Below are 141,305 nucleotides of genomic sequence, written 5' to 3'. Positions count from 1 at the left end.
TGGGCCTCTCTCCTTGAGGCCCTCTGTCAGACCCAGTGTTGACATGTGGCAAAACGCTCCTCCGGGCGCGTCTTGCTTGGGCCTCTCTCCTGGAGGCGCTCAGTCAGACCCAGTGTTGACATGTGGCAAGACGCTCCTTGGGGCGCGTCTTGCTTGGGCCTCTCTCCTGGAGGCGCTCAGTCAGACCGAGTGCTGACATCTGGCAAGACGCTCCCCGGGGCGCGTCTTGCTGGGGCTTCTCTCATGGAGGCACTCAGTCAGACCCAGTGTTGACATGTGGCAAGACGCTCCTCAGGGCGCGTCTTGCTTGGGCCTCTCTCCTGGGGAGGCGATCAGTCAGACCCAGTGTTGACATGTGTCAAGACGCTCCTCGGGCGTTTCTTGCTTGGGGCTCTCTCCCGGAGGCGCTCAGTCAGACCCAGTGTTGACATGTGACAAGACGCTCCTCGGGGCGCGTCTTGCTTGGGCTTCTCTCCTGGAGGTGCTCAGTCAGACCCAGAGGTGACATGTAGCAAGACGCTCCTCGGGGCGCGTCTTGCTTGGGCCTCTCTCCTGGAGGCGCTCAGTCAGACCGAGTGCTGACATGTGGCAAGACGCTCCTTGTGGCGCGTCTTGCTTGGACTTCTCTCCTGGAGGCCCTCAGTCAGACCCATTGTTGACATGTGGCAAGACGCTCCTCGGGGCGCGTCTTGCTTGGGCCTCTCTCCTGGAGGCGCTCAGTCAGACCGAGTGCTGACATGTGGCAAGACGCTCCTCGGGGCGCATCTTGCTTGGGCTTTTCTCCTGGAGGCTCTCAGTCAGACCCATTGTTGTCATGTGGCAAGACGCTCCTCGGGGCGCGTCTTGCTTGGGCCTCTCTCCTGGAGGCGCTCAGTCAGACCGAGTGCTGACATGTGGCAAGACGCTCCTCGGGGCGCGTCTTGCTTGGGCCTCTCTCCTGGAGGCGCTCAGTCAGACCGAGTGCTGACATGTGGCAAGACACTCCTCGGGGCGCATCTTGCTTGGGCCTCTCTCCTGGAGGCGCTCAGTCAGACCCAGTGTTGACATGTGGCAAGACGCTCCTCCGGGCGCGTCTTGCTTGGGCCTCTCACCTGGAGGCGTTCAGTCAGACCCAGTGTTGACATGTGGCAAGACGCTCCTTGGGGCGCGTCTTGCTTGGGCCTCTCTCCTGGGGAGGCGATCAGTCAGACCCAGTGTTGACATGTGTCAAGACGCTCCTCGGGCGTTTCTTGCTTGGGCTTCTCTCCTGGAGGCCCTCAGTCAGACCCTTCGTTGACATGTGGCAAGACGCTCCTCGGGGCGCGTCTTGCTTGGCCCTCTCTCCTGGAGGCGCTCAGTCAGACCGAGTGCTGACATGTGGCAAGACGCTCCTCGGGGCGCATCTTGCTTGGGCTTCTCTCCTGGAGGCCCTCACTCAGACCCATTGTTGACATGTGGCAAGACGCTCCTCCGGGTGCATCTTGCTTGGGCCTCTCTCCTGGAGGCGCTCAGTCAGACCGAGTGCTGACATGTGGCAAGACGCTCCTCGGGGCACGTCTTGCTGGGGCTTCTCTCCTGGAGGCGCTCAGTCAGACCCAGTGTTGACATGTGACAAGACGCTCCTCGGGGCGCGTCTTTCTTGGGCATCTCTCCTGGAGGCGCTCAGTCAGACCCAGAGGTGACATGTGGCAAGACGCTCCTCGGGGCGCGTCTTGCTTGGGCCTCTCTCCTGGAGGCCCTCTGTCAAACCCAGTGTTGACATGTGGCAAGATGCTCCTCGGGGCGCATCTTGCTTGGGCCTCTCTCCTGGAGGTGCTCAGTCATACCGAGTGCTGACATGTGGCAAGACGCTCCTCGGGGCACGTCTTGCTGGGGCTTCTCTCCTGGAGGCGCTCAGTCAGACCCAGTGTTGACATGTGACAAGACGCTCCTCGGGGCGCGTCTTGCTTGGGCCTCTCTCCTGGAGGCTCTCAGTCAGACCCAGTGTTGACATGTGGCAAGACACTTCTCGGGGCGCATCTTGCTTGGGCCTCTCTCATGGAGGCCCTCTGTCAGACCCAGTGTTGACATGTGTCAAGACGCTCCTCGGGGCACATCTTGCTTTGGCCTCTCTCCTGGAGGCGCTCAGTCAGACCGAGTGCTGACATGTGGCAAGAAGCTCCTCGGGGCGCGTCTTCCTTGGGCTTCTCTCCTGGAGGCCCTCAGTCAGACCCATTGTTGACATGTGGCAAGACGCTCCTCGGGGCGCGTATTGCTTGGGCCTCTCTCCTGGATGCCCTCTGTCAGACCCAGTGTTGACATGTGGCAAGACTCTCCTCGGGGCGCGTCTTGCTTGGGCTTCTCACATGGAGGCCCTCAGTCAGACCCAGTGTTGACATGTGTCAAGACGCTCCTCGGGGCGTGTCTTGCTTGGGCTTCTCTCCTGGAGGCGCTCAGTCAGACCCAGTGTTTACATGTGGCAAGACGCTCCTCGGGGCGCTTCTTGCTTGGGCTTCTCTCCTGGAGGCCCTCAGTCAGACCCATTGTTGACATGTGACAAGACGCTCCTCGGGGCACGTCTTGCTTGGGCCTCTCTCCTGGAGGCGCTCAGTCAGACCGAGTAGTGACATGTGACAAGACGCTCCTAGGGGCGCGTCTTGCTGGGGCTTCTCTCATGGAGGCACTCAGTCAGACCCAGTGTTGACATGTGGCAAGACGCTCCTCGGGGCGCGTCTTGCTTGGGCCTCTCTCCTGGAGGCGCTCAGTCAGACCCAGTGTTGACATGTGTCAAGACGCTCCTCGGGCGTTTCTTGCTTGGGCCTCTCCCCTGGAGGCGCTCAGTCAGACCCAGAGGTGACATGTGGCAAGACGCTCCTCGGGCCTCTCTCCTGGAGGCGCTCAGTCAGACCGAGTGCTGACATGTGGCAAGACGCTCCTCTGGGCGCGTCTATTTGGGCCTCTCTCCTGGAGGCGCTCAGTCAGACCGAGTGCTGACATAAGGCAAGATGCTCCTCAGGGCGCGTCTTGCTGGGACCTCTCTCCTGGAGGTGCTCAATCAGACCCAGTGGTGGCACGTGGCAAGACGCTCCTCGGGGCGCGTCTTGCTTGGGCCTGTCTCCTGGAGGAGCTCATTCAGACCCAGTGGTGACACGTGTCAAGACGCTCCTCGGGGCGCATCTTGCTTGGGCCTCTCTCCTGGAGGCGCTAAGTCAGACCCAGTGTTGACACGTGGCAAGACGCTCCTCGGGGCGCTTCTTGCTTGGGCCTCTCTCCTGGAGGCGCTCAGTCAGACCCAGTGTTGACATGTGGCAAGAAACTCCTCGGGGCGCGTCTTGCTTGGGCCTCTCTCATGGAGGCCCTCTGTCAGACCCAGTGTTGACATGTGTCAAGACGCTCCTCGGGGCGCGTCTTGCTTTGGCCTCTCTCCTGGAGGCGCTCAGTCAGACCGAGTGCTGACATGTGGCAAGAAGCTCCTCGGGGCGTGTCTTGCTTGGGCTTCTCTCCTGGAGGCCCTCAGTCAGACCCATTGTTGACATGTGGCAAGACGCTCCTCGGGGCGCGTCTTGCTTGGGCCTCTCTCCAGAAGGCCCTCAATCAGACCCAGTGTTGACACGTGGCAAGACGCTCCTCGGGGCGCTTCTTGCTTGGGCCTCTCTCCTGGAGCGCTCAGTCAGACCCAGTGGTGACATGTGGCAAGACGCTCCTCGGGGCGCGTATTGCTTGGGCCTCTCTCCTGGATGCCCTCTGTCAGACCCAGTGTTGACATGTGGCAAGACGCTCCTCGGGGCGCGTTTTGCTTGGGCCTCTCTCCAGAAGGCCCTCAATCAGACCCAGTGTTGACACGTGGCAAGACGCTCCTCGGGGCGCTTCTTGCTTGGGCCTCTCTCCTGGAGGCGCTCAGTGAGACCCAGTGGTGACATGTGGCAAGACGCTCCTCGGGACACGTCTTGCTTGGGCCTCTCTCCTGGAGGCGCTCAGTCAGACCCAGTAGTGACATGTGACAAGACGCTCATCGGGGCGCGTCTTGCTTGGGCCTCTCTCCTGGAGGCGCTCAGTCAGACCCAGTGTTGACATGTGGCAAGACGCTCCTCGGGGCGCGTCTTGCTTGGGCCTCTCTCCTGGAGGTTCTCAGTCACACCCAGTGTTGACATGTGGCAAGATGCTCCTCGGGGCGCGTCTTGCTTGGGCCTCTCTCCTGGAGGCGCTCAGTCAGACCCAGTGTTCACATGTGGCAAGATGCTCCTCGGGGCGCTTCTTGCTTGGGCCTCTCTCCTGGAGGCGCTCAGTCAGACCCATTGTTGACATGTGGCAAGACGCTCCTCGGGGCACGTCTTGCTTGGGCCTCTCTCCTGGAGGCGCTCAGTCAGACCGAGTTCTGACATGTGGCAAGACGCTCCTCGGGGCGCGTCTTGCTTGGGCTTCTCTCCTGGAGGCACTCAGTAAGACCCATTGTTGACATGTGGCAAGATGCTCCTCGGGGCGCATCTTGCTTGGGCCTCTCTCCTTGAGGCCCTCTGTCAGACCCAGTGTTTACATGTGGCAAAACTCTCCTCCGGGCGCGTCTTGCTTGGGCCTCTCTCCTGGCAGCGCTCAGTCAGACCCAGTGTTGACATGTGGCAAGACGCTCCTTGGGGCGCGTCTTGCTTGGGCCTCTCTCCTGGAGGTGCTCAGTCAGAATGAGTGCTGACATGTGGCAAGACGCTCCCCGGGGTGCGTATTGCTGGGGCCTCTCTCCTGGGGAGGCGATCAGTCAGACCTAGTGTTGACATGTGTCAAGACGCTCCTCGGGCGTTTCTTGCTTGGGCCTCTCTCCCGGAGGCGCTCAGTCAGACCCAGTGTTGACATGTGACAAGACGCTCCTCGGGGCGCGTCTTGCTTGGGCCTATCTCCTGGAGGTGCTCAGTCAGACCCAGAGGTGACATGTGGCAAGACGCTCCTCGGGGCGCGTCTTGATTGGGCTTCTCTCCTGGAGGCCCTCAGTCAGACCCAGTGTTGACCTGTGGCAAGACGCTCCTCGGGGCGCGTCTTGCTTGGGACTCTCTCCTGGAGGTTCTCAGTCACACCCAGTGTTGACATGTGGCAAGATGCTCCTCGGGGCGCGTCTTGCTTGGGCCTCTCTCCTGGAGGCGCTCAGTCAGACCCAGTGTTCACATGTGGCAAGACGCTCCTCGGGGCGCTTCTTGCTTGGGCCTCTCTCCTGGAGGCGCTCAGTCAGGCCCATTGTTGCAATGTGCCTCATTGCGACCCGAGAGGCGTATGTGATCCTTTGCAAATCGACAACACCACAGCGGTCGAGTGCGAAGTCACGGTCGGCGGCGTGTTGTCCTTACTGTGACCCATACAATGTGACGGTCCGTGTCACGGACCGGTGTGTTACGACCCGACTAACGAAACGTACCAGGTGATAACATTGCATCTGCCCATTACAGCGGAGCGAGCGTTTCGCCACACTCCCAAACCAAGGTTAATATTTGTAGCGCACGCCCATCTCGGACCTCGGTGCACGCGAAACACTGGCGTACACTCACAACATCACGCTCGAGACAGCTCAAGCCTTACGCGAAACAAAGGACGTGTTCAAATCCATAGAGAATATACGGTCTTTAGCGTATGCGTATATAAAGAAGGTCGATGACATTTACAGACCCGGCGGCGTGGGCACCACAGTAGAACAACAAGGTGCTCTCAAGCGCACACAGATACTGGCCGCATTATCACTCGCGATGTCTATCCTGACATGCCCGTTTCTGATTTCTATGTATATCAAATTATGACTAGAGCTACTTTAGGTGGTTACGATTACACTATGACCACGTGGCTTAGTTTCTGCTAGTGACCTATAAATACATTTGCCCACTTGCTCCCACTGCCATTAAAGCGGCTGTACCCACACGTACAACACCCAAGAAAAAAAATGATCTCGCTGTCTGTACTGGGTGTACTCTCAGTAGTCGCAGTTGCTCAGGCCATGGTGGTACGCTCACATAACGCCTCTGAGATACGTCCCATCACAGCACCTCCTAGACTACTCGCGAAGGAGTATTCAACACCCCCTTTGTACGAAGACAACCATTATAACGAGCACAGCACAACGCTTGCCGCACGCGAAGACAACATGCAGGAGACAACGCTACCACCTGTCGTGAGAAACACGGATTCGAGTGACAACGATCGCGACTATGACGAGCACATTACAGCACCCTCTGTGCACGAAGACCAGGTGCAGGAGACAACGCTACCACCTGTCGTGAGAAACAAGAGTTTGGTTAACAATGATCATCGTCGTGTCCCATTGTAAACGGGCGCGCCATCGCACACGTTGTACATGTGTGTTAACCCACCTGTATGCGACAGACTTTGTGTGTTGCATGACATCGAGATGTATTGACGTCTGTGTCAATACAGGACTCTCTTTAAGCCGGGAGCTGGACGCTAACGACCCGTGCATGCGCCACACAAAAGGTATCGTACATGTGTTAACCCACCTGTATGCGACAGACTTTGTGTGTTGCATGACATCGAGATGTATTGACGTCTGTGTCAATACAGGACTCTCTAAGCTGGGAGCTGGACGCTAACAACCCGTGCATGCGCCACACAAAAGGTAACTCGACTAACTACAAAACGCATATTGTGATGTAGAAAGTTGGCTCGACTGTTTGAATCAGCTGCAGCTGCGGTTTACTCACGAAGTGAATCGCACGCTTGTTAGAAGTACATTCGGAGCACTTAAAAAATACATCGCTCTCATCGAGTTCTGTCTCAGCGTTCACCGGCTGATGGGCAAGAGCGTGACATGGGATCGCCAGGAACTTACTTAAGGACTATCATCTCATTTGGCATTTACTCACGGACCCAAGAAACCAGTTCCGAAAAATGGTCGAGAATTATAACTTGTCTAATAGCAACTGGAAGATATGTTGCGTCATAAGCCTCTGATGGTTCACAAGGTGCACGGTCCACTCGAAATCCTAATGCTGTATTTGTAGTACATACACTAACTCTTCTCTGTTGATGTCAGACTAGAGTTTTATTAGAGTTTTACTTTGCAACAATGGGATTCGAGCAATTGATGTGTATATTTTTAATAGTGCACAATGCTACTATTCCTAGGCTGAATGTATGACATGGCTCTTATGTATCATTATGTATCGTTTCCATTAAGTACTAATTTAAATAAAGTCCCTCTGTCCTCAGTGCTAGGTTGTGGGTTTAATACACATTATTATGATCAACCTGTTGAATAGTATAATAACAATATTCCTGTAAAAGTCATTTAGTAATGAACAACCTCAGTTCCGTGAAAGAACATCATGTCTCTGATGTGTACACTGCAGGCCTGACCGGGGTTTGCACGCAAGGGCCTGTGTGTGTGTGTGTGTGTGTGTGTGTGTGTGTGTGTGTGTGTGTGTGTGTGTGTGTGTGTGTGTGTGTGTGTGTGTGTGTGTGTGTGTGTGTGTGTGTGTGTGTGTGTGTGAAACAAATAAAGATAAATATAGCTAGTGCGGCCACGAGCGGTCGTGCAGGGTAGAGGCTGCTCGAAAACGCATCTAAAACAAGCGCGTGCCCACGTCCGATCCGTGGAAGCACGTAGAACTAGCAAACGTACTAGCAGAAATCAACGATCGCACACGGGTCTTTGAGTGTGTACAGGGTTCGTCTGCGTGTGTGGCATTGGGCAATCTAGCGGCAACCGAGTGGCCTGAAGGCGGAACCGGCCAACCCGTCGCCCTCACCATCGTTGCGCTTCGAGATGAACTATTGCTAAAGATGATCGTCCTCATCAACCACGGCGCTACCAGAGTAGCTCGTAACGAAGACCCTCTCTGCGACCTCGCGGCCAGTGTGCGCAGTGTACAGCAAATGACAAACGATGTTGCGAGCGATATATCGGAAAAACTTTGCACTAACGCGACGGTCGCCACTGCAGGTTGTGTGAGTCTCGCGCAAAGTTCCATATCAAACATGCGCAAGCTAGTGACAAGCAACTTCACCAGATCTGTAGATTCTGCATACGCTCGGATACGAATGAAAGTATCGAGAGATAACACCGACACGAGTTGCGCGACGGCGCTGGCTGCAGTCGCTACAACACTGGATTTATTAATCAACGTAATTGTGATCGTAATGGCGTTTCGAGTGTGCACCAGAAACTACAACCAGTACTACAGAAAACTGGCATGAGGGTCGCGGTCTAACGTTATGTTGGTGTCTCGCATCGACCGTCGACGGCCGTTTGCCAGCGGCTGAAAATGGCACAGTTTACGAAATGGAAACGCCGACCGTCGATAGCGCTCTCTTAAGTTCCAACCGCACCATCTCAGGAGACAGACCACAGAGTCATATTAGCGGAGGGTAGATAGAAAATGCGCAAACCGCCGCAACCGCCCATATACATACTATACGAGTTCAACATAGAGTGGAGTAAGAAGTTACTACCGATTGTATTTCCAAAGTGCAAGCAGCTGGTGTGTGACGCTTTACTTGAGTATCACAGAGGTTGCGATGTCCTGTGTTCCACGAGCGCATGGAAACAAGTGAACGAACTTCTACGGACCGTACTGTTGGGGTATGAGCGAGCTGTAAAATCAATACACGCTAGACACGCGGACTTTGCCGCGTTACTGGACACGCATATCGCCACAACAAAACCGGGTCAAGTGTTCGGGGCGTCACCGCGCTCGACTATACACGTCTTGGCCTACCACGAGTACATGAGCCCACAGATCCTAAGCGAGGTCGAAGCCATTGTGTCTACACAACGCAAATTCAGCACTGCCGTGCGAGCTAAGACAAGTCCCTCTAGACTGCTGGAAACTTTGGAAACGTGGAAGGCTGGCGTGTACGGACTTTCTACACATCTCAACGGTATGATCGCGATACTCTCAGCCGCACAACAACTAATGGTCATGTGTTCGGAAGGTCTGATCAGGTCTGACATGACCGGTTGTCAATCCACGTCGAGCGTGCACTCACACACAGACATCCTGGCGTACAATAAAGCGACGACGACCTCTACGCTCACGTTGATCGCCGATGTTTCGAAGGGCAATCGAGTGTGTTGGCTGACGAAAGCTATGGTGACCGACGGTCGCATCGACTACAATGTGCCTCATTGCGACTGGAGAGGCATATGTGCTCCTTTGCAAATCGACAACACCACCGCGGTCGAGTGCGAAGTCACGGTCGGCGGCGTGTTGTCCTTACTGTGCCCCATACAATGTGACGGTCCGTGTCACGGACCGGTGTGTTACGACCCGACTAACGAAACGTACCAGGTGATAACATTGCATCCGCCCATTACAGCGGAGCGAGCGTTTCGCCACACTCCCAAACCAAGGTTAATAGTTGTAGCGCACGCCCTATCGGACCTCGGTGCACGCGAAACACTGGCGTACACTCACAACATCAAGCTCGAGACAGCTCAAGCGTTACGCAAAACAAAGGACGTGTTCAAATCCATAGAGAATATACGGTGTTTAGCGTATGCGTATATAAAGAAGGTCGATGACATTTACAGACCCGGCGGCATGGGCACCACAGTAGAACAACAAGGTGCTCTCAAGCGCACACAGATACTGGCTGCATTATCACTCGCGATGTCTATCCTGACATGCCCGTTTCTGATTTCTATGTATATTAAATTATGACAAGAGCTACGGTGGTTATGATAACACTCTGACCACGTGCCGTAGTTTCTGCTAGTGACCTATAAATACATTTGCCCACTTGCTCCCACTGCCATTAAAGCGGCTGTACCCACACGTACAACACCCAAGAAAAAAAATGATCTCGCTGTCTGTACTGGGTGTACTCTCAGTAGTCACAGTTGCTCAGGCCATGGTGGTACGCTCACATAACGCCTCTGAGATACGTCCCATCTCACCACCTCCTAGACTACTCGCGAAGGAGTATTCAACACCCCCTTTGTACGAAGACAACCATTATAACGAGCACAGCACAACGCTTGCCGCACGCGAAGACAACATGCAGGAGACAACTCTACCACCTGTCGTGAGAAACACGGATTCGAGTGACAACGATCGCGACTATGATGAGCACATTACAGCACCCTCTGTGCACGAATACCAGGTGCAGGAGACAACGCTACCACCTGTCGTGAGAAACAAGAGTTTGGTTAACAATGATCATCGTCGTGTCCCATTGTAAACGGGCGCGCCATCGCACACGTTGTACATGTGTGTTAACCCACCTGTATGCGACAGACTTTGTGTGTTGCATGACATCGAGATGTATTGACGTCTGTGTCAATACAGGACTCTCTATAAGCCGGGAGCTGGACGCTAACGACCCGTGCATGCGCCACACAAAAGGTATCGTACATGTGTTAACCCACCTGTATGCGACAGACTTTGTGTGTTGCATGACATCGAGATATATTGACGTCTGTGTCAATACAGGACTCTCTAAGCTGGGAGCTGGACGCTAACAACCCGTGCATGCGCCACACAAAAGGCAACTCGACTAACTACAAAACGCATATTGTGATGTAGAAAGTTGGCTCGACTGTTTGAATCAGCTGCAGCTGCGGTTTACTCACGAAGTGAATCGCACGCTTGTTAGAAGTACATTCGGAGCACTTAAAAAATACATCGCTCTCATCAAGTTCTGTCTCAGCGTTCACCGGCTGATGGGCAAGAGCGTGACATGGGATCGCCAGGAACTTACTTAAGGACTATCATCTCATTTGGCATTTACTCACGGACCCAAGAAACCAGTTCCGAAAAATGGTCGAGAATTATAACTTGTCTAATAGCAACTGGAAGATATGTTGCGTCATAAGCCTCTGATGGTTCACAAGGTGCACGGTCCACTCGAAATCCTAATGCTGTATTTGTAGTACATACACTAAGTCTTCTCTGTTGATGTCAGACTAGAGTTTTATTAGAGTTTTACTTTGCAACAATGGGATTCGAGCAATTGATGTGTATATTTTTAATAGTGCACAATGCTACTATTCCTAGGCTGAATGTATGACATGGCTCTTATGTATCATTATGTATCGTTTCCATTAAGTACTAATTTAAATAAAGTCCCTCTGTCCTCAGTGCTAGGTTGTGGGTTTAATACACATTATTATGATCAACCTGTTGAATAGTATAATAACAAAATTCCTGTAAAAGTCATTTAGTAATGAACAACCTCAGTTCCGTGAAAGAACATCATGTCTCTGATGTGTACACTGCAGGCCTGACCGGGGTTTGCACGCAAGGGCCTGTGTGTGTGTGTGTGTGTGTGTGTGTGTGTGTGTGTGTGTGTGTGTGTGTGTGTGTGTGTGTGTGTGTGTGTGTGTGTGTGTGTGTGTGTGTGTGTGTGTGTGAAACAAATAAAGATAAATATAGCTAGTGCGGCCACGAGCGGTCGTGCAGGGTAGAGGCTGCGCAAAAACGCCTCTAAAACAAGCGCGTGCCCACGCCCGATCTGTGGAAGCACGTAGAACTAGCAAACGTACTAGCAGAAATCAACGATTGCACACGGGTCATTGAGTGTGTACAGGGTTCGTCTGCGTGTGTGGCATTGGGCAATCTAGCGGCAACCGAGTGGCCTGAAGGCAGAACCGGCCAACCCGTCACCCTCACCATCGTTGCGTTTCGAGATGAACTATTGCTAAAGATGATCGTCCTCGTCAACCACGGCGCTACCAGAGTTACCACGACATGCGCCTTAAAAGCGTTCTCGTTTGGGTCAGCGCCACCAGAATTGAACCGGCAAGTCAGCGGATATTACACAACTCGTAACGTAGACCCTCTCCGCGACCTCGCAGCCAGTGTGCGCAGTGTACAGCAAATGACAAACGATGTTGCGAGCGATATATCGGAAAAACTTTGCACTGACGCGACGGTCGCCACTGCAGGTTGTGTGAGTCTCGCGCAAAGTGCCATATCACACGTGCGCAAGCTAGTGACAAGCAATTTCACCAGATCCGTAGATTCTGCATACGCTCGGATACGAATGAAAGTATCGAGAGATAACACCGACACGAGTTGCGCGACGGCGCTGGCTGCAGTCACTACAACACTGGATTTATTAATCAACGTAATTGTGATCTTAATGGCGTATCGAGTGTGCACCAGAAACTACAACCAGTACTACAGAAAACTGGCATGAGGGTCACGGTCTAACGTTATGTTGGTGTCTCGCATCGACCGTCGACGGCCGTTATCCAGCGGCTGAAAATGGCACAGTTGACGAAATGGAAACACCGACCGTCGATAGTGCACTCTCGCAAGTTCCAACCGCACCATCTCAGGAGACAGACCACAGAGTCATATTAGCGGAGGGTAGATAGAAAATGCGCAAATCGCCGCAACCGCCCATATACATACTATACGAGTTCAACATAGAGTAGAGTAAGAAGTTACTACCGATTGTATTTCCAACGTGCAAGCAGCTGGTGTGTGACGCTTTACTTGAGTATCACAGAGGTTGCGATGTCCTGTGTTCCACGAGCGCATGGAAACAAGTGAACGAACTTCTACGGACCGTACTGTTGGGGTATGAGCGAGCTGTAAAATCAATACACGCTAGACACGCGGACTTTGCCGCGTTACTGGACACGCATATCGCCACAACAAAACCGGGTCAAGTGTTCGGGGCATCACCGCGCTCGACTATACACGTCTTGGCCTACCACGAGTACATGAGCCCACAGATCCTAAGCGAGGTCGAAGCCGTTGTGTCTACTCAACGCAAATTCAGCACAGCCGTAGCGCTAAAACAAGTCCCTCTAGACTGCTGGAAACTTTGGAAACGTGGAAGGCTGGCGTGTACGCGCTTTGTACACATCTCAACAGTATGATCGCGATACTCTCGGCCGCACAACAACTAATGGTCATGTGTTCGGAAGGTCTGATCAGGTCTGACATGTGTGTGTGTGTGTGTGTGTGTGTGTGTGTGTGTGTGTGTGTGTGTGTGTGTGTGTGTGTGTGTGTGTGTGTGTGTGTGTGTGTGAAACAAATAAAGATAAATATAGCCAGTGCGGCCATGAGCGGTCGTGCAGGGTAGAGGCTGCGCGATAACGCCTCTAAAACAAGCGCGTGCCCGCGCCCAATCCGGCGTCTACTTGTTCGACGAACTCAGCAGGTTCTCTAACAATAGGGTCGGCGTGATCGTGTCCTTACCACATGTTAACACTGGGTCTGACAGAGGGCCTCCAGGAGAGAGGCCCAAGCAAGACGTGCCCCGAGGAGCGTCTTGCCACATGTCACCTCTGGGTCTGACTGAGCGCCTCCAGGAGAGAGGCCGAAGTAAGACGCGCCCCGAGGAGCGTCTTGTCACATGTCAAAACTGGGTCTGACTGAGCGCCTCCAGGAGAGAAGCCCCAGCAAGACGTGCCCCGAGGAGCGTCTTGCCACTTGTCAGCACTCGGTCTGACTGAGCACCTCCAGGAGAGAGGCCCTAGCAAGATGCGCCCCGAGGAGCGTCTTGCCACATGTCAACAATGGGTCTGACTGAGGGCCTCCAGGAGAGAAGCCCATGCAAGATGCGCCCCGAGGAGCATCTTGCCTCATGTCAGCACTCGGTCTGACTGAGCGCCTCCAGGAGAGAGGCCCAAGCAAGACGCGCCCCGAGGAGCGTCTTGTCACATGTCAACACTGGGTCTGACTGAGCGCCTCCAGGAGAGAAACCCCAGCAAGACGCGTCCCGAGGAGCGTCTTGCCACATGTCAACGAAGGGTCTGACTGAGGGCCTCCAGGAGAGAAGCCCAAGCAAGACGCGCTCCGAGGAGCGTCTTGCCACATGTCAGCACTAGGACTGACTGAGCGCCTCCAGGAGAGAGGCCCAAGCAAGACGCGCCCCGAGGAGCGTCTTGCCACATGTCAACACTGGGTCTGACTGAGCGCCTCCAGGAGAGAGGCCCAAGCAAGACGCGCCCCGAGGAGCGTCTTGCCACATGTCAACACTGGGTCTGACAGAGGGCCTCCAGGAGAGAGGCCCAAGCAAGACGCGCCCCGAGGAGCGTCTTGCCACATGTCACCTCTGGGTCTGACTGAGCGCCTCCAGGAGAGAGGCCCAAGCAAGACGCGCCCCGAGGAGCGTCTTGTCACATGTCAACACTGGGTCTGACTGAGCGCCTCCAGGAGAGAAGCCCCAGCAAGACATGCCCCGAGGAGCGTCTTGCCACATGTCAGCACTCGGTCTGACTGAGCGCCTCCAGGAGAGAGGCCCAAGCAAGATGTGCCCCGAGGAGCGTCTTGCCACATGTCAACAATGGGTCTGACTGAGGGCCTCCAGGAGAGAATCCCAAGCAAGAGGCGCCCCGAGGAGCGTCTTGCCACATGTCAGCACTCGGTCTGACTGAGCGCCTCCAGGAGAGAGGGCCAAGCATGACGCGCCCAGAGGAGCGTCTTGCCACATGTCAACGAAGGTTCTGACTGAGGGCCTCCAGGAGAGAAGCCCAAGCAAGACGCGCCCCGAGGAGCGTCTTGCCACATGTCAGCACTAGGTCGGACTGAGCGCCTCCAGGAGAAAGGCCCAAGCAAGACGCGCCCCGAGGAGCGTCTTGCCACATGTCAACACTGGGTCTGACTGAGCGCCTCCAGGAGAGAGGCCCAAGCAAGAAACGCCCGAGGAGCCTCTTGACACATGTCAACACTGGGTCTGACTGATCGCCTCCCCAGGAGAGAGGTCCAAGCAAGAGGCGCCCCGAGGAGCGTCTTGCCACATGTCAGCACTCGGTCTGACTGAGCGCCTCCAGGAGAGAGGGCCAAGCATGACGCGCCCCGAGGAGCGTCTTGCCACATGTCAACAATGGGTCTGACTGAGGGCCTCCAGGAGAGAAGGCCAAGCAAGACGCGCCCCAAGGAGCATCTTGCCACATGTCAGCACTCGGTCTGACTGAGCGCCTCCAGGAGAGAGGCCCAAGCAAGACGTGGCCCGAGGAGCGTCTTGCCACATGTCAACACTGGGTCTGACTGAGCTTCTCCAGGAGAGAGGCCCAAGCAAGACGCGCCCCGAGGAGCGTCTTGCCACATGTCACCTCTGGGTCTGACTGAGCACCTCCAGGAGAGAGGCCCAAGCAAGACGCGCCCCGAGGAGCGTCTTGTCACATGTCAACACTGGGTCTGACTGAGCGCCTCCAGGAGAGAGGCCCAAGCAAGAAACCCGAGGAGCGTCTTGACACATGTCAACACTGGGTCTGACTGATCGCCTCCCCAGGAGAGAGGCCCAAGCAAGACGCGCCCTGAGGAGCGTCTTGCCACATGTCAACACTGGGTCTGACTGAGCGCCTCCAGGAGAGAGGCCCAAGCAAGACGCGCCTGGAGGAGCGTTTTGCCACATGTCAACACTGGGTCTGACAAAGGGCCTCAAGGGGAGAGGCCCAAGCAAGATGCGCCCCGAGGAGCATCTTGCCACATATCAACAATGGGACTGACTGAGGGCCTCCAGGAGAGAAGCCCAAGCAACACGCGCCCCGAGGAGCGTCTTGCCACATGTCAGCACTCGGTCTGACTGAGCGCCTCCAGGAGAGAGGCCCAAGCAAGACGTGCCCCGAGGAGCGTCTTGCCACATGTCAACACTGGGTCTGACTGAGCGTCTCCAGGAGAGAGGCCCAAGCAAGACGTGCCCCGAGGAGCGTCTTGCCACATGTCAACACTGAGTCTGACTGAGTGCCTCCATTAGAGAAGCCCCAGCAAGACGCGCCCCGAGGAGCATCTTGCCACATGTCAACACTGGGTCTGACTGAGAACCTCCAGGAGAGAGGCCCAAGCAAGACGCGCCCTGAGGAGCGTCTTGCCACATGTCAACACTGGGTCTGACTGAGCGCCTCCAGGATTGAGGCCAAAGCAAGACGCGCCCCGAGGAGCGTCAGGCCACATGTCACTACTCAGTCTGACTGAGCGCCTCCAGGAGAGAGGCCCAAGCAAGACGCGCCCCGAGGAGCTTCTTGCCTTATGTCAGCACTCGGTCTGACTGAGTGCCTCCAGGAGAGAGGCCAAAGCAAGACGCGCCCCGAGGAGCGTCTTGACACATGTCAACACTGGGTCTGACAGAGGGCCTCCAGGAGAGAGGCCCAAGCAAGACGCGCCCCGAGGATTGTCTTGCCACATGTCACCACTTGGTCTGACTGAGCGCCTCCAGGAGAGAGGCCCAAGCAACACGCGCCCCGAGGAGCGTCAGGCCACATGTCACTACTCAGTCTGACTGAGCTCCTCCAGGAGAGAGGCCCAAGCAAGACGCGCCCCGAGGAGCGTCTTGCCACGTGTCAACACTGGGTCTGATTGAGGTTCTTCTGGAGAGAGCCCAAGCAAGACGCGCCCCGAGGAGCGTCTTGCCACATGTCAACAATGGTTCTTACTGAGGGCCTCCGGGAGAGAAGCCCAAGCAAGACGCTCCCCGAGGAGCTTCTTGCCACATGTCAGCACTCAGTCTGACTGAGCGCCTCAGGGAGAGAGGTCCAAGCAAGAAGCGCCCCGAGGAGCGTCTTGCCACATGTCACTACTCGTTCTGTTTGAGCGCCTCCAGGAGAGAGGCCCAAGCAAGACGTGCCCCGAGGAGCGTCTTGCCACATGTCAACAATGGGTCTGACTGAGGGCCTCCAGGAGAGTAGCCCAAGCAAGACGCGCCCCGAGGAGCGTCTTGCCACATGTCAACACTGGGTCTGACTGAGCGCCTCCAGGAGAGAGGCCCAAGCAAGACACGCCCCGAGGAGCGTCTTGACACATGTCAACACTGGGTCTGACTGAGGGCCTCCATGAGAAAAGCCGAAGCAAGACGCGCCCCGAGGAGAGTCTTGCCACATGTCAACACTCGGTCTGACAGAGGGCATCCAGGAGAGAGGCCCAAGCAATACGCGCCCCGAGGAGCGTCTTGCCACATGTCACCACTGGGTCTGACTGAGCGCCTCCAGGAGAGAGGCCCAACCAAGACACGCCCTGAGGAGCCTCTTGCCACATGCCAACAATGGGACTGACTGAGGGCCTCCAGGAGAGAAGCCCAAGCAACACGCGCCCCGAGGAGCGTCTTGCCACATGTCAGCACTCGGTCTGACTGAGCGCCTCCAGGAGAGAGGCCCAAGCAAGACGTGCCCCGAGGAGCGTCTTGCCACATGTCAACAATGGGTCTGACTGAGGGCCTCCAGGAGAGAATCCCAAGCAAGAGGCGCCCCGAGGAGCGTCTTGCCACATGTCAGCACTCGGTCTGACTGAGCGCCTCCAGGAGAGAGGCCCAAGCAAGATGTGCCCCGAGGAGCGTCTTGCCACATGTCAACAATGGGTCTGACTGAGGGCCTCCAGGAGAGAAGCCCCAGCAAGACGTGCCCCGAGGAGCGTCTTAACACTTGTCAGCACTCGGTCTGACTGAGCACCTCCAGGAGAGAGGCCCTAGCAAGATGCGCCCCGAGGAGCGTCTTGCCACATGTCAACAATGGGTCTGACTGAGGGCCTCCAGGAGAGAAGCCCATGCAAGATGCGCCCCGAGGAGCATCTTGCCTCATGTCAGCACTCGGTCTGACTGAGCGCCTCCAGGAGAGAGGCCCAAGCAAGACGCGCCCCGAGGAGCGTCTTGTCACATGTCAACACTGGGTCTGACTGAGCGCCTCCAGGAGAGAAGCCCCAGCAAGACGCGTCCCGAGGAGCGTCTTGCCACATGTCAACGAAGGGTCTGACTGAGGGCCTCCAGGAGAGAAGCCCAAGCAAGACGCGCTCCGAGGAGCGTCTTGCCACATGTCAGCACTAGGACTGACTGAGCGCCTCCAGGAGAGAGGCCCAAGCAAGACGCGCCCCGAGGAGCGTCTTGCCACATGTCAACACTGGGTCTGACTGAGCGCCTCCAGGAGAGAGGCCCAAGCAAGACGCGCCCCGAGGAGCGTCTTGCCACATGTCAACACTGGGTCTGACAGAGGGCCTCCAGGAGAGAGGCCCAAGCAAGACGCGCCCCGAGGAGCGTCTTGCCACATGTCACCTCTGGGTCTGACTGAGCGCCTCCAGGAGAGAGGCCCAAGCAAGACGCGCCCCGAGGAGCGTCTTGTCACATGTCAACACTGGGTCTGACTGAGCGCCTCCAGGAGAGAGGCCCAAGCAAGAAACGCCCGAGGAGCCTCTTGACACATGTCAACACTGGGTCTGACTGATCGCCTCCCCAGGAGAGAGGTCCAAGCAAGAGGCGCCCCGAGGAGCGTCTTGCCACATGTCAGCACTCGGTCTGACTGAGCGCCTCCAGGAGAGAGGGCCAAGCATGACGCGCCCCGAGGAGCGTCTTGCCACATGTCAACAATGGGTCTGACTGAGGGCCTCCAGGAGAGAAGGCCAAGCAAGACGCGCCCCAAGGAGCATCTTGCCACATGTCAGCACTCGGTCTGACTGAGCGCCTCCAGGAGAGAGGCCCAAGCAAGACGTGGCCCGAGGAGCGTCTTGCCACATGTCAACACTGGGTCTGACTGAGCTTCTCCAGGAGAGAGGCCCAAGCAAGACGCGCCCCGAGGAGCGTCTTGCCACATGTCACCTCTGGGTCTGACTGAGCACCTCCAGGAGAGAGGCCCAAGCAAGACGCGCCCCGAGGAGCGTCTTGTCACATGTCAACACTGGGTCTGACTGAGCGCCTCCAGGAGAGAGGCCCAAGCAAGAAACCCGAGGAGCGTCTTGACACATGTCAACACTGGGTCTGACTGATCGCCTCCCCAGGAGAGAGGCCCAAGCAAGACGCGCCCTGAGGAGCGTCTTGCCACATGTCAACACTGGGTCTGACTGAGTGCCTCCATGAGAGAAGCCCCAGCAAGACGCGCCCCAAGGAGCGTCTTGCCACATGTCAACACTGGGTCTGACTGAGCGCCTCCAGGAGAGAGGCCCAAGCAAGACGCGCCTGGAGGAGCGTTTTGCCACATGTCAACACTGGGTCTGACAAAGGGCCTCAAGGGGAGAGGCCCAAGCAAGATGCGCCCCGAGGAGCATCTTGCCACATATCAACAATGGGACTGACTGAGGGCCTCCAGGAGAGAAGCCCAAGCAACACGCGCCCCGAGGAGCGTCTTGCCACATGTCAGCACTCGGTCTGACTGAGCGCCTCCAGGAGAGAGGCCCAAGCAAGACGTGCCCCGAGGAGCGTCTTGCCACATGTCAACACTGGGTCTGACTGAGCGTCTCCAGGAGAGAGGCCCAAGCAAGACGTGCACCGAGGAGCGTCTTGCCACATGTCAACACTGAGTCTGACTGAGTGCCTCCATTAGAGAAGCCCCAGCAAGACGCGCCCCGAGGAGCATCTTGCCACATGTCAACACTGGGTCTGACTGAGAACCTCCAGGAGAGAGGCCCAAGCAAGACGCGCCCTGAGGAGCGTCTTGCCACATGTCAACACTGGGTCTGACTGAGCGCCTCCAGGATTGAGGCCAAAGCAAGACGCGCCCCGAGGAGCGTCAGGCCACATGTCACTACTCAGTCTGACTGAGCGCCTCCAGGAGAGAGGCCCAAGCAAGACGCGCCCCGAGGAGCTTCTTGCCTTATGTCAGCACTCGGTCTGACTGAGTGCCTCCAGGAGAGAGGCCAAAGCAAGACGCGCCCCGAGGAGCGTCTTGACACATGTCAACACTGGGTCTGACAGAGGGCCTCCAGGAGAGAGGCCCAAGCAAGACGCGCCCCGAGGATTGTCTTGCCACATGTCACCACTTGGTCTGACTGAGCGCCTCCAGGAGAGAGGCCCAAGCAACACGCGCCCCGAGGAGCGTCAGGCCACATGTCACTACTCAGTCTGACTGAGCTCCTCCAGGAGAGAGGCCCAAGCAAGACGCGCCCCGAGGAGCGTCTTGCCACGTGTCAACACTGGGTCTGATTGAGGTTCTTCTGGAGAGAGCCCAAGCAAGACGCGCCCCGAGGAGCGTCTTGCCACATGTCAACAATGGTTCTTACTGAGGGCCTCCGGGAGAGAAGCCCAAGCAAGACGCTCCCCGAGGAGCTTCTTGCCACATGTCAGCACTCAGTCTGACTGAGCGCCTCAGGGAGAGAGGTCCAAGCAAGAAGCGCCCCGAGGAGCGTCTTGCCACATGTCACTACTCGTTCTGTTTGAGCGCCTCCAGGAGAGAGGCCCAAGCAAGACGTGCCCCGAGGAGCGTCTTGCCACATGTCAACAATGGGTCTGACTGAGGGCCTCCAGGAGAGTAGCCCAAGCAAGACGCGCCCCGAGGAGCGTCTTGCCACATGTCAACACTGGGTCTGACTGAGCGCCTCCAGGAGAGAGGCCCAAGCAAGACACGCCCCGAGGAGCGTCTTGACACATGTCAACACTGGGTCTGACTGAGGGCCTCCATGAGAAAAGCCGAAGCAAGACGCGCCCCGAGGAGAGTCTTGCCACATGTCAACACTCGGTCTGACAGAGGGCATCCAGGAGAGAGGCCCAAGCAATACGCGCCCCGAGGAGCGTCTTGCCACATGTCACCACTGGGTCTGACTGAGCGCCTCCAGGAGAGAGGCCCAACCAAGACACGCCCTGAGGAGCCTCTTGCCACATGCCAACAATGGGACTGACTGAGGGCCTCCAGGAGAGAAGCCCAAGCAACACGCGCCCCGAGGAGCGTCTTGCTACATGTCAGCACTCGGTCTGACTGAGCGCCTCCAGGAGAGAGGCCCAAGCAAGACGTGCCCCGAGGAGCGTCTTGCCACATGTCAACAATGGGTCTGACTGAGGGCCTCCAGGAGAGAATCCCAAGCAAGAGGCGCCCCGAGGAGCGTCTTGCCACATGTCAGCACTCGGTCTGACTGAGCGCCTCCAGGAGAGAGGCCCAGGCAAGATGTGCCCCGAGGAGCGTCTTGCCACATGTCAACAATGGGTCTGACTGAGGGCCTCCAGGAGAGAAGCCCCAGCAAGACGTGCCCCGAGGAGCGTCTTGCCACTTGTCAGCACTCGGTCTGACTGAGCACCTCCAGGAGAGAGGCCCTAGCAAGATGCGCCCCGAGGAGCGTCTTGCCACATGTCAACAATGGGTCTGACTGAGGGCCTCCAGGAGAGAAGCCCATGCAAGATGCGCCCCGAGGAGCATCTTGCCTCATGTCAGCACTCGGTCTGACTGAGCGCCTCCAGGAGAGAGGCCCAAGCAAGACGCGCCCCGAGGAGCGTCTTGTCACATGTCAACACTGGGTCTGACTGAGCGCCTCCAGGAGAGAAGCCCCAGCAAGACGCGTCCCGAGGAGCGTCTTGCCACATGTCAACGAAGGGTCTGACTGAGGGCCTCCAGGAGAGAAGCCCAAGCAAGACGCGCTCCGAGGAGCGTCTTGCCACATGTCAGCACTAGGACTGACTGAGCGCCTCCAGGAGAGAGGCCCAAGCAAGACGCGCCCCGAGGAGCGTCTTGCCACATGTCAACACTGGGTCTGACTGAGCGCCTCCAGGAGAGAGGCCCAAGCAAGACGCGCCCCGAGGAGCGTCTTGCCACATGTCAACACTGGGTCTGACAGAGGGCCTCCAGGAGAGAGGCCCAAGCAAGACGCGCCCCGAGGAGCGTCTTGCCACATGTCACCTCTGGGTCTGACTGAGCGCCTCCAGGAGAGAGGCCCAAGCAAGACGCGCCCCGAGGAGCGTCTTGTCACATGTCAACACTGGGTCTGACTGAGCGCCTCCAGGAGAGAAGCCCCAGCAAGACATGCCCCGAGGAGCGTCTTGCCACATGTCAGCACTCGGTCTGACTGAGCGCCTCCAGGAGAGAGGCCCAAGCAAGATGTGCCCCGAGGAGCGTCTTGCCACATGTCAACAATGGGTCTGACTGAGGGCCTCCAGGAGAGAATCCCAAGCAAGAGGCGCCCCGAGGAGCGTCTTGCCACATGTCAGCACTCGGTCTGACTGAGCGCCTCCAGGAGAGAGGGCCAAGCATGACGCGCCCAGAGGAGCGTCTTGCCACATGTCAACGAAGGTTCTGACTGAGGGCCTCCAGGAGAGAAGCCCAAGCAAGACGCGCCCCGAGGAGCGTCTTGCCACATGTCAGCACTAGGTCGGACTGAGCGCCTCCAGGAGAAAGGCCCAAGCAAGACGCGCCCCGAGGAGCGTCTTGCCACATGTCAACACTGGGTCTGACTGAGCGCCTCCAGGAGAGAGGCCCAAGCAAGAAACGCCCGAGGAGCCTCTTGACACATGTCAACACTGGGTCTGACTGATCGCCTCCCCAGGAGAGAGGTCCAAGCAAGAGGCGCCCCGAGGAGCGTCTTGCCACATGTCAGCACTCGGTCTGACTGAGCGCCTCCAGGAGAGAGGGCCAAGCATGACGCGCCCCGAGGAGCGTCTTGCCACATGTCAACAATGGGTCTGACTGAGGGCCTCCAGGAGAGAAGGCCAAGCAAGACGCGCCCCAAGGAGCATCTTGCCACATGTCAGCACTCGGTCTGACTGAGGGCCTCCAGGAGAGAGGCCCAAGCAAGACGTGGCCCGAGGAGCGTCTTGCCACATGTCAACACTGGGTCTGACTGAGCTTCTCCAGGAGAGAGGCCCAAGCAAGACGCGCCCCGAGGAGCGTCTTGCCACATGTCACCTCTGGGTCTGACTGAGCATCTCCAGGAGAGAGGCCCAAGCAAGACGCGCCCCGAGGAGCGTCTTGTCACATGTCAACACTGGGTCTGACTGATCGCCTCCCCAGGAGAGAGGCCCAAGCAAGACGCGCCCTGAGGAGCGTCTTGCCACATGTCAACACTGGGTCTGACTGAGTGCCTCCATGAGAGAAGCCCCAGCAAGACGCGCCCCAAGGAGCGTCTTGCCACATGTCAACACTGGGTCTGACTGAGCGCCTCCAGGAGAGAGGCCCAAGCAAGACGCGCCTGGAGGAGCGTTTTGCCACATGTCAACACTGGGTCTGACAAAGGGCCTCAAGGGGAGAGGCCCAAGCAAGATGCGCCCCGAGGAGCATCTTGCCACATATCAACAATGGGACTGACTGAGGGCCTCCAGGAGAGAAGCCCAAGCAACACGCGCCCCGAGGAGCGTCTTGCCACATGTCAGCACTCGGTCTGACTGAGCGCCTCCAGGAGAGAGCCCCAAGCAAGACGTGCCCCGAGGAGCGTCTTGCCACATGTCAACACTGGGTCTGACTGAGCGCCTCCAGGAGAGAGGCCCAAGCAAGACGTGCCCCGAGGAGCGTCTTGCCACATGTCAACACTGAGTCTGACTGAGTGCCTCCATTAGAGAAGCCCCAGCAAGACGCGCCCCGAGGAGCATCTTGCCACATGTCAACACTGGGTCTGACTGAGAACCTCCAGGAGAGAGGCCCAAGCAAGACGCGCCCTGAGGAGCGTCTTGCCACATGTCAACACTGGGTCTGACTGAGCGCCTCCAGGATTGAGGCCAAAGCAAGACGCGCCCCGAGGAGCGTCAGGCCACATGTCACTACTCAGTCTGACTGAGCGCCTCCAGGAGAGAGGCCCAAGCAAGACGCGCCCCGAGGAGCTTCTTGCCTTATGTCAGCACTCGGTCTGACTGAGTGCCTCCAGGAGAGAGGCCAAAGCAAGACGCGCCCCGAGGAGCGTCTTGACACATGTCAACACTGGGTCTGACAGAGGGCCTCCAGGAGAGAGGCCCAAGCAAGACGCGCCCCGAGGATTGTCTTGCCACATGTCACCACTTGGTCTGACTGAGCGCCTCCAGGAGAGAGGCCCAAGCAACACGCGCCCCGAGGAGCGTCAGGCCACATGTCACTACTCAGTCTGACTGAGCTCCTCCAGGAGAGAGGCCCAAGCAAGACGCGCCCCGAGGAGCGTCTTGCCACGTGTCAACACTGGGTCTGATTGAGGTTCTTCTGGAGAGAGCCCAAGCAAGACGCGCCCCGAGGAGCGTCTTGCCACATGTCAACAATGGTTCTTACTGAGGGCCTCCGGGAGAGAAGCCCAAGCAAGACGCTCCCCGAGGAGCTTCTTGCCACATGTCAGCACTCAGTCTGACTGAGCGCCTCAGGGAGAGAGGTCCAAGCAAGAAGCGCCCCGAGGAGCGTCTTGCCACATGTCACTACTCGTTCTGTTTGAGCGCCTCCAGGAGAGAGGCCCAAGCAAGACGTGCCCCGAGGAGCGTCTTGCCACATGTCAACAATGGGTCTGACTGAGGGCCTCCAGGAGAGTAGCCCAAGCAAGACGCGCCCCGAGGAGCGTCTTGCCACATGTCAACACTGGGTCTGACTGAGCGCCTCCAGGAGAGAGGCCCAAGCAAGACACGCCCCGAGGAGCGTCTTGACACATGTCAACACTGGGTCTGACTGAGGGCCTCCATGAGAAAAGCCGAAGCAAGACGCGCCCCGAGGAGAGTATTGCCACATGTCAACACTCGGTCTGACAGAGGGCATCCAGGAGAGAGGCCCAAGCAATACGCGCCCCGAGGAGCGTCTTGCCACATGTCACCACTGGGTCTGACTGAGCGCCTCCAGGAGAGAGGCCCAACCAAGACACGCCCTGAGGAGCCTCTTGCCACATGCCAACACTGGGTCTGACAGAGGGCATCCAGGAGAGAGGCCCAAGCAAGACGCGCCCGAGGAGTGTCTTGCCACATGTCACCACTGGGTCTGACTGAGCGTCTCCAGGAGAGAGGCCCAAGCAAGACGCGCCCCGAGGAGCGTCTTGTCACATGTCAACACTGGGTCTTTCTGAGCGCCTCCAGGAGAGAAGCCCAAGCAAGACGCGCCCCGAGGAGCGTCTTTCCACATGTCAGCACTCGGTCTGACTGAGCGCCTCCAGGAGAGAGGCCAAAGCAAGACGCGCCCCGAGGAGCGTCTTGCCACATGTCAACAATGGTTATGACTGAGGGCCTCCAGGAGAGAAGCCCAATCAAGACACGCCCCGAGGAGCGTCTTGACACATGTCAACACAGGGTCTGACAGAGGGCCTCCAGGAGAGAGGCCCAAGCAAGACGCGCCCCGAGGAGCGTCTTGCCACGTGTCAACACTGGGTCTGATTGAGGGCCTTCTGGAGAGAGGCCCAAGCAAGACGCGCCCTGAGGAGCGTCTTGCCACATGTCACTACTCGGTCTGACTGAGCGCCTCCAGGAGAGAGGCCCAAGCAAGACGTGCCCCGAGGAGCGTCTTGCCACATGTCAACAATGGGTCTGACTGAGGGCCTCCAGGAGAGAAGCCCAAGCAAGACGCGCCCCGAGGAGCGTCTTGCCACATGTCAACAATGGGTCTGACTGAGGGCCTCCAGGAGAGAAGCCCAAGCAAGACGCGCCCCGAGGAGCGTCTTGCCACATGTCAACACTGGGTCTGACTGATGGCCTCCAGGAGAGAGGCCCAAATAAGACGCGCCCCGAAGAGCATCTTGCCACATGTCAACACTGGGTCTGACTGAGGGCCTCCAGGAGAGAAGCCCAAGCAAGATGCGCCCCGAGGAGCTTCTTGCCTTATGTCAGCACTCGGTCTGACTGATCGCCTCCAGGAGAGAGGCCAAAGCAAGACGCGCCCCGAGGAGCGTCTTGACACATGTCAACACTGGGTCTGACAGAGGGCCTCCATGAGAGAGGCCCAAGCAAGACGCGCCCCGAGGAGTGTCTTGCCACATGTCAACACTGGGTCTGACAGAGGGCCTCCAGGAGAGAGGCCCAAGCAAGACGCGCCCCGAGGATTGTCTTGCCACATGTCACCACTTGGTCTGACTGAGCGCCTCCAGGAGAGAGGCCCAAGCAACACGTGCTCCGAGGAGCGTCAGGCCACATGTCACTACTCAGTCTGACTGAGCGCCTCCAGGAGAGAGGCCCAAGCAAGACGCGCCCCGAGGAGCGTCTTGACACGTGTCAACACTGGGTCTGATTGAGGTTCTTCTGGAGAGAGGCCCAAGCAAGACGCGCCCCGAGGAGCGTCTTGCCACATGTCAACAATGGTTCTTACTGAGGGCCTCCGGGAGAGAAGCCCAAGCAAGACGCGCCCCGAGGAGCTTCTTGCCACATGTCAGCACTCAGTCTGAATGAGCGCCTCCAGGAGAGAGGCCAAAGCAAGATGCCCCCCGAGGAGCGTCTTGACACATGTCAACACTGGGTCTGACAGAGGGCCTCCATGAGAGAGGCCCAAGCAAGACGCGCCCCGAGGAGTGTCTTGCCAAATGTCAACACTGGGTCTGACTGAGCGCCTCAGGGAGAGAGGTCCAAGCAAGACGCGCCCCGAGGAGCGTCTTGCCACATGTCACTACTCGGTCTGACTGAGCGCCTCAGGGAGAGAGGTCCAAGCAAGACGCGCCCCGAGGAGCGTCTTGCCACATGTCACTACTCGTTCTGTTTGAGCGCCTCCAGGAGAGAGGCCCAAGCAAGACGTGCCCCGAGGAGCGTCTTGCCACATGTCAACAATGGGTATGACTGAGGGCCTCCAGGAGAGAAGCCCAAGCAAGACACGCCCCGATGAGCGTCTTGACACATGTCAACACTGGGTCTGACTCAGGGCCTCCATGAGAAAAGCCGAAGCAAGACGCGCCCCGAGGAGAGTCTTGCCACATGTCAACACTCGGTCTGACAGAGGGCATCCAGGAGAGAGGCCCAAGCAATACGCGCCCCGAGGAGCGTCTTGCCACATGTCACCACTGGGTCTGACTGAGCGCCTCCAGGAGAGAGGCCCAAGCAAGACGCGCCCCGAGGAGCGTCTTGTCACATGTCAACACTGGGTCTTTCTGAGCGCCTCCAGGAGAAAAGCTCAAGCAAGACGCGCCCCGAGGAGCGTCTTTCCACATGTCAGCACTCGGTCTGACTGAGCGCCTCCAGGAGAGAGGCCAAAGCAAGACGCGCCCCGAGGAGCGTCTTGCCACATGTCAACAATGGTTATGACTGAGGGCCTCCAGGAGAGAGGCCCGAGCAAGACGCGCCCCGAGGAGCGTCTTGCCACGTGTCAACACTGGGTCTGATTGAGGGCCTCCAGGAGAGAAGCCCAAGCAAGACGCTCCCCGAGGAGCGTCTTGCCACATGTCAACAATGGGTCTGACTGAGGGCTTCCAGGAGAGAAGCCCAAGCAAGACGCGCCCCGAGGAGCGTCTTGCCACATGTCAACACTGGGTCTGACTGATGGCCTCCAGGAGAGAGGCCCAAATAAGACGCGCCCCGAGGAGCGTCTTGCCACATGTCAACACTGGGTCTGACTGAGGGCCTCCAGGAGAGAAGCCCAAGCAAGATGCGCCCCGAGGAGTGTCTTGCCACATGTCGCCACTCGGTCTGACTGAGCGCCTCCAGGAGAGAGGCCCAAGCAAGACGCGCCCCGAGGAGGGTCTTGACACATGTGTCCTCTGGGTCTGACTGAGCGCCTCCAGGAGAGAGGCCCAAGCAAGACGTGCCCCGACGAGCATCTTGCCACATGTCAACACTGGGTCTGACTGAGTGCCTCCATGAGAGAAGCCCCAGCAAGACGCGCACCGAGGAGCGTCTTGCCACATGTCAACAATGGGTCTGAATGAGCTCCTCCAGGAGAGAGGCCCAAGCAAGACGCGCCCCGAGGAGCGTCTTGCCACATGTCAACACTGGGTCTGACTGAGCGCCTCCAGGAGAGAGGCCCAAGCAAGACGCGCCCGGAGGAGCGTCTTGCAACATGTCGCCACTCGGTCTGACTGAGTGCCTCCAGGAGAGAGGCCCAAGCAAGACGCGCCCCGAGGAGGGTCTTGACACATGTCTCCTCTGGGTCTGACTGAGCGCCTCCAGGAGAGAGGCCCAAGCAAGACGTGCCCCGACGAGCATCTTGCCACATGTCAACACTGGGTCTGACTGAGTGCCTCCATGAGAGAAGCCCCAGCAAGACGCGCACCGAGGAGCGTCTTGCCACATGTCAACACTGGGTCTGACTGAGCACCTCCAGGAGAGAGGCCCAAGCAAGACGCGCCCCGAGGAGTGTCTTGCCACATGTCAACACTGGGTCTGACTGAGCTTCTCCAGGAGAGAGGCCCAAGCAAGACGTGCCCCGAGGAGCGTCTTGCCACATGTCAACAATGGGTCTGACTGAGGGCCTCCAGGAGAGAAGCCCAAGCAAGACGCGCCCCAAGGAGCATCTTGCCACATGTCAGCACTCGGTCTGACTGAGCGCCTCCAGGAGAGAGGCCCAAGCAAGACGTGCCCCGAGGAGCGTCTTGCCACATGTCAACACTGGGTCTGACTGAGCTTCTCCAGGAGAGAGGCCCAAGCAAGACGCGCCCCGAGGAGCGTCTTGCCACATGTCACCTCTGGGTCTGACTGAGCACCTCCAGGAGAGAGGCCCAAGCAAGACGCGCCCCGAGGAGCGTCTTGTCACATGTCAGCACTGGGTCTGACTGAGCGCCTCCAGGAGAGAGGCCCAAGCAAGAAACGCCCGAGGAGCGTCTTGACACATGTCAACACTGGGTCTGACTGATCGCCTCCCCAGGAGAGAGGCCCAAGCTAGACGTGCCCTGAGGAGCGTCTTGCCACATGTCAACACTGGGTCTGACTGAGTGCCTCCATGAGAGAAGCCCCAGCAAGACGCGCCCCAAAGAGCGTCTTGCCACATGTCAACACTGGGTCTGACTGAGCGCCTCCAGGAGAGAGGCCCAAGCAAGACGCGCCTGGAGGAGCGTTTTGCCACATGTCAACACTGGGTCTGACAGAGGGCCTCAAGGGGAGAGGCCCAAGCAAGATGCGCCCCGAGGAGCATCTTGCCACATATCAACAATGGGACTGACTGAGGGCCTCCAGGAGAGAAGCCCAAGCAAGACGCGCCCCGAGGAGCGTCTTGCCACATGTCAGCACTCGTTCTTACTGAGCGCCTCCAGGAGAGAGGCCCAAATGAGACGCGCCCCGAGGAGCGTCTTGCCACATGTCAACAATGGGTCTGACTGAGGGCCTCCAGGAGAGAAGCCCAAGCAAGACGCGCCCCGAGGAGCATCTTGCCACATGTCAACACTGGGTCTGACTGAGAACCTCCAGGAGAGAGGCCCAAGCAAGACGCGCCCTGAGGAGCGTCTTGCCACATGTCAACACTGGGTCTGACTGAGCACCTCCAGGATTGAGGCCCAAGCAAGACGCGCCCCGAGGAGCGTCAGGCCACATGTCACTACTCAGTCTGACTGAGCGCCTCCAGGAGAGAGGCCCAAGCAAGACGCGCCCCGAGGAGCGTCTTGCCACATGTCAACAATGGGTCTTACTGAGGGCCTCCAGGAGAGATGCCCAAGCAAGACGCGCCCCGAGGAGCTTCTTGCCACATGTCAGCACTCGGTCTGACTGAGCGCCTCCAGGAGAGAGGCCAAAGCAAGACGCGCCCCGAGGAGCGTCTTGACACATGTCAACACTGGGTCTGACAGAGGGCCTCCATGAGAGAGGCCCAAGCAAGACGCGCCCCGAGGAGTGTCTTGCCACATGTCAACACTGGGTCTGACAGAGGGCCTCCAGGAGAGAGGCCCAAGCAAGACGCGCCCCGAGGATTGTCTTGCCACATGTCACCACTTGGTCTGACTGAGCGCCTCCAGGAGAGAGGCCCAAGCAACACGCGCCCCGAGGATCGTCAGGCCACATGTCACTACTCAGTCTGACTGAGCGCCTCCAGGAGAGAGGCCCAAGCAAGACGCGCCCCGAGGAGCATCTTGCCACGTGTCAACACTGGGTCTGATTGAGGTTCTTCTGGAGAGAGGCCCAAGCAAGACGCGCCCCGAGGAGCGTCTTGCCACATGTCAACAATGGTTCTTACTGAGGGCCTCCGGGAGAGAAGCCCAAGCTAGACGCGCCCCGAGGAGCTTCTTGCCACATGTCAGCACTCAGTCTGAATGAGCGCCTCCAGGAGAGAGGCCAAAGCAAGATGCCCCCCGAGGAGCGTCTTGACACATGTCAACACTGGGTCTGACAGAGGGCCTCCATGAGAGAGACCCAAGCAAGACGTGCCCCGAGGAGTGTCTTGCCAAATGTCAACACTGGGTCTGACTGAGCGCCTCAGGGAGAGAGGTCCAAGCAAGACACGCCCCGAGGAGCGTCTTGCCACATGTCACTACTCGGTCTGACTGAGTGCCTCAGGGAGAGAGGTCCAAGCAAGACGCGCCCCGAGGAGCGTCTTGCCACATGTCACTACTCGTTCTGTTTGAGCGCCTCCAGGAGAGAGGCCCAAGCAAGACGTGCCCCGAGGAGCGTCTTGCCACAGGTCAACAATGGGTCTGACTGAGGGCCTCCAGGAGAGAAGCCCAAGCAAGACGCGCCCCGAGGAGCGTCTTGCCACATGTCAACACTGGGTCTGACTGAGCGCCTCCAGGAGAGAGGCCCAAGCAAGACACGCCCCGAGGAGCGTCTTGACACATGTCAACACTGGGTCTGACTGAGGGCCTCCATGAAAAAAGCCGAAGCAAGACGCGCCCCGAGGAGAGTCTTGCCACATGTCAACACTCGGTCTGACAGAGGGCATCCAGGAGAGAGGCCCAAGCAATACGCGCCCCGAGGAGCGTCTTGCCAAATGTCACCACTGGGTCTGACTGAGCGCCTCCAGGAGAGAGGCCCAAGCAAGACGCGCCCCGAGGAGCGTCTTGTCACATGTCAACACTGGGTCTTTCTGAGCGCCTCCAGGAGAAAAGCTCAAGCAAGACGCGCCCCGAGGAGCGTCTTTCCACATGTCAGCACTCGGTCTGACTGAGCGCCTCCAGGAGAGAGGCCAAAGCAAGACGCGCCCCGAGGAGCGTCTTGCCACATGTCAACAATGGTTATGACTGAGGGCCTCCAGGAGAGAAGCCCAATCAAGACACACCCCGAGGAGCGTCTTGACACATGTCAACACTGGGTCTGACAGAGGGCCTCCAGGAGAGAGGCCCGAGCAAGACGCGCCCCGAGGAGCGTCTTGCCACGTGTCAACACTGGGTCTGATTGAGGGCCTCCAGGAGAGAAGCCCAAGCAAGACGCTCCCCGAGGAGCGTCTTGCCACATGTCAACAATGGGTCTGACTGAGGGCTTCCAGGAGAGAAGCCCAAGCAAGACGCGCCCCGAGGAGCGTCTTGCCACATGTCAACACTGGGTCTGACTGATGGCCTCCAGGAGAGAGGCCCAAATAAGACGCGCCCCGAGGAGCGTCTTGCCACATGTCAACACTGGGTCTGACTGAGGGCCTCCAGGAGAGAAGCCCAAGCAAGATGCGCCCCGAGGAGTGTCTTGCCACATGTCGCCACTCGGTCTGACTGAGCGCCTCCAGGAGAGAGGCCCAAGCAAGACGCGCCCCGAGGAGGGTCTTGACACATGTGTCCTCTGGGTCTGACTGAGCGCCTCCAGGAGAGAGGCCCAAGCAAGACGTGCCCCGACGAGCATCTTGCCACATGTCAACACTGGGTCTGACTGAGTGCCTCCATGAGAGAAGCCCCAGCAAGACGCGCACCGAGGAGCGTCTTGCCACATGTCAACAATGGGTCTGAATGAGCTCCTCCAGGAGAGAGGCCCAAGCAAGACGCGCCCCGAGGAGCGTCTTGCCACATGTCAACACTGGGTCTGACTGAGCGCCTCCAGGAGAGAGGCCCGAGGAGCGTCTTGCCACATGTCACCTCTGGGTCTGACTGAGCGCCTCCAGGAGAGAGGCGCAAGCATGAAACGCCTGAGGAGCGTCTTGACACATGTCAACACTGGGTTTGACTGAGCGCCTCCAGGAGAGAGGCCCCAGCAAGACGCGCCCCGAGGAGCGTCTTTCCACATGTCACTACTCGGTCTGACTGAGCGCCTCCAGGAGAGAGGCCCAAGCAAGAAGCGCCCCGAGGAGCTTCTTGCCACATGTCAACAATGGGTCTGACTGAGGGCCTCCAGGAGAGAAGCCCAAGCAAGACGCGCCCCGAGGAGCGTCTTGCCACATGTCAACACTGGGTCTGACTGAGCGCCTCCAGGAGAGAGGCCCAAGCAAGACGTGCCCCGAGGAGCGTCTTGCCACATGTCAACAATGGGTCTGACTGAGGGCCTCCAGGAGAGAAGCCCAAGCAAGACGCGCCCCGAGGAGCGTCTTGCCACATGTCAACACTGGGTCTGACTGAGGGCCTCCAGGAGAGAGGCCCAAATAAGACGCGCCCCGAGGAGCGTCTTGCCACATGTCAACACTGGGTCTGACTGAGGGCCTCCAGGAGAGAAGCCCAAGCAAGATGCGCCCCGAGGAGTGTCTTGCCACATGTCAACACTGGGTCTGACTGAGCGCCTCCAGGAGAGAGGCCCAAGCAAGACGCGCCCGGAGGAGCGTCTTGCAACATGTCGCCACTCGGTCTGACTGAGTGCCTCCAGGAGAGAGGCCCAAGCAAGACGCGCCCCGAGGAGGGTCTTGACACATGTCTCCTCTGGGTCTGACTGAGCGCCTCCAGGAGAGAGGCCCAAGCAAGACGTGCCCCGACGAGCATCTTGCCACATGTCAACACTGGGTCTGACTGAGCGCCTCCAGGAGAGAGGCCCGAGGAGCGTCTTGCCACATGTCACCTCTGGGTCTGACTGAGCGCCTCCAGGAGAGAGGCGCAAGCATGAAACGCCTGAGGAGCGTCTTGACACATGTCAACACTGGGTTTGACTGAGCGCCTCCAGGAGAGAGGCCCCAGCAAGACGCGCCCCGAGGAGCGTCTTTCCACATGTCACTACTCGGTCTGACTGAGCGCCTCCAGGAGAGAGGCCCAAGCAAGAAGCGCCCCGAGGAGCTTCTTGCCACATGTCAACAATGGGTCTGACTGAGGGCCTCCAGGAGAGAAGCCCAAGCAAGACGCGCCCCGAGGAGCGTCTTGCCACATGTCAACACTGGGTCTGACTGAGCGCCTCCAGGAGAGAGGCCCAAGCAAGACGTGCCCCGAGGAGCGTCTTGCCACATGTCAACAATGGGTCTGACTGAGGGCCTCCAGGAGAGAAGCCCAAGCAAGACGCGCCCCGAGGAGCGTCTTGCCACATGTCAACACTGGGTCTGACTGAGGGCCTCCAGGAGAGAAGCCCAAATAAGACGCGCCCCGAGGAGCGTCTTGCCACATGTCAACACTGGGTCTGACTGAGCGCCTCCAGGAGAGAGGCCCAAGCAAGAAGCGCCCCGAGGAGCTTCTTGCCACATGTCAACAATGGGTCTGACTGAGGGCCTCCAGGAGAGAAGCCCAAGCAAGACGCGCCCCGAGGAGCGTCTTGCCACATGTCAACACTGGGTCTGACTGAGCGCCTCCAGGAGAGAGGCCCAAGCAAGACGTGCCCCGAGGAGCGTCTTGCCACATGTCAACAATGGGTCTGACTGAGGGCCTCCAGGAGAGAAGCCCAAGCAAGACGCGCCCCGAGGAGCGTCTTGCCACATGTCAACACTGGGTCTGACTGAGGGCCTCCAGGAGAGAAGCCCAAGCAAGATGCGCCCCGAGGAGTGTCTTGCCACATGTCAACACTGGGTCTGACTGAGCGCCTCCAGGAGAGAGGCCCAAGCAAGACGCGCCCGGAGGAGCGTCTTGCAACATGTCGCCACTCGGTCTGACTGAGTGCCTCCAGGAGAGAGGCCCAAGCAAGACGCGCCCCGAGGAGGGTCTTGACACATGTCTCCTCTGGGTCTGACTGAGCGCCTCCAGGAGAGAGGCCCAAGCAAGACGTGCCCCGACGAGCATCTTGCCACATGTCAACACTGGGTCTGACTGAGTGCCTCCATGAGAGAAGCCCCAGCAAGACGCGCACCGAGGAGCGTCTTGCCACATGTCAACACTGGGTCTGACTGAGCACCTCCAGGAGAGAGGCCCAAGCAAGACGCGCCCCGAGGAGTGTCTTGCCACATGTCAACACTGGGTCTGACTGAGCTTCTCCAGGAGAGAGGCCCAAGCAAGACGTGCCCCGAGGAGCGTCTTGCCACATGTCAACAATGGGTCTGACTGAGGGCCTCCAGGAGAGAAGCCCAAGCAAGACGCGCCCCAAGGAGCATCTTGCCACATGTCAGCACTCGGTCTGACTGAGCGCCTCCAGGAGAGAGGCCCAAGCAAGACGTGCCCCGAGGAGCGTCTTGCCACATGTCAACACTGGGTCTGACTGAGCTTCTCCAGGAGAGAGGCCCAAGCAAGACGCGCCCCGAGGAGCGTCTTGCCACATGTCACCTCTGGGTCTGACTGAGCACCTCCAGGAGAGAGGCCCAAGCAAGACGCGCCCCGAGGAGCGTCTTGTCACATGTCAGCACTGGGTCTGACTGAGCGCCTCCAGGAGAGAGGCCCAAGCAAGAAACGCCCGAGGAGCGTCTTGACACATGTCAACACTGGGTCTGACTGATCGCCTCCCCAGGAGAGAGGCCCAAGCTAGACGTGCCCTGAGGAGCGTCTTGCCACATGTCAACACTGGGTCTGACTGAGTGCCTCCATGAGAGAAGCCCCAGCAAGACGCGCCCCAAAGAGCGTCTTGCCACATGTCAACACTGGGTCTGACTGAGCGCCTCCAGGAGAGAGGCCCAAGCAAGACGCGCCTGGAGGAGCGTTTTGCCACATGTCAACACTGGGTCTGACAGAGGGCCTCAAGGGGAGAGGCCCAAGCAAGATGCGCCCCGAGGAGCATCTTGCCACATATCAACAATGGGACTGACTGAGGGCCTCCAGGAGAGAAGCCCAAGCAAGACGCGCCCCGAGGAGCGTCTTGCCACATGTCAGCACTCGGTCTTACTGAGCGCCTCCAGGAGAGAGGCCCAAATGAGACGCGCCCCGAGGAGCGTCTTGCCACATGTCAACAATGGGTCTGACTGAGGGCCTCCAGGAGAGAAGCCCAAGCAAGACGCGCCCCGAGGAGCGTCTTGCCACATGTCAGCACTCGGTCTGACTGAGCGCCTCCAGGAGAGAGGCCAAAGCAAGACGTGCCCCGAGGAGCGTCTTGCCACATGTCACCACTGGGTCTGACTGAGCGCCTCCAGGAGAGAGGCCCAAGCAAGACGTGCCCCGAGGAGCGTCTTGCCACATGTCAACACTGAGTCTGACTGAGTGCCTCCATTAGAGAAGCCCCAGCAAGACGCGCCCCGAGGAGCATCTTGCCACATGTCAACACTGGGTCTGACTGAGAACCTCCAGGAGAGAGGCCCAAGCAAGACGCGCCCTGAGGAGCGTCTTGCCACATGTCAACACTGGGTCTGACTGAGCACCTCCAGGATTGAGGCCCAAGCAAGACGCGCCCCGAGGAGCGTCAGGCCACATGTCACTACTCAGTCTGACTGAGCGCCTCCAGGAGAGAGGCCCAAGCAAGACGCGCCCCGAGGAGCGTCTTGCCACATGTCAACAATGGGTCTTACTGAGGGCCTCCAGGAGAGATGCCCAAGCAAGACGCGCCCCGAGGAGCTTCTTGCCACATGTCAGCACTCGGTCTGACTGAGCGCCTCCAGGAGAGAGGCCAAAGCAAGACGCGCCCCGAGGAGCGTCTTGACACATGTCAACACTGGGTCTGACAGAGGGCCTCCATGAGAGAGGCCCAAGCAAGACGCGCCCCGAGGAGTGTCTTGCCACATGTCAACACTGGGTCTGACAGAGGGCCTCCAGGAGAGAGGCCCAAGCAAGACGCGCCCCGAGGATTGTCTTGCCACATGTCACCACTTGGTCTGACTGAGCGCCTCCAGGAGAGAGGCCCAAGCAACACGCGCCCCGAGGATCGTCAGGCCACATGTCACTACTCAGTCTGACTGAGCGCCTCCAGGAGAGAGGCCCAAGCAAGACGCGCCCCGAGGAGCATCTTGCCACGTGTCAACACTGGGTCTGATTGAGGTTCTTCTGGAGAGAGGCCCAAGCAAGACGCGCCCCGAGGAGCGTCTTGCCACATGTCAACAATGGTTCTTACTGAGGGCCTCCGGGAGAGAAGCCCAAGCTAGACGCGCCCCGAGGAGCTTCTTGCCACATGTCAGCACTCAGTCTGAATGAGCGCCTCCAGGAGAGAGGCCAAAGCAAGATGCCCCCCGAGGAGCGTCTTGACACATGTCAACACTGGGTCTGACAGAGGGCCTCCATGAGAGAGACCCAAGCAAGACGTGCCCCGAGGAGTGTCTTGCCAAATGTCAACACTGGGTCTGACTGAGCGCCTCAGGGAGAGAGGTCCAAGCAAGACACGCCCCGAGGAGCGTCTTGCCACATGTCACTACTCGGTCTGACTGAGTGCCTCAGGGAGAGAGGTCCAAGCAAGACGCGCCCCGAGGAGCGTCTTGCCACATGTCACTACTCGTTCTGTTTGAGCGCCTCCAGGAGAGAGGCCCAAGCAAGACGTGCCCCGAGGAGCGTCTTGCCACATGTCAACAATGGGTCTGACTGAGGGCCTCCAGGAGAGAAGCCCAAGCAAGACGCGCCCCGAGGAGCGTCTTGCCACATGTCAACACTGGGTCTGACTGAGCGCCTCCAGGAGAGAGGCCCAAGCAAGACACGCCCCGAGGAGCGTCTTGACACATGTCAACACTGGGTCTGACTGAGGGCCTCCATGACAAAAGCCGAAGCAAGACGCGCCCCGAGGAGAGTCTTGCCACATGTCAACACTCGGTCTGACAGAGGGCATCCAGGAGAGAGGCCCAAGCAATACGCGCCCCGAGGAGCGTCTTGCCACATGTCACCACTGGGTCTGACTGAGCGCCTCCAGGAGAGAGGTCCAACCAAGACGCGCCCTGAGGAGCGTCTTGCCACATGCCAACACTGGGTCTGACAGAGGGCCTCCAGGAGAGAGGCCCAAGCAAGACACGCCCCGAGGAGTGTCTTGCCACATGTCACCACTGGGTCTGACTGAGCGCCTCCAGGAGAGAGGCCCAAGCAAGACGCGCCCCGAGGAGCATCTTGTCACATGTCAACACTGGGTCTTTCTGAGCGCCTCCAGGAGAGAAGCCCAAGCAAGACGCGCCCCGAGGAGCGTCTTTCCACATGTCAGCACTCGGTCTGACTGAGCGCCTCCAGGAGAGAGGCCAAAGCAAGACACGCCCCGAGGAGCGTCTTGCCACATGTCAACAATGGTTATGACTGAGGGCCTCCAGGAGAGAAGCCCAATCAAGACACGCCCCGAGGAGCGTCTTGACACATGTCAACACTGGGTCTGACAGAGGGCCTCCAGGAGAGAAGCCCAAGCAAGACGCGCCCCGAGGAGCGTCTTGCCACATGTCAACACTGGGTCTGACTGAGGGCCTCCAGGAGAAAGGCCCAAATAAGACGTGCCCAGAGGAGCGTCTTGCCACATGTCAACACTGGGTCTGACTGAGGGCCTCCAGGAGAGAAGCCCAAGCAAGATGCGCCCCAAGGAGTGTCTTGCCACATGTCAACACTGGGTCTGACTGAGCGCCTCCAGGAGAGAGGCCCAAGCAAGACGCGCCCGGAGGAGCGTCTTGCAACATGTCGCCACTCGGTCTGACTGAGCGCCTCCAGGAGAGAGGCCCAAGCAAGACGCGCCCCGAGGAGGGTCTTGACACATGTCTCCTCTGGGTCTGACTGAGCGCCTCCAGGAGAGAGGCCCAAGCAAGACGTGCCCCGACGAGTATCTTGCCACATGTCAACACTGGGTCTGACTGAGTGCCTCCATGAGAGAAGCCCCAGCAAGACGCGCACCGAGGAGCGTCTTGCCACATGTCAACACTGGGTCTGACTGAGCACCTCCAGGAGAGAGGCCCAAGCAAGACGCGCCCCGAGGAGCGTCTTGCCACATGTCAACACTGGGTCTGACTGAGCTCCTCCAGGAGAGAGGCCCGAGGAGCGTCTTGCCACATGTCTTCTCTGGGTCTGACTGAGCGCCTCCAGGAGAGAGGCGCAAGCAAGAAACGCCTGAGGAGCGTCTTGACACATGTCAACACTGGGTTTGACTGAGCGCCTCCAGGAGAGAGGCCCCAGCAAGACGCGCCCCGAGGAGCGTCTTGCCACATGTCACTACTCGGTCTGACTGAGCGCCTCCAGGAGAGAGGCCCAAGCAAGAAGCGCCCCGAGGAGCTTCTTTCCACATGTCAACAATGGGTCTGACTGAGGGCCTCCAGGAGAGAAGCCCAAGCAAGACGCGCCCCGAGGAGCGTCTTGCCACATGTCAACACTGGGTCTGACTGAGCGCCTCCAGGGGAGAGGCCCAAGCAAGACGTGCCCCGAGGAGCGTCTAGCCACATTTCAACAATGGGTCTGACTGAGGGCCTCCAGGAGAGAAGCCCAAGCAAGACGCGCCCCGAGGAGCGTCTTGCCACATGTCAACACTGGGTCTGACTGAGGGCCTCCAGGAGAGAGGCCCAAATAAGACGCGCCCCGAGGAGCGTCTTGCCACATGTCAACACTGGGTCTGACTGAGGGCCTCCAGGAGAGAAGCCCAAGCAAGATGCGCCCCGAGGAGTGTCTTGCCACATGTCAACACTGGGTCTGACTGAGCGCCTCCAGGAGAGAGGCCCAAGCAAGACGCGCCCCGAGGAGGGTCTTGACACATGTCTCCTCTGGGTCTGACTGAGCGCCTCCAGGAGAGAGGCCCAAGCAAGACGTGCCCCGACGAGCATCTTGCCACATGTCAACACTGGGTCTGACTGAGTGCCTCCATGAGAGAAGCCCCAGCAAGACGCGCACCGAGGAGCGTCTTGCCACATGTCAACACTGGGTCTGACTGAGCACCTCCAGGAGAGAGGCCCAAGCAAGACGCGCCCCGAGGAGCGTCTTGCCACATGTCAACACTGGGTCTGACTGAGCGCCTCCAGGAGAGAGGCCCGAGGAGCGTCTTGCCACATGTCACCTCTGGGTCTGACTGAGCGCCTCCAGGAGAGAGGCGCAAGCAAGAAACGCCTGAGGAGCGTCTTGACACATGTCAACACTGGGTTTGACTGAGCGCCTCCAGGAGAGAGGCCCCAGCAAGACGCGCCCCGAGGAGCGTCTTGCCACATGTCACTACTCGGTCTGACTGAGCGCCTCCAGGAGAGAGGCCCAAGCAAGAAGCGCCCCGAGGAGCTTCTTGCCACATGTCAACAATGGGTCTGACTGAGGGCCTCCAGGAGAGAAGCCCAAGCAAGACGCGCCCCGAGGAGCGTCTTGCCACATGTCAACACTGGGTCTAATTGAGCGCCTCCAGGAGAGAGGCCCAAGCAAGACGCGCCCCGAGGAGCATCTTGCCACATGTCACTACTCGGTCTGACTGAGCGCCTCCAGGAGAGAGGTCCAAGCAACACGCGCCCCGAGGAGCGTCTTGCCACATGTCAACACTGGGTCTGACTTAGTGCCTCCATGAGAGAAGCCCCAGAAAGACGCGCCCCGAGGAGCGTCTTGCCACATGTCACTACTCGGTCTGACTGAGCGCCTCCAGGAGAGAGGCCCAAGCAAGACGTGCCCCGAGGAGCGTCTTGCCACATGTCAACAATGGGTCTGACTGAGGGCCTCCAGGAGAGAAGCCCAAGCAAGAAGCGCCCCGAGGAGCGTCTTGCCACATGTCAACACTGGGTCTGACTGAGCGCCACCAGGAGAGAGGCCCAAGCAAGACACGCCCCGAGGAGCGTCTTGACACATGTTATAAATACATTTGACCACTTGCTCTCACTGCCATTAAAGCGGCTGTACCCACACGTAGAACACCCAAGAAAAAAAAAGAAAGATCTCGCTGTCTGTACTGGGTGTACTCTCAGTAGTCGAAGTTGCTCAGGCCATGGTGGTACGCTCACATAACGCCTCTGAGATACGTCCCATCACACCACCTCCTAGACTACTCGCGAAGGAGTATTCAACACCCCCTTTGTACGAAGACAACCATTATAACGAGCACAGCACAACGCTTGCCGCACGCGAAGACAACATGCAGGAGACAACGCTACCACCTGTCGTGAGAACAACGGATTCGAGTGACAACGATCGCGACTATGACGAGCACATTACAACACCCTCTGTGCACGAAGACCAGGTGCAGGAGACAACGCTACCACCTGTCGTGAGAAACAAGAGTTTGGTTAACAATGATCATCGTCGTGTCCCATTGTAAACGGGCGCGCCATTGCGCACATCGTACATGTGTGTTAACCCACCTGTATGCGACAGACTTTGTGTGTTGCATGACATCAAGATGTATTGACGTCTGTGTCAATACAGGACTCTCTATAAGCCGGGAGCTGGACGCTAACGACCCGTGCATGCGCCACACAAAAGGTATCGTACATGTGTTAACCCACCTGTATGCGACAGACTTTGTGTGTTGCATGACATCGAGATGTATTGACGTCTGTGTCAATACAGGACTCTCTAAGCTGGGAGCTGGACGCTAACGACCCGTGCATGCGCCACACAAAAGGTAACTCGACTAACTACAAAACGAATATTGTGATGTAGAAAGTTGGCTCGACTGTTTGAATCAGCTGCAGCTGCGGTTTACTCACGAAGTGAATCGCACGCTTGTTAGAAGTACATTCGGAGCACTTAAAAAATACATCGCTCTCATCGAGTTCCGTCTCAGCGTTCACCGGCTGATGGGCAAGAGCGTGACATAGGGATCGCCAGGAACTTACTTAAGGACTATCATCTCATTTGGCATTTACTCACGGACCCAAGAAACCAGTTCCGAAAAATGGTCGAGAATTATAACTTGTCTAATAGCAACTGGAAGATATGTTTCGTCATAAGCCTCTGATGGTTCACAAGGTGCACGGTCCACTCGAAATCCTAATCCTGTATTTGTAGTACATACACTAAGTCTTCTCTGTTGATGTCAGACTAGAGTTTTATTAGAGTTTTACTTTGCAACAATGGGATTCGAGCAATTGATGTGTATATTTTTAATACTGCACAATGCTACTATTCCTAGGCTGAATGTATGACATGGCTCTAATGTATCATTATGTATCGTTTCCATTAAGTACAAATTTAAATAAAGTCCCTCTGTCCTCAGTGCTAGGTTGTGGGTTTAATACACATTATTATGATCAACCTGTTGAATAGTATAATAACAATATTCCTGTAAAAGTCATTTAGTAATGAACAACCTCAGTTCTGTGAAAGAACATCATGTCTCTGATGTGTACACTGCAGGCCTGACCGGTCTTGCTGGGGCCTCTCTCCTGGAGGCTCTCAATCAGACCCAGTGTTTACACGTGGCAAGACGCTCCTCGTGGCGCGTCTTGCTTGGGCCTCTCTCCAGAAGGCCCTCAATCACACCCAGTGTTGACACGTGGCAAGACGCTCCTCGGGGCGCGTCTTGCTTGGGCCTCTCTCCTGGAGGCGCTCAGTCAGACCCAGTGGTGACATGTGGCAAGACACTCCTCGGGGCGCGTCTTGCTTGGGCCTCTCTCCTGGAGGCCCTCTGTCAGACCCAGTGTTGACATGTGTCAAGACGCTCCACGGGGCGCATCTTGCTTGGGCTTCTCTCCTGGAGGCCCTCAGTCAGACCCATTGTTGACATGTGGCAAGACGCTCCTCGGGGCGCGTCTTGCTTGGGCCTCTCTCCTGGAGGTGCTCAGTCAGAACCAGAGGTGACATGTGGCAAGACGCTCCTCGGGGCGCGTCTTGCTTGGGCCTCTCTCCTGGAGGCGCTCAGTCAGACCGAGTAGTGACATGTGGCCTGACGCTCCTCGGGGCGCGTCTTGCTTGGGCCACTCTCCTGGAGGCGCCCAGTCAGACCCAGTGTTGACATGTGGCAAGACGCTCCTCGGGGCGCGTCTTGCTTGGGCTTCTCTCCTGGAGGCGCTCAGTCAAACTGAGTAGTGACATGTGGCCTGACGCTCCTCGGGGCGCGTCTTGCTTGGGCCTCTCTCCTGGAGGCGCTCAGTCAGACCGAGTGCTGACATAAGGCAAGACGCTCCTCGGGGCGCGTCTCTCTGGGGCCTCTCTCCTGGAGGCGCTCAGTCAGACCCAGTGCTGACATGTGGCAAGACGCTCCTCGGGGCGCGTCTTGCTTGGGCCTCTCTCCTGGAGGCGCTCAGTCAGACCCAGTGTTGACACGTGGCAAGACGCTCCTCGGGGCGCGTCTTGCTTGGGCCTCTCTCCTGGAGGCGCTCAGTCAGACCCAGTGGTGACACGTGGTAAGACGCTCCTCGGGGTGCGTCTTGCTTGGGCCTCTCTCCTGGAGGCGCTCAGTCAGACCGAGTAGTGACATGTGGCAAGACGCTCCTCGGGGCGCTTCTTGCTTGGACCTCCCACCTGGAGGCACTCAGTCAGACCGAGTAGTGACATTTGGCAAGACGCTCCTCTGGGCGCGTCTTGCTTGGACCTCTCTCCTGGAGGCGCTCAGTTAGACCGAGTAGTGACATGTGGCAAGACGCTCCTCGGGCTGCTTCTTGCTTGGGCCTCTCTCCTGGAGGCGCTCAGTCAGACCGAGTGCTGACATAAGGCAAGACGCTCCTCGGGGCGCGTCTTGCTGGGGCCTCTCTCCTGGAGGTGCTCAATCAGACCCAGTGCTGACACGTGGCAAGACGCTCCTCGGGGCGCATCTTGCTTGGGCCTCTTTCCTGGAGGCGCTAAGTCAGACCCAGTGTTGACACGTGGCAAGACGCTCCTCTGGGCGCGTCTTGCTTGGGCCTCTCTCCTGGAGGAGCTCAGTCAGACCCAGTGGTGACACATGGCAAGACGCTCCTCGGGGCGCATCTTGCTTGGGCCTCTTTCCTGGAGGCGCTAAGTCAGACCCAGTGTTGACACGTGGCAAGACGCTCCTCGGGGCGCGTCTTGCTTGGGCCTCTCTCATGGAGGCGCTCAGTCAGACACATTGTTGACATGTGGCAAGACACTCCTCGGGGCGCGTCTTGCTTGGGCTTCTCTCATGGAGGCCCTCAGTAAGACCCATTGTTGACATGTGGAAAGAAGCTCCTCGGGGCGCGTCTTGCTTTGGCTTCTCTCCTGGAGGCCCTCAGTCAGACCCATTGTTGACATGTGGCAAGACGCTCCTCGGGGCGCGTATTGCTTGGGCCTCTCTCCTGGATGCCCTCTGTCAGACCCAGTGTTGACATGTGACAAGACGCTCCTCGGGGCGCGTATTGCTTGGGCCTCTCTCCTGAATGCCCTCTTTCAGACCGAGTGTTGACATGTGGCAAGACTCTCCTCGGGGCGCGTCTTGCTTGGGCTTCTCTCATGGAGGCCCTCAGTCCGACCCAGTGTTGACATGTGTCAAGACGCTCCTCGGGGCGTGTCTTGCTTGGGCCTCTCTCCTGGAGGCGCTCAGTCAGACCCAGTGTTGACATGTGGCAAGACGCTCCTCTGGGCGCGTCTTGCTTGGGCTTCTCTCCTGGAGGCCCTCAGTCAGACCCATTGTTTACATGTGGCAAGACGCTCCTCGGGGCACGTCTTGCTTGGGCCTCTCTCCTGGAGGCGCTCAGTCAGACCGAGTAGTGACATGTGGCAAGACGCTCCTCGGGGCGCTTCTTGCTTGGACCTCCCACCTGGAGGCGCTCAGTCAGACCGAGTAGTGACATTTGGCAAGACACTCCTCTGGGCGCGTCTTTCTTGGACCTCTCTCCTGGAGGCGCTCAGTTAGACCGAGTAGTGACATGTGGCAAGACCCTCCTCGGGGCGCGTCTTGCTTAGGCCTCTCTCCTGGAGGCGCTCAGTCAGACCGAGTGCTGACATAAGGCAAGACGCTCCTCGGGGCGCGTCTTGCTTGGGCCTCTTTCCTGGAGGCGCTAAGTCAGACCCAGTGTTGACACGTGGCAAGACGCTCCTCGGGGCGCGTCTTGCTTGGGCCTCTCTCATGGAGGCGCTCAGTCAGACACAGTGTTGACATGTGGCAAGACACTCCTCAGGGCGCGTCTTGCTTGGGCTTCTCTCATGGAGGCCCTCAGTAAGACCCATTGTTGTCATGTGGAAAGAAGCTCCTCGGGGCGCGTCTTGCTTTGGCTTCTCTCCTGGAGGCCCTCAGTCAGACCCATTGTTGACATGTGGCAAGACGCTCCTCGGGGCGCGTATTGCTTGGGCCTCTCTCATGGAGGCACTCAGTCAGACACAGTGTTGACATGTGGCAAGACACTCCTCAGGGCGCGTCTTGCTTGGGCTTCTCTCATGGAGGCCCTCAGTAAGACCCATTGTTGACATGTGGAAACAAGCTCCTCGGGGCGCGTCTTGCTTTGGCTTCTCTCCTGGAGGCCCTCAGTCAGACCCATTGTTGACATGTGGCAAGACGCTCCTCGGGGCGCGTATTGCTTGGGCCTCTCTCCTGGATGCCCTCTGTCAGACCCAGTGTTGACATGTGGCAAGACTCTCCTCGGGGCGCGTCTTGCTTGGGCTTCTCTCATGGAGGCCCTCAGTCAGACCCAGTGTTGACATGTGTCAAGACGCTCCTCGGGGCGTGTCTTGCTTGGGCCTCTCTCCTGGAGGCGCTCAGTCAGACCCAGTGTTGACACGTGGCAAGACGCTCCTCGGGGCGCGTCTTGCTTGGGCCTCTCTCCTGGAGGCGCTCAGTCAGACCCAGTGTTGGCATGTGGCAAGACTCTCCTCGGGGCGCGTCTTGCTTGGGCTTCTCTCATGGAGGCCCTCAGTCCGACCCAGTGTTGACATGTGTCAAGACGCTCCTCGAGGCGTGTCTTGCTTGGGCCTCTCTCCTGGAGGCGCTCAGTCAGACCCAGTGTTGACATGTGGCAAGACGCTCCTCTGGGCGCGTCTTGCTTGGGCTTCTCTCCTGGAGGCCCTCAGTCAGACCCATTGTTGACATGTGGCAAGACGCTCCTCGGGGCACGTCTTGCTTGGGCCTCTCTCCTGGAGGCGCTCAGTCAGACCGAGTAGTGACATGTGGCAAGACGCTCCTCGGGGCGCTTCTTGCTTGGACCTCCCACCTGGAGGCACTCAGTCAGACCGAGTAGTGACATTTGGCAAGACGCTCCTCTGGGCGCGTCTTGCTTGGACCTCTCTCCTGGAGGCGCTCAGTTAGACCGAGTAGTGACATGTGGCAAGACGCTCCTCGGGCTGCTTCTTGCTTGGGCCTCTCTCCTGGAGGCGCTCAGTCAGACCGAGTGCTGACATAAGGCAAGACGCTCCTCGGGGCGCGTCTTGCTGGGGCCTCTCTCCTGGAGGTGCTCAATCAGACCCAGTGCTGACACGTGGCAAGACGCTCCTCGGGGCGCATCTTGCTTGGGCCTCTTTCCTGGAGGCGCTAAGTCAGACCCAGTGTTGACACGTGGCAAGACGCTCCTCTGGGCGCGTCTTGCTTGGGCCTCTCTCCTGGAGGAGCTCAGTCAGACCCAGTGGTGACACATGGCAAGACGCTCCTCGGGGCGCATCTTGCTTGGGCCTCTTTCCTGGAGGCGCTAAGTCAGACCCAGTGTTGACACGTGGCAAGACGCTCCTCGGGGCGCGTCTTGCTTGGGCCTCTCTCATGGAGGCGCTCAGTCAGACACATTGTTGACATGTGGCAAGACACTCCTCGGGGCGCGTCTTGCTTGGGCTTCTCTCATGGAGGCCCTCAGTAAGACCCATTGTTGACATGTGGAAAGAAGCTCCTCGGGGCGCGTCTTGCTTTGGCTTCTCTCCTGGAGGCCCTCAGTCAGACCCATTGTTGACATGTGGCAAGACGCTCCTCGGGGCGCGTATTGCTTGGGCCTCTCTCCTGGATGCCCTCTGTCAGACCCAGTGTTGACATGTGACAAGACGCTCCTCGGGGCGCGTATTGCTTGGGCCTCTCTCCTGAATGCCCTCTTTCAGACCGAGTGTTGACATGTGGCAAGACTCTCCTCGGGGCGCGTCTTGCTTGGGCTTCTCTCATGGAGGCCCTCAGTCCGACCCAGTGTTGACATGTGTCAAGACGCTCCTCGGGGCGTGTCTTGCTTGGGCCTCTCTCCTGGAGGCGCTCAGTCAGACCCAGTGTTGACATGTGGCAAGACGCTCCTCTGGGCGCGTCTTGCTTGGGCTTCTCTCCTGGAGGCCCTCAGTCAGACCCATTGTTTACATGTGGCAAGACGCTCCTCGGGGCACGTCTTGCTTGGGCCTCTCTCCTGGAGGCGCTCAGTCAGACCGAGTAGTGACATGTGGCAAGACGCTCCTCGGGGCGCTTCTTGCTTGGACCTCCCACCTGGAGGCGCTCAGTCAGACCGAGTAGTGACATTTGGCAAGACACTCCTCTGGGCGCGTCTTTCTTGGACCTCTCTCCTGGAGGCGCTCAGTTAGACCGAGTAGTGACATGTGGCAAGACCCTCCTCGGGGCGCGTCTTGCTTAGGCCTCTCTCCTGGAGGCGCTCAGTCAGACCGAGTGCTGACATAAGGCAAGACGCTCCTCGGGGCGCGTCTTGCTTGGGCCTCTTTCCTGGAGGCGCTAAGTCAGACCCAGTGTTGACACGTGGCAAGACGCTCCTCGGGGCGCGTCTTGCTTGGGCCTCTCTCATGGAGGCGCTCAGTCAGACACAGTGTTGACATGTGGCAAGACACTCCTCAGGGCGCGTCTTGCTTGGGCTTCTCTCATGGAGGCCCTCAGTAAGACCCATTGTTGTCATGTGGAAAGAAGCTCCTCGGGGCGCGTCTTGCTTTGGCTTCTCTCCTGGAGGCCCTCAGTCAGACCCATTGTTGACATGTGGCAAGACGCTCCTCGGGGCGCGTATTGCTTGGGCCTCTCTCATGGAGGCACTCAGTCAGACACAGTGTTGACATGTGGCAAGACACTCCTCAGGGCGCGTCTTGCTTGGGCTTCTCTCATGGAGGCCCTCAGTAAGACCCATTGTTGACATGTGGAAACAAGCTCCTCGGGGCGCGTCTTGCTTTGGCTTCTCTCCTGGAGGCCCTCAGTCAGACCCATTGTTGACATGTGGCAAGACGCTCCTCGGGGCGCGTATTGCTTGGGCCTCTCTCCTGGATGCCCTCTGTCAGACCCAGTGTTGACATGTGGCAAGACTCTCCTCGGGGCGCGTCTTGCTTGGGCTTCTCTCATGGAGGCCCTCAGTCAGACCCAGTGTTGACATGTGTCAAGACGCTCCTCGGGGCGTGTCTTGCTTGGGCCTCTCTCCTGGAGGCGCTCAGTCAGACCCAGTGTTGACACGTGGCAAGACGCTCCTCGGGGCGCGTCTTGCTTGGGCCTCTCTCCTGGAGGCGCTCAGTCAGACCCAGTGTTGGCATGTGGCAAGACTCTCCTCGGGGCGCGTCTTGCTTGGGCTTCTCTCATGGAGGCCCTCAGTCCGACCCAGTGTTGACATGTGTCAAGACGCTCCTCGAGGCGTGTCTTGCTTGGGCCTCTCTCCTGGAGGCGCTCAGTCAGACCCAGTGTTGACATGTGGCAAGACGCTCCTCTGGGCGCGTCTTGCTTGGGCTTCTCTCCTGGAGGCCCTCAGTCAGACCCATTGTTGACATGTGGCAAGACGCTCCTCGGGGCACGTCTTGCTTGGGCCTCTCTCCTGGAGGCGCTCAGTCAGACCGAGTAGTGACATGTGGCAAGACGCTCCTCGGGGCGCTTCTTGCTTGGACCTCCCACCTGGAGGCACTCAGTCAGACCGAGTAGTGACATTTGGCAAGACGCTCCTCTGGGCGCGTCTTGCTTGGACCTCTCTCCTGGAGGCGCTCAGTTAGACCGAGTAGTGACATGTGGCAAGACGCTCCTCGGGCTGCTTCTTGCTTGGGCCTCTCTCCTGGAGGCGCTCAGTCAGACCGAGTGCTGACATAAGGCAAGACGCTCCTCGGGGCGCGTCTTGCTGGGGCCTCTCTCCTGGAGGTGCTCAATCAGACCCAGTGCTGACACGTGGCAAGACGCTCCTCGGGGCGCATCTTGCTTGGGCCTCTTTCCTGGAGGCGCTAAGTCAGACCCAGTGTTGACACGTGGCAAGACGCTCCTCTGGGCGCGTCTTGCTTGGGCCTCTCTCCTGGAGGAGCTCAGTCAGACCCAGTGGTGACACATGGCAAGACGCTCCTCGGGGCGCATCTTGCTTGGGCCTCTTTCCTGGAGGCGCTAAGTCAGACCCAGTGTTGACACGTGGCAAGACGCTCCTCGGGGCGCGTCTTGCTTGGGCCTCTCTCATGGAGGCGCTCAGTCAGACACATTGTTGACATGTGGCAAGACACTCCTCGGGGCGCGTCTTGCTTGGGCTTCTCTCATGGAGGCCCTCAGTAAGACCCATTGTTGACATGTGGAAAGAAGCTCCTCGGGGCGCGTCTTGCTTTGGCTTCTCTCCTGGAGGCCCTCAGTCAGACCCATTGTTGACATGTGGCAAGACGCTCCTCGGGGCGCGTATTGCTTGGGCCTCTCTCCTGGATGCCCTCTGTCAGACCCAGTGTTGACATGTGACAAGACGCTCCTCGGGGCGCGTATTGCTTGGGCCTCTCTCCTGAATGCCCTCTTTCAGACCGAGTGTTGACATGTGGCAAGACTCTCCTCGGGGCGCGTCTTGCTTGGGCTTCTCTCATGGAGGCCCTCAGTCCGACCCAGTGTTGACATGTGTCAAGACGCTCCTCGGGGCGTGTCTTGCTTGGGCCTCTCTCCTGGAGGCGCTCAGTCAGACCCAGTGTTGACATGTGGCAAGACGCTCCTCTGGGCGCGTCTTGCTTGGGCTTCTCTCCTGGAGGCCCTCAGTCAGACCCATTGTTTACATGTGGCAAGACGCTCCTCGGGGCACGTCTTGCTTGGGCCTCTCTCCTGGAGGCGCTCAGTCAGACCGAGTAGTGACATGTGGCAAGACGCTCCTCGGGGCGCTTCTTGCTTGGACCTCCCACCTGGAGGCGCTCAGTCAGACCGAGTAGTGACATTTGGCAAGACACTCCTCTGGGCGCGTCTTTCTTGGACCTCTCTCCTGGAGGCGCTCAGTTAGACCGAGTAGTGACATGTGGCAAGACCCTCCTCGGGGCGCGTCTTGCTTAGGCCTCTCTCCTGGAGGCGCTCAGTCAGACCGAGTGCTGACATAAGGCAAGACGCTCCTCGGGGCGCGTCTTGCTTGGGCCTCTTTCCTGGAGGCGCTAAGTCAGACCCAGTGTTGACACGTGGCAAGACGCTCCTCGGGGCGCGTCTTGCTTGGGCCTCTCTCATGGAGGCGCTCAGTCAGACACAGTGTTGACATGTGGCAAGACACTCCTCAGGGCGCGTCTTGCTTGGGCTTCTCTCATGGAGTCCCTCAGTAAGACCCATTGTTGTCATGTGGAAAGAAGCTCCTCGGGGCGCGTCTTGCTTTGGCTTCTCTCCTGGAGGCCCTCAGTCAGACCCATTGTTGACATGTGGCAAGACGCTCCTCGGGGCGCGTATTGCTTGGGCCTCTCTCATGGAGGCACTCAGTCAGACACAGTGTTGACATGTGGCAAGACACTCCTCAGGGCGCGTCTTGCTTGGGCTTCTCTCATGGAGGCCCTCAGTAAGACCCATTGTTGACATGTGGAAACAAGCTCCTCGGGGCGCGTCTTGCTTTGGCTTCTCTCCTGGAGGCCCTCAGTCAGACCCATTGTTGACATGTGGCAAGACGCTCCTCGGGGCGCGTATTGCTTGGGCCTCTCTCCTGGATGCCCTCTGTCAGACCCAGTGTTGACATGTGGCAAGACTCTCCTCGGGGCGCGTCTTGCTTGGGCTTCTCTCATGGAGGCCCTCAGTCAGACCCAGTGTTGACATGTGTCAAGACGCTCCTCGGGGCGTGTCTTGCTTGGGCCTCTCTCCTGGAGGCGCTCAGTCAGACCCAGTGTTGACATGTGGCAAGACGCTCCTCGGGGCGCTTCTAGCTTGGGCTTCTCTCCTGGAGGCCCTCAGTCAGACCCATTGTTGACATGTGGCAAGATGCTCCTCGGGGCACGTCTTGCTTGGGCCTCTCTCCTGGAGGCGCTCAGTCAGACCGAGTAGTGACATGTGGCAAGACGCTCCTCGGGGCGCGTCTTGCTGGGGCTTCTCTCATATAGGCACTCAGTCAGACCCAGTGCTGACATATGGCAAGACGCTCCTCGGGGCGCGTGTTGCTTGGACCTCTCTCCTGGAGGCGCTCAATTAGGCCCAGTGTTGACATGTGGCAAGACGCTCCTCGGGGCGCGTCTTGCTTGGGCTTCTCTCCTGGAGGCCCTCAGTCAGACCCATTGTTGACATGTGGCAAGAAGCTCCTCGGGGCGCTTCTTGCTTGGGCCTCTCTCCTGGAGGCGCTCAGTCAGACCGAGTGCTGACATGTGGCAAGACGCTCCTCGGGGCGCATCTTGCTGGGGCCTCTCTCCTGGAGGCGCTCAGTCAAACCCAGTGTTGACATGTGTCAAGACGCTCCTCGGGCATTTCTTGCTTGCGCCTCTCTCCTGGAGGCGCTCAGTCAGACCCAGAGGTGACATGTGGCAAGACGCTCCTCGGGCCTCTCTCCTGGAGGCGCTCAGTCAGACCCATTGTTGACATGTGTTAAGACGCTCCTCGGGGCGCGTCTTGCTGGGGCCTCTCTCCTGGAGGCGCTCAGTCAGACCGAGTGCTGACATGTGGCAAGACGCTCCTCGGGGTGCATCTTGCTTGGGCTTCTCTCCTGGAGGCCCTCAGTCAGACCCAGTGTTGAAATGTGGCAAGACGCTCCTCGGGGCGCGTCTTATTTGGGCCTCTCTCCTGGAGGCCCTCAGTCAGACCCAGTGTTGACATGTGGCAAGACGCTCCTCGGGGCGCGTCTTGCTTGGGCTTCTCTGCTGGAGGCCCTCAGTCAGACCCATTGTTGACATGTGGCAAGACGCTCCAAGGGGCACGTTTTGCTTGGGCCTCTCTCCTGGAGAAGCACAGTCAGACCGAGTAGTGACATGTGGCAAGACGCTTTTCGGGGCGCGTCTTGCTTGGGCCTCTCTCCAGAAGGCCCTCTATCAGACCCAGTGTTGACACGTGGCAAGACGCTCCTCGGGGCGCGTCTTACTTGGGCCTCTCTACTGGAGGCGCTCAGTCAGACTGAGAAGTGACATGTGGCCTGACGCTCCTCGGGGCGCGTGTTGCTTGGGCCTCTCTCCTGGAGGCGCTCAGTCAGACCCAGTGCTGACATGTGGCAAGACACTCCTCGGGGCGCGTCTTGCTCGGGCCTCTCTCCTGGAGGCCCTCTGTCAGACCCAGTGTTGGCATGTGGCAAGACGCTCCTCAGGGCGCGTCTTGGTTGGGCCTCTCTCCTGGAGGCGCTCAGTCTGACCCAGTGGTGACATGTGGCAAGACACTCCTCGGGGCGCGTATTGCTTGGGCCTCTCTCCTGGATGCCCTGTCAGACCGAGTGTTGACATGTGGCAAGACTCTCCTCGGGGCGCGTCTTGCTTGGGCTTACCTCATGGAGGCCCTCGGTCAGACCCAGTGTTGACATGTGTCAAGACGCTCCTCGGGGCGTGTCTTGCTTGGGCCCCTCTCCTGGAGGCGCTCAGTCAGACCCAGTGTTGACATGTGGCAAGACGCTCCTCGGGGCGCGTCTTGCTTGGGCTTCTCTCCTGGAGGCCCTCAGTCAGACCCATTGTTGACATGTGGCAAGACGCTCCTCGGGGCACGTCTTGCTTGGGCCCCTCTCCTGGAGGCGCTCAAACAGACCGAGTAGTGACATGTGGCAAGACGCTCCTCGGGGCGCGTCTTGCTGGGGCTTCTCTCATGGAGGCACTCAGTCAGACCCAGTGTTGACCTGTGGCAAGATGCTCCTCGGGGCGCGTCTTGCTTGGACCTCTCTCCCTGAGGCGCTCAGTCAGACCGAGAAGTGACATGTGGCAAGACGCTCCTCGGGGCGCGTCTTGCTTGGACCTCTCTCCCTGAGGCGCTCAGTCAGACCCAGTGTTAACATTTGGCAAGACACTCCTCGGGGCGCGTCTTGCTTGGGCCTCTCTCATGGAGGCCCTCTGTCAGACCCAGTGATGACATGTGTCAAGACGCTCCTTGGGGGGCGTCTTGCTTTGGCCTCTCTCCTGGAGGTGCTCAGTCAGACCGAGTGCTGACATGTGGCAAGAAGCTCCTCGGGGCGCGTCTTGCTTGGGCTTCTCTCCCGGAGGCCCTCAGTAAGAACCATTGTTGACATGTGGCAAGACGCTCCTCGGGGCGCGTCTTGCTTGGGCCTCTCTCCTGGAGGCGCTCAGTCAGACTGAGTAGTGACATGTGGCCTGACGCTCCTCGGGGCGCGTGTTGCTTGGGCCTCTCTCCTGGAGGCGCTCAGTCAGACCGAGTGCTGACATGTGGCAAGAAGCTCCTCGGGGCGAGTCTTGCTTGGGCTTCTCTCCCGGAGGCCCTCAGTAAGAACCATTGTTGACATGTGGCAAGACGCTCCTCGGGGCGCGTCTTGCTTGGGCCTCTCTCCTGGAGGCGCTCAGTCAGACTGAGTAGTGACATGTGGCCTGACGCTCCTCGGGGCGCGTGTTGCTTGGGCCTCTCTCCTGGAGGCGCTCAGTCAGACCAAGTGGTGACATGTGGCAAGACAATCCTCGGGGCGCGTCTTGCTTGGGCCTCTCTCCTGGAGGCCCTCTGTCAGACCCAGTGTTGACATGTGGCAAGACACTCCTCGGGGCGCTTCTTGCTTTGGCCTCTCTCATGGAGGCCCTCTGTCAGACCCAGTGTTTACATGTGTCAAGAAGCTCCTCGGGGCGCGTCTTGCTTTGGCCTCTCTCCTGGAGGCGCTCAGTCAGACCGAGTGCTGACATGTGGCAAGAAGCTCCTCGGGGCGCGTCATGCTTGGGCTTCTCTCCTGGAGGCCCTCAGTAAGACCCATTTTTGACATGTGGCAAGACGCTCCTCGGGGCGCGTCTTGCTTGGGCCTCTCTCCTGGAGTCGCTCAGTCAGACTGAGTAGTGACATGTGGCCTGACGCTCCTCGGGGCGCGTCTTGCTTGGGCCTCTCTCATGGAGGCCCTCTGTCAGACCCAGTGATGACATGTGTCAAGACGCTCCTTGGGGGGCGTCTTGCTTTGGCCTCTCTCCTGGAGGCGCTCAGTCAGACCGAGTGCTGACATGTGGCAAGACGCTCCTCGGGCCGCGTGTTGCTTGGGCTTCTCTCCTGGAGGCCCTCAGTCAGACCCATTGTTGACATGTGGCAAGACGCTCCTCGGGGCGCGTCTTGCTTGGGCCTCTCTCCTGGAGGCCCTCTGTCAGACCCATTGTTGGCATGTGGCAAGATGCTCCTCAGGGCGCGTCTTGGTTGGGCCTCTCTCCTGGAGGCGCTCAGTCTGACCCAGTGGTGACATGTGGCAAGACACTCCTCGGGGCGCGTATTGCTTGGGCCTCTCTCCTGGATGCCCTGTCAGACCGAGTGTTGACATGTGGCAAGACTCTCCTCGGGGCGCGTCTTGCTTGGGCTTACCTCATGGAGGCCCTCGGTCAGACCCAGTGTTGACATGTGTCAAGACGCTCCTCGGGGCGTGTCTTGCTTGGGCCCCTCTCCTGGAGGCGCTCAGTCAGACCCAGTGTTGACATGTGGCAAGACGCTCCTCGGGGCGCGTCTTGCTTGGGCTTCTCTCCTGGAGGTCCTCAGTCAGACCCATTGTTGACATGTGGCAAGACGCTCCTCGGGGCACGTCTTGCTTGGGCCCCTCTCCTGGAGGCGCTCAAACAGACCGAGTAGTGACATGTGGCAAGACGCTCCTCGGGGCGCGTCTTGCTGGGGCTTCTCTCATGGAGGCACTCAGTCAGACCCAGTGTTGACCTGTGGCAAGATGCTCCTCGGGGCGCGTCTTGCTTGGACCTCTCTCCCTGAGGCGCTCAGTCAGACCGAGTAGTGACATGTGCCAAGACGCTCCTCGGGGCGCGTCTTGCTTGGACCTCTCTCCCTGAGGCGCTCAGTCAGACCCAGTGTTGACATTTGGCAAGACACTCCTCGGGGCGCGTCTTGCTTGGGCCTCTCTCATGGAGGCCCTCTGTCAGACCCAGTGATGACATGTGGCCTGACGCTCCTCGGGGCGCGTGTTGCTTGGGCCTCTCTCCTGGAGGCGCTCAGTCAGACCGAGTGCTGACATGTGGCAAGAAGCTCCTCGGGGCGCGTCTTGCTTGGGCTTCTCTCCCGGAGGCCCTCAGTAAGAACCATTGTTGACATGTGGCAAGACGCTCCTAGGGGCGCGTCTTGCTTGGGCCTCTCTCCTGGAGGCGCTCAGTCAGACTGAGTAGTGACATGTGGCCTGACGCTCCTCGGGGCGCGTGTTGCTTGGGCCTCTCTCCTGGAGGCGCTCAGTCAGACCAAGTGGTGACATGTGGCAAGACAATCCTCGGGGCGCGTCTTGCTTGGGCCTCTCTCCTGGAGGCCCTCTGTCAGACCCAGTGTTGACATGTGGCAAGACACTCCTCGGGGCGCTTCTTGCTTTGGCCTCTCTCATGGAGGCCCTCTGTCAGACCCAGTGTTTACATGTGTCAAGAAGCTCCTCGGGGCGCGTCTTGCTTTGGCCTCTCTCCTGGAGGCGCTCAGTCAGACCGAGTGCTGACATGTGGCAAGAAGCTCCTCGGGGCGCGTCATGCTTGGGCTTCTCTCCTGGAGGCCCTCAGTAAGACCCATTTTTGACATGTGGCAAGACGCTCCTCGGGGCGCGTCTTGCTTGGGCCTCTCTCCTGGAGTCGCTCAGTCAGACTGAGTAGTTACATGTGGCCTGACGCTCTTCGGGGCGCGTCTTGCTTGGGCCTCTCTCATGGAGGCCCTCTGTCAGACCCAGTGATGACATGTGTCAAGACGCTCCTTGGGGGGCGTCTTGCTTTGGCCTCTCTCCTGGAGGCGCTCAGTCAGACCGAGTGCTGACATGTGGCAAGACGCTCCTCGGGCCGCGTGTTGCTTGGGCTTCTCTCCTGGAGGCCCTCAGTCAGACCCATTGTTGACATGTGGCAAGACGCTCCTCGGGGCGCGTCTTGCTTGGGCCTCTCTCCTGGAGGCCCTCTGTCAGACCCAGTGTTGACATGTGGCAAGACGCTCCTCCGGGCGCATCTTGCTTGGGCCTCTCTCCTGGAGGCCCTCAGTCAGACCCATTGTTGACATTTGGCAAGACGCTCCTCGGGGCGCGTCTTGCTTGGGCCTCTCTCCTGGAGGCGCTCAGTCAGACCGAGTGCTGACATAAGGCAAGACGCTCCTCGGGGCGCGTCTTGCTGGGGCCTCTCTCCTGGAGGCGCTCAGTCAGACCCAGTGCTGACATGTGGGAAGACGCTCCTCGGGGCGCGTCTTGCTTGGGCCTCTCTCCTGGAGGCGCTCAGTCAGACTGAGTAGTGACATGTGGCCTGACGCTCCTCGGGGCACGTCTTGCTTGGGCCTCTCTCCTGGAGGCACTCAGTCAGACCCAGTGGTGACATGTGGCAAGACACTCCTCGGGGCGCGTCTTGCTTGGGCCGCTCTCGTGGAGGCCCTCTGTCAGACCCAGTGTTGACATGTGTCAAGACGCTCCTCGGGGCGCGTCTTGCTTGGGCTTCTCTCCTGGAGGCCCTCAGTCAGACCCATTGTTGACATGTGGCAAAACGCTCCTCGGGGCGCGTCTTGCTTGGGGTTCCCTCCTGGAGGCGCTCAGACAGACCCAGTGTTGACAAGTGACAAGACGCTCCTCGGGGAGCGTCTTGCCTGGGCCTCACTCCTGGAGGCGCTCAGTCAGACCCAGTGTTAACAAGTGACAAGACGCTCCTCGGGGCGCGTCTTGCTTGGGCCTCTCTCCTGGAGGCGCTCAGTCAGACCCAGTGTTGGCATGTGGCAAGACACTCCTCGGGGCGCGTCTTGGTTGGGCCTCTCTCCTGGAGGCGCTCATTCAGACCCAGTGGTGACATGTGACAAGACGCTCCTCGGGGCGCGTATTGCTTGGGCCTCTCTCCTGAATGCCCTCTGTCAGACCGAGTGTTGACATGTGGCAAGACTCTCCTCGGGGCGCGTCTTGCTTGGGCTTCTCTCATGGAGGCCCTCAGTCCGACCCAGTGTTGACATGTGTCAAGACGCTCCTCGGGGCGTGTCTTGCTTGGGCCTCTCTCCTGGAGGCGCTAGGTCAGACCCAGTGTTGACATGTGGCAAGACGCTCCTCTGGGCGCGTCTTGCTTGGGTTTCTCTCCTGGAGGCCCTCAGTCAGACCCATTGTTGACATGTGGCAAGACGCTCCTCGGGGCACGTCTTGCTTGGGCCTCTCTCCTGGAGGCGCTCAGTCAGACCGAGTAGTGACATGTGGCAAGACGCTCCTCGGGGCGCTTCTTGCTTGGACCTCCCACCTGGAGGCGCTCAGTCAGACCGAGTAGTGACATTTGGCAAGACGCTCCTCTGGGCGCGTCTTGCTTGGACCTCTCTCCTGGAGGCGCTCAGTTAGACCGAGTAGTGACATGTGGCAAGACGCTCCTCGGGGCGCGTCTTGCTTAGGCCTCTCTCCTGGAGGCGCTCAGTCAGACCGAGTGCTGACATAAGGCAAGACGCTCCTCGGGGCGCGTCTTGCTGGGGCCTCTCTCCTGGAGGTGCTCAATCAGACCCAGTGGTGACACGTGGCAAGACGCTCCTCGGGGCGCATCTTGCTTGGGCCTCTTTCCTGGAGGCGCTAAGTCAGACCCAGTGTTGACACGTGGCAAGACGCTCCTCTGGGCGCGTCTTGCTTGGGCCTCTCTCCTGGAGGAGCTCAGTCAGACCCAGTGGTGACACGTGGCAAGACGCTCCTCAGGGCGCATCTTGCTTGGGCCTCTTTCCTGGAGGCGCTAAGTCAGACCCAGTGTTGACACGTGGCAAGACGCTCCTCGGGGCGCGTCTTGCTTGGGCCTCTCTCATGGAGGCGCTCAGTCAGACACAGTGTTGACATGTGGCAAGACACTCCTCAGGGCGCGTCTTGCTTGGGCTTCTCTCATGGAGGCCCTCAGTAAGACCCATTGTTGACATGTGGAAAGAAGCTCCTCAGGGCGCGTCTTGCTTTGGCTTCTCTCCTGGAGGCCCTCAGTCAGACCCATTGTTGACATGTGGCAAGACGCTCCTCGGGGCGCGTATTGCTTGGGCCTCTCTCATGGAGGCGCTCAGTCAGACACAGTGTTGACATGTGGCAAGACACTCCTCAGGGCGCGTCTTGCTTGGGCTTCTCTCATGGAGGCCCTCAGTAAGACCCATCGTTGACATGTGGAAAGAAGCTCCTCGGGGCGCGTCTTGCTTTGGCTTCTCTCCTGGAGGCCCTCAGTCAGACCCATTGTTGACATGTGGCAAGACGCTCCTCGGGGCGCGTATTGCTTGGGCCTCTCTCCTGGAGGCGCTCAGTCAGACCCAGTGTTGACATGTGGCAAGACGCTCCTCGGGGCGCTTCTAGCTTGGGCTTCTCTCCTGGAGGCCCTCAGTCAGACCCATTGTTGACGTGGCAAGATGCTCCTCGGGGCACGTCTTGCTTGGGCCTCTCTCCTGGAGGCGCTCAGTCAGACCGAGTAGTGACATGTGGCAAGACGCTCCTCGGGGCGCGTCTTGCTGGGGCTTCTCTCATATAGGCACTCAGTCAGACCCAGTGCTGACATGTTGCAAGACGCTCCTCGGGGCGCGTGTTGCTTGGACCTCTCTCCTGGAGGCGCTCAATTAGACCCAGTGTTGACATGTGGCAAGACGCTCCTCGGGGCGCGTCTTGCTTGGGCCTCTCTCCTGGAGGAGCTCAGTCAGACCCAGTGGTGACACGTGGCAAGACGCTCCTCGGGGCGCATCTTGCTTGGGCCTCTTTCCTGGAGGCGCTAAGTCAGACCCAGTGTTGACACGTGGCAAGACGCTCCTCGGGGCGCGTCTTGCTTGGGCCTCTCTCATGGAGGCGCTCAGTCAGACACAGTGTTGACATGTGGCAAGACACTCCTCAGGGCGCGTCTTGCTTGGGCTTCTCTCATGGAGGCCCTCAGTAAGACCCATTGTTGACATGTGGAAAGAAGCTCCTCGGGGCGCGTCTTGCTTTGGCTTCTCTCCTGGAGGCCCTCAGTCAGACCCATTGTTGACATGTGGCAAGACGCTCCTCGGGGTGCGTATTGCTTGGGCCTCTCTCCTGGATGCCCTCTGTCAGACCCAGTGTTGACATGTGACAAGACGCTCCTCGGGGCGCGTATTGCTTGGGCCTCTCTCCTGAATGCCCTCTTTCAGACCGAGTGTTGACATGTGGCAAGACGCTCCTCGGGGCGCGTCTTGCTTGGGCTTCTCTCATGGAGGCCCTCAGTCCGACCCAGTGTTGACATGTGTCAAGACGCTCCTCGGGGCGTGTCTTGCTTGGGCCTCTCTCCTGGAGGCGCTCAGTCAGACCCAGTGTTGACATGTGGCAAGACGCTCCTCTGGGCGCGTCTTGCCTAGGCTTCTCTCCTGGAGGCCCTCAGTCAGACCCATTGTTTACATGTGGCAAGACGCTCCTCGGGGCACGTCTTGCTTGGGCCTCTCTCCTGGAGGCGCTCAGTCAGACCGAGTAGTGACATGTGGCAAGACGCTCCTCGGGGCGCTTCTTGCTTGGACCTCCCACCTGGAGGCGCTCAGTCAGACCGAGTAGTGACATGTGGCAAGACGCTCCTCGGGGCGCGTCTTGCTTAGGCCTCTCTCCTGGAGGCGCTCAGTCAGACCGAGTGCTGACATAAGGCAAGACGCTCCTCGGGGCGCGTCTTGCTGGGGCCTCTCTTCTGGAGGTGCTCAATCAGACCCAGTGGTGACACGTGGCAAGACGCTCCTCGGGGCGCATCTTGCTTGGGCCTCTTTCCTGGAGGCGCTAAGTCAGACCCAGTGTTGACACGTGGCAAGACGCTCCTCTGGGCGCGTCTTGCTTGGGCCTCTCTCCTGGAGGAGCTCAGTCAGACCCAGTGGTGACACGTGGCAAGACGCTCCTCGGGGCGCATCTTGCTTGGGCCTCTTTCCTGGAGGCGCTAAGTCAGACCCAGTGTTGACACGTGGCAAGACGCTCCTCGGGGCGCGTCTTGCTTGGGCCTCTCTCATGGAGGCGCTCAGTCAGACACAGTGTTGACATGTGGCAAGACACTCCTCAGGGCGCGTCTTGCTTGGGCTTCTCTCATGGAGGCCCTCAGTAAGACCCATTGTTGACATGTGGAAAGAAGCTCCTCAGGGCGCGTCTTGCTTTGGCTTCTCTCCTGGAGGCCCTCAGTCAGACCCATTGTTGACATGTGGCAAGACGCTCCTCGGGGCGCGTATTGCTTGGGCCTCTCTCATGGAGGCGCTCAGTCAGACACAGTGTTGACATGTGGCAAGACACTCCTCAGGGCGCGTCTTGCTTGGGCTTCTCTCATGGAGGCCCTCAGTAAGACCCATTGTTGACATGTGGAAAGAAGCTCCTCGGGGCGCGTCTTGCTTTGGCTTCTCTCCTGGAGGCGCTCAGTCAGACCCAGTGTTGACATGTGGCAAGACGCTCCTCGGGGCGCTTCTAGCTTGGGCTTCTCTCCTGGAGGCCCTCAGTCAGACCCATTGTTGACATGTGGCAAGATGCTCCTCGGGGCACGTCTTGCTTGGGCCTCTCTCCTGGAGGCGCTCAGTCAGACCGAGTAGTGACATGTGGCAAGACGCTCCTCGGGGCGCGTCTTGCTGGGGCTTCTCTCATATAGGCACTCAGTCAGACCCAGTGCTGACATGTGGCAAGACGCTCCTCGGGGCGCGTGTTGCTTGGACCTCTCTCCTGGAGGCGCTCAATTAGACCCAGTGTTGACATGTGGCAAGACGCTCCTCGGGGTGCGTCTTGCTTGGGCTTCTCTCCTGGAGGCCCTCAGTCAGACCCATTGTTGACATGTGGCAAGAAGCTCCTCGGGGCGCTTCTTGCTTGGGCCTCTCTCCTGGAGGCGCTCAGTCAGACCGAGTGCTGACATGTGGCAAGACGCTCCTCGGGGCGCGTCTTGCTGGGGCCTCTCTCCTGGAGGCGCTCAGTCAAACCCAGTGTTGACATGTGTCAAGACGCTCCTCGGGCGTTTCTTGCTTGCGCCTCTCTCCTGGAGGCGCTCAGTCAGACCCAGAGGTGACATGTGGCAAGACGCTCCTCGGGCCTCTCTCCTGGAGGCGCTCAGTCAGACCCAGTGTTGACATGTGGCAAGACGCTCCTCGGGGCGCGTCTTGCTGGGGCCTCTCTCCTGGAGGCGCTCAGTCAGACCGAGTGCTGACATGTGGCAAGACGCTCCTCGGGGCGCATCTTGCTTGGGCTTCTCTCCTGGAGGCCCTCAGTCAGACCCAGTGTTGACATGTGGCAAGACGCTCCTCGGGGCGCGTCTTATTTGGGCCTCTCTCCTGGAGGCCCTCAGTCAGACCCAGTGTTGACATGTGGCAAGACGCTCCTCGGGGCGCGTCTTGCTTGGGCTTCTCTGCTGGAGGCCCTCAGTCAGACCCATTGTTGACATGTGGCAAGACGCTCCACGGGGCACGTTTTGCTTGGGCCTCTCTCCTGGAGAAGCACAGTCAGACCAAGTAGTGACATGTGGCAAGACGCTTTTCGGGGCGCGTCTTGCTTGGGCCTCTCTCCAGAAGGCCCTCTATCAGACCAGGTGTTGACACGTGGCAAGACGCTCCTCGGGGCGCGTCTTACTTGGGCCTCTCTACTGGAGGCGCTCAGTCAGACTGAGAAGTGACATGTGGCCTGACGCTCCTCGGGGCGCGTGTTGCTTGGGCCTCTCTCCTGGAGGCGCTCAGTCAGACCCAGTGCTGACATGTGGCAAGACACTCCTCGGGGCGCGTCTTGCTCGGGCCTCTCTCCTGGAGGCCCTCTGTCAGACCCAGTGTTGGCATGTGGCAAGACGCTCCTCAGGGCGCGTCTTGGTTGGGCCTCTCTCCTGGAGGCGCTCAGTCAGACCCAGTGGTGACATGTGGCAAGACACTCCTCGGGGCGCGTATTGCTTGGGCCTCTCTCCTGGATGCCCTGTCAGACCGAGTGTTGACATGTGGCAAGACTCTCCTCGGGACGCGTCTTGCTTGGGCTTACCTCATGGAGGCCCTCGGTCAGACCCAGTGTTGACATGTGTCAAGACGCTCCTCGGGGCGTGTCTTGCTTGGGCCTCTCTCCTGGAGGCGCTCAGTCAGACCCAGTGTTGACATGTGGCAAGACGCTCCTCGGGAGGCATCTTGCTTGGGCTTCTCTCCTGGAGGCCCTCAGTCAGACCCATTGTTGACATGTGGCAAGACGCTCCTCGGGGCACGTCTTGCTTGGGCCCCTCTCCTGGAGGCGCTCAAACAGACCGAGTAGTGACATGTGGCAAGACGCTCCTCGGGGCGCGTCTTGCTGGGGCTTCTCTCATGGAGGCACTCAGTCAGACCCAGTGTTGACCTGTGGCAAGATGCTCCTCGGGGCGCGTCTTGCTTGGACCTCTCTCCCTGAGGCGCTCAGTCAGACCGAGTAGTGACATGTGGCAAGACGCTCCTCGGGGCGCGTCTTGCTTGGACCTCTCTCCCTGAGGCGCTCAGTCAGACCCAGTGTTGACATTTGGCAAGACACTCCTCGGGGCGCGTCTTGCTTGGGCCTCTCTCATGGAGGCCGTCTGTCAGACCCAGTGATGACATGTGTCAAGAGGCTCCTTGGGGGGCGTCTTGCTTTGGCCTCTCTCCTGGAGGCGCTCAGTCAGACCGAGTGCTGACATGTGGCAAGAAGCTCCTCGGGGCGCGTCTTGCTTGGGCTTCTCTCCCGGAGGCCCTCAGTAAGAACCATTGTTGACATGTGGCAAGACGCTCCTCGGGGCGCGTCTTGCTTGGGCCTCTCTCCTGGAGGCGCTCAGTCAGACTGAGTAGTGACATGTGGCCTGACGCTCCTCGGGGCGCGTGTTGCTTGGGCCTCTCTCCTGGAGGCGCTCAGTCAGACCGAGTGCTGACATGTGGCAAGAAGCTCCTCGGGGCGCGTCTTGCTTGGGCTTCTCTCCCGGAGGCCCTCAGTAAGAACCATTGTTGACATGTGGCAAGACGCTCCTCGGGGCGCGTCTTGCTTGGGCCTCTCTCCTGGAGGTGCTCAGTCAGACTGAGTAGTGACATGTGGCCTGACGCTCCTCGGGGCGCGTGTTGCTTGGGCCTCTCTCCTGGAGGCGCTCAGTCAGATCAAGTGGTGACATGTGGCAAGACAATCCTCGGGGCGCGTCTTGCTTGGGCCTCTCTCCTGGAGGCCCTCTGTCAGACCCAGTGTTGACATGTGGCAAGACACTCCTCGGGGCGCTTCTTGCTTTGGCCTCTCTCATGGAGGCCCTCTGTCAGACCCAGTGTTTACATGTGTCAAGAAGCTCCTCGGGGCGCGTCTTGCTTTGGCCTCTCTCCTGGAGGCGCTCAGTCAGACCGAGTGCTGACATGTGGCAAGAAGCTCCTCGGGGCGCGTCTTGCTTGGGCTTCTCTCCTGGAGGCCCTCAGTAAGACCCATTTTTGACATGTGGCAAGACGCTCCTCGGGGCGCGTCTTGCTTGGGCCTCTCTCCTGGAGTCGCTCAGTCAGACTGAGTAGTGACATGTGGCCTGACGCTCCTCGGGGCGCGTCTTGCTTGGGCCTCTCTCATGGAGGCCCTCTGTCAGACCCAGTGATGACATGTGTCAAGACGCTCCTTGGGGGGCGTCTTGCTTTGGCCTCTCTCCTGGAGGCGCTCAGTCAGACCGAGTGCTGACATGTGGCAAGACGCTCCTCGGGCCGCGTGTTGCTTGGGCTTCTCTCCTGGAGGCCCTCAGTCAGACCCATTGTTGACATGTGGCAAGACGCTCCTCGGGGCGCGTCTTGCTTGGGCCTCTCTCCTGGAGGCCCTCTGTCAGACCCAGTGTTGACATGTGGCAAGACGCTCCTCCGGGCGCATCTTGCTTGGGCCTCTCTCCTGGAGGCGCTCAGTCAGACCGAGTGCTGACATAAGGCAAGACGCTCCTCGGGGCGCGTCTTGCTGGGGCCTCTCTCCTGGAGGCGCTCAGTCAGACTGAGTAGTGACATGTGGCCTGACGCTCCTCGGGGCACGTCTTGCTTGGGCCTCTCTCCTGGAGGCACTCAGTCAGACCCAGTGGTGACATGTGGCAAGACACTCCTCCGGGCGCGTCTTGCTTGGGCCGCTCTCGTGGAGGCCCTCTGTCAGACCCAGTGTTGACATGTGTCAAGACGCTCCTCGGGGCGCGTCTTGCTTGGGCTTCTCTCCTGGAGGCCCTCAGTCAGACCCATTGTTGACATGTGGCAAAACGCTCCTCGGGGCGCGTCTTGCTTGGGCTTCCCTCCTGGAGGCGCTCAGACAGACCCAGTGTTGACAAGTGACAAGACGCTCCTCGGGGAGCGTCTTGCTTGGGCCTCTCTCCTGGAGGCCCTCTGTCAGACCCAGTGTTTACATGTGGCAAGACGCTCCTCCGGGCGCATCTTGCTTGGGCCTCTCTCCTGGAGGCCCTCAGTCAGACCCATTGTTGACATGTGACAAGACGCTCCTCGGGGCGCGTCGTGCTTGGGCCTCTCTCCTGGAGGCGCTCAGTCAGACCCAGTGTTGACATGTGGCAAGACGCTCCTCGGGTAGCGTCTTGCTTGGGCCTCTCTCCTGGAGGCGCTCAGTCAGACCCAGTGTTAACATGTGGCAAGACGCTCCTCGGGGCGCGTCTTGCTTGGGCCTCTCTCCTGCAGGCGCTCAGTCAGACCCAGTGGTGACACGTGGAAAGACGCTCCTCGGGGCGCGTCTTGGGCCTCTCTCCTGGAGGCGCTCAGTCAGACCCAGTGTTGACACGTGGCAAGACGCTCCTCGGGGTGCGTATTGCTTGTGCCTCTCTCCTGAATGCCCTCTGTCAGACCGAGTGTTGACGTGTGGCAAGACTCTCCTCGGGGCGCGTCTTGCTTGTGCTTCTCTCATGGAGGCCCTCAGTTCGACCCAGTGTTTACATGTGTCAAGACGCTCCTCGGGGCGTGTCTTGCTTGGGCCTCTCTCCTGGAGGCCCTCAGTCAGACCCATTGTTGACATGTGGCAAGACGCTCCTCGGGGCACGTCTTGCTTGGGCCTCTCTCCTGGAGGCGCTCAGTCAGACCGAGTAGTGACATGTTGCAAGACGCTCCTCGGGGCGCGTCTTGCTTGGACCTCCCTCCTTTTAGGCGCTCAGTCAGACCGAGTAGTGACATTTGGCAAGACGCTCCTCGGGGCGCGTCTTGCTTGGACCTCTCTCCTGGAGGCGCTCAGTTAGACCGAGTAGTGACATGTGGCAAGACGCTCCTCGGGGCGCGTCTTGCTTGGGCCTCTCTCCTGGAGGCGCTCAGTCAGACCGAGTGCTGACATAAGGCAAGACGCTCCTCGGGGCGCGTCTTGCTGGGGCCTCTCTCCTGGAGGTGCTCAATCAGACCCAGTGGTGACACGTGGCAAGACGCTCCTCTGGGCGCGTCTTGCTTGGGCCTCTCTCCTGGAGGAGCTCAGTCAGACCCAGTGGTGACACGTGGCAAGACGCTCCTCGGGGCGCATCTTGCTTGGGCCTCTCTCCTGGAGGCGCTAAGTCAGACCCAGTGTTGACACGTGGCAAGACGCTCCTCGGGGCGCGTCTTGCTTGGGCCTCTCTCCTGGAGGCGCTCAGTCAGACCGAGTGTTGACATGTGGCAAGACGCTCCTCGGGGCGCGTCTTCCTGGGGCTTCTCTCATGGAGGCACTCAGTCAGACCCAGTGTTGACATGTGGCAAGACGCTCCTCGGGGCGCGTGTTGCTTGGACCTCTCTCCTGGAGGCGCTCAGTCAGACCGAGTAGTGACATGTGGCCTGACGCTCCTCGGGGAGCGTGTTGCTTGGGCCTCTCTCCTGGAGGCGCTCAGTCAGACCAAGTGGTGACATGTGGCAAGACACTCCTCGGGGCGCATCTTGCTTGGGCCTCTCTCCTGGAGGCCCTCTGTCAGACCCAGTGTTGACATGTGTCAAGACACTCTTCGGGGCGCGTCTTGCTTGGGCTTCTCTCCTGGAGGCCCTCAGTCAGACCCATTGTTGACATTTGGCAAGACGCTCCTCGGGGTGCGTCTTGCTTGGGGCTCTCTCCTGGAGGCGCTCAGTCAGAACGAGTGCTGACATGTGGCAAGACGCTCCTCGGGCCGCGTGTTGCTTGGGCTTCTCTCCTGGAGGCCCTCAGTCAGACCCATTGTTGACATGTGGCAAGACGCTCCTCGGGGCGCGTCTCTCTTGGGCCTCTCTCCTGGAGGCGCTCAGTCAGACCGAGTGCTGACATGTGGCAAGACGCTTCTCGGGGCGCGTCTTGCTTGGGCTTCTCTCCTGGAGGCGCTCAGAAAGACCCAGTGTTGACATGTGACAAGACGCTCCTCGGGGCGCGTCTTGCTTGGGCCTCTCTCCTGGAGGCACTCAGTCAGAACCAGAGGTGACATGTGGCAAGACGCTCCTCGGGGCGTGTCTTGCTTGGGCCTCTCTCCTGGAGGCCCTCTGTCAGACCCAGTGTTTGACATGTGGCAAGACGCTCCTCCGGGCGCATCTTGCTTGGGCCTCTCTCCTGGAGGCCCTCAGTCAGACCCATTGTTGACATGTGGCAAGACGCTCCTCGGGGCGCGTCTTGCTTGGGCCTCTCTCCTGGAGGCTCTCAGTCAGACCGAGTGCTGACATAAGGCAGGACGCTCCTCGGGGCGCGTCTTGCTGGGGCCTCTTTCCTGGAGGCGCTCAGTCAGACCCAGTGCTGACATGTGGCAAGACGCTCCTCGGGGCGCGTCTTGCTTGGGCCTCTCTCCTGGAGGCGCTCAGTCAGACTGAGTAGTGACATGTGGGATGACGCTCCTCGGGGCACGTCTTGCTTGGGCCTCTCTCCTGGAGGCACTCAGTCAGACCCAGTGGTGACATGTGGCAAGACACTCCTCGGGGCGCGTCTTGCTTGGGCCTCTCTCGTGGAGGCCCTCTGTCAGACCCAGTGTTGACATGTGTCAAGACGCTCCTTGGGGCGCGTCTTGCTTGGGCTTCTCTCCTGGAGGCCTTCAGTCAGACCCATTGTTGACATGTGGCAAAACGCTCCTCGGGGCGCGTCTTGCTTGGGCTTCCCTCCTGGAGGCGCTCAGACAGACCCAGTGTTGACAATTGACAAGACGCTCCTTGGGGCGCGTCTTGCTTGGGCCTCTCTCCTGGAGGCCCTCTGTCAGACCCAGTGTTGACATGTGGCAAGACGCTCCTCCGGGCGCATCTTGCTTGGGCCTCTCTCCTGGAGGCCCTCAGTCAGACCCAGTGTTGACAAGTGGCAAGACGCTCCTCGGGGCGCGTCTTGCTTGGGCCTCTCTCCTGGAGGCGCTCAGTCAGACCCAGTGTTAACATGTGGCAAGACGCTCCTCGGGGCGCGTCTTGCTTGGGCCTCTCTCCTGGAGGCGCTCAGTCAGACCCAGTGGTGACACGTGGAAAGACGCTCCTCGGGGCGCGTCTTGCTTGGGCCTCTCTCCTGGAGGCGCTCAGTCAGACCCAGTGTTGACACGTGGCAAGACGCTCCTCGGGGCGCGTATTGCTTGGGCCTCTCTCCTGAATGCCCTCTGTCAGACCGAGTGTTGAGGTGTGGCAAGGCTCTCCTCGGGGCGCGTCTTGCTTGTGCTTCTCTCATGGAGGCCCTCAGTCCGACCCAGTGTTGACATGTGTCAAGACGCTCCTCGGGGCGTGTCTTGCTTCGGCCTCTCTCCTGGAGGCCCTCAGTCAGACCCATTGTTGACATGTGGCAAGACGCTCCTCGGGGCACGTCTTGCTTGGGCCTCTCTCCTGGAGGCGCTCAGTCAGACCGAGTAGTGACATGTTGCAAGACGCTCCTCGGGGCGCGTCTTGCTTGGACCTCCCTCCTTTTAGGCGCTCAGTCAGACCGAGTAGTGACATTTGGCAAGACGCTCCTCGGGGCGCGTCTTGCTTGGACCTCTCTCCTGGAGGCGCTCAGTTAGACCGAGTAGTGACATGTGGCAAGACGCTCCTCGGGGCGCGTCTTGCTTGGGCCTCTCTCCTGGAGGCGCTCAGTCAGACCGAGTGCTGACATAAGGCAAGACGCTCCTCGGGGCGCGTCTTGCTGGGGCCTCTCTCCTGGAGGTGCTCAATCAGACCCAGTGGTGACACGTGGCAAGACGCTCCTCGGGGCGCATCTTGCTTGGGCCTCTCTCCTGGAGGCGCTAAGTCAGACCCAGTGTTGACACGTGGCAAGACGCTCCTCGGGGCGCGTCTTGCTTGGGCCTCTCTCCTGGAGGCGCTCAGTCAGACCGAGTGTTGACATGTGGCAAGACGCTCCTCGGGGCGCGTCTTCCTGGGGCTTCTCTCATGGAGGCACTCAGTCAGACCCAGTGTTGACATGTGGCAAGACGCTCCTCGGGGCGCGTGTTGCTTGGACCTCTCTCCTGGAGGCGCTCAGTCAGACCGAGTAGTGACATGTGGCCTGACGCTCCTCGGGGAGCGTGTTGCTTGGGCCTCTCTCCTGGAGGCGCTCAGTCAGACCAAGTGGTGACATGTGGCAAGACACTCCTCGGGGCGCATCTTGCTTGGGCCTCTCTCCTGGAGGCCCTCTGTCAGACCCAGTGTTGACATGTGTCAAGACACTCCTCGGGGCGCGTCTTGCTTGGGCTTCTCTCCTGGAGGCCCTCAGTCAGACCCATTCTTGACATTTGGCAAGACGCTCCTCGGGGTGCGTCTTGCTTGGGGCTCTCTCCTGGAGGCGCTCAGTCAGAACGAGTGCTGACATGTGGCAAGACGCTCCTCGGGCCGCGTGTTGCTTGGGCTTCTCTCCTGGAGGCCCTCAGTCAGACCCATTGTTGACATGTGGCAAGACGCTCCTCGGGGCGCGTCTCTCTTGGGCCTCTCTCCTGGAGGCGCTCAGTCAGACCGAGTGCTGACATGTGGCAAGACGCTTCTCGGGGCGCGTCTTGCTTGGGCTTCTCTCCTGGAGGCGCTCAGAAAGACCCAGTGTTGACATGTGACAAGACGCTCCTCGGGGCGCGTCTTGCTTGGGCCTCTCTCCTGGAGGCACTCAGTCAGAACCAGAGGTGACATGTGGCAAGACGCTCCTCGGGGCGTGTCTTGCTTGGGCCTCTCTCCTGGAGGCCCTCTGTCAGACCCAGTGTTGACATGTGGCAAGACGCTCCTCCGGGCGCATCTTGCTTGGGCCTCTCGCCTGGAGGCCCTCAGTCAGACCCATTGTTGACATGTGGCAAGACGCTCCTCGGGGCGCGTCTTGCTTGGGCCTCTCTCCTGGAGGCTCTCAGTCAGACCGAGTGCTGACATAAGGCAGGACGCTCCTCGGGGCGCGTCTTGCTGGGGCCTCTCTCCTGGAGGCGCTCAGTCAGACTGAGTAGTGACATGTGGGATGACGCTCCTCGGGGCACGTCTTGCTTGGGCCTCTCTCCTGGATGCACTCAGTCAGACCCAGTGGTGACATGTGGCAAGACACTCCTCGGGGCGCGTCTTGCTTGGGCTTCTCTCCTGGAGGCCTTCAGTCAGACCCATTGTTGACATGTGGCAAAACGCTCCTCGGGGCGCGTCTTGCTTGGGCTTCCCTCCTGGGGGCGCTCAGACAGACCCAGTGTTGACAATTGACAAGACGCTCCTCGGGGCGCGTCTTGCTTGGGCCTCTCTCCTGGAGGCCCTCTGTCAGACCCAGTGTTGACATGTGGCAAGACGCTCCTCCGGGTGCATCTTGCTTGGGCCTCTCTCCTGGAGGCCCTCAGTCAGACCCAGTGTTGACAAGTGGCAAAACGCTCCTCGGGGCGCGTCTTGCTTGGGCCTCTCTCCTGGAGGCGCTCAGTCAGACCCAGTGTTAACATGTGGCAAGACGCTCCTCGGGGCGCGTCTTGCTTGGGCCTCTCTCCTGGAGGCGCTCAGTCAGACCCAGTGGTGAGACGTGGAAAGACGCTCCTCGGGGCGCGTCTTGCTTGGGCCTCTCTCCTGGAGGCGCTCAGTCAGACCCAGTGTTGACACGTGGCAAGACGCTCCTCGGGGCGCGTATTGCTTGGGCCTCTCTCCTGAATGCCCTCTGTCAGACCGAGTGTTGACGTGTGGCAAGGCTCTCCTCGGGGCGCGTCTTGCTTGTGCTTCTCTCATGGAGGCCCTCAGTCCGACCCAGTGTTGACATGTGTCAAGACGCTCCTCGGGGCGTGTCTTGCTTGGGCCTCTCGCCTGGAGGCCCTCAGTCAGACCCATTGTTGACATGTGGCAAGACGCTCCTCGGGGCACGTCTTGCTTGGGCCTCTCTCCTTGAGGCGCTCAGTCAGACCGAGTAGTGACATGTTGCAAGACGCTCCTCGGGGCGCGTCTTGCTTGGACCTCCCTCCTGGAGGCGCTCAGTCAGACCCAGTGGTGACAAGTGGCAAGACGCTCCTCTGGGCGAGTCTTGCTTGGGCCTCTCTCCTGGAGGAGCTCAGTCAGACCCAGTGGTGACACGTGGCAAGACGCTCCTCGGGGCGCATCTTGCTTGGGCCTCTCTCCTGGAGGCGCTAAGTCAGACCCAGTGTTGACACGTAGCAAGACGCTCCTCGGGGCGCGTCTTGCTTGGGCCTCTCTCCTGGAGGCGCTCAGTCAGACCGAGTAGTGACATGTGGCAAGACGCTCCTCGGGGCGCGTCTTGCTGGGGCTTCTCTCATGGAGGCACTCAGTCAGACCCAGTGTTGACATGTGGCAAGACGCTCCTCGGGGCGCGTATTGCTTGGACCTCTCTCCTGGAGGCGCTCAGTCAGACCGAGTAGTGACATGTGGCAAGACGCTCCTCGGGGCGCGTCTTGCTTGGGCCTCTCTCCTGGAGGCGCTCAATTAGATCCAGTGTTGACATGTGGCAAGACGCTCCTCGGGGCGCGTCTTGCTTGCGCCTCTCTCCTGGAGGCGCTCAGTCAGACCCAGAGGTGACATGTGGCAAGACGCTCTTCGGGCCTCTCTCCTGGAGGCGCTCACTCAGACCCAGTGTTGACATGTGGCAAGACGCTCCTCGGGGCTCGTCTTGCTTGGGCCTCTCTCCTGGAGGTGCTCAGTCAGACCCAGTGTTGACATGTGGCAAGACGCTCCTCGGGGCGCGTCTTGCTGGGGCTTCTCTCATGGAGGCACTTAGTCAGACCCAGTGTTGACATGTGGCAAGATGCTCCTCGGGGCACGTCTTGCTTGGGCCTCTCTCCTGGAGGTGCTCAGTCAGACCCAGAGGTTACATGTGTCAAGACGCTCCTCGGGACGTGTCTTGCTTGGGCCTCTCTCCTGGAGGCGCTCAGTCAGACCGAGTGCTGACATGTGGCAAGACGCTCCTCGGGGCACGTCTTGCTTGGGCCTCTCTCCTGGAGGCGCTCAGTCAGACCGAGTGCTGACATGTGGCAAGACGCTCCTCGGGGAGCATCTTGCTTGGGCTTCTCTCCTGGAGGCCCTCAGTCAGACCCAGTGTTGACATGTGGCAAGACGCTCCTCGGGGCGCGTCTTATTTGGGCCTCTCTCCTGGGGGCCCTCAGTCAGACCCAGTGTTGACATGTGGCAAGACGCTCCTCGGGGCACGTCTTGCTTGAGCTTCTCTCCTGAATGCCCTCTGTCAGACCGAGTGTTGACATGTGGCAAGACTCTCCTCGGGGCGCGTCTTGCTTGGGCTTCTCTCATGGAGGCCCTCAGTCCGACCCAGTGTTGACATGTGTCAAGACGCTCCTCGAGGCGTGTCTTGCTTGGGCCTCTCTCCTGGAGGCGCTCAGTCAGACCCAGTGTTGACATGTGGCAAGACGCTCCTCTGGGCGCGTCTTGCTTGGGCTTCTCTCCTGGAGGCCCTCAGTCAGACCCATTGTTGACATGTGGCAAGACGCTCCTCGGGGCACGTCTTGCTTGGGCCTCTCTCCTGGAGGCGCTCAGTCAGACCGAGTAGTGACATGTGGCAAGACGCTCCTCGGGGCGCTTCTTGCTTGGACCTCCCACCTGGAGGCACTCAGTCAGACCGAGTAGTGACATTTGGCAAGACGCTCCTCTGGGCGCGTCTTGCTTGGACCTCTCTCCTGGAGGCGCTCAGTTAGACCGAGTAGTGACATGTGGCAAGACGCTCCTCGGGGCGCTTCTTGCTTGGGCCTCTCTCCTGGAGGCGCTCAGTCAGACCGAGTGCTGACATAAGGCAAGACGCTCCTCGGGGCGCGTCTTGCTGGGGCCTCTCTCCTGGAGGTGCTCAATCAGACCCAGTGGTGACACGTGGCAAGACGCTCCTTGGGGCGCATCTTGCTTGGGCCTCTTTCCTGGAGGCGCTAAGTCAGACCCAGTGTTGACACGTGGCAAGACGCTCCTCTGGGCGCGTCTTGCTTGGGCCTCTCTCCTGGAGGAGCTCAGTCAGACCCAGTGTTGACACGTGGCAAGACGCTCCTCGGGGCGCGTCTTGCTTGGGCCTCTCTCATGGAGGCGCTCAGTCAGACACAGTGTTGACATGTGGCAAGACACTCCTCGGGGCGCGTCTTGCTTGGGCTTCTCTCATGGAGGCCCTCAGTAAGACCCATTGTTGACATGTGGAAAGAAGCTCCTCGGGGCGCGTCTTTCTTTGGGTTCTCTCCTGGAGGCCCTCAGTCAGACCCATTGTTGACATGTGGCAAGACGCTCCTCGGGGCGCGTATTGCTTGGGCCTCTCTCCTGGATGCCCTCTGTCAGACCCAGTGTTGACATGTGACAAGACGCTCCTCGGGGCGTGTCTTGCTTGGGCCTCTCTCCTGGAGGCGCTCAGTCAGACCCAGTGTTGACATGTGGCAAGACGCTCCTCTGGGCGCGTCTTGCTTGGGCTTCTCTCCTGGAGGCCCTCAGTCAGACCCATTGTTTACATGTGGCAAGACGCTCCTCGGGGCACGTCTTGCTTGGGCCTCTCTCCTGGAGGCGCTCAGAAAGACCCAGTGTTGACATGTGACAAGACGCTCCTCGGGGCGCGTCTTGCTTGGGCCTCTCTCCTGGAGGCACTCAGTCAGAACCAGAGGTGACATGTGGCAAGACGCTCCTCGGGGCGTGTCTTGCTTGGGCCTCTCTCCTGGAGGCCCTCTGTCAGACCCAGTGTTGACATGTGGCAAGACGCTCCTCCGGGCGCATCTTGCTTGGGCCTCTCGCCTGGAGGCCCTCAGTCAGACCCATTGTTGACATGTGGCAAGACGCTCCTCGGGGCGCGTCTTGCTTGGGCCTCTCTCCTGGAGGCTCTCAGTCAGACCGAGTGCTGACATAAGGCAGGACGCTCCTCGGGGCGCGTCTTGCTGGGGCCTCTCTCCTGGAGGCGCTCAGTCAGACTGAGTAGTGACATGTGGGATGACGCTCCTCGGGGCACGTCTTGCTTGGGCCTCTCTCCTGGAGGCACTCAGTCAGACCCAGTGGTGACATGTGGCAAGACACTCCTCGGGGCGCGTCTTGCTTGGGCTTCTCTCCTGGAGGCCTTCAGTCAGACCCATTGTTGACATGTGGCAAAACGCTCCTCGGGGCGCGTCTTGCTTGGGCTTCCCTCCTGGGGGCGCTCAGACAGACCCAGTGTTGACAATTGACAAGACGCTCCTCGGGGCGCGTCTTGCTTGGGCCTCTCTCCTGGAGGCCCTCTGTCAGACCCAGTGTTGACATGTGGCAAGACGCTCCTCCGGGTGCATCTTGCTTGGGCCTCTCTCCTGGAGGCCCTCAGTCAGACCCAGTGTTGACAAGTGGCAAAACGCTCCTCGGGGCGCGTCTTGCTTGGGCCTCTCTCCTGGAGGCGCTCAGTCAGACCCAGTGTTAACATGTGGCAAGACGCTCCTCGGGGCGCGTCTTGCTTGGGCCTCTCTCCTGGAGGCGCTCAGTCAGACCCAGTGGTGAGACGTGGAAAGACGCTCCTCGGGGCGCGTCTTGCTTGGGCCTCTCTCCTGGAGGCGCTCAGTCAGACCCAGTGTTGACACGTGGCAAGACGCTCCTCGGGGCGCGTATTGCTTGGGCCTCTCTCCTGAATGCCCTCTGTCAGACCGAGTGTTGACGTGTGGCAAGGCTCTCCTCGGGGCGCGTCTTGCTTGTGCTTCTCTCATGGAGGCCCTCAGTCCGACCCAGTGTTGACATGTGTCAAGACGCTCCTCGGGGCGTGTCTTGCTTGGGCCTCTCGCCTGGAGGCCCTCAGTCAGACCCATTGTTGACATGTGGCAAGACGCTCCTCGGGGCACGTCTTGCTTGGGCCTCTCTCCTTGAGGCGCTCAGTCAGACCGAGTAGTGACATGTTGCAAGACGCTCCTCGGGGCGCGTCTTGCTTGGACCTCCCTCCTGGAGGCGCTCAGTCAGACCCAGTGGTGACAAGTGGCAAGACGCTCCTCTGGGCGAGTCTTGCTTGGGCCTCTCTCCTGGAGGAGCTCAGTCAGACCCAGTGGTGACACGTGGCAAGACGCTCCTCGGGGCGCATCTTGCTTGGGCCTCTCTCCTGGAGGCGCTAAGTCAGACCCAGTGTTGACACGTAGCAAGACGCTCCTCGGGGCGCGTCTTGCTTGGGCCTCTCTCCTGGAGGCGCTCAGTCAGACCGAGTAGTGACATGTGGCAAGACGCTCCTCGGGGCGCGTCTTGCTGGGGCTTCTCTCATGGAGGCACTCAGTCAGACCCAGTGTTGACATGTGGCAAGACGCTCCTCGGGGCGCGTATTGCTTGGACCTCTCTCCTGGAGGCGCTCAGTCAGACCGAGTAGTGACATGTGGCAAGACGCTCCTCGGGGCGCGTCTTGCTTGGGCCTCTCTCCTGGAGGCGCTCAATTAGATCCAGTGTTGACATGTGGCAAGACGCTCCTCGGGGCGCGTCTTGCTTGCGCCTCTCTCCTGGAGGCGCTCAGTCAGACCCAGAGGTGACATGTGGCAAGACGCTCTTCGGGCCTCTCTCCTGGAGGCGCTCACTCAGACCCAGTGTTGACATGTGGCAAGACGCTCCTCGGGGCTCGTCTTGCTTGGGCCTCTCTCCTGGAGGTGCTCAGTCAGACCCAGTGTTGACATGTGGCAAGACGCTCCTCGGGGCGCGTCTTGCTGGGGCTTCTCTCATGGAGGCACTTAGTCAGACCCAGTGTTGACATGTGGCAAGATGCTCCTCGGGGCACGTCTTGCTTGGGCCTCTCTCCTGGAGGTGCTCAGTCAGACCCAGAGGTTACATGTGTCAAGACGCTCCTCGGGACGTGTCTTGCTTGGGCCTCTCTCCTGGAGGCGCTCAGTCAGACCGAGTGCTGACATGTGGCAAGACGCTCCTCGGGGCACGTCTTGCTTGGGCCTCTCTCCTGGAGGCGCTCAGTCAGACCGAGTGCTGACATGTGGCAAGACGCTCCTCGGGGAGCATCTTGCTTGGGCTTCTCTCCTGGAGGCCCTCAGTCAGACCCAGTGTTGACATGTGGCAAGACGCTCCTCGGGGCGCGTCTTATTTGGGCCTCTCTCCTGGGGGCCCTCAGTCAGACCCAGTGTTGACATGTGGCAAGACGCTCCTCGGGGCACGTCTTGCTTGAGCTTCTCTCCTGAATGCCCTCTGTCAGACCGAGTGTTGACATGTGGCAAGACTCTCCTCGGGGCGCGTCTTGCTTGGGCTTCTCTCATGGAGGCCCTCAGTCCGACCCAGTGTTGACATGTGTCAAGACGCTCCTCGAGGCGTGTCTTGCTTGGGCCTCTCTCCTGGAGGCGCTCAGTCAGACCCAGTGTTGACATGTGGCAAGACGCTCCTCTGGGCGCGTCTTGCTTGGGCTTCTCTCCTGGAGGCCCTCAGTCAGACCCATTGTTGACATGTGGCAAGACGCTCCTCGGGGCACGTCTTGCTTGGGCCTCTCTCCTGGAGGCGCTCAGTCAGACCGAGTAGTGACATGTGGCAAGACGCTCCTCGGGGCGCTTCTTGCTTGGACCTCCCACCTGGAGGCACTCAGTCAGACCGAGTAGTGACATTTGGCAAGACGCTCCTCTGGGCGCGTCTTGCTTGGACCTCTCTCCTGGAGGCGCTCAGTTAGACCGAGTAGTGACATGTGGCAAGACGCTCCTCGGGGCGCTTCTTGCTTGGGCCTCTCTCCTGGAGGCGCTCAGTCAGACCGAGTGCTGACATAAGGCAAGACGCTCCTCGGGGCGCGTCTTGCTGGGGCCTCTCTCCTGGAGGTGCTCAATCAGACCCAGTGGTGACACGTGGCAAGACGCTCCTTGGGGCGCATCTTGCTTGGGCCTCTTTCCTGGAGGCGCTAAGTCAGACCCAGTGTTGACACGTGGCAAGACGCTCCTCTGGGCGCGTCTTGCTTGGGCCTCTCTCCTGGAGGAGCTCAGTCAGACCCAGTGTTGACACGTGGCAAGACGCTCCTCGGGGCGCGTCTTGCTTGGGCCTCTCTCATGGAGGCGCTCAGTCAGACACAGTGTTGACATGTGGCAAGACACTCCTCGGGGCGCGTCTTGCTTGGGCTTCTCTCATGGAGGCCCTCAGTAAGACCCATTGTTGACATGTGGAAAGAAGCTCCTCGGGGCGCGTCTTTCTTTGGGTTCTCTCCTGGAGGCCCTCAGTCAGACCCATTGTTGACATGTGGCAAGACGCTCCTCGGGGCGCGTATTGCTTGGGCCTCTCTCCTGGATGCCCTCTGTCAGACCCAGTGTTGACATGTGACAAGACGCTCCTCGGGGCGTGTCTTGCTTGGGCCTCTCTCCTGGAGGCGCTCAGTCAGACCCAGTGTTGACATGTGGCAAGACGCTCCTCTGGGCGCGTCTTGCTTGGGCTTCTCTCCTGGAGGCCCTCAGTCAGACCCATTGTTTACATGTGGCAAGACGCTCCTCGGGGCACGTCTTGCTTGGGCCTCTCTCCTGGAGGCGCTCAGTCAGACCGAGTAGTGACATGTGGCAAGACGCTCCTCGGGGCCCTTCTTGCTTGGACCTCCCACCTGGAGGCGCTCAGTCAGACCGAGTAGTGACATTTGGCAAGACGCTCCTCTGGGCGCGTCTTGCTTGGACCTCTCTACTGGAGGCGCTCAGTTAGACCGAGTAGTGACATGTGGCAAGACCCTCCTCGGGGCGCATCTTGCTTAGGCCTCTCTCCTGGAGGCGCTCAGTCAGACCGAGTGCTGACATAAGGCAAGACGCTCCTCGGGGCGCGTCTTGCTGGGGCCTCTCTCCTGGAGGTGCTCAATCAGACCCAGTGGTGACACGTGGCAAGACGCTCCTCGGGGCGCATCTTGCTTGGGCCTCTTTCCTGGAGGCGCTAAGTCAGACCCAGTGTTGACACGTGGCAAGACGCTCCTCTGGGCGCGTCTTGCTTGGGCCTCTCTCCTGGAGGAGCTCAGTCAGACCCAGTGGTGACACGTGGCAAGACGCTCCTCGGGGCGCATCTTGCTTGGGCCTCTTTCCTGGAGGCGCTAAGTCAGACCCAGTGTTGACACGTGGCAAGACGCTCCTCGGGGCGCGTCTTGCTTGGGCCTCTCTCATGGAGGCGCTCAGTCAGACACAGTGTTGACATGTGGCAAGACACTCCTCAGGGCGCGTCTTGCTTGGGCTTCTCTCATGGAGGCCCTCAGTAAGACCCATTGTTGACATGTGGAAAGAAGCTCCTCGGGGCGCGTCTTGCTTTGGCTTCTCTCCTGGAGGCCCTCAGTCAGACCCATTGTTGACATGTGGCAAGACGCTCCTCGGGGCGCGTATTGCTTGGGCCTCTCTCATGGAGGCACTCAGTCAGACACAGTGTTGACATGTGGCAAGACACTCCTCAGGGCGCGTCTTGCTTGGGCTTCTCTCATGGAGGCCCTCAGTAAGACCCATTGTTGACATGTGGAAAGAAGCTCCTCGGGGCGCGTCTTGCTTTGGCTTCTCTCCTGGAGGCCCTCAGTCAGACCCATTGTTGACATGTGGCAAGACGCTCCTCGGGGCGCGTATTGCTTGGGCCTCTCTCCTGGATGCCCTCTGTCAGACCAAGTGTTGACATGTGGCAAGACTCTCCTCGGGGCGCGTCTTGCTTGGGCTTCTCTCATGGAGGCCCTCAGTCAGACCCAGTGTTGACCTGTGTCAAGACGCTCCTCGGGGCGTGTCTTGCTTGGGCCTCTCTCCTGGAGGCGCTCAGTCAGACCCAGTGTTGACATGTGGCAAGACGCTCCTCGGGGCGCTTCTAGCTTGGGCTTCTCTCCTGGAGGCCCTGAGTCAGACCCATTGTTGACATGTGGCAAGATGCTCCTCGGGGCACGTCTTGCTTGGGCCTCTCTCCTGGAGGCGCTCAGTCAGACCGAGTAGTGACATGTGGCAAGACGCTCCTCGGGGCGCGTCTTGCTGGGGCTTCTCTCATATAGGCACTCAGTCAGACCCAGTGCTGACATGTGGCAAGACGCTCCTCGGGGCGCGTGTTGCTTGGACCTCTCTCCTGGAGGCGCTCAATTAGGCCCAGTGTTGACATGTGGCAAGACGCTCCTCGGGGCGCGTCTTGCTTGGGCTTCTCTCCTGGAGGCCCTCAGTCAGACCCATTGTTGACATGTGGCAAGAAGCTCCTCGGGGCGCTTCTTGCTTGGGCCTCTCTCCTGGAGGCGCTCAGTCAGACCGAGTGCTGACATGTGGCAAGACGCTCCTCGGGGCGCGTCTTGCTGGGGCCTCTCTCCTGGAGGCGCTCAGTCAAACCCAGTGTTGACATGTGTCAAGACGCTCCTCGGGCATTTCTTGCTTGCGCCTCTCTCCTGGAGGCGCTCAGTCAGACCCAGAGGTGACATGTGGCAAGACGCTCCTCGGGCCTCTCTCCTGGAGGCGCTCAGTCAGACCCATTGTTGACATGTGTTAAGACGCTCCTCGGGACGCGTCTTGCTGGGGCCTCTCTCCTGGAGGCGCTCAGTCAGACCGAGTGCTGACATGTGGCAAGACGCTCCTCGGGGTGCATCTTGCTTGGGCTTCTCTCCTGGAGGCCCTCAGTCAGACCCAGTGTTGACATGTGGCAAGACGCTCCTCGGGGCGCGTCTTATTTGGGCCTCTCTCCTGGAGGCCCTTAGTCAGACCCAGTGTTGACATGTGACAAGACGCTCCTCGGGGCGCGTCTTGCTTGGGCTTCTCTGCTGGAGGCCCTCAGTCAGACCCATTGTTGACATGTGGCAAGAAGCTCCACGGGGCACGTTTTGCTTGGGCCTCTCTCCTGGAGAAGCACAGTCAGACCGAGTAGTGACATGTGGCAAGACGCTTTTCGGGGCGCGTCTTGCTTGGGCCTCTCTCCAGAAGGCCCTCTATCAGACCCAGTGTTGACACGTGGCAAGACGCTCCTCGGGGCGCGTCTTACTTGGGCCTCTCTACTGGAGGCGCTCAGTCAGACTGAGAAGTGACATGTGGCCTGACGCTCCTCGGGGCGCGTGTTGCTTGGGCCTCTCTCCTGGAGGCGCTCAGTCAGACCCAGTGCTGACATGTGGCAAGACACTCCTCGGGGCGCGTCTTGCTCGGGCCTCTCTCCTGGAGGCCCTCTGTCAGACCCAGTGTTGGCATGTGGCAAGACGCTCCTCAGGGCGCGTCTTGGTTGGGCCTCTCTCCTGGAGGCGCTCAGTCTGACCCAGTGGTGACATGTGGCAAGACACTCCTCGGGGCGCGTATTGCTTGGTCCTCTCTCCTGGATGCCCTGTCAGACCGAGTGTTGACTTGTGGCAAGACTCTCCTCGGGGCGCGTCTTGCTTGGGCTTACCTCATGGAGGCCCTCGGTCAGACCCAGTGTTGACATGTGTCAAGACGCTCCTCGGGGCGTGTCTTGCTTGGGCCCCTCTCCTGGAGGCGCTCAGTCAGACCCAGTGTTGACATGTGGCAAGACGCTCCTCGGGGCGCGTCTTGCTTGGGCTTCTCTCCTGGAGGCCCTCAGTCAGACCCATTGTTGACATGTGGCAAGACGCTCCTCGGGGCACGTCTTGCTTGGGCCCCTCTCCTGGAGGCGCTCAAACAGACCGAGTAGTGACATGTGGCAAGACGCTCCTCGGGGCGCGTCTTGCTGGGGCTTCTCTCATGGAGGCACTCAGTCAGACCCAGTGTTGACCTGTGGCAAGATGCTCCTCGGGGCGCGTCTTGCTTGGACCTCTCTCCCAGAGGCGCTCAGTCAGACCGAGTAGTGACATGTGGCAAGACGCTCCTCGGGGCGCGTCTTGCTTGGACCTCTCTCCCTGAGGCGCTCAGTCAGACCCAGTGTTGACATTTGGCAAGACACTCCTCGGGGCGCGTCTTGCTTGGGCCTCTCTCATGGAGGCCCTCTGTCAGACCCAGTGATGACATGTGTCAAGACGCTCCTTGGGGGGCGTCTTGCTTTGGCCTCTCTCCTGGAGGCGCTCAGTCAGACCGAGTGCTGACATGTGGCAAGAAGCTCCTCGGGGCGCGTCTTGCTTGGGCTTCTCTCCCGGAGGCCCTCAGTAAGAACCATTGTTGACATGTGGCAAGACGCTCCTCGGGGCGCGTCTTGCTTGGGCCTCTCTCCTGGAGGCGCTCAGTCAGACTGAGTAGTGACATGTGGCCTGACGCTCCTCGGGGCGCGTGTTGCTTGGGCCTCTCTCCTGGAGGCGCTCAGTCAGACCGAGTGCTGACATGTGGCAAGAAGCTCCTCGGGGCGCGTCTTGCTTGGGCTTCTCTCCCGGAGGCCCTCAGTAAGAACCATTGTTGACCTGTGGCAAGACGCTCCTCGGGGCGCGTCTTGCTTGGGCCTCTCTCCTGGAGGCGCTCAGTCAGACTGAGTAGTGACATGTGGCCTGACGCTCCTCGGGGCGCGTGTTGCTTGGGCCTCTCTCCTGGAGGCGCTCAGTCAGACCAAGTGGTGACATGTGGCAAGACAATCCTCGGGGCGCGTCTTGCTTGGGCCTCTCTCCTGGAGGCCCTCTGTCAGACCCAGTGTTGACATGTGGCAAGACACTCCTCGGGGCGCTTCTTGCTTTGGCCTCTCTCATGGAGGCCCTCTGTCAGACCCAGTGTTTACATGTGTCAAGAAGCTCCTCGGGGCGCGTCTTGCTTTGGCCTCTCTCCTGGAGGCGCTCAGTCAGACCGAGTGCTGACATGTGGCAAGAAGCTCCTCGGGGCGCGTCATGCTTGGGCTTCTCTCCTGGAGGCCCTCAGTAAGACCCATTTTTGACATGTGGCAAGACGCTCCTCGGGGCACGTCTTGCTTGGGCCTCTCTCCTGGAGTCGCTCAGTCAGACTGAGTAGTGACATGTGGCCTGACGCTCCTCGGGGCGCGTCTTGCTTGGGCCTCTCTCATGGAGGCCCTCTGTCAGACCCAGTGATGACATGTGTCAAGACGCTCCTTGGGGGGCGTCTTGCTTTGGCCTCTCTCCTGGAGGCGCTCAGTCAGACCGAGTGCTGACATGTGGCAAGACGCTCCTCGGGCCGCGTGTTGCTTGGGCTTCTCTCCTGGAGGCCCTCAGTCAGACCCATTGTTGACATGTGGCAAGACGCTCCTCGGGGCACGTCTTGCTTGGGCCTCTCTCCTGGAGGCCCTCTGTCAGACCCAGTGTTGACATGTGGCAAGACGCTCCTCCGGGCGCATCTTGCTTGGGCCTCTCTCCTGGAGGCCCTCAGTCAGACCCATTGTTGACATGTGGCAAGACGCTCCTCGGGGCGCGTCTTGCTTGGGCCTCTCTCCTGGAGGCGCTCAGTCAGACCGAGTGCTGACATAAGGCAAGACGCTCCTCGGGGCGCGTCTTGCTGGGGCCTCTCTCCTGGAGGCGCTCAGTCAGACCCAGTGCTGACATGTGGCAAGACGCTCCTCGGGGCGCGTCTTGCTTGGGCCTCTCTCCTGGAGGCGCTCAGTCAGACTGAGTAGTGACATGTGGCCTGACGCTCCTCGGGGCACGTCTTGCTTGGGCCTCTCTCCTGGAGGCACTCAGTCAGACCCAGTGGTGACATGTGGCAAGACACTCCTCGGGGCGCGTCTTGCTTGGGCCGCTCTCGTGGAGGCCCTCTGTCAGACCCAGTGTTGACATGTGTCAAGACGCTCCTCGGGGCGCGTTTTGCTTGGGCTTCTCTCCTGGAGGCCCTCAGTCAGACCCATTGTTGACATGTGGCAAAACGCTCCTCGGGGCGCGTCTTGCTTGGGGTTCCCTCCTGGAGGCGCTCAGACAGACCAAGTGTTGACAAGTGACAAGACGCTCCTCGGGGCGCGTCTTACCTGGGCCTCTCTCCTGGAGGCGCTCAGTCAGACCCAGTGTTGACAAGTGACAAGACGCTCCTCGGGGCGCGTCTTGCTTGGGCCTCTCTCCTGGAGGCGCTCAGTCAGACCCAGTGTTGGCATGTGGCAAGACACTCCTCGGGGCGCGTCTTGGTTGGGCCTCTCTCCTGGAGGCGCTCATTCAGACCCAGTGGTGACATGTGACAAGACGCTCCTCGGGGCGCGTATTGCTTGGGCCTCTCTCCTGAATGCCCTCTGTCAGACCGAGTGTTGACATGTGGCAAGACTCTCCTCGGGGCGCGTCTTGCTTGGGCTTCTCTCATGGAGGCCCTCAGTCCGACCCAGTGTTGACATGTGTCAAGACGCTCCTCGGGGCGTGTCTTGCTTGGGCCTCTCTCCTGGAGGCGCTCAGTCAGACCCAGTGTTGACATGTGGCAAGACGCTCCTCTGGGCGCGTCTTGCTTGGGCTTCTCTCCTGGAGGCCCTCAGTCAGACCCATTGTTGACATGTGGCAAGACGCTCCTCGGGGCACGTCTTGCTTGGGCCTCTCTCCTGGAGGCGCTCAGTCAGACCGAGTAGTGACATGTGGCAAGACGCTCCTCGGGGCGCTTCTTGCTTGGACCTCCCACCTGGAGGCGCTCAGTCAGACCGAGTAGTGACATTTGGCAAGACGCTCCTCTGGGCGCGTCTTGCTTGGACCTCTCTCCTGGAGGCGCTCAGTTAGACCGAGTAGTGACATGTGGCAAGACGCTCCTCGGGGCGCGTCTTGCTTAGGCCTCTCTCCTGGAGGCGCTCAGTCAGACCGAGTGCTGACATAAGGCAAGACGCTCCTCGGGGCGCGTCTTGCTGGGGCCTCTCTCCTGGAGGTGCTCAATCAGACCCAGTGGTGACACGTGGCAAGACGCTCCTCGGGGCGCATCTTGCTTGGGCCTCTTTCCTGGAGGCGTTAAGTCAGACCCAGTGTTGACACGTGGCAAGACGCTCCTCTGGGCGCGTCTTGCTTGGGCCTCTCTCCTGGAGGAGCTCAGTCAGACCCAGTGGTGACACGTGGCAAGACGCTCCTCAGGGCGCATCTTGCTTGGGCCTCTTTCCTGGAGGCGCTAAGTCAGACCCAGTGTTGACACGTGGCAAGACGCTCCTCGGGGCGCGTCTTGCTTGGGCCTCTCTCATGGAGGCGCTCAGTCAGACCCAGTGTTGACACGTGGCAAGAAGCTCCTCGGGGCGAGTCTTGCTTGGGCTTCTCTCATGGACGCCCTCAGTAAGACCCATTGTTGACATGTGGAAAGAAGCTCCTCAGGGCGCGTCTTGCTTTGGCTTCTCTCCTGGAGTCCCTCAGTCAGACCCATTGTTGACATGTGGCAAGACGCTCCTCGGGGCGCGTATTGCTTGGGCCTCTCTCATGGAGGCGCTCAGTCAGACTCAGTGTTGACATGTGGCAAGACACTCCTCAGGGCGCGTCTTGCTTGGGCTTCTCTCATGGAGGCCCTCAGTAAGACCCATCGTTGACATGTGGAAAGAAGCTCCTCGGGGCGCGTCTTGCTTTGGCTTCTCTCCTGGAGGCCCTCAGTCAGACCCATTGTTGACATGTGGCAAGACGCTCCTCGGGGCGCGTATTGCTTGGGCCTCTCTCCTGGATGCCCTCTGTCAGACCCAGTGTTGACATGTGGCAAGACTCTCCTCGGGGCGCGTCTTGCTTGGGCTTCTCTCATGGAGGCCCTCAGTCAGACCCAGTGTTGACATGTGTCAAGACGCTCCTCGGGGCGTGTCTTGCTTGGGCCTCTCTCCTGGAGGCGCTCAGTCAGACCCAGTGTTGACATGTGGCAAGACGCTCCTCGGGGCGCTTCTAGCTTGGGCTTCTCTCCTGGAGGCCCTCAGTCAGACCCATTGTTGACATGTGGCAAGATGCTCCTCGGGGCACGTCTTGCTTGGGCCTCTCTCCTGGAGGCGCTCAGTCAGACCGAGTAGTGACATGTGGCAAGACGCTCCTCGGGGCGCGTCTTGCTGGGGCTTCTCTCATATAGGCACTCAGTCAGACCCAGTGCTGACATGTGGCAAGACGCTCCTCGGGGCGCGTGTTGCTTGGACATGTCTCCTGGAGGCGCTCAATTAGACCCAGTGTTGACATGTGGCAAGACGCTCCTCGGGGCGCGTCTTGCTTGGGCTTCTCTCCTGGAGGCCCTCAGTCAGACCCATTGTTGACATGTGGCAAGAAGCTCCTCGGGGCGCTTCTTGCTTGGGCCTCTCTCCTGGAGGCGCTCAGTCAGACCGAGTGCTGACATGTGGCAAGACGCTCCTCGGGGCGCGTCTTGCTGGGGCCTCTCTCCTGGAGGCGCTCAGTCAAACCCAGTGTTGACATGTGTCAAGACGCTCCTCGGGCGTTTCTTGCTTGCGCCTCTCTCCTGGAGGCGCTCAGTCAGACCCAGAGGTGACATGTGGCAAGACGCTCCTCGGGCCTCTCTCCTGGAGGCGCTCAGTCAGACCCAGTGTTGACATGTGGCAAGACGCTCCTCGGGGCGCGTCTTGCTGGGGCCTCTCTCCTGGAGGCGCTCAGTCAGACCGAGTGCTGACATGTGGCAAGACGCTCCTCGGGGCGCATCTTGCTCGGGCTTCTCTCCTGGAGGCCCTCAGTCAGACCCAGTGTTGACATGTGGCAAGACGCTCCTCGGGGCGCGTCTTATTTGGGCCTCTCTCCTGGAGGCCCTCAGTCAGACCCAGTGTTGACATGTGGCAAGACGCTCCTCGGGGCGCGTCTTGCTTGGGCTTCTCTGCTGGAGGCCCTCAGTCAGACCCATTGTTGACATGTGGCAAGACGCTCCACGGGGCACGTTTTGCTTGGGCCTCTCTCCTGGAGAAGCACAGTCAGACCGAGTAGTGACATGTGGCAAGACGCTTTTCGGGGCGCGTCTTGCTTGGGCCTCTCTCCAGAAGGCCCTCTATCAGACCCAGTGTTGACACGTGGCAAGACGCTCCTCGGGGCGCATCTTACTTGGGCCTCTCTACTGGAGGCGCTCAGTCAGACTGAGAAGTGACATGTGGCCTGACGCTCCTCGGGGCGCGTGTTGCTTGGGCCTCTCTCCTGGAGGAGCTCAGTCAGACCCAGTGCTGACATGTGGCAAGACACTCCTCGGGGCGCGTCTTGCTCGGGCCTCTCTCCTGGAGGCCCTCTGTCAGACCCAGTGTTGGCATGTGGCAAGACGCTCCTCAGGGCGCGTCTTGGTTGGGCCTCTCTCCTGGAGGCGCTCAGTCAGACCCAGTGGTGACATGTGGCAAGACACTCCTCGGGGCGCGTATTGCTTGGGCCTCTCTCCTGGATGCCCTGTCAGACCGAGTGTTGACATGTGGCAAGACTCTCCTCGGGGCGCGTCTTGCTTGGGCTTACCTCATGGAGGCCCTCGGTCAGACCCAGTGTTGACATGTGTCAAGACGCTCCTCGGGGCGCGTCTTGCTTGGGCTTCTCTCCTGGATGCCCTCAGTCAGACCCATTGTTGACATGTGGCAAGACGCTCCTCGGGGCACGTCTTGCTTGGGCCCCTCTCCTGGAGGCGCTCAAACAGACCGAGTAGTGACATGTGGCAAGACGCTCCTCGGGGCGCGTCTTGCTGGGGCTTCTCTCATGGAGGCACTCAGTCAGACCCAGTGTTGACCTGTGGCAAGATGCTCCTCGGGGCGCGTCTTGCTTGGACCTCTCTCCCTGAGGCGCTCAGTCAGACCGAGTAGTGACATGTGGCAAGACGCTCCTCGGGGCGCGTCTTGCTTGGACCTCTCTCCCTGAGGCGCTCAGTCAGACCCAGTGTTGACATTTGGCAAGACACTCCTCGGGGCACGTCTTGCTTGGGCCTCTCTCATGGAGGCCCTCTGTCAGACCCAGTGATGACATGTGTCAAGACGCTCCTTGGGGGGCGTCTTGCTTTGGCCTCTCTCCTGGAGGCGCTCAGTCAGACCGAGTGCTGACATGTGGCAAGAAGCTCCTCGGGGCGCGTCTTGCTTGGGCTTCTCTCCCGGAGGCCCTCAGTAAGAACCATTGTTGACATGTGGCAAGACGCTCCTCGGGGCGCGTCTTGCTTGGGCCTCTCTCCTGGAGGCGCTCAGTCAGACTGAGTAGTGACATGTGGCCTGATGCTCCTCGGGGCGCGTGTTGCTTGGGCCTCTCTCCTGGAGGCGCTCAGTCAGACCGAGTGCTGACATGTGGCAAGAAGCTCCTCGGGGCGCGTCTTGCTTGGGCTTCTCTCCCGGAGGCCCTCAGTAAGAACCATTGTTGACATGTGGCAAGACGCTCCTCGGGGCGCGTCTTGCTTGGGCCTCTCTCCTGGAGGCGCTCAGTCAGACTGAGTAGTGACATGTGGCCTGACGCTCCTCGGGGCGCGTGTTGCTTGGGCCTCTCTCCTGGAGGCGCTCAGTCAGATCAAGTGGTGACATGTGGCAAGACAATCCTCGGGGCGCGTCTTGCTTGGGCCTCTCTCCTGGAGGCCCTCTGTCAGACCCAGTGTTGACATGTGGCAAGACACTCCTCGGGGCGCTTCTTGCATTGGCCTCTCTCATGGAGGCCCTCTGTCAGACCCATTGTTTACATGTGTCAAGAAGCTCCTTGGGGCGCGTCTTGCTTTGGCCTCTCTCCTGGAGGCGCTCAGTCAGACCGAGTGCTGACATGTGGCAAGAAGCTCCTCGGGGCGCGTCTTGCTTGGGCTTCTCTCCTGGAGGCCCTCAGTAAGACCCATTTTTGACATGTGGCAAGACGCTCCTCGGTGCGCGTCTTGCTTGGGCCTCTCTCCTGGAGTCGCTCAGTCAGACTGAGTAGTGACATGTGGCCTGACGCTCCTCGGGGCGCGTCTTGCTTGGGCCTCTCTCATGGAGGCCCTCTGTCAGACCCAGTGATGACATGTGTCAAGACGCTCCTTGGGGGGCGTCTTGCTTTGGCCTCTCTCCTGGAGGCGCTCAGTCAGACCGAGTGCTGACATGTGGCAAGACGCTCCTCGGGCCGCGTGTTGCTTGGGCTTCTCTCCTGGAGGCCCTCAGTCAGCCCCTTTGTTGACATGTGGCAAGACGCTCCTCGGGGCGCGTCTTGCTTGGGCCTCTCTCCTGGAGGCGCTCAGTCAGACCGAGTGCTGACATAAGGCAAGACGCTCCTCGGGGCGCGTCTTGCTGGGGCCTCTCTCCTGGAGGCGCTCAGTCAGACCCAGTGCTGACATGTGGCAAGACGCACCTCGGGGCGCGTCTTGCTTGGGCCTCTCTCCTGGAGGCGCTCAGTCAGACTGAGTAGTGACATGTGGCCTGACGCTCCTCGGGGCACGTCTTGCTTGGGCCTCTCTCCTGGAGGCACTCAGTCAGACCCAGTGGTGACATGTGGCAAGACACTCCTCCGGGCGCGTCTTGCTTGGGCCGCTCTCGTGGAGGTCCTCTTTCAGACCCAGTGTTGACATGTGTCAAGACGCTCCTCGGGGCGCGTCTTGCTTGGGCTTCTCTCCTGGAGGCCCTCAGTCAGACCCATTGTTGACATGTGGCAAAACGCTCCTCGGGGCGCGTCTTGCTTGGGCTTCCCTCCTGGAGGCGCTCAGACAGACCCAGTGTTGACAAGTGACAAGACGCTCCTCGGGGAGCGTCTTGCTTGGGCCTCTCTCCTGGAGGCCCTCTGTCAGACCCAGTGTTTACATGTGGCAAGACGCTCCTCCGGGCGCATCTTGCTTGGGCCTCTCTCCTGGAGGCCCTCAGTCAGACCCATTGTTGACATGTGGCAAGACGCTCCTCGGGGCGCGTCTTGCTTGGGCCTCTCTCCTGGAGGCGCTCAGTCAGACCCGGTGTTGACATGTGGCAAGACGCTCCTCGGGTAGCGTCTTGCTTGGGCCTCTCTCCTGGAGGCGCTCAGTCAGACCCAGTGTTAACATGTGGCAAGACGCTCCTCGGGGCGCGTCTTGCTTGGGCCTCTCTCCTGCAGGCGCTCAGTCAGACCCAGTGGTGACACGTGGAAAGACGCTCCTCGGGGCGCGTCTTGGGCCTCTCTCCTGGAGGCGCTCAGTCAGACCCAGTGTTGACACGTGGCAAGACGCTCCTCGGGGCGCGTATTGCTTGTGCCTCTCTCCTGAATGCCCTCTGTCAGACCGAGTGTTGACGTGTGGCAAGACTCTCCTCGGGGCGCGTCTTGCTTGTGCTTCTCTCATGGAGGCCCTCAGTCCGACCCAGTGTTTACATGTGTCAAGACGCTCCTCGGGGCGTGTCTTGCTTGGGCCTCTCTCCTGGAGGCCCTCAGTCAGACCCATTGTTGACATGTGGCAAGACGCTCCTCGGGGCACGTCTTGCTTGGGCCTCTCTCTTGGAGGCGCTCAGTCAGACCGAGTAGTGACATGTTGCAAGACGCTCCTCGGGGCGCGTCTTGCTTGGACCTCCCTCCTTTTAGGCGCTCAGTCAGACCGAGTAGTGACATTTGGCAAGACGCTCCTCGGGGCGCGTCTTGCTTGGACCTCTCTCCTGGAGGCGCTCAGTTAGACCGAGTAGTGACATGTGGCAAGACGCTCCTCGGGGCGCGTCTTGCTTGGGCCTCTCTCCTGGAGGCGCTCAGTCAGACCGAGTGCTGACATAAGGCAAGACGCTCCTCGGGGCGCGTCTTGCTGGGGCCTCTCTCCTGGAGGTGCTCAATCAGACCCAGTGGTGACACGTGGCAAGACGCTCCTCTGGGCGCGTCTTGCTTGGGCCTCTCTCCTGGAGGAGCTCAGTCAGACCCAGTGGTGACACATGGCAAGACGCTCCTCGGGGCGCATCTTGCTTGGGCCTCTCTCCTGGAGGCGCTAAGTCAGACCCAGTGTTGACACGTGGCAAGACGCTCCTCGGGGCGCGTCTTGCTTGGGCCTCTCTCCTGGAGGCGCTCAGTCAGACCGAGTAGTGACATGTGGCAAGACGCTCCTCGGGGCGCGTCTTCCTGGGGCTTCTCTCATGGAGGCACTCAGTCAGACCCAGTGTTGACATGTTGCAAGACGCTCCTCGGGGCGCGTGTTGCTTGGACCTCTCTCCTGGAGGCGCTCAGTCAGACCGACTAGTGACATGTGGCCTGACGCTCCTCGGGGAGCGTGTTGCTTGGGCCTCTCTCCTGGAGGCGCTCAGTCAGACCAAGTGGTGACATGTGGCAAGACACTCCTCGGGGCGCATCTTGCTTGGGCCTCTCTCCTGGAGGCCCTCTGTCAGACCCAGTGTTGACATGTGTCAAGACACTCCTCGGGGCGCGTCTTGCTTGGGCTTCTCTCCTGGAGGCCCTCAGTCAGACCCATTGTTGACATTTGGCAAGACGCAACTCGGGGTGCGTCTTGCTTGGGGCTCTCTCCTGGAGGCGCTCAGTCAGAACGAGTGCTGACATGTGGCAAGACGCTCCTCGGGCCGCGTGTTGCTTGGGCTTCTCTCCTGGAGGCCCTCAGTCAGACCCATTGTTGACATGTGGCAAGACGCTCCTCGGGGCGCGTCTTGCTTGGGCCTCTCTCCTGGAGGCGCTCAGTCAGACCGAGTGCTGACATGTGGCAAGACGCTTCTCGGGGCGCGTCTTGCTTGGGCTTCTCTCCTGGAGGCGCTCAGAAAGACCCAGTGTTGACATGTGACAAGACGCTCCTCGGGGCGCGTCTTGCTTGGGCCTCTCTCCTGGAGGCACTGAGTCAGAACCAGAGGTGACATGTGGCAAGACGCTCCTCGGGGCGTGTCTTGCTTGGGCCTCTCTCCTGGAGGCCCTCTGTCAGACCCAGTGTTGACATGTGGCAAGACGCTCCTCCGGGCGCATCTTGCTTGGGCCTCTCTCCTGGAGGCCCTCAGTCAGACCCATTGTTGACATGTGGCAAGACGCTCCTCGGGGCGCGTCTTGCTTGGGCCTCTCTCCTGGAGGCTCTCAGTCAGACCGAGTGCTGACATAAGGCAGGACGCTCCTCGGGGCGCGTCTTGCTGGGGCCTCTCTCCTGGAGGCGCTCAGTCAGACCCAGTGCTGACATGTGGCAAGACGCTCCTCGGGGCGCGTCTTGCTTGGGCCTCTCTCCTGGAGGCGCTCAGTCAGACTGAGTAGTGACATGTGGGATGACGCTCCTCGGGGCACGTCTTGCTTGGGCCTCTCTCCTGGAGGCACTCAGTCAGACCCAGTGGTGACATGTGGCAAGACACTCCTCGGGGCGCGTCTTGCTTGGGCCTCTCTCGTGGAGGCCCTCTGTCAGACCCAGTGTTGACATGTGTCAAGACGCTCCTTGGGGCGCGTCTTGCTTGGGCTTCTCTCCTGGAGGCCTTCAGTCAGACCCATTGTTGACATGTGGCAAAACGCTCCTCGGGGCGCGTCTTGCTTGGGCTTCCCTCCTGGAGGCGCTCAGACAGACCCAGTGTTGACAATTGACAAGACGCTCCTCGGGGCGCGTCTTGCTTGGGCCTCTCTCCTGGAGGCCCTCTGTCAGACCCAGTGTTGACATGTGGCAAGACGCTCCTCCGGGCGCATCTTGCTTGGGCCTCTCTCCTGGAGGCCCTCAGTCAGACCCAGTGTTGACAAGTGGCAAGACGCTCCTCGGGGCGCGTCTTGCTTGGGCCTCTCTCCTGGAGGCGCTCAGTCAGACCCAGTGTTAACATGTGGCAAGACGCTCCTCGGGGCGCGTCTTGCTTCGGCCTCTCTCCTGGAGGCGCTCAGTCAGACCCAGTGGTGACACGTGGAAAGACGCTCCTCGGGGCGCGTCTTGCTTGGGCCTCTCTCCTGGAGGCGCTCAGTCAGACCCAGTGTTGACACGTGGCAAGACGCTCCTCGGGGCGCGTATTGCTTGGGCCTCTCTCCCTAATGCCCTCTGTCAGACCGAGTGTTGACGTGTGGCAAGACTCTCCTCGGGGCGCGTCTTGCTTGTGCTTCTCTAATGGAGGCCCTCAGTCCGACCCAGTGTTGACATGTGTCAAGACGCTCCTCGGGGCGTGTCTTGCTTGGGCCTCTCGCCTGGAGGCCCTCAGTCAGACCCATTGTTGACATGTGGCAAGACGCTCCTCGGGGCACATCTTGCTTGGGCCTCTCTCCTTGAGGCGCTCAGTCAGACCGAATAGTGACATGTTGCAAGACGCTCCTCGGGGCGCGTCTTGCTTGGACCTCCCTCCTGGAGGCGCTCAGTCAGACCCAGTGGTGACACGTGGCAAGACGCTCCTCTGGGCGCGTCTTGCTTGGGCCTCTCTCCTGGAGGAGCTCAGTCAGACCCAGTGGTGACACGTGGCAAGACGCTCCTCGGGGCGCATCTTGCTTGGGCCTCTCTCCTGGAGGCGCTAAGTCAGACCCAGTGTTGACACGTAGCAAGACGCTCCTCGGGGCGCGTCTTGCTTGGGCCTCTCTCCTGGAGGCGCTCAGTCAGACCGAGTAGTGACATGTGGCAAGACGCTCCTCGGGGCGCGTCTTGCTGGGGCTTCTCTCATGGAGGCACTCAGTCAGACCCAGTGTTGACATGTGGCAAGACGCTCCTCGGGGCGCGTATTGCTTGGACCTCTCTCCTGGAGGCGCTCAGTCAGACCGAGTAGTGACATGTGGCAAGACGCTCCTCGGGGCGCGTCTTGCTTGGGCCTCTCTCCTGGAGGCGCTCAATTAGATCCAGTGTTGACATGTGGCAAGACGCTCCTCGGGGCGCGTCTTGCTTGCGCCTCTCTCCTGGAGGCGCTCAGTCAGACCCAGAGGTGACATGTGGCAAGACGCTCTTCGGGCCTCTCTCCTGGAGGCGCTCACTCAGACCCAGTGTTGACATGTGGCAAGACGCTCCTCGGGGCGCGTCTTGCTTGGGCCTCTCTCCTGGAGGTGCTCAGTCAGACCCAGTGTTGACATGTGGCAAGACGCTCCTCGGGGCGCGTCTTGCTGGGGCTTCTCTCATGGAGGCACTTAGTCAGACCCAGTGTTGACATGTGGCAAGATGCTCCTCGGGGCACGTCTTGCTTGGGCCTCTCTCCTGGAGGTGCTCAGTCAGACCCAGAGGTTACATGTGTCAAGACGCTCCTCGGGGCGTGTCTTGCTTGGGCCTCTCTCCTGGAGGCGCTCAGTCAGACCGAGTGCTGACATGTGGCAAGACGCTCCTCCGGGCGCGTCTTGCTTGGGCCTCTCTCCTGGAGGCGCTCAGTCAGACCCAGTGTTCACATGTGGCAAGACGCTCCTCGGGGCTCGTCTTGCTTGGGCCTCTCTCCTGGAGGCGCTCAGTCAGACCCAGTGTTGACATGTGGCAAGACGCTCCTCGGGGCACGTCTTGCTTGGGCCTCTCTCCTGGAGGCGCTCAGTCAGACCGAGTGCTGACATGTGGCAAGACGCTCCTCGGGGAGCATCTTGCTTGGGCTTCTCTCCTGGAGGCCCTCAGTCAGACCCAGTGTTGACATGTGTCAAGACGCTCCTCGGGGCGCGTCTTATTTGGGCCTCTCTCCTGGGGGCCCTCAGTCAGACCCAGTGTTGACATGTGGCAAGACGCTCCTCGGGGCACGTCTTGCTTGGGCCTCTCTCCTGGAGGCACTCAGTCAGACCCAGTGGTGACATGTGGCAAGACACTTCTCGGGGCGCGTCTTGCTTGGGCCTCTCTCGTGGAGGCCCTCTGTCAGACCCAGTGTTGACATGTGGCAAGACGCTCCTCCGGGCGCATCTTGCTTGGGCCTCTCTCCTGGAGGCCCTCAGTCAGACCCATTGTTGACATGTGGCAAGACGCTCCTCGGGGCGTGTCTTGCTTGGGCCTCTCTCCTGGAGGCGCTCAGTCAGACCCAGTGTTGACAAGTGGCAAGACGCTCCTCGGGGCGCGTCTTGCTTGGGCCTCTCTCCTGGAGGCGCTCAGTCAGACCCAGTGTTAACATGTGGCAAGACGCTCCTCGGGGCGCGTCTTGCTTGGGCCTCTCTCCTGGAGGCGCACAGTCAGACCCAGTGGTGACACGTGGAAAGACGCTCCTCGGGGCGCGTCTTGCTTGGGCCTCTCTCCTGGAGGCGCTCAGTCAGACCCAGTGTTGACACGTGGCAAGACGCTCCTCGGGGCGCGTCATGCTTGGGCCTCTCTCCTGAATGCCCTCTGTCAGACCGAGTGTTGACGTGTGGCAAGACTCTCCTCGGGGCGCGTCTTGCTTGTGCTTCTCTCATGGAGGCCCTCAGTCCGACCCAGTGTTGACATGTGTCAAGACGCTCCTCGGGGCGTGTCTTGCTTGGGCCTCTCGCCTGGAGGCCCTCAGTCAGACCCATTGTTGACATGTGGCAAGACGCTCCTCGGGGCACGTCTTGCTTGGGCCTCTCTCCTTGAGGCGCTCAGTCAGACCGAGTAGTGACATGTTGCAAGACGCTCCTCGGGGCGCGTCTTGCTTGGACCTCCCTCCTGGAGGCGCTCAGTCAGACCCAGTGGTGACACGTGGCAAGACGCTCCTCTGGGCGCGTCTTGCTTGGGCCTCTCTCCTGGAGGAGCTCAGTCAGACCCAGTGGTGACACGTGGCAAGACGCTCCTCGGGGCGCATCTTGCTTGGGCCTCTCTCCTGGAGGCGCTAAGTCAGACCCAGTGTTGACACGTGGCAAGACGCTCCTCGGGGCGCGTCTTGCTTGGGCCTCTCTCCTGGAGGCGCTCAGTCAGACCGAGTAGTGACATGTGGCAAGACGCTCCTCGGGGCGCGTCTTGCTGGGGCTTCTCTCATGGAGGCACTCAGTCAGACCCAGTGTTGACATGTGGCAAGACGCTCCTCGGGGCGCGTATTGCTTGGACCTCTCTCCTGGAGGCGCTCAGTCAGACCGAGTAGTGACATGTGGCAAGACGCTCCTCGGGGCGCGTCTTGCTTGGGCCTCTCTCCTGGAGGCGCTCAATTAGACCCAGTGTTGACATGTGGCAAGACGCTCCTCGGGGCGCGTCTTGCTTGCGCCTCTCTCCTGGAGGCGCTCAGTCAGACCCAGAGGTTACATGTGGCAAGACGCTCTTCGGGCCTCTCTCCTGGAGGTGCTCACTCAGACCCAGTGTTGACATGTGGCAAGACGCTCCTCGGGGCGCGTCTTGCTTGGGCCTCTCTCCTGGAGGTTCTCAGTCAGACCCAGTGTTGACATGTGGCAAGACGCTCCTCGGGGCGCGTCTTGCTGGGGCTTCTCTCATGGAGGCACTCAGTCAGACCCAGTGTTGACATGTGGCAAGATGCTCCTCGGGGCACGTCTTGCTTGGGCCTCTCTCCTGGAGGTGCTGAGTCAGACCCAGAGGTTACATGTGTCAAGATGCTCCTCGGGGCGTGTCTTGCTTGGGCCTCTCTCCTGGAGGCGCTCAGTCAGACCGAGTGCTGACATGTGGCAAGACGCTCCTCCGGGCGCGTCTTGCTTGGGCCTCTCTCCTGGAGGCGCTCAGTCAGACCCAGTGTTCACATGTGGCAAGACGCTCCTCGGGGCGCGTCTTGCTTGGGCCTCTCTCCTGGAGGCGCTCAGTCAGACCCAGTGTTGACATGTGGCAAGATGCTCCTCGGGGCACGTCTTGCTTGGGCCTCTCTCCTGGAGGCGCTCAGTCAGACCGAGTGCTGACATGTGGCAAGACGCCCCTCGGGGTGCATCTTGCTTGGGCTTCTCTCCTGGAGGCCCTCAGTCAGACCCAGTGTTGACATGTGTCAAGACGCTCCTCGGGGCGCGTCTTATTTGGGCCTCTCTCCTGGGGGCCCTCAGTCAGACCCAGTGTTGACATGTGGCAAGACGCTCCTCGGGGCACGTCTTGCTTGGGCCTCTCTCCTGGAGGCACTCAGTCAGACCCAGTGGTGACATGTGGCAAGACACTCCTCGGGGCGCGTCTTGCTTGGGCCTCTCTCGTGGAGGCCCTCTGTCAGACCCAGTGTTGACATGTGGCAAGACGCTCCTCCGGGTGCATCTTGCTTGGGCCTCTCTCCTGGAGGCCCTCAGTCAGACCCATTGTTGACATGTGGCAAGACGCTCCTCGGGGCGTGTCTTGCTTGGGCCTCTCTCCTGGAGGCGCTCAGTCAGACCCAGTGTTGACAAGTGGCAAGACGCTCCTCGGGGCGCGTCTTGCTTGGGCCTCTCTCCTAGAGGCGCTCAGTCAGACCCAGTGTTAACATGTGGCAAGACGCTCCTCGGGGCGCGTCTTGCTTGGGCCTCTCTCCTGGAGGCGCTCAGTCAGACCCAGTGGTGACACGTGGAAAGACGCTCCTCGGGGCGCGTCTTGCTTGGGCCTCTCTCCTGGAGGCGCTCAGTCAGACCCAGTGTTGACACGTGGCAAGACGCTCCTCGGGGCGCGTCATGCTTGGGCCTCTCTCCTGAATGCCCTCTGTCAGACCGAGTGTTGACGTGTGGCAAGTCTCTCCTCGGGGCGCGTCTTGCTTGTGCTTCTCTCATGGAGGCCCTCAGTCCGACCCAGTGTTGACATGTGTCAAGACGCTCCTCGGGGCGTGTCTTGCTTGGGCCTCTCGCCTGGAGGCCCTCAGTCAGACCCATTGTTGACATGTGGCAAGACGCTCCTCGGGGCACGTCTTGCTTGGGCCTCTCTCCTTGAGGCGCTCAGTCAGACCGAGTAGTGACATGTTGCAAGACGCTCCTCGGGGCGCGTCTTGCTTGGACCTTCCTCCTGGAGGCGCTCAGTCAGACCCAGTGGTGACACGTGGCAAGACGCTCCTCTGGGCGCGTCTTGCTTGGGCCTCTCTCCTGGAGGAGCTCAGTCAGACCCAGTGGTGACACGTGGCAAGACGCTCCTCGGGGCGCATCTTGCTTGGGCCTCTCTCCTGGAGGCGCTAAGTCAGACCCAGTGTTGACACGTGTCAAGACGCTCCTCGGGGCGCGTCTTGCTTGGGCCTCTCTCCTGGAGGCGCTTAGTCAGACCGAGTAGTGACATGTGGCAAGACGCTCCTCGGGGCGCGTCTTGCTGGGGCTTCTCTCATGGAGGCACTCAGTCAGACCCAGTGTTGACATGTGGCAAGACGCTCCTCGGGGCGCGTATTGCTTGGACCTCTCTCCTGGAGGCGCTCAGTCAGACCGAGTAGTGACATGTGGCAAGACGCTCCTCGCGGCGCGTCTTGCTTGGGCCTCTCTCCTGGAGGCGCTCAATTAGACCCAGTGTTGACATGTGGCAAGACGCTCCTCGGGGCGCGTCTTGCTTGCGCCTCTCTCCTGGAGGCGCTCAGTCAGACCCAGAGGTTACATGTGGCAAGACGCTCTTCGGGCCTCTCTCCTGGAGGCGCTCACTCAGACCCAGTGTTGACATGTGGCAAGACGCTCCTCGGGGCGCGTCTTGCTTGGGCCTCTCTCCTGGAGGTGCTCAGTCAGACCCAGTGTTGACATGTGACAAGACGCTCCTCGGGGCGCGTCTTGCTGGGGCTTCTCTCATGGAGGCACTCAGTAAGACCCAGTGTTGACATGTGGCAAGATGCTCCTCGGGGCACGTCTTGCTTGGGCCTCTCTCCTGGAGCTGCTCAGTCAGACCCAGAGGTTACATGTGTCAAGACGCTCCTCGGGGCGTGTCTTGCTTGGGCCTCTCTCCTGGAGGCGCTCAGTCAGACCGAGTGCTGACATGTGGCAAGACGCTCCTCCGGGCGCGTCTTGCTTGGGCCTCTCTCCTGGAGGCGCTCAGTCAGACCCAGTGTTCACATGTGGCAAGACGCTCCTCGGGGCGCGTCTTGCTTGGGCCTCTCTCCTGGAGGCGCTCAGTCAGACCCAGTGTTGACATGTGGCAAGACGCTCCTCGGGGCACGTCTTGCTTGGGCCTCTCTCCTGGAGGCGCTCAGTCAGACCGAGTGCTGACATGTGGCAAGACGCTCCTCGGGGCGCATCTTGCTTGGGCTTCTCTCCTGGAGGCCCTCAGTCAGACCCAGTGTTGACATGTGGCAAGACACTCCTCGGGGCGCGTCTTATTTGGGCCTCTCTCCTGGGGGCCCTCAGTCAGACCCAGTGTTGACATGTGGCAAGACGCTCCTCGGGGCGCATCTTGCTTGGGCTTCTCTCCTGGAGGCCCTCAGTCAGACGCATTGTTGACATGTGGCAAGACGCTCCTCGGGGCACGTCTTGCTTGGGCCTCTCTCCTGGAGGCGCTCAGTCAGACCGAGTAGTGACATGTGGCAAGACGCTCCTCGGGGCGCGTCTTGCTTGGACCTCCCTCCTGGAGGCGCTCAGTCAGACCGAGTAGTGACATGTGGCAAGACGCTCCTCGGGGCGTGTCTTGCTTGGACCTCTCTCCTGGAGGCGCTCAGTTAGACCGAGTAGTGACATGTGGCAAGACGCTACTCGGGGTGGGTCTTGCTTGGGCCTCTCTCCTGGAGGCGCTCAGTCAGACCGAGTGCTGACATAAGGCAAGATGCTCCTCGCGGCGCGTCTTGCTGGGGCCTCTCTCCTGGAGGTGCTCAATCACACCCAGTGGTGACACGTGGCAAGACGCTCCTCGGGGCGCATCTTGCTTTGGCCTCTCTCCTGGAGGCGCTCAGTCAGACCGAGTGCTGACATGTGGCAAGAAGCTCCTCGGGGCGCATCTTCCTTGGGCTTCTCTCCTGGAGGCCCTCAGTCAGACCCATTGTTGACATGTGGCAAGACGCTCCTCGGGGCGCGTATTGCTTGTGCCTCTCTCCTGTATGCCCTCTGTCAGACCCAGTGTTGACATGTGGCAAGACTCTCCTCGGGGCGCGTCTTGCTTGGGCTTCTCACATGGAGGCCCTCAGTCAGACCCAGTGTTAACATGTGTCAAGACGCTCCTCGGGGCGTGTCTTGCTTGGGCCTCTCTCCTGGAGGCGCTCAGTCAGACCCAGTGTTGACATGTGGCAAGACGCTCCTCGGGGCGCTTCTTGCTTTGGCTTCTCTCCTGGAGGCCCTCAGTCAGACCCATTGTTGACATGTGGCAAGATGCTCCTCGGGGCACGTCTTGCTTGGGCCTCTCTCCTGGAGGCGCTCAGTCAGACCGAGTAGTGACATGTGACAAGACGCTCCTCGGGGCGCGTCTTGCTGGGGCTTCTCTCATGGAGGCGCTCAGTCAGACCCAGTGTTGACATGTGTCAAGACGCTCCTCGGGCGTTTCTTGCTTGGGCCTCGCTCCTGGAGGCGCTCAGTCAGACCCAGTGTTGACATGTGACAAGACGGTCCTCGGGGCGCGTCTTGCTTGGGCCTCTCTCCTGGAGGCGCTCAGTCAGACCCAGAGGTGACATGTGTCAAGACGCTCCTCGGGCCTCTCTCCTGGAGGCGCTCAGTCAGACCCAGTGTTGACATGTGGCAAGACGCTTCTCGGGGCGCGTCTTGCTTGGGCCTCTCTCCTGGTGGTGCTCAGTCAGACCCAGTGTTGACATGTGGCAAGACGCTCCTCGGGGCGCGTCTTGCTTGGCTCTCTCTCATGGAGGCACTCAGTCAGACCCAGTGTTGACATGTGGAAAGACGCTCCTCGTGGAACGTCTTGCTTGGGCCTCTCTCCTGGAGGCGCTCAGTCAGACCCAGAGGAGAAATGTGTCAAGACGCTCCTCGGGGCGCGTCTTGCTTGGGCCTCTCTCCTGGAGGTGCTCAGTCAGACCGAGTGCTGACGTGTGGCAAGACTTTCCTCGGGGCGCGTCTTGCTTGGGCCTCTCTCCTGGAGGCGCTCAGTCAGACCCAGTCTTGACATGTGGCAAGACGCTCCTCGGGGCGCGTCTTGTTCGGGCCTCTCTCCTGGAGGCGCTCAGTCAGACCGAGTGTTGACATGTGGCAAGATGCTCCTCGGGGCACGTCTTGCTTGGGCCTCTCTCCTGGAGGCGCTCAGTCAAACCCAGAGGAGACGTGTCAAGAAGCTCCTCGGGGCGCGTCTTGCTTGGGCCTCTCTCCTGGAGGCGCTCAGTCAGACCGAGTGCTGACGTGAAAGACGCTCCTCCGGGCGCGTCTTGCTTGGGCCTCTCTCCTGGAGGCGCTCAGTCAGACCCAGTGTTCACATGTGGCAAGACGCTCCTCGGGGCGCGTCTTGCTTGGGCCTCTCTCCTGGAGGCGCTCAGTCAGACCCAGTGTTGACATGTGGCAAGACGCTCCTCGGGGTGCGTCTTGCTTGGGCCTCTCTCCTGGAGGCGCTCAGTCAGACCGAGTGCTGACATGTGGAAAGACGCTCCTCGGGGCGCATCTTGTTTGGGCTTCTCTCCTGGAGGCCCTCAGTCAGACCCAGTGTTGACATGTGGCAAGACGCTCCTCGGGGAGCGTCTTATTTGGGCCTCTCTCCTGGGGGCCCTCAGTCAGACCCAGTGTTGACCTGTGGCAAGACGCTCCTCGGGGCGCATCTTGCTTGGGCTTCTCTCCTGGAGGCCCTCAGTCAGACGCATTGTTGACATGTGGCAAGACGCTCCTCGGGGCACGTCTTGCTTGGGCCTCTCTCCTGGAGGCGCTCAGTCAGACCGAGTAGTGACATGTGGCAAGACGCTCCTCGGGGCGCGTCTTTCTTGGACCTCCCTCCTGGAGGCGCTCAATCAGACCGAGTAGTGACATGTGGCAAGACGCTCCTCGGGGCGTGTCTTGCTTGGACCTCTCTCCTGGAGGCGCTCAGTTAGACCGAGTAGTGACATGTGGCAAGACGCTCCTCGGGGCTGGTCTTGCTTGGGCCTCTCTCCTGGAGGCGCTCAGTCAGACCGAGTGCTGACATAAGGCGAAGATGCTCCTCGCGGCGCGTCTTGCTGGGGCCTCTCTCCTGGAGGTGCTCAATCACACCCAGTGGTGACACGTGGCAAGACGCTCCTCGGGGCGCGTCTTGCTTGGGCCTCTCTCCTGGAAGAGCTCAGTCAGACCCAGTGGTGACACGTGGCAAGACGCTCCTCGGGGCGCATCTTGCTTGGGCCTCTCTCCTGGAGTCACTAAGTCAGACCCAGTGTTGACACGTGGCAAGGCGCTCCTCGGGGCGCGTCTTGCTTGGGCCTCTCTCCTGGAGGCGCTCAGTCAGACCCAGTGTTGACATGTGGCAAGACACTCCTCGGGGCGCGTCTTGCTTGGGCCTCTCTCATGGAGGCCCTCTGTCAGACCCAGTGTTGACATGTGTCAAGACGCTCCTCGGGGCGCATCTTGCTTTGGCCTCTCTCCTGGAGGCGCTCAGTCAGACCGAGTGCTGACATGTGGCAAGAAGCTCCTCGGGGCGCATCTTCCTTGGGCTTCTCTCCTGGAGGCGCTCAGTCGGACCGAGTAGTGACATGTGACAAGACGCTCCTCGGGGCGCGTCTTGCTGGGGCTTCTCTCATGGAGGCGCTCAGTCAGACCCAGTGTTGACATGTGTCAAGACGCTCCTCGGGCGTTTCATGCTTGGGCCTCGCTCCTGGAGGCGCTCAGTCAGACCCAGTGTTGACATGTGACAAGACGGTACTCGGGGCGCGTCTTGCTTGGGCCTCTCTCCTGGAGGCGCTCAGTCAGACCCAGAGGTGACATGTGTCAAGACGCTCCTCGGGCCTCTCTCCTGGAGGCGCTCAGTCAGACCCAGTGTTGACATGTGGCAAGACGCTCCTCGGGGCGCGTCTTGCTTGGGCCTCTCTCCTGGTGGTGCTCAGTCAGACCCAGTGTTGACATGTGGCAAGACGCTCCTCGGGGCGCGTCTTGCTTGGGCCTCTCTCATGGAGGCACTCAGTCAGACCCAGTGTTGACATGTGGAAAGACGCTCCTCGGGGAACGTCTTGCTTGGGCCTGTCTCCTGGAGGCGCTCAGTCAGACCCAGAGGAGAAATGTGTCAAGACGCTCCTCGGGGCGCGTCTTGCTTGGGCCTCTCTCCTGGAGGCGCTCAGTCAGACCGAGTGCTGACATGTGGCAAGACTTTCCTCGGGGCGCGTCTTGCTTCGCCTCTCTCCTGGAGGCGCTCAGTCAGAACCAGTGTTGACATGTGGCAAGACGCTCCTCGGGGTGCGTCTTGCTTGGGCCTCTCTCCTGGAGGCGCTCAGTCAGACCGAGTGCTGACATGTGGAAAGACGCTCCTCGGGGCGCATCTTGCTTGGGCTTCTCTCCTGGAGGCCCTCAGTCAGACCCAGTGTTGACATGTGGCAAGACGCTCCTCGGGGCGCGTCTTATTTGGGCCTCTCTCCTGGGGGCCCTCAGTCAGACCCAGTGTTGACCTGTGGCAAGACGCTCCTCGGGGCGCATCTTGCTTGGGCTTCTCTCCTGGAGGCCCTCAGTCAGACCCATTGTTGACATGTGGCAAGACGCTCCTCAGGGCACGTCTTGCTTGGGCCTCTCTCCTGGAGGCGCTCAGTCAGACCGAGTAGTGACATGTGGCAAGACGCTCCTCGGGTGCGTCTTGCTTGGACCTCCCTCCTGGAGGCGCTCAGTCAGACCGAGTAGTGACATGTGGCAAGACGCTCCTCGGGGCGTGTCTTGCTTGGACCTCTCTCCTGGAGGCGCTCAGTTAGACCGAGTAGTGACATGTGGCAAGACGCTCCTCGGGGCGGGTCTTGCTTGGGCCTCTCTCCTGGAGGCGCTCAGTCAGACCGAGTGCTGACATAAGGCAAGACGCTCCTCGGGGCGGGTCTTGCTGGGGCCTCTCTCCTGGAGGCCCTCAGTCAGACCCATTGTTGACATGTGGCAAGACGCTCCTCGGGGCACGTCTTGCTTGGGCCTCTCTCCTGGAGGCGCTCAGTCAGACCGAGTGCTGACATAAGGCAAGACGCTCCTCGGGTCGCGTCTTGCTGGGGCCTCTCTCCTGGAGGTGCTCAATCAGACCCAGTGGTGACACGTGGCAAGACGCTCCTCGGGGAGCGTCTTTCTTGGGCCTCTCTCCTGGAGGAGCTCAGTCAGACCCAGAGGTGACATGTGGCAAGACGCTCCTCGGGGCACGTCTTGCTTGGGCCTCTCTCCTGGAGAAGCTCAGTCAGACCCAGTGTTGACATGTGGCAAGACGCTCCTCGGGGCGCGTCTTGCTTGGGCCTCTCTCCTGGAGGTGCTCAGTCAGACCCAGAGGTGACATGTGGCAAGACGCTCATCGGGGCGCGTCTTGCTTGGGCCTCTCTCCTGGAGAAGCTCAGTCAGACCCAGTGTTGACATGTGGCAAGACGCTCCTCGGGGCACGTCTTGCTTGGGCCTCTCTCCTGGAGGCGCTCAGTCAGACCGAGCGCTGACATGTGGCAAGACGCTCCTCGGGGCGCGTCTTGCTTGGGCTTCTCTCCTGGAGACCCTCATTCAGACCCATTGTTGACATGTGGCAAGACGCTCCTCGGGGCGCGTCTTGCTTGGGCCTCTCTCCAGCAGGCCCTCAATCAGACCCAGTGTTGACACGTGGCAAGATGCTCCTCGGGGCGCTTCTTGCTTGGGCCTCTCTCCTGGAGGCGCTCAGTCAGACCCAGTGGTGACATGTGGCATGACACTCCTCGGGGCGCGTCTTGCTTGGGCCTCTCTCCTGGAGGCGCTCAGTCAGACCGAGTGCTGACATGTGGCAAGAAGCTCCTCGGGGCGCGTCTTGCTTGGGCTTCCCTCCTAGAGGCCCTCAGTCAGACCCATTGTTGACATGTGGCAAGACGCTCCTCGGGGCGCGTCTTGCTTGGGCCTCTCTCCAGAAGGCCCTCAATCAGACCCAGTGTTGACACGTGGCAAGACGCTCCTAGGGGCGTGTCTTTCTTGGGCCTCTCTCCTGGAGGCGCTCAGTCAGACAGAGTGCTGACATGTGGCAAGACGCTCCTCCGGGCGCGTCTTCCTTGGGCCTCTCTCCTGGAGGCGCTCAGTCAGACCCAGTGTTCACATGTGGCAAGACGCTCCTCGGGGCACGTCTTGCTTGGGCCTCTCTCCTGGAGGCGCTCAGTCAGACCGAGTGCTGACATGTGGCAAGACGCTCCTCGGGGCGCGTCTTGCTTGGGCTTCTCTTCTGGAGGCCCTCAGTCAGACCCATTGTTGACATGTGGCAAGACGCTCCTCGGGGCGCGTCTTGCTTGGGCCTCTCTCCAGAAAGCCCTCAATCAGACCCAGTGTTGACATGTGGCAAGACGCTCCTCGGGGCGCGTCTTGCTTGGGCCTCTCTCCAGAAGGCCCTCAATCAGACCCAGTGTTGACACGTGGCAAGACGCTCCTCGGGGCGCTTCTTGCTCAGGCCTCTCTCCTGGAGGCGCTCAGTCAGACCCAGTGGTGACATGTGGCAAGACGCTCCTCGGGGCGCGTATTGCTTGGGCCTCTCTCCTGGATGCCCTCTGTCAGACCCAGTGTTGACATGTGGCAAGACTCTCCTCGGGGCGCGTCTTGCTTGGGCTTCTCTCATGGAGGCCCTCAGTCAGACCCAGTGTTGACATGTGTCAAGACGCTCCTAGGGGCGTGTCTTTCTTGGGCCTCTCTCCTGGAGGCGCTCAGTCAGACCCAGTGTTTACATGTGGCAAGACGCTCCTCGGGGGGCTTCTTGCTTGGGCTTCTCTCCTGGAGGCCCTCAGTCAGACCCATTGTTGACATGTGGCAAGACGCTCCTCGGGGCACGTCTTGCTTGGGCCTCTCTCCTGGAGGCGCTCAGTCAGACCGAGTAGTGACATGTGACAAGACTCTCCTCGGGGCGCGTCTTGCTTGGGCCTCTCTCCTGGAGGTGCTCAATCAGACCCAGTGTTGACATGTGGCAAGACGCTCCTCGGGGCGCGTCTTGCTTGGGCCTCTCTCCTGGAAGAGCTCAGTCAGACCCAGTGGTGACACGTGGCAAGACGCTCCTCGGGGCGCATCTTGCTTGGGCCTCTCTCCTGGAGGCACTAAGTCAGACCCAGTGTTGACACGTGGCAAGGCGCTCCTCGGGGCGCGTCTTGCTTGGGCCTCTCTCCTGGAGGCGCTCAGTCAGACCCAGTGTTGACATGTGGCAAGACACTCCTCGGGGCGCGTCTTGCTTGGGCCTCTCTCATGGAGGCCCTCTGTCAGACCCAGTGTTGACATGTGTCAAGACGCTCCTCGGGGCGCATCTTGCTTTGGCCTCTCTCCTGGAGGCGCTCAGTCAGACCGAGTGCTGACATGTGGCAAGAAGCTCCTCGGGGCGCATCTTCCTTGGGCTTCTCTCCTGGAGGCGCTCAGTCGGACCGAGTAGTGACATGTGACAAGACGCTCCTCGGGGCGCGTCTTGCTGGGGCTTCTCTCATGGAGGCGCTCAGTCAGACCCAGTGTTGACATGTGTCAAGACGCTCCTCGGGCGTTTCTTGCTTGGGCCTCGCTCCTGGAGGCGCTCAGTCAGACCCAGTGTTGACATGTGACAAGACGGTACTCGGGGCGCGTCTTGCTTGGGCCTCTCTCCTGGAGGCGCTCAGTCAGACCCAGAGGTGACATGTGTCAAGACGCTCCTCGGGCCTCTCTCCTGGAGGCGCTCAGTCAGACCCAGTGTTGACATGTGGCAAGACGCTCCTCGGGGCGCGTCTTGCTTGGGCCTCTCTCCTGGTGGTGCTCAGTCAGACCCAGTGTTGACATGTGGCAAGACGCTCCTCGGGGCGCGTCTTGCTTGGGCCTCTCTCATGGAGGCACTCAGTCAGACCCAGTGTTGACATGTGGAAAGACGCTCCTCGGGGAACGTCTTGCTTGGGCCTGTCTCCTGGAGGCGCTCAGTCAGACCCAGAGGAGAAATGTGTCAAGACGCTCCTCGGGGCGCGTCTTGCTTGGGCCTCTCTCCTGGAGGCGCTCAGTCAGACCGAGTGCTGACATGTGGCAAGACTTTCCTCGGGGCGCGTCTTGCTTGGGCCTCTCTCCTGGAGGCGCTCAGTCAGAACCAGTGTTGACATGTGGCAAGACGCTCCTCGGGGTGCGTCTTGCTTGGGCCTCTCTCCTGGAGGCGCTCAGTCAGACCGAGTGCTGACATGTGGAAAGACGCTCCTCGGGGCGCATCTTGCTTGGGCTTCTCTCCTGGAGGCCCTCAGTCAGACCCAGTGTTGACATGTGGCAAGACGTTCCTCGGGGCGCGTCTTATTTGGGCCTCTCTCCTGGGGGCCCTCAGTCAGACCCAGTGTTGACCTGTGGCAAGACGCTCCTCGGGGCGCATCTTGCTTGGGCTTCTCTCCTGGAGGCCCTCAGTCAGACCCATTGTTGACATGTGGCAAGACGCTCCTCAGGGCACGTCTTGCTTGGGCCTCTCTCCTGGAGGCGCTCAGTCAGACCGAGTAGTGACATGTGGCAAGACGCTCCTCGGGTGCGTCTTGCTTGGACCTCCCTCCTGGAGGCGCTCAGTCAGACCGAGTAGTGACATGTGGCAAGACGCTCCTCGGGGCGTGTCTTGCTTGGACCTCTCTCCTGGAGGCGCTCAGTTAGACCGAGTAGTGACATGTGGCAAGACGCTCCTCGGGGCGGGTCTTGCTTGGGCCTCTCTCCTGGAGGCGCTCAGTCAGACCGAGTGCTGACATAAGGCAAGACGCTCCTCGGGGCGGGTCTTGCTGGGGCCTCTCTCCTGGAGGCCCTCAGTCAGACCCATTGTTGACATGTGGCAAGACGCTCCTCGGGGCACGTCTTGCTTGGGCCTCTCTCCTGGAGGCGCTCAGTCAGACCGAGTGCTGACATAAGGCAAGACGCTCCTCGGGTCGCGTCTTGCTGGGGCCTCTCTCCTGGAGGTGCTCAATCAGACCCAGTGGTGACACGTGGCAAGACGCTCCTCGGGGAGCGTCTTTCTTGGGCCTCTCTCCTGGAGGAGCTCAGTCAGACCCAGTGGTGACACGTGGCAAGACGCTCCTCGGGGCGCATCTTGCTTGGGCCTCTCTCCTGGAGGCGCTAAGTCAGACCCAGTGTTGACACGTGGCAAGACGCTCCTCGGGGCGCGTGTTGCTTGGGCCTCTCTCCTGGAGGCGCTCCGTCAGACCCAGTGTTGACATGTGGCATGACACTCCTCGGGGCGCGTCTTGCTTGGGCCTCTCTCCTGGAGGCTCTCAGTCAGACCGAGTGCTGACATGTGGCAAGAAGCTCCTCGGGGCGCGTCTTGCTTGGGCTTCCCTCCTAGAGGCCCTCAGTCAGACCCATTGTTGACATGTGGCAAGACGCTCCTCGGGGCGCGTCTTGCTTGGGCCTCTCTCCAGAAGGCCCTCAATCAGACCCAGTGTTGACACGTGGCAAGACGCTCCTAGGGGCGTGTCTTTCTTGGGCCTCTCTCCTGGAGGCGCTCAGTCAGACAGAGTGCTGACATGTGGCAAGACGCTCCTCCGGGCGCGTCTTCCTTGGGCCTCTCTCCTGGAGGCGCTCAGTCAGACCCAGTGTTCACATGTGGCAAGACGCTCCTCGGGGCACGTCTTGCTTGGGCCTCTCTCCTGGAGGCGCTCAGTCAGACCGAGTGCTGACATGTGGCAAGACGCTCCTAGGGGCGCGTCTTGCTTGGGCTTCTCTTCTGGAGGCCCTCAGTCAGACCCATTGTTGACATGTGGCAAGACGCTCCTCGGGGCGCGTCTTGCTTGGGCCTCTCTCCAGAAGGCCCTCAATCAGACCCAGTGTTGACATGTGGCAAGACGCTCCTCGGGGCGCGTCTTGCTTGGGCCTCTCTCCAGAAGGCCCTCAATCAGACCCAGTGTTGACACGTGGCAAGACGCTCCTCGGGGCGCTTCTTGCTCAGGCCTCTCTCCTGGAGGCGCTCAGTCAGACCCAGTGGTGACATGTGGCAAGACGCTCCTCGGGGCGCGTATTGCTTGGGCCTCTCTCCTGGATGCCCTCTGTCAGACCCAGTGTTGACATGTGGCAAGACTCTCCTCGGGGCGCGTCTTGCTTGGGCTTCTCTCATGGAGGCCCTCAGTCAGACCCAGTGTTGACATGTGTCAAGACGCTCCTAGGGGCGTGTCTTTCTTGGGCCTCTCTCCTGGAGGCGCTCAGTCAGACCCAGTGTTTACATGTGGCAAGACGCTCCTCGGGGGGCTTCTTGCTTGGGCTTCTCTCCTGGAGGCCCTCAGTCAGACCCATTGTTGACATGTGGCAAGACGCTCCTCGGGGCACGTCTTGCTTGGGCCTCTCTCCTGGAGGCGCTCAGTCAGACCGAGTAGTGACATGTGACAAGACTCTCCTCGGGGCGCGTCTTGCTTGGGCCTCTCTCCTGGAGGCGCTCAGTCAGACCCAGTGTTGACATGTGGCAAGACGCTCCTCGGGGCGCGTCTTGCTTGGGCCTCTCTCCTGGAGGTTCTCAGTCAGACCCAGTGTTGACATGTGGCAAGATGCTCCTCGGGGCGCGTCTTGCTGGGGCTTCTCTCATGGAGGCACTCAGTCAGACCCAGTGTTGACATGTGGCAAGACGCTCCTCGGGGCACGTCTTGCTTGGGCCTCTCTCCTGGAGGCGCTCAGTCAGACCCAGAGGAGACATGTGTCAAGATGCTCCTCGGGGCGCGTCTTGCTTGGGCCTCTCTCCTGGAGGCGCTCAGTCAGACCGAGTGCTGACATGTGGCAAGACGCTCCTCCGGGCGCGTCTTCCTTGGGCCTCTCTCCTGGAGGCGCTCAGTCAGACCCAGTGTTCACATGTGGCAAGACGCTCCTCGGGGCACGTCTTGCTTGGGCCTCTCTCCTGGAGGCGCTCAGTCAGACCGAGTAATGACATGTGGCAAGACGCTCCTCGGGGCGCTTCTTGCTTGGGCCTCTCTCCTGGAGGCGCTCAGTCAGACCCAGTGGTGACATGTGGCAAGACGCTCCTCGGGGAGCGTATTGCTTGGGCCTCTCTCCTGGATGCCCTCTGTCAGACCCAGTGTTGACATGTGGCAAGACTCTCCTCGAGGCGCGTCTTGCTTGGGCTTCTCTCATGGAGGCCCTCAGTCAGACCCAGTGTTGACATGTGTCAAGACACTCCTCGGGGCGTGTCTTGCTTGGGCCTCTCTCCTGGAGGCGCTCAGTCAGACCCAGTGTTGACATGTGGCAAGACGCTCCTCGGGGCGCTTCTTGCTTGGGCTTCTCTCCTGTAGGCCCTCAGTCAGACCCATTGTTCACATGTGGCAAGACGCTCCTCGGGGCACGTCTTGCTTGGGCCTCTCTCCTGGAGGCGCTCAGTCTGACCGAGTAGTGACATGTGACAAGACGCTCCTCGAGGCGCGTCTTGCTTGGGCCTCTCTCCTGGAGGCGCTCAGTCAGACCCAGTGTTGACATGTGGCAAGACGCTCCTCGGGGCGCGTCTTGCTTGGGCCTCTCTCCTGGAGGTTCTCAGTCAGACCCAGTGTTGACATGTGGCAAGATGCTCCTCGGGGCACGTCTTGCTGGGGCTTCTCTCATGGAGGCACTCAGTAAGACCCAGTGTTGACATGTGGCAAGACGCTCCTCGGGGCACGTCTTGCTTCGGCCTCTCTCCTGGAGGCGCTCAGTCAGATCCAGAGGAGACATGTGTCAAGATGCTCCTCGGGGCGCGTCTTGCTTGGGCCTCTCTCCTGGAGGCGCTCAGTCAGACCGAGTGCTGACATGTGGCAAGACGCTCCTCCGGGCGCGTCTTGCTTGGGCCTCTCTCCTGGAGGCGCTCAGTCAGACCCAGTGTTGACATGTGTCAAGACGCTCCTCTGGCGTTTCTTGCTTGGGCCTCTCTCCTGGAGGCGCTCAGTCAGACCCAGTGTTTACATGTGACAAGACGCTCCTCGGGGCGCGTCTTGCTTGGGCCTCTCTCCTGGAGGTGCTAAGTCAGACCCAGAGGTGACATGTGGCAAGACGCTCCTCGGGGCGCGTCTTGCTTGGGCCTCTCTCCTGGAGAAGCTCAGTCAGACCCAGTGTTGACATGTGGCAAGACGCTCCTCGGGGCACGTCTTGCTTGGGCCTCTCTCCTGGAGGCGCTCAGTCAGACCGAGTGCTGACATGTGGCAAGACGCTCCTCGGGGCGCGTCTTGCTTGGGCTTCTCTTCTGGAGGCCCTCAGTCAGACCCATTGTTGACATGTGGCAAGACGCTCCTCGGGGCGCGTCTTGCTTGGGCCTCTCTCCAGAAGGCCCTCAATCAGACCCAGTGTTGACACGTGGCAAGACGCTCCTCGGGGCGCTTCTTGCTTGGGCCTCTCTCCTGGAGGCGCTCAGTCAGACCCAGTGGTGACATGTGGCAAGACGCTCCTCGGGGCGCGTATTGCTTGGGCCTCTCTCCTGGATGCCCTCTGTCAGACCCAGTGTTGACATGTGGCAAGACTCTCCTCGGGGCGCGTCTTGCTTGGGCTTCTCTCATGGAGGCCCTCAGTCAGACCCAGTGTTGACATGTGTCAAGACGCTCCTCGGGGCGTGTCTTGCTTGGGCCTCTCTCCTGGAGGAGCTCAGTCAGACCCAGTGTTGACATGTGGCAAGACGCTCCTCGGGGCGCTTCTTGCTTGGCCCTCTCTCCTGGAGGCGCTCAGTCAGACTGAGTGCTGACATGTGGCAAGACGCTCCTCGGGGCTCCTCTTGCTTGGGATTCTCTCCTGGAGGCCCTCAGTCAGACCCATTGTTGACATGTGGCAAGACGCTCCTCGGGGCGCATCTTGCTTGGGCCTCTCTCCTGGAGGCGCTCAGTCAGACCGAGTGCTGACATGTGGCAAGACGCTCCTCGGGGCACGTCTTGCTGGGGCTTCTCTCCTGGATGCGCTCAGTCAGACCCAGTGTTGACATGTAACAAGACGCTCCTCGGGGCGCATCTTGCTTGGGCCTCTCTCCTGGAGGCGCTCAGTCAGACCCAGAGTTGACATGTGGCAAGACGCTCCTCGGGGCGCGTCTTGCTTGGGCCTCTCTCCTGGAGGCCCTCTGTCAGACCCAGTGTTGACATGTGGCAAGACGCTCCTCGGGGCATTTCTTGCTTGGGCCTCTCTCCTGGAGGTGCTCAGTCAGACCCAGAGGTGACATGTGGCAAGACGCTCCTCGGGGCACGTCTTGCTTGGGCCTCTCTCCTGGAGAAGCTCAGTCAGACCCAGTGTTGACATGTGGCAAGACGCTCCTCGGGGCGCGTCTTGCTTGGGCCTCTCTCCTGGAGGTGCTCAGTCAGACCCAGAGGTGACATGTGGCAAGACGCTCATCGGGGCGCGTCTTGCTTGGGCCTCTCTCCTGGAGAAGCTCAGTCAGACCCAGTGTTGACATGTGGCAAGACGCTCCTCGGGGCACGTCTTGCTTGGGCCTCTCTCCTGGAGGCGCTCAGTCAGACCGAGCGCTGACATGTGGCAAGACGCTCCTCGGGGCGCGTCTTGCTTGGGCTTCTCTCCTGGAGACCCTCATTCAGACCCATTGTTGACATGTGGCAAGACGCTCCTCGGGGCGCGTCTTGCTTGGGCCTCTCTCCAGCAGGCCCTCAATCAGACCCAGTGTTGACACGTGGCAAGATGCTCCTCGGGGCGCTTCTTGCTTGGGCCTCTCTCCTGGAGGCGCTCAGTCAGACCCAGTGGTGACATGTGGCAAGACGCTCCTCGGGGCGCGTATTGCTTGGGCCTCTCTCCTGGATGCCCTCAGTCAGACCCATTGTTGACATGTGGCAAGACGCTCCTCGGGGCGCGTCTTGCTTGGGCTTCTCTCATGGAGGCCCTCAGTCAGACCCAGTGTTGACATGTGTCAAGACGCTCCTCGGGGCGTGTGTTGCTTGGGCCTCTCTCCTGGAGGCACTCAGTCAGACCCAGTGTTGACATGTGGCAAGACGCTCCTCGGGGCGCTTCTTGCTTGGCCCTCTCTCCTGGAGGCGCTCAGTCAGACCGAGTGCTGACATGTGGCAAGACGCTCCTCGGGGCTCCTCTTGCTTGGGATTCTCTCCTGGAGGCCCTCAGTCAGACCCATTGTTGACATGTGGCAAGACGCTTCTCGGGGCGCATCTTGCTTGGGCCTCTCTCCTGGAGGCGCTCAGTCAGACCGAGTGCTGACATGTGGCAAGACGCTCCTCGGGGCACGTCTTGCTGGGGCTTCTCTCCTGGAGGCGCTCAGTCAGACCCAGTGTTGACATGTAACAAGACGCTCCTCGGGGCGCGTCTTGCTTGGGCCTCTCTCCTGGAGGCGCTCAGTCAGACCCAGAGGTGACATTGGGCAAGACGCTCCTCGGGTCGCGTCTTGCTTGGGCCTCTCTCCTGGAGGCCCTCTGTCAGACCCAGTGTTGACATGTGGCAAGACGCTCCTCGGGGCGTTTCTTGCTTTGGCCTCTCTCTTGGAGGCGCTCAGTCAGACCCAGTAATGACATGTGACAAGACACTCCTCGGGGCGCGTCTTGCTTGGGCCTCTCTCCTGGAGGTGCTCAGTCAGACCCAGAGGTGACATGTGGCAAGACGCTCCTCGGGGCGCTTCTTGCTTGGTCCTCTCTCCTGGAGAAGCTCAGTCAGACCCAGTGTTGACATGTGGCAAGACGCTCCTTGGGGCACGTCTTTCTTGGGCCCCTCTCCTGGAGGCGCTCAGTCAGACCGAGTGCTGACATGTGGCAAGACGCTCCTCGGGGCGCGTCTTGCTTGGGCTTCTCTCCTGGAGGCCCTCAGTCAGACCCATTGTTGACATGTGGCAAGACGCTCCTCGGGGCGCGTCTTGCTTGGGCCTCTCTCCAGAAGGCCCTCAATCAGACCCAGTGTTGACACGTGGCAAGACGCTCCTCGGGGCGCTTCTTGCTTGGGCCTCTCTCCTGGAGGCGCTCAGTCAGACCCAGTGGTGACATGTGGCAAGACGCTCCTCGGGGCGCGTATTGCTTGGGCCTCTCTCCTGGATGCCCTCTGTCAGACCCAGTGTTGACATGTGGCAAGACTCTCCTCGGGGCGCGTCTTGCCTGGGCTTCTCTCATGGAGGCCCTCAGTCAGACCCAGTGTTGACATGTGTCAAGACGCTCCTCGGGGCTTGTCTTGCTTGGGCCTCTCTCCTGGAGGCGCTCAGTCAGACCCAGTGTTGACATGTGGCAAGACGCTCCTCGGAGAGCTTCTTGCTTGGGCTTCTCTCCAGGAGGCCCTCAGTCAGACCCATTGTTGACATGTGGCAAGATGCTCCTCGGGGCACGTCTTGCTTGGGCCTCTCTCCTGGAGGCGCTCATTCAGACCGAGTAGTGACATGTGACAAGACGCTCCTCGGGGCGCGTCTTGCTTGGGCCTCAATCCTGGAGGCGCTCAGTCAGACCCAGAGTTGACATGTGGCAAGACGCTCCTCGGGGCACGTCTTGCTTGGGCCTCTCTCCTGGAGGCGCTCAGTCAGACCCAGTGTTGACATGTGGCAAGACGCTCCTCGGGGCACGTCTTGCTTGGGCCTCTCTCCTGGAGGCGCTCAGTCAGACCGAGTGCTGACATGTGGCAAGACGCTCCTCGGGGCGCGTCTTGCTTGGGCTTCTCTCCTGGAGGCCCTCAGTCAGACCCATTGTTGACATGTGGCAAGACGCTCCACGGGGCGCGTCTCAATTGGGCCTCTCTCCTGGAGGCGCTCAGTAAGACCGAGTGCTGACATGTGGCAAGACGCTCCTCGGGGCGCGTCTTGCTTGGGCTTCTCTCCTGGAGGCCCTCAGTCAGACCCATTGTTGATATGTGGCAAGATGCTCCTCGGGGCGCATCTTGCTTGGGCCTCTCCCCTTGAGGCCCTCTGTCAGACCCAGTGTTGACATGTGGCAAAACGCTCCTCCAGGCGCGTCTTGCTTGGGCCTCTCTCCTGGAGGCGCTCAGTCAGACCCAGTGTTGACATGTGGCAAGACGCTCCTTGGGGCGCGTCTTGCTGGGGCTTCTCTCATGGAGGCACTCAGTCAGACCCAGTGTTGACATGTGGCAAGACGCTCCTCAGGGCGCGTCTTGCTTGGGCCTCTCTCCTGGGGAGGCGATCAGTCAGACCCAGTGTTGACATGTGTCAAGACGCTCCTCGGGCGTTTCTTGCTTGGGCCTCTCTCCTGGAGGCGCTCAGTCAGACCCAGTGTTGACATGTGGCAAGACGCTCCTCGGGGCGCGTCTTGCTTGGGCCTCTCTCCTGGAGGCGCTCAAACAGAACGAGTAGTGACATGTGGCAAGACGCTCCTCGGGGCGCTTCTTGCTTGGACCTCTCTCCCTGAGGCGCTCAGTCAGACCGAGTAGTGACATGTGGCAAGACGCTCCTCGGGGCGCGTCTTGCTTGGACCTCTCTCCCTGAGGCGCTCAGTCAGACCCAGTGTTGACATTTGGCAAGACACTCCTCGGGGCGCGTCTTGCTTGGGCCTCTCTCATGGAGGCCCTCTGTCAGACCCAGTGTTGACATGTGTCAAGACGCTCCTTGGGGGGCGTCTTGCTTTGGCCTCTCTCCTGGAGGCGCTCATTCAGACTGAGTGCTGACATGTGGCAAGAAGCTCCTCGGGGCGCGTCTTGCTTGGGCCTCTCTCCAGAAGAACCTCAATCAGACCCAGTGTTGACACGTGGCAAGGCACTCCTCGGGGCGCGTCTTGCTTGGGCCTCTCTCCTGGAGGCGCTCAGTCAGACTGAGTAGTGACATGTGGCCTGACGCTCCTCGGGGCGCGTGTTGCTTGGGCCTCTCTCCTGGAGGCGCTCAGTCAGACAAAGTGGTGACATGTGGCAAGACAATCCTCGGGGCGCGTCTTGCTTGGGCCTCTCTCCTGGAGGCCCTCTGTCAGACCCAGTGTTGACATGTGTCAAGACGCTCCTCGTGGCGCGTCTTGCTTTGGCCTCTCTCCTGGAGGCACTCAGTCAGACCGAGTGCTGACATAAGGCAAGAAGCTCCTCGGGGCGCGTCTTGCTTGGGCGTCTCTCCTGGAGGCCCTCAGTAAGACCCATTGTTGACATGTGGCAAGACGCTCCTCAGGGCGCGTATTGCTTGGGCCTCTCTCCTGGAGGCGCTCAGTCAGACTGAGTAGTGACATGTGGCCTGACGCTCCTCGGGGCGCGTCTTGCTTTGGCCTCAATCCTGGAGGCGCTCAGTCAGACCCAGTGTTGACATGTGGCAAGACGCTCCTCAGGGCGCGTCTTGCTTGGGCCTCTCTCCTGGAGGTTCTCAGTCAGACCCAGTGTTGACATGTGGCAAGATGCTCCTCGGGGCGCGTCTTGCTGGGGCTTCTCTAATGGAGGCACTCAGTCAGACTCAGTGTTGACATGTGGCAAGACGCTCCTCGGGGCACGTCTTGCTTGGGCCTCTCTCCTGGAGGCGCTCAGTCAGACCCAGTGTTGACATGTGTTAAGACGCTCCTCGGGGCACGTCTTGCTTGGGCCTCTCCCCTGGAGGCGCTCAGTCAGACCGAGTGCTGACATGTGGCAAGACGCTCCTCGGGGCGCGTCTTGCTTGGGCTTCTCTCCTGGAGGCCCTCAGTCAGACCCTTTGTTGACATGTGGCAAGACGCTCCTCGGGGCGCGTCTCGTTTGGGCTTCTCTCCTGGAGGCCCTCAGTCAGTCCCATTGTTGATATGTGGCAAGATGCTCCTCGGGGCGCATCTTGCTTGGGCCTCTCCCCTTGAGGCCCTTTGTCAGACCCAGTGTTGACATGTGGCAAGACGCTCCTTGGGGCGCGTCTTGCTGGGGCTTCTCTCATGGAGGCACTCAGTCAGACCCAGTGTTGACATGTGGCAAGACGCTCCTCAGGGCGCGTCTTGCTTGGGCCTCTCTCCTGGAGGTGCTCAGTCAGACCCAGAGGTGACATGTGGCAAGACGCTCCTCGGGGCGCGTCTTGCTTGGGCCTCTCTCCTGGAGAAGCTCAGTCAGACCCAGTGTTGACATGTGGCAAGACGCTCCTCGGGCCACGTCTTGCTTGGGCCTCTCTCCTGGAGGCGCTCAGTCAGACCGAGTGCTGACATGTGGCAAGATGCTCCTTGGGGCGCGTCTTGCTTGGGCTTCTCTCCTGGAGGCCCTCAGTCAGACCCATTGTTGACATGTGGCAAGACGCTCCTCGGGGCGCGTCTTGCTTGGACCTCTCTACTGGGGAGGCGATCAGTCAGACCCAGTGTTGACATGTGTCAAGAGGCTCCTCGGGCGTTTCTTGCTTGGGCCTCTCTCCTGGAGGCGCTCAGTCAGACCCAGTGTTGACATGTGGCAAGACGCTCCTCAGGGCGCGTCTTGCTTGGGCCTCTCTCCTGGGGAGGCGATCAGTCAGACCCAGTGTTGACATGTGTCAAGACGCTCCTCGGGCGTTTCTTGCTTGGGCCTCTCTCCTGGAGGCGCTCAGTCAGACCCAGTGTTGACATGTGGCAAGACGCTCCTCGGGGCGCGTCTTGCTTGGGCCTCTCTCCTGGAGGCGCTCAAACAGAACGAGTAGTGACATGTGGCAAGACGCTCCTCGGGGCGCTTCTTGCTTGGACCTCTCTCCCTGAGGCGCTCAGTCAGACCGAGTAGTGACATGTGGCAAGACGCTCCTCGGGGCGCGTCTTGCTTGGACCTCTCTCCCTGAGGCGCTCAGTCAGACCCAGTGTTGACATTTGGCAAGACACTCCTCGGGGCGCGTCTTGCTTGGGCCTCTCTCATGGAGGCCCTCTGTCAGACCCAGTGTTGACATGTGTCAAGACGCTCCTTGGGGGGCGTCTTGCTTTGGCCTCTCTCCTGGAGGCGCTCATTCAGACTGAGTGCTGACATGTGGCAAGAAGCTCCTCGGGGCGCGTCTTGCTTGGGCCTCTCTCCAGAAGAACCTCAATCAGACCCAGTGTTGACACGTGGCAAGGCACTCCTCGGGGCGCGTCTTGCTTGGGCCTCTCTCCTGGAGGCGCTCAGTCAGACTGAGTAGTGACATGTGGCCTGACGCTCCTCGGGGCGCGTGTTGCTTGGGCCTCTCTCCTGGAGGCGCTCAGTCAGACAAAGTGGTGACATGTGGCAAGACAATCCTCGGGGCGCGTCTTGCTTGGGCCTCTCTCCTGGAGGCCCTCTGTCAGACCCAGTGTTGACATGTGTCAAGACGCTCCTCGTGGCGCGTCTTGCTTTGGCCTCTCTCCTGGAGGCACTCAGTCAGACCGAGTGCTGACATAAGGCAAGAAGCTCCTCGGGGCGCGTCTTGCTTGGGCGTCTCTCCTGGAGGCCCTCAGTAAGACCCATTGTTGACATGTGGCAAGACGCTCCTCAGGGCGCGTATTGCTTGGGCCTCTCTCCTGGAGGCGCTCAGTCAGACTGAGTAGTGACATGTGGCCTGACGCTCCTCGGGGCGCGTCTTGCTTTGGCCTCAATCCTGGAGGCGCTCAGTCAGACCCAGTGTTGACATGTGGCAAGACGCTCCTCAGGGCGCGTCTTGCTTGGGCCTCTCTCCTGGAGGTTCTCAGTCAGACCCAGTGTTGACATGTGGCAAGATGCTCCTCGGGGCGCGTCTTGCTGGGGCTTCTCTAATGGAGGCACTCAGTCAGACTCAGTGTTGACATGTGGCAAGACGCTCCTCGGGGCACGTCTTGCTTGGGCCTCTCTCCTGGAGGCGCTCAGTCAGACCCAGTGTTGACATGTGTTAAGACGCTCCTCGGGGCACGTCTTGCTTGGGCCTCTCCCCTGGAGGCGCTCAGTCAGACCGAGTGCTGACATGTGGCAAGACGCTCCTCGGGGCGCGTCTTGCTTGGGCTTCTCTCCTGGAGGCCCTCAGTCAGACCCTTTGTTGACATGTGGCAAGACGCTCCTCGGGGCGCGTCTCGTTTGGGCTTCTCTCCTGGAGGCCCTCAGTCAGTCCCATTGTTGATATGTGGCAAGATGCTCCTCGGGGCGCATCTTGCTTGGGCCTCTCCCCTTGAGGCCCTTTGTCAGACCCAGTGTTGACATGTGGCAAGACGCTCCTTGGGGCGCGTCTTGCTGGGGCTTCTCTCATGGAGGCACTCAGTCAGACCCAGTGTTGACATGTGGCAAGACGCTCCTCAGGGCGCGTCTTGCTTGGGCCTCTCTCCTGGGGAGGCGATCAGTCAGACCCAGTGTTGACATGTGTCAAGACGCTCCTCGGGTTTCTTGCTTGGGCCTCTCTCCTGGAGGTGCTCAGTCAGACCCAGTGTTGACATGTGACAAGACGCTCCTCGGGGCGCGTCTTGCTTGGGCCTCTCTCCTGGAGGTGCTCAGTCAGACCCAGAGGTGACATGTGGCAAGACGCTCCTCGGGGCGCGTCTTGCTTGGGCCTCTCTCCTGGAGAAGCTCAGTCAGACCCAGTGTTGACATGTGGCAAGACGCTCCTCGGGCCACGTCTTGCTTGGGCCTCTCTCCTGGAGGCGCTCAGTCAGACCGAGTGCTGACATGTGGCAAGATGCTCCTTGGGGCGCGTCTTGCTTGGGCTTCTCTCCTGGAGGCCCTCAGTCAGACCCATTGTTGACATGTGGCAAGACGCTCCTCGGGGCGCGTCTTGCTTGGACCTCTCTACTGGGGAGGCGATCAGTCAGACCCAGTGTTGACATGTGTCAAGAGGCTCCTCGGGCGTTTCTTGCTTGGGCCTCTCTCCTGGAGGCGCTCAGTCAGACCCAGTGTTGACATGTGGCAAGACGCTCCTCGGGCGCGTCTTGCTTGGGCCTTTTTCCTGGAGGCGCTCAGTCAGACCTAGTGCTGACATGTGGCAAGACGCTCCTCGGGGCGCGTCTTGCTTGGGCTTCTCTCCTGGAGGCCCTCAGTAAGAACCTTCGTTGACATGTGGCAAGACGCTCCTCTGGGCGCATCATGCTTGGCCCTCTCTCCTGGAGGCGCTCAGTCAGACCGAGTGCTGACATGTGGCAAGACGCTCCTCGGGGCGCCTCTTGCTTGGGATTCTCTCCTGGAGGCCCTCAGTCAGACCCATTGTTGACATGTGGCAAGACGCTCCTCGGGGCGCATCTTGCTTGGGCCTCTCTCCTAGAGGCGCTGAGTCAGACCGAGTGCTGACATGTGGCAAGACGCTCCTCGGGGCATGTCTTGCTGGGGCTTCTCTCCTGGAGGCGCTCAGTCAGACCCAGTCTTGACATGTGACAAGACGCTCCTCGGGGCGCGTCTTGCTTGGGCCTCTCTCCTGGAGGCGCTCAGTCAGACCCAGAGGTGACATGTGGCAAGACGCTCCTCGGGGCGCGTCTTGCTTGGGCCTCTCTCCTGGAGGCCCTCTGTCAGACCCAGTGTTGACATGTGGCAAGACGCTCCACGGGGCGCGTCTTGCTTGGGCCTCTCTCCTGGAGGCGCTCAGTCAGACCCAGTGTTGACATGTGGCAAGACGCTCCTCGGGGCGCGTCTTGCTTGGGCCTCTCTCCTGGAGGCGCTCAGTCAGTCCTAGTGCTGACATGTGGCAAGACGCTCCTCGGAGCGCGTCTTGCTTGGGCTTCTCTCCTGGAGGCCCTCAGTCAGACCCTTCGTTGACATGTGGCAAGATGCTCCTCGGGGCGCATCTTGCATGGGCTTCTCTCCTGGAGGCCCTCAGTCAGACCCATTGTTGACATGTGGCAAGACGCTCCTCGGGGCGCATCTTGCTTGGGCCTCTCTCCTGGAGGTGCTCAGTCAGACCGAGTGCTGACAAGTGGCAAGACGCTCCTCGGGGCACGTTTTGCTGGGGCTTCTCTCCTGGAGGTGCTCAGTCAGACCCAGTTTTGACATGTGACAAGACACTCCTCGGGGCGCGTCTTACTTCGGCCTCTCTCCTGGAGGCGCTCAGTCAGACCCAGAGGTGACATGTGGCAAGACGCTCCTCGGGGCACGTCTTGCTTGGGCCTCTCTCCTGGAGGCCCTCTGTCAGACCCAGTGTTGACATGTGGCAAGACGCTCCTCGGGGCGCATCTTGCTTGGGCCTCTCTCCTGGAGGTGCTCAGTCAGACCGAGTGCTGACAAGTGGCAAGACGCTCCTCGGGGCACGTTTTGCTGGGGCTTCTCTCCTGGAGGTGCTCAGTCAGACCCAGTTTTGACATGTGACAAGACGCTCCTCGGGGCGCGTCTTACTTCGGCCTCTCTCCTGGAGGCGCTCAGTCAGACCCAGAGGTGACATGTGGCAAGACGCTCCTCGGGGCACGTCTTGCTTGGGCCTCTCTCCTGGAGGCCCTCTGTCAGACCCAGTGTTGACATGTGGTAAGGACACGATCACGCCGACCCTATTGTTGGAGAACCTGCTGAGTTCGTCGAACAAGTAGACGCCGGATTGGGCGCGGGCACGCGCTTGTTTTAGAGGCGTTTTCGCGCAGCCTCTACCCTGCACGACCGCTCGTGGCCGCACTAGCTATATTTATCTTTATTTGTTTCACACACACACACACACACACACACACACACACACACACACACACACACACACACACACACACACCAACACATGTCAGACCTGATCAGACCTTCCGAACACATGACCATTAGTTGTTGTGCGGCCGAGAGTATCGCGATCATACTGTTGAGATGTGTAGAAAGCGCGTACACGCCAGCCTTCCACGTTTCCAAAGTTTCCAGCAGTCTAGAGGGACTTGTTTTAGCGCTATGGCTGTGCTGAATTTGCGTTGAGTAGACACAACGGCTTCGACCTCGCTTAGGATCTGTGGGCTCATGTACTCGTGGTAGGCCAAGACGTGTATAGTCGAGCGCGGTGATGCCCCGAACACTTGACCCGGTTTTGTTGTGGCGATATGCGTGTCCAGTAACGCGGAAAAGTCCGCGTGTCTAGCGTGTATTGATTTTACAACTCGCTCATACCCCAACAGTACGGTCCGTAGAAGTTCGTTCACTTGTTTCCATGCGCTCGTGGAACACAGGACATCGCAACCTCTGTGATACTCAAGTAGAGCGTCACACACCAGCTGCTTGCACGTTGGAAATACAATCGGTAGTAACTTCTTACTCCACTCTATGTTGAACTCGTATAGTATGTATATGGGCGGTTGCGGCGATTTGCGCATTTTCTATCTACCCTCCGCTAATATGACTCTGTGGTCTGTCTCCTGAGATGGTGCGGTTGGAACTTAAGAGAGCGCTATCGACGGTCGGCGTTTCCATTTCGTAAACTGTGCCATTTTCAGCCGCTGGCAAACGGCCGTCGACGGTCGATGCGAGACACCAACATAACGTTAGACCGCGACCCTCATGCCAGTTTTCTGTAGTACTGGTTGTAGTTTCTGGTGCACACTCGAAACGCCATTACGATCACAATTACGTTGATTAATAAATCCAGTGTTGTAGCGACTGCAGCCAGCGCCGTCGCGCAACTCGTGTCGGTGTTATCTCTCGATACTTTCATTCGTATCCGAGCGTATGCAGAATCTACGGATCTGGTGAAGTTGCTTGTCACTAGCTTGCACATGTTTGATATGGCACTTTGCGCGAGACTCACACAACCTGCAGTGGCGACCGTCGCGTTGGTGCAAAGTTTTTCCGATATATCGCTCGCAACATCGTTTGTCATTTGCTGTACACTGCGCACACTGGCCGCGAGGTCGCAGAGAGGGTCTTCGTTACGAGCTACTCTGGTAGCGCCGTGGTTGATGAGGACGATCATCTTTAGCAATAGTTCATCTCGAAGCGCAACGATGGTGAGGGCGACGGGTTGGCCGGTTCCGCCTTCAGGCCACTCGGTTGCCGCTAGATTTCCCAATGTCACACACGCAGACGAACCCTGTACACACTCAAAGACCCGTGTGCGATCGTTGATTTCTGCTAGTACGTTTGCTAGTTCTACGTGCTTCCACGGATCGGACGTGGGCACGCGCTTGTTTTAGATCCGTTTTCGCGCAGCCTCTACCCTGCACGACCGCTCGTGGCCGCACTAGCTATATTTATCTTTATTTGTTTCACACACACACACACACACACACACACACACACACACACACACACACACACACACACACACACACACACACACACACACACACACACACACACACACACACACACAGGCCCTTGCGTGCAAACCCCGGTCAGGCCTGCAGTGTACACATCAGAGACATGATGTTCTTTCACGGAACTGAGGTTGTTCATTACTAAATGACTTTTACAGGAATATTGTTATTATACTATTCAACAGGTTGATCATAATAATGTGTATTAAACCCACAACCTAGCACTGAGGACAGAGGGACTTTATTTAAATTAGTACTTAATGGAAACGATACATAATGATACATAAGAGCCATGTCATACATTCAGCCTAGGAATAGTAGCATTGTGCACTATTAAAAATATACACATCAATTGCTCGAATCCCATTGTTGCAAAGTAAAACTCTAATAAAACTCTAGTCTGACATCAACAGAGAAGAGTTAGTGTATGTGCTACAAATACAGCATTAGGATTTCGAGTGGACCGTGCACCTTGTGAACCATCAGAGGCTTATGACGCAACATATCTTCCAGTTGCTATTAGACAAGTTATAATTCTCGACCATTTTTCGGAACTGGTTTCTTGGGTCCGTGAGTAAATGCCAAATGAGATGATAGTCCTTAAGTAAGTTCCTGGCGATCCCATGTCACGCTCTTGCCCATCAGCCGGTGAACGCTGAGACGGAACTCGATGAGAGCGATGTATTTTTTAAGTGCTCCGAATGTACTTCTAACAAGCGTGCGATTCACTTCGTGAGTAAACCGCAGCTGCAGCTGATTCAAACAGTCGAGCCAACTTTCTACATCACAATATGCGTTTTGTAGTTAGTCGAGTTACCTTTTGTGTGGCGCATGCACGGGTCGTAAGCGTCCAGCTCCCAGCTTAGAGAGAGTCCTGTATTGACACAGACGTCAATACATCTCGATGTCATGCAACACACAAAGTCTGTCGCATACAGGTGGGTTAACACATATAAGATACCTTTTGTGTGGCGCATGCACGGGTCGTTAGCGTCCAGCTCCCAGCTTATAGAGTCCTGTATTGACTCAGACGTCAATACATCTTGATGTCATGCAACACACAAAGTCTGTCGCATACAGGTGGGTTAACACATATAAGATACCTTTTGTGTGGCGCATGCACGGGTCGTTAGCGTCCAGCTCCCGGCTTATAGAGAGTCCTGTATTGACACAGACGTCAATACATCTCGATGTCATGCAACACACAAAGTCTGTCGCATACAGGTGGGTTAACACACATGTACGATGTGTGCGATGGCGCGCCCGTTTACAATGGGACACGACGATGATCATTGTTAACCAAACTCTTGTTTCTCACGACAGGTGGTAGCGTTGTCTCCTGCACCTGGTCTTCGTGCACAGAGGGTGCTGTAATGTGCTCGTCATAGTCGCGATCGTTGTCACTCGAATCCGTTGTTCTCACGACAGGTGGTAGCGTTGTCTCCTGCATGTTGTCTTCGCGTGCGGCAAGCGTTGTGCTGTGCTCGTTATAATGGTTGTCTTCGTACAAAAGGGGTGTTGAATACTCCTTCGCGAGTAGTCTAGGAGGTGCTGTGATGGGACGTATCTCAGAGGCGTTATGTGAGTGTACCACCATGGCCTGAGCAACTGCGACTACTGAGAGTACACCCAGTACAGACAGCGAGATCATTATTTTTCTTGGGTGTTGTACGTGTGGGTACAGCCTCTTTAATTGCAGTGGGAGCAAGTGGGCAAATGTATTTATAGGTCACTAGCAGAAACTAAGGCACGTGGTCAGAGTGTAATCGTAACCACCGTAGCTCTTGTCATAATTTAGTATACATAGAAATCAGAAACGGGCATGTCAGGATAGACATCGCGAGTGATAATGCGGCCAGTATCTGTGTGCGCTTGAGAGCACCTTGTTGTTCTACTGTGGTGCCCACGCCGCCGGGTCTGCAAATGTCATCGACCTTCTTTATATACGCATACGCTAAAGACCGTATATTCTCTATGGATTTGAACACGTCCTTTGTTTTGCGTAACGCTTGAGCTGTCTCGAGCGTGATGTTGTGAGGGTACGCCAGTGTTTCGCGTGCAACGATGTCCGAAAGGGCGTGCGCTACAACTATTAACCTTGGTTTGGGAGTGTGGCGAAACGCTCGCTCTGCTGTAATGGGCGGATGCAATGTTATACCCTGGTATGTTTCGTTAGTCGGGTCGTAACACACCGGTCCGTCACACGGACCGTCACATTTTATGGGGCACAGTCAGGACAACACGCCGCCGACCGTGACTTCGCACTCGACCGCGGTGGTGTTGTCGATTTGCAAAGGATCACATACGCCTCTCCAGTCGCAATGAGGCACATTGTAGTCTACGCGACCGTCGGTCACCATAGCTTTCGTCAGCCAACACACTCGATTGCCCTTCGAAACATCGGCGATCAACGTGAGCGTAGAGGTCGCCGTCGCTTTACTGTACGCCAGGATATCCGTGTGTGAGTGCACGCTCGACGTCGATTGACAACCGGTCATGTCAGACCTGATCAGACCTTCCGAACACATGACCATTAGTTGTTGTGCGGCCGAGAGTATCGCGATCATACCGTTGAGATGTGTAGAAAGCACGTACACGCCAGCCTTCCACGTTTCTAAAGTTTCCAGCAGTCTAGAGGGACTTGTCTTAGCGCGCACGGCTGTGCTGAATTTGCGTTGGGTAGACACAACGGCTTCGACCTCGCTTAGGATCTGTGGGCTCATGTACTCGTGGTAGGCCAAGACGTGTATAGTCGAGCGCGGTGACGCCCCGAACAATTGACCCGGTTTTGTTGTGGCGATATGCGTGTCCAGTAACGCGGCAAAGTATAGCGTGTATTGATTTTACAGCTCGCTCATACCCCAAAAGTACGGTCCGTAGAAGTTTGTTCACTTGTTTCCATGCACTCGTGGAACACAGGACATCGCAACCTCTGTGATACTCTAGTAAAGCGTCACACACCAGCTGCTTGCAAGTTGGAAATACAATCGGTAGTAACTTCTTACTCCACTCTATGTTGAACTCGTATAGTATGTATATGGATCGTTGCGGCGGTTTGCGCATTTTCTATCTACCCTCCGCTAATATGACTCTGTGGTCTGTCTCCTGAGATGGTGCGGTTGGAACTTGCGAGAGTGCACTATCGACGGTCGGCGTTTCCATTTCGTCAACTGTGCCATTTTCAGCCGCTTGCAAACGGCCGTCGACGGTCGATGCGAGACACCAAAATAACGTTAGACCGCGACCCTCATGCCAGTTTTCTGTAGTACTGGTTGTAGTTTCTGGTTCACACTCGATATGCCATTAAGATCAAAATTACGTTGATTAATAAATCCAGTGTTGTAGCGACTGCAGCCAGCCCCGTCGCGCAACTCGTGTCGGTGTTGTCTCTCGATACTTTCATTCGTATCCGAGCGTATGCAGAATCTACAGATCTGGTGAAGTTGCTTGTCACTAGCTTGCGCACGTTTGATATGGCACTTTGCGCGAGACTCACACAACCTGCAGTGGCGACCGTCGCGTCAGTGCAAAGTTTTTCCGATATATCGCTCGCAACATCGTTTGTCATTTGCTGTACACTATGCACACTGGCCGCGAGGTCGCGGAGAGGGTCTTCGTTATGAGCTACTCTGGTAGCGCCGTGGTTGATGAGGACGATCAGCCTCTACCCTGCACGACCGCTCGTGGCCGCACTAGCTATATTTATCTTTATTTGTTTCACACACACACAGACACACACACACACACACAAACACACACACACACACACACACACACACACACACACACACACACAAACACACACACACACACACACACACACACACAGGCCCTTGCGTGCAAACCCCGGTCAGGCCTGCAGTGCACACATCAGAGACATGATGTTCTTTCACAGAACTGAGGTTGTTCATTACTAAATGACTTTTACAGGAATATTGTTATTATACTATTCAACAGGTTGATCATAATAATGTGTATTAAACCCACAACCTAGCACTGAGGACAGAGGGACTTTATTTAAATTAGTACCTAATGGAAACGATACATAATGATACATAAGAGCCATGTCATACATTCAGCCTAGGAATAGTAGCATTGTGCACTATTAAAAATATACACATCAATTGCTCGAATCCCATTGTTGCAAAGTAAAACTCTAATAAAACTCTAGTCTGACATCAACAGAGAAGACTTAGTGTATGTACTACAAATACAGCATTAGGATTTCGAGTGGACCGTGCACCTTGTGAACCATCAGAGGCTTATGACGCAACATATCTTCCAGTTGCTATTAGACAAGTTATAATTCTCGACCATTTTTCGGAACTGGTTTCTTGGGTTCGTGAGTAAATGCCAAATGAGATGATAGTCCTTAAGTAAGTTCCTGGCGATCCCATGTCACGCTCTTGCCCATCAGCCGGTGAACACTGAGACGGAACTCGATGAGAGCGATGTATTTTTAAGTGCTCCGAATGTACTTCTAACAAGCGTGCGATTCACTTCGTGAGTAAACCGCAGCTGCAGCTAAATCAAACAGTCGAGCCAACTTTCTACATCACAATATGCGTTTTGTAGTTAGTCGAGTTACCTTTTGTGTGGCGCAAGCACGGGTCGTTAGAGTCCAGCTCCCAGCTTATAGAGTCCTGTATTGACACAGACGTCAATACATCTCAATGTCATGCAACACACAAAGTCTGTCGCATACAGGTGGGTTAACACATGTACGATACCTTTTGTGTGGCGCATGCACGGGTCGTTAGCGTCCAGCTCCCGGCTTATAGAGAGTCCTGTATTGACACAGACGTCAATACATCTCGATGTCATGCAACACACAAAGTCTGTCGCATACAGGTGGGTTAACACACATGTACGATGTGTGCGATGGCGCGCCCGTTTACAATGGGACACGACGATGATCATTGTTAACCAAACTCTTGTTTCTCACGACAGGTGGTAGCGTTGTCTCCTGCACCTGGTCTTCGTGCACAGAGGGTGTTGTAATGTGCTCGTCATAGTCGCGATCGTTGTCACTCGAATCCGTTGTTCTCACGACAGGTGGTAGCGTTGTCTCCTGCATGTTGTCTTCGCGTGCGGCAAGCGTTGTGCTGTGCTCGTTATAATGGTTGTCTTCGTACAAAGGGGGTGTTGAATACTCCTTCGCGAGTAGTGTAGGAGGTGGTGTGATGGGACGTATCTCAGAGGCGTTATGTGAGCGTACCACCATGGCCTGAGCAACTGCGACTACTGAGAGTACACCCAGTACAGACAGCGAGATCATTGTTTTTCTTGGGTGTTGTACGTGTGGGTACAGCCGCTTTAATGGCAGTGAGAGCAAGTGGGCAAATGTATTTATAGGTCACTAGCAGAAACTAAGGCACGTGGTCAGAGTGTAATCGTAACCACCTAAAGTAGCTCTTGTCATAATTTAATATACATAGAAATCAGAAACGGGTATGTCAGGATAGACATCGCGAGTGATAACGCGGCCAGTATCTGTGTGCGCTTGAGAGCACCTTGTTGTTCTACTGTGGTGCCCACGCCGCCGGGTCTGTAAATGTCATCGACCTTCTTTATATACGCATACGCTAAAGACCGTATATTCTCTATGGATTTGAACACGTCCTTTGTTTCGCATAACGCTTGAGCTGTCTCGAGCGTGATGTTGTGAGCGTACACCAGTGTTTCGCGTGCACCGAGGTCCGAAAGGGCGTGCGCTACAACTATTAACCTTGGTTTGGGAGTGTGGCGAAACGCTCGCTCCGCTGAAATGGGCAGATGCAATGTTATCACCTGGTACGTTTCGTTAGTCGGGTCGTAACACACCGGTCCGTCACACGGACCGTCACATTGTATGGTGCACAGTAAGGACAACACGCCGCCGACCGTGACTTCGCACTCGACCGCGGTGGTGTTGTCGATTTGCAAAGGATCACATACGCCTCTCCAGTCGCAATGAGGCACATTGTAGTCGACGCGACCGTCGGTCACCATAGCTTTCGTCAGCCAACACACTCGATTGCCCTTCGAAACATCGGCGATCAACGTGAGCATAGAGGTCGCTGTCGCTTTACTGTACACCAGGATATCCGTGTGTGAGTGCACGCTCGACGTCGATTGACAACCGGTCATGTCAGACCTGATCAGACCTTCCGAACACATGACCATTAGTTGTTGTGCGGCCGAGAGTATCGCGATCATGCCGTTGAGATGTGTAGAAAGCGCGTACACGCCAGCCTTCCACGTTTCCAAAGTTTCCAGCAGTCTAGAGGGACTTGTCTTAGCGCGCACGGCTGTGCTGAATTTGCGTTGGGTAGACACAACGGCTTCGACCTCGCTTAGGATCTTGTGGGCTCATGTACTCGTGGTAGGCCAAGACGTGTATAGTCGAGCGCGGTGACGCCCCGAACACTTGACCCGGTTTTGTTGTTGCGATATGCGTGTCCAGTAACGCGGCAAAGTCCACATGTCTAGCGTGTATTGATTTTACAGCTCGCTCATACCCCAATAGTACGGTCGGTAGAAGTTCGTTCACTTGTTTCCATGCGCTCGTGGAACACAGGACATCGCAACCTCTGTGATACTCAAGTAAAGCGTCACACACCAGCTGCTTGCACGTTGGAAATACAATCGGTAGTAACTTCTTACTCCACTCTATGTTGAACTCGTATAGTATGTATATGGGCGGTTGCGGCGGTTTGCGCATTTTCTATCTACCCTGCACTAATATGACTCTGTGGTCTGTCTCCTGAGATGGTGCGGTTGGAACTTGCGAGAGTGCGCTATCGACGGTCGGCGTTTCCATTTCGTCAACTGTGCCATTTTCAGCCGCTGGCAAACGGCCGTCGACGGTCGATGCGAGACACCAACATAACGTTAGACCGCGACCCTCATGCCAGTTTTCTGTAGTACTGGTTGTAGTTTCTGGTGCACACTCGAAACGCAATTACGATCACAATTACGTTGATTAATAAATCCAGTGCTGTAGCGACTGCAGCCAGCGCCGTCGCGCAACTCGTGTCGGTGTTATCTCTCGATACTTTCATTCGTATCCGAGCGTATGCAGAATCTACGGATCTGGTGAAGTTGCTTGTCACTAGCTTGCGCACATTTGATATGGCACTTTGCGCGAGACTAACACAACCTGCAGTGGCAACCGTCGCGTCAGTGCAAAGTTTTTCCGATATATCGCTCGCAACATCGTTTGTCATTTGCTGTACACTGCGCACACTGGCCGCGAGGTCGCGGAGAGGGTCTTCGTTACGAGTAGTGTAATATCCGCTGACTTGCCAATTCAATTCTGGTGGCGCTGACCCAAACGAGAACGCTTTTAAGGCGCATGTCGTGGTAACTCTGGTAGCGCCGTGGTTGACGAAGACGATCATCTTTAGCAATAGTTCATCTCGAAGCGCAACGATGGTGAGGGCGACGGTTGGGCCGGTTCCGCCTTCAGGCCACTCGGTTGCCGCTAGATTGCCCAATGCCACACACGCAGATGAACACTGTACACACTCAATGACCCGTGTGCGATCGTTGATTTCTGCTAGTACGTTTGCTAGTTCTACGTGCTTCCACGGATCGGGCGTGGGCACGCGCTTGTTTTAGAGGCGTTTTCGCGCAGCCTCTACCCTGTACGACCGCTCGTGGCCGCACTAGCTATTTTTATCTTTATTTGTTTCACAAACACACACACACACACACACACACACACACACACACACACACACACACACACACACACACACACACACACACACACACACACACACACACACACACAGGCCCTTGCGTGCAAACCCCGGTCAGGCCTGCAGTGTACACATCAGAGACATGATGTTCTTTCACAGAACTGAGGTTGTTCATTACTAAATGACTTTTACAGGAATATTGTTATTATACTATTCAACAGGTTGATCATAATAATGTGTATTAAACCCACAACCTAGCACTGAGGACAGAGGGACTTTATTTAAATTAGTACTTAATGGAAACGATACATAATGATACATAAGAGCCATGTCATACATTCAGCCTAGGAATAGTACCATTGTGCACTATTAAAAATATACATATCAATTGCTCGAATCCCATTGTTGCAAAGTAGAACTCTAATAAAACTCTAGTCTGACATCAACAGAGAAGATTTAGTGTATGTACTACAAATACAGCATCAGGATTTCGAGTGGACCGGGCACCTTGTGAACCATCAGAGGCTTATGACGCAACATATCTTCCAGTTGCTATTAGACAAGTTATAATTCTCGACCATTTTTCGGAACTGGTTTCTTGGGTCCGTGAGTAAATGCCAAATGAGATGATAGTCCTTAAGTAAGTTCCTGGCGATCCCATGTCACGCTCTTGCCCATCAGCCGGTGAACGCTGAGACGGAACTCGATGAGAGCGATGTATTTTTTAAGTGCTCCGAATGTACTTCTAACAAGCGTGCGATTCACTTCGTGAGTAAACCGCAGCTGATTCAAACAGTCATGACCCGCTGTCAATCCACGTCGAGCGTGCACTCACACACGGATATCCTGGCGTACAGTAAAGCGACGGCGACCTCTACGCTCACGTTGAGCGCCGATGTTTCGAAGGGCAATCGAGTGTGTTGGCTGACGAAAGCTATGGTGACCGACGGTCGCGTCGACTACAATGTGCCTCACTGCGACTGGAGAGGCGTATGTGATCCTTTGCAAATCAACAACACCACCGCGGTCGAGTGCGAAGTCACGGTCGGCGGCGTGTTGTCCTTACTGTGCCCCATACAATGTGACGGTCCGTGTGACGGACCGGTGTGTTATGACCCGACTAACGAAACGTACCAGGTGATAACATTGCATCTGCCCATTACAGCGGAGCGAGCGTTTCGCCACACTCCCAAACCAAGGTTAATAGTTGTAGCGCACGCCCTTTCGGACCTCGGTGCACGCGAAACACTGGCGTACACTCACAACATCACGCTCGAGACAGCTCAAGCGTTACGCGAAACAAAGGACGTGTTCAAATCCATAGAGAATATACGGTCTTTAGCGTATGCGTGTATAAAGAAGGTCGATGACATTTACAGACCCGGCGGCGTGGGCACCAGAGTAGAACAACAAGGTGCTCTCAAGCGCACACAGATACTGGCCGCATTATCACTCGCGATGTCTATCCTGACATACCCGTTTCTGATTTCTATGTATATTAAATTATGACAAGAGCTACTTTAGGTGGTTACGATTACACTCTGACCACGTGCCTTAGTTTCTGCTAGTGACCTATAAATACATTTGCCCACTTGCTCTCACTGCCATTAAAGCGGCTGTACCCACACGTACAACACCCAAGAAAAAAAATGATCTCGCTGTCTGTACTGGGTGTACTCTCAGTAGTCGTAGTTGCTCAGGCCATGGTGGTACGCTCACATAACGCCTCTGAGATACGTCCCATCACACCACCTCCTACACTACTCGCGAAGGAGTATTCAACACCCCCTTTGTACGAAGACAACCATTATAACGAGCACAGCACAACGCTTGCCGCACGCGAAGACAACATGCAGGAGACAACGCTACCACCTGTCATGAGAACAACGGATTCGAGTGACAACGATCGCGACTATGACGAGCACATTACAACACCCTCTGTGCACGAAGACCAGGTGCAGGAGACAACGCTACCACCTGTCGTGAGAAACAAGAGTTTGGTTAACAATGATCATCGTCGTGTCCCATTGTAAACGGGCGCGCCATCGCACACATCGTACATGTGTGTTAACCCACCTGTATGCGACATACTTTGTGTGTTGCATGAAATCGAGATGTATTGACGTCTGTGTCAATACAGGACTCTCTATAAGCCGGGAGCTGGACGCTAACGACCCGTGCATGCGCCACACAAAAGGTATCGTACATGTGTTAACCCACCTGTATGCGACAGACTTTGTGTGTTGCATGACATCGAGATGTATTGACGTCTGTGTCAATACAGGACTCTATAAGCCGGGAGCTGGACTCTAACGACCCGTGCTTGCGCCACACAAAAGGTAACTCGACTAACTACAAAACGCATATTGTGATGTAGAAAGTTGGCTCGACTGTTTGATTTAGCTGCAGCTGCGGTATACTCACGAAGTGAATCGCACGCTTGTTAGAAGTACATTCGGAGCACTTAAAAAATACATCGCTCTCATCGAGTTCCGTCTCAGTGTTCACCGGCTGATGGGCAAGAGCGTGACATGGGATCGCCAGGAACTTACTTAAGGACTATCATCTCATTTGGCATTTACTCACGGACCCAAGAAACCAGTTCCGAAAAATGGGCGAGAATTATAACTTGTCTAATAGCAACTGGAAGATATGTTGCGTCATAAGCCTCTGATGGTTCACAAGGTGCACGGTCCACTCGAAATCCTAATGCTGTATTTGTAGTACATACACTAAGTCTTCTCTGTTGATGTCAGACTAGAGTTTTATTAGAGTTTTACTTTGCAACAATGGGATTCGAGCAATTGATGTGTATATTTTAAATAGTGCACAATGCTACTATTCCTAGGCTGAATGTATGACATGGCTCTTATGTATCATTATGTATCATTTCCATTAAGTACTAATTTAAATAAAGTCCCTCTGTCCTCAGTGCTAGGTTGTGGGTTTAATACACATTATTATGAACAACCTGTTGAATAGTATAATAACAATATTCCTGTAAAAGTCATTTAGTAATGAACCTCAGTTCTGTGAAAGAACATCATGTCTCTGATGTGTGCACTGCAGGCCTGACCGGGGTTTGCACGCAAGGGCCTGTGTGTGTGTGTGTGTGTGTGTGTGTGTGTGTGTGTGTGTGTGTGTGTGTGTGTGTGTGTGTTTGTGTGTGTGTCTGTGTGAATTAAATAAAGATAAATATAGCTAGTGCGGCCACGAGCGGTCGTGCAGGGTAGAGGCTGCGCGAAAACGCCTCTAAAAACAAGCGCGTGCCCACGCCCGATCCGTGGAAGCACGTAGACCTAGCAATTGTACTAGCAGAAATCAACAATCGCACACGGGTCATTGAGTGTGTACAGGGTTCGTCTGCGTGTGTGGCATTGGGCAATCTAGCGGCAACCGATTGGCCTGAAGGCGGAACCGGCCAACCCGTCGCCCTCACCATCGTTGCGCTTCGAGATGAACTATTGCTAAAGATGATCGTCCTCATCAACCACGGCGCTACCAGAGTAGCTCATAACGAAGACCCTCTCCGCGACCTCGCGGCCAGTGTGCATAGTGTACAGCAAATGACAAAAGATGTTGCGAGCAATATATCGGAAAAACTTTGCACTGACGCGACGGTCGCCACTGCAGGTTGTGTGAGTCTCGCGCAAAGTGCAATAACAAACGTGCGCAAGCTAGTGACAAGCAACTTCACCAGATCCGTAGATTCTGCATACGCTCGGATACGAATGAAAGTATCGAGAGACAACACCGACACGAGTTGCGCGACGGGGCTGGCTGCAGTCGCTACAACACTGGATTTATTAATCAACGTAATTGTGATCTTAATGGCATATCGAGTGTGAACCAGAAACTACAACCAGTACTACAGAAAACTGGCATGAGGGTCGCGGTCTAACGTTATGTTGGTGTCTCGCATCGACCGTCGACAGCCGTTTGCAAGCGGCTGAAAATGGCACAGTTGACGAAATGGAAACGCCGACCGTCGATAGTGCACTCTCGCAAGTTCCAACCGCACCATCTCAGGAGACAGACCACAGAGTCATATTAGCGGAGGGTAGATAGAAAATGTGCAAACCGCCGCAACCGCCCATATACATACTATACGAGTTCAACATAGAGTGGAGTAAGAAGTTACTACCGATTGTATTTCCAACGTGCAAGCAGCTGGTGTTTGACGCTTTACTAGAGTATCACAGAGGTTGCGATGTCCTGTGTTCCACGAGTGCATGGAAACAAGTGAACGAACTTCTACGGACCGTACTGTTGGGGTATGAGCGAGCTGTAAAATCAATACACGCTAGACTTTGCCGCGTTACTGGACACGCATATCGCCACAACAAAACCGGGTCAAGTGTTCGGGGCGTCACCGCGCTCGACTATACACGTCTTGGCCTACCACGAGTACATGAGCCCACAGATCCTAAGCGAGGTCGAAGCCGTTGTGTCTACCCAACGCAAATTCAGCACAGCCGTGCGCGCTAAGACAAGTCCCTCTAGACTGCTGGAAACTTTAGAAACGTGGAAGGCTGGCGTGTACGCGCTTTCTACACATCTCAACGGTATGATCGCGATGCTCTCGGCCGCACAACAACTAATGGTCATGTGTTCGGAAGGTCTGATCAGGTCTGACATGACCGGTTGTCAATCGACGTCGAGCGTGCACTCACACACGGATATCCTGGCGTACAGTAAAGCGACGGCGACCTCTACGCTCACGTTGATCGCCGATGTTTCGAAGGGCAATCGAGTGTGTTGGCTGACGAAAGCTATGGTGACCGACGGTCGTGTAGACTACAATGTGCCTCATTGTGACTGGAGAGGCGTATGTGATCCTTTGCAAATCGACAACACCAACGCGGTCGAGTGCGAAGTCACGGTTGGCGGCGTGTTGTCCTTACTGTGCCCCATAAAATGTGACGGTCCGTGTGACGGACCGGTGTGTTACGACCCGACTAACGAAACATACCAGGTGATAACATTACATCCGCCCATTACAGCGGAGCGAGCGTTTCGCCACACTCCCAAACCAAGGTTAATAGTTGTAGCGCACGCCCTTTCGGACATCGTTGCACGCGAAACACTGGCGTACACTCACAACATCACGCTCGAGACAGCTCAAGCGTTACGCAAAACAAAGGACGTGTTCAAATCCATAGAGAATATACGGTCTTTAGCGTATGCGTATATAAAGAAGGTCAATGACATTTGCAGACCCGGCGGCGTGGGCACCACAGTAGAACAACAAGGTGCTCTCAAGCGCACACAGATACTGGCCGCATTATCACTCGCGATGTCTATCCTGACATGCTCGTTTCTGATTTCTATGTATACTAAATTATGACAAGAGCTACGGTGGTTACGATTACACTCTGACCACGTGCCTTAGTTTCTGCTAGTGACCTATAAATACATTTGCCCACTTGCTCCCACTGCCATTAAAGCGGCTGTACCCACACGTACAACACCCAAGAAAAAAAATGATCTCGCTGTCTGTACTGGGTGTACTCTCAGTAGTCGCAGTTGCTCAGGCCATGGTGGTACGCTCACATAACGCCTCTGAGATACGTCCCATCACACCACCTCCTAGACTACTCGCGAAGGAGTATTCAACACCCCCTTTGTACGAAGACAACCATTATAACGAGCACAGCACAACGCTTGCCGCACGCGAAGACAACATGCAGGAGACAACGCTACCACCTGTCGTGAGAACAACGGATGCGAGTGACAACGATCGCGACTATGACGAGCACATTACAGCACCCTCTGTGCACGAAGACCAGGTGCAGGAGACAACGCTACCACCTGTCGTGAGAAACAAGAGTTTGGTTAACAATGATCATCGTCGTGTCCCATTGTAAACGGGCGCGCCATCGCACACATCGTACATGTGTGTTAACCCACCTGTATGCGACAGACTTTGTGTGTTGCATGACATCGAGATGTATTGACGTCTGTGTCAATACAGGACTCTCTATAGGCCGGGAGCTGGACGCTAACGACCCGTGCATGCGCCACACAAAAGGTATCTTATATGTGTTAACCCACCTGTATGCGACAGACTTTGTGTGTTGCATGACATTGAGATGTATTGACGTCTGTGTAAATACAGGACTCTCTAAGCTGGGAGCTGGACGCTAACGACCCGTGCATGCGCCACACAAAAGGTATCTTATATGTGTTAACCCACCTGTATGCGACAGACTTTGTGTGTTGCATGACATCGAGATGTATTGACGTCTGTGTCAATACAGGACTCTCTCTAAGCTGGGAGCTGGACGCTAACGACCCGTGCATGCGCCACACAAAAGGTAACTCGACTAACTACAAAACGCATATTGTGATGTAGAAAGTTGGCTCGACTGTTTGAATCAGCTGCAGCTGCGGTTTACTCACAAAGTGAATCACACGCTTGTTAGAAGTACATTCGGAGCACTTAAAAATACATCGCTCTCATCGAGTTCCGTCTCAGCGTTCACCGGCTGATGGGCAAGAGCGTGACATGGGATCGCCAGGAACTTACTTAAGGACTATCATCTCATTTGGCAATTACTCACGGACCCAAGAAACCAGTTCCGAAAAATGGTCGAGAATTATAACTTGTATAATAGCAACTGGAAGATATGTTGCGTCATAAGCCTCTGATGGTTCACAAGGTGCACGGTCCACTCGAAATCCTAATGCTGTATTTGTAGTACATACACTAAGTCTTCTCTGTTGATGTCAGACTAGAGTTTTATTAGAGTTTTACTTTGCAACAATGGGATTCGAGCAATTGATGTGTATATTTTTAATAGTGCACAATGCTACTATTCCTAGGCTGAATGTATGACATGGCTCTTATGTATCATTATGTATCGTTTCCATTAAGTACTAATTTAAATAAAGTCCCTCTGTCCTCAGTGCTAGGTTGTGGGTTTAATACACATTATTATGATCAACCTGTTGAATAGTATAATAACAATATTCCTGTAAAAGTCATTTAGTAATGAACAACCTCAGTTCTGTGAAAGAACATCATGTCTCTGATGTGTACACTGCAGGCCTCACCGGGGTTTGCACGCAAGGGCCTGTGTGTGTGTGTGTGTGTGTGTGTGTGTGTGTGTGTGTGTGTGTGTGTGTGTGTGTGTGTGTGTGTGTGTGTGTGTGTGTGTGTGTGTGTGTGTGTGTGTGTGTGTGTGTGTGTGTGTGTGTGTGTGTGTGTGTGTGTGTGTGTGTGTGTGTGTGTGTGTGTGAAACAAATAAAGATAAAAATAGCTAGTGCGGCCACGAGCGGTCGTGCAGGGTAGCGGCTGCACGAAAACGCCTCTAAAACAAGCGCGTGCCCACGCCCGATGCGTGAAAGCACGTAGAACTAGCAAACGTACTAGCAGAAATCAACGATCGCACACGGGTCATTGAGTGTGTACAGGGTTCGTCTGCGTGTGTGGCATTGGGCAATCTAGCGGCAACCGAGTGGCCTGAAGGCGGAACCGGCCAACCCGTCGCCCTCACCATCGTTGCGCTTCGAGATGAACTATTGCTAAAGATGATCGTCCTCGTCAACCACGGCGCTACCAGAGTTACCACGACATGCGCCTTAAAAGCGTTCTCGTTTGGGTCAGCGCCACCAGAATTGAATCGGCAAGTCAGCGGATATTACACAACTCGTAACGAAGACCCTTTCCGCGACCTCGCGGCCAGTGTGCGCAGTGTACAGCAAATGACAAACGATGTTGCGAGCGATATATCGGAAAAACTTTGCACTGACGCGATGGTCGCCACTGCAGGTTGTGTGAGTCTCGCGCAAAGTGCCATATCAAACGTGCGCAAGCTAGTGACAAGCAACTTCACCAGATCCGTAAATTCTGCATACGCTCGGATACGAATGAAAGTATCGAGAGATAACACCGACACAAGTTGCGCGACGGTGCTGGCTGCAGTCGCTACAACACTGGATTTATTAATCAACGTAATTGTGATCGTAATGGCGTTTCGAGTGTGCACCAGAAACTACAACCAGTACTACAGAAAACTGGCATGAGGGTCGCGGTCTAACGTTATGTTGGTGTCTCGCATCGACCGTCGACGGCCGTTTGCCAGCGGCTGAAAATGGCAGTTGATGAAATGGAAACGCCGACCGTCGATAGTGCACTCTCGCAAGTTCCAACCGCACCATCTCAGGAGACAGACCACAGAGTCATATTAGCGGAGGGTAGATAGAAAATGCGCAAACCGCAGCAACCGTGTGCTATACGAGTTCAACATAGAGTGGAGTAAGAAGTTACTACCGATTGTATTTCCAACGTGCAAGCAGCTGGTGTGTGACACTTTACTTGAGTATCACAGAGGTTGCGATGTCCTGTGTTCCACGAGCGCATGGAAACAAGTGAACGAACTTCTACGGACCGTACTGTTGGGGTATGAGCGAGCTGTAAAATCAATACACGCTAGACACGCGGACTTTGCAGCGTTACTGGACACGCATATCGCCACAACAAAACCGGGTCAAGTGTTCGGGGCGTCACCGCGCTCGACTATACACGTCTTGGCCTACCACGAGTACATGAGCCCACAGATCCTAAGCGAGGTCGAAGCCGTTGTGTCTACCCAACGCAAATTCAGCACAGCCGTGCGCGCTAAGACAAGTCCCTCTAGACTGCTGGAAATTTTGGAAACGTGGAAGGTTGGCGTGTACGCGCTTTCTACACATCTCAACGGTATGATCGCGATACTCTCGGCCGCACAACAACTAATGGTCATGTGTTCGGAAGGTCTGATCAGGTCTGACATGACCGGTTGTCAATCGACGTCGAGCGTGCACTCACACACGGATATCCTGGCGTACAGTAAAGCGACGGCGACCTCTAAGCTCACGTTGATCGCCAATGTTTCGAAGGGCAATCGAGTGTGTTGGCTGACGAAAGCTATGGTGACCGACGGTCGCGTCGACTACAATGTGCCTCATTGCGTCTGGAGAGGCGTATGTGATCCTTTGCAAATCGACAACACCACCGCGGTCGAGTGCGAAGGAGTATTCAACACCCCCTTTGTACGAAGACAACCATTATAATGAGCACAGCACAACGCTTGCCGCAGGCGAAGACAACATGCAGGAGACAACGCTACCACCTGTCGTGAGAACAACGGATTCGAGTGACAACGATCGCGACTATGACGAGCACAATACAACACCCTCTGTGCACGAAGACCCAGTGCAGGAGACAACGCTACCACCTGTCGTGAGAAACAAGAGTTTGGTTAACAATGATCATCGTCGTGTCCCATTGTAAACGGGCGCGCCATCGCACACATCGTACATGTGTGTTAACCCACCTGTATGCGACAGACTTTGTGTGTTGCATGACATCGAGATGTATTGACGTCTGTGTCAATACAGGACTCTCTATAAGCCGGGAGCTGGACGCTAACGACCCGTGCATGCGCCACACAAAAGGTATCTTATATGTGTTAACCCACCTGTATGCGACAGACTTTGTGTGTTGCATGACATCGAGATGTATTGACGTCTGTGTCAATACAGGACTCTCTAAGCTGGGAGCTGGACGCTAACGACCCGTGCATGCGTCACACAAAAGCTATCTTATATGTGTTAACCCACCTGTATGCGACAGACTTTGTGTGTTGCATGACATCGAGATGTATTGACATCTGTGTCAATACAGGACTCTCTATAAGCCGGGAGCTGGACGCTAACGACCCGTGCATGCGCCACACAAAAGGTAACTCGACTAACTACAAAACACATATTGTGATGTAGAAAGTTGGCTCGACTGTTTGAATCAGCTGCAGCTGCGGTTTACTCACGATGTGAATCGCACGTTTGTTAGAAGTACATTCGGAGCACTTAAAAAATACATCGCTCTCATCGAGTTCCGTCTCAGCGTTCACCGGCTGATGGGCAAGAGCGTGACACGGGATCGCCAGGAACTTACTTAAGGACTATCATCTCATTTGGCATTTACTCACGGACCCAAGAAACCAGTTCCGAAAAATGGTCGAGAATTATAACTTGTCTAATAGCAACTGGAAGATATGTTGCGTCATAAGCCTCTGATGGTTCACAAGGTGCACGGTCCACTCGAAATCCTAATGCTGTATTTGTAGTACATACACTAAGTCTTCTCTGTTGATGTCAGACTAGAGTTTTATTAGAGTTTTACTTTGCAACAATGGGATTCGAGCAATTGATGTGTATATTTTTAGTAGTGCACAATGCTACTATTCTTGGCTGAATGTATGACATGGCTCTTATGTATCATTATGTATCGTTTCCATTAAGTACTAATTTAAATAAAGTCCCTCTGTCCTCAGTGCTAGGTTGTGGGTTTAATACACATTATTATGATCAACCTGTTGAATAGTATAATAACAATATTCCTGTAAAAGTCATTTAGTAATGAACAACCTCAGTTCTGTGAAAGAACATCATGTCTCTGATGTGTGCACTGCAGGCCTGACCGGGGTTTACACGCAAGGGCCTGTGTGTGTGTGTGTGTGTGTGTGTGTGTGTGTGTGTGTGTGTGTGTGTGTGTGTGTGTGTGTGTGTGTGTGTGTGTGTGTGTGTGTGTGTGTGTGTGTGTGTGTGTGTGCGTGTGTGTGTGTGTGTGTGTGTGTGAAACAAATAAAGATAAATATAGCTAGTGCGGCCACGAGCGTTCGTGCAGGGTAGAGGCTGCGCGAAAACGCCTCTAAAAACAAGCGCGTGCCCACGCCCGATCCGTGGAAGCACGTAGACCTAGCAAACGTACTAGCAGAAATCAACGATCCCACACGGGTCATTGAGTGTGTACAGGGTTCGTCTGCGTGTGTGGCATTGGGCAATCTAGCGGCAACCGAGTGGCCTGAAGGCGGAACCGGCCAACCCGTCGCCCTCACCATCGTTGCGCTTCGAGATGAACTATTGCTAAAGATGATCGTCCTCATCAACCACGGCGCTACCAGAGTAGCTCGTAACGAAGACCCTCTCCGCGACCTCGCGGCCAGTGTGCATAGTGTACAGCAAATGACAAACGATGTTGCGAGCGATATATCGGAAAAACTTTGCACTGACGCGACGGTCGCCACTGCAGGTTGTGTGAGTCTCGCGCAAAGTGCCATATCAAACGTGCGCAAGCTAGTGACAAGCAACTTCACCAGATCCGTAGATTCTGCATACGCTCGGATACGAATGAAAGTATCGAGAGACAACACCGACACGAGTTGCGAGACGGGGCTGGCTGCAGTCGCTACAACACTGGATTTATTAATCAACGTAATTGTGATCTTAATGGCATATCGAGTGTGAACCAGAAACTACAACCAGTACTACAGAAAACTGGCATGAGGGTCGCGGTCTAACGTTATGTTGGTGTCTCGCATCGACCGTCGACAGCCGTTTGCAAGCGGCTGAAAATGGCACAGTTGACGAAATGGAAACGCCGACCGTCGATAGTGCACTCTCGCAAGTTCCAACCGCACCATCTCAGGAGACAGACCACAGAGTCATATTAGCGGAGGGTAGATAGAAAATGCGCAAACCGCCGCAACCGCCCATATACATACTATACGAGTTCAACATAGAGTGGAGTAAGAAGTTACTACCGATTGTATTTCCAACGTGCAAGCAGCTGGTGTGTGACGCTTTACTAGAGTATCACAGAGGTTGCGATGTCCTGTGTTCCACGAGTGCATGGAAACAAGTGAACGAACTTCTATGGACCGTACTGTTGGGGTATGAGCGAGCTGTAAAATCAATACACGCTAGACTTTGCCGCGTTACTGGACACGCATATCGCCACAACAAAACCGGGTCAAGTGTTCGGGGCGTCACCGCGCTCGACTATACACGTCTTGGCCTACCACGAGTACATGAGCCCACAGATCCTAAGCGAGGTCGAAGCCGTTGTGTCTACCCAACGCAAATTCAGCACAGCCGTGCGCGCTAAGACAAGTCCCTCTAGACTGCTGGAAACTTTAGAAACGTGGAAGGCTGGCGTGTACGCGCTTTCTACACATCTCAACGGTATGATCGCGATACTCTCGGCCGCACAACAACTAATGGTCATGTGTTCGGAAGGTCTGATCAGGTCTGACATGACCGGTTGTCAATCGACGTCGAGCGTGCACTCACACACGGATATCCTGGCGTACAGTAAAGCGACGGCGACCTCTACGCTCACGTTGATCGCCGATGTTTCGAAGGGCAATCGAGTGTGTTGGCTGATGAAAGCTATAGTAACCGACGGTCGCGTAGACTACAATGTGCCTCATTGCGACTGGAGAGGCGTATGTGATCCTTTGCAAATCGACAACACCACCGCGGTCGAGTGCGAAGTCACGGTCGGCGGCGTGTTGTCCTTACTGTGCCCCATAAAATGTGACGGTCCGTGTGACGGACCGGTGTGTTACGACCCGACTAACGAAACATACCAGGTGATAACATTGCATCCGCCCATTACAGCGGAGCGAGCGTTTCGCCACACTCCCAAACCAAGGTTAATAGTTGTAGCGCACGCCCTTTCGGATATCGTTGCACGCGAAACACTGGCGTACACTCACAACATCACGCTCGAGACAGCTCAAGCGTTACCCAAAACAAAGGACGTGTTCAAATTTATAGAGAATATACGGTCTTTAGCGTATGCGTATATAAAGAAGGTCGATGACATTTACAGACCCGGCGGCGTGGGCACCACAGTAGAACAACAAGGTGCTCTCAAGCGCACACAGATACTGGCCGCATTATCACTCGCGATGTCTATCCTGACATGCCCGTTTCTGATTTCTATGTATACTAAATTATGACAAGAGCTACGGTGGTTACGATTACACTATGACCACGTGCCTTAGTTTCTGCTAGTGACCTATAAATACATTTGCCCACTTTCTCCCACTGCCATTAAAGCGGCTGTACCCACACGTACAACACCCAAGAAAAAAAATGATCTCGCTGTCTGTACTGGGTGTACTCTCAGTAGTCGCAGTTGCTCAGGCCATGGTGGTATGCTCACATAACACCTCTGAGATACGTCCCATCACACCACCTCCTAGACTACTCGCGAAGGAGTATTCAACACCCCCTTTGTACGAAGACAACCATTATAACGAGCACAGCACAACGCTTGCCGCACGCGAAGACAACATGCAGGAGACAACGCTACCACCTGTCGTGAGAACAACGGATTCGAGTGACAACGATCGCGACTATGACGAGCACATTACAGCACCCTCTGTGCACGAAGACCAGGTGCAGGAGACAACGCTACCACCTGTCGTGAGAAACAAGTTTGGTTAACAATGATCATTGTCGTGTCCCATTGTAAACGGGCGCGCCATCGCACACATCGTACATGTGTGTTAACCCACCTGTATGCGACAGACTTTGTGTGTTGCATGACATCGAGATGTATTGACGTCTGTGTCAATACAGGACTCTCTATAAGCCGGGAGCTGGACGCTAACGACCCGTGCATGCGCCACACAAAAGGTATCTTATATGTGTTAACCCACCTGTATGCGACAGACTTTGTGTGTTGCATGACATCGAGATGTATTGACGTCTGTGTCAATACAGGACTCTCTCTAAGCTGGGAGCTGGACGCTAACGACCCGTGCATGCACCACACAAAAGGTAACTCGACTAACTACAAAACGCATATTGTGATGTAGAAAGTTGGCTCGACTGTTTGAATCAGCTGCAGCTGCGGTTTACTCACGAAGTGAATCGCACGCTTGTTAGAAGTACATTCGGAGCACTTAAAAAATACATCGCTCTCATCGAGTTCCGTCTCAGCGTTCACCGGCTGATGGGCAAGAGCGTGACACGGGATCGCCAGGAACTTACTTAAGGACTATCATCTCATTTGGCATTTACTCACGGACCCAAGAAACCAGTTCCGAAAAATGGTCGAGAATTATAACTTGTCTAATAGCAACTGGAAGATATGTTGCGTCATAAGCCTCTGATGGTTCACAAGGTGCACGGTCCACTCGAAATCCTAATGCTGTATTTGTAGTACATACACTAAGTCTTCTCTGTTGATGTCAGACTAGAGTTTTATTAGAGTTTTACTTTGCAACAATGGGATTCGAGCAATTGATGTGTATATTTTTAATAGTGCACAATGCTACTATTCCTAGGCTAAATGTATGACATGGCTCTTATGTATCATTATGTATCGTTTAAATTAAGTACTAATTTAAATAAAGTCCCTCTGTCCTCAGTGCTAGGTTGTGGGTTTAATACACATTATTATGATCAACCTGTTGAATAGTATAAAAACAATATTCCTGTAAAAGTCATTTAGTAATGAACAACCTCAGTTCTGTGAAAGAACATCATGTCTCTGATGTGTACACTGCAGGCCTGACCGGTCTTGCTGGGGCCTCTCTCCTGGAGGCGCTCAATCAGACCCAGTGGTGACACGTGGCAAGACGCTCCTCGGGGCACGTCTTGCTTGGGCCTCTCTCCTGGAGGCGCTCAGTCAGACCCAGTGGTGACACGTGGCAAGACGCTCCTCGGGGCGCATCTTGCTTGGGCCTCTCTCCTGGAAGCGCTCAGTCAGACCCAGTGTTGACACGTGGCAAGACACTCCTCGGGGCGCGTCTTGCTTGGGCCTCTCTCCTGGAGGCGCTCAGTCAGACCCAGTGTTGACATGTGGCAAGACACTCCTCGGGGCGCGTCTTGCTTGGGCCTCTCTCATGGAGGCCCTCTGTCAGACCCAGTGTTGACATGTGTCAAGACGCTCCTCGGGGCGCGTCTTGCTTTGGCCTCTCTCCTGGAGGAGCTCAGTCAGACCGAGTGCTGACATGTGGCAAGAAGCTCCTCGGGGCGCGTGTTGCTTGGGCTTCTCTCCTGGAGGCCCTCAGTAAGACCCATTGTTGACATGTGGCAAGACGCTCCTCGGGGCGCGTCTTGCTTGGGTCTATCTCCAGAAGGCCCTCAATCAGACCCAGTGTTGACATGTGGCAAGACGCTCCTCGGGGCGCGTCTTGCTTGGGCCT

The sequence above is a fragment of the Nothobranchius furzeri genome, chromosome 2 (assembly GCF_043380555.1).
Source record: "Nothobranchius furzeri strain GRZ-AD chromosome 2, NfurGRZ-RIMD1, whole genome shotgun sequence".
NCBI classification, from domain to species: domain Eukaryota; kingdom Metazoa; phylum Chordata; class Actinopteri; order Cyprinodontiformes; family Nothobranchiidae; genus Nothobranchius; species Nothobranchius furzeri.
This window is presented reverse-complemented; position numbering follows the sequence as displayed.